Raw genomic sequence first — 124,503 nt, 5'->3', positions numbered from 1 at the left:
TTCTCTGTTATAGAAGTCCTGAATAGTAAATGGTGCAAACATTTCAAAGGGGGGAAAGACTTTTAAAATATTCCCAAGGTAATCACTTATTTTTCAGGGGACATTCTAGTTGTCAGAATAAAATATTTTTTAAAAATCAAAATCTATCTTTCATAGTGGAGTTCTGGTTGCAATTTTATGGAGAGGCTTTACTTTCTTCATTACACTCCTGCAGAAAGAACTTGTAGTTCCAAAATTCAGAGTTTTATGACTAAAGTTGTTGTAAGCTAAAAGCAATAGCCCTCGATAGTCACTGATACTTTTTGCTATTGAATGTAAATTAATCTTGTAAAACTCAGTGTGTTCAAATGAAGTTTTTATCAAAAGGACTTAAACACTGTGTGTGGGGGGAGAGGAGGGTGTGTGTGTGGGGGGGGGGTTGTGTGGGGGGGGGGGTGTGTGCGCCTGTGCCTGCCTGCCTTGCTCTGCTACCCAAATGTTTCCCCCTCCACAGTCTGCAGATGTTGCACATAATGAACCCCATCTTATAATGCTCTTTCCACTTAGCTTTCCCTAAGATGGTACTCACATGCTTTACCCTCCTATTGAGGGTGTGCCCCCCCCCCCCCCCAGACTTTCTCTCCTCTGTACCAAGTAGCAGCAGCAGATGTTACCTTTGTACATATATAAGAAACAATTTCCTGCTAGGCAACAGAATGACATCACACTCCCCCGCTCTCTGAACGTCATCAAGTTCTCATGCAGAAGTGGACAGAGAGGGGGGTGAGTGAATATAGTGAACACGGGAGCAGCTCACTAGTGAACACTTTAAAGAATAAAAATGCAGGCTTTCAGTTGACTGTTTCACTGATTACATTTCTGTACTATATTCATAATGGACAAAAATGATTTGCTCCCCTCCCCCATCTGAGACCCCTGACCCCCCCAAGCCCTGTCACTCACCACCTCCACAGAGACCTTGCACCAGTGACCCCCTCACTCAATTCCCTGCTGAGCAGCAGGAAAAGCCTCCTTGAAGTGCATCCTTATACTGCTGTTCACACAGCGGGGAGCCTCAGGGTTTTCTCTCCTTCCACTTCCCTCTCAGGAAGCCAGTGCTGATGCTTCAACCTCATGGGGGTGGGGGAAACAGGGCGGTGAGAGAGTTTGTCAAGCTGCACTTGTGCTTTGCCCAGGGAGCCCAGAGTACAGAGCAGCTGCTCCAAAGAGCTGAGAAAATAACTGGGATGCAGTGTAACCAAGCTGTCCCCAAAGGTCTGGGGGTGCAGTATGGCCAAGACCAGCTTGTGGCAGGCTGAGGGAGTGCACCTGGGCCTGGGCCACCGGCGCATGCCAGAGACACTTTCTTGGGGAGACCTGTGGTATGGCATTCCCCTGGCTCCTTTGCTGCATTTTCAACAGGGGCCACACCTGGCCGGGTCCTTCCTCCGTACCCAGCATGAGTTGCCATGCCCTCGGCCTCACCTGCCAAAGCAGCTCCTTGGACCAAGGAACAGGTCACCCAAAAGGCTGCTGCCAGAGCAGAGCAGGCAGGACCTTTGGCAGGTCTACAACCTATCTTGGAAAATGATCCCTCGCTCTGAGACCTTGGGGGAAAGGCCTATCTCACTCACAGAGAACCTCCCAAACAAATTCTTTCCGGTAACCGTGCTACACAGCTATATCATAAGCATCCAGGAATTCAGCTGTGCAATCAACCCTGGTGCCAACTCTGCCCACATATCTATACAAGTGAATTCATCACTGGAGCCAACCACATATGCCACCAAATCAGAGGCCTGTTTAACTGTACATCCAGTAATGTTATCTATGCCAGGAAAGCCCCACTGCAATATATACTGGACAAACTGGACAGTCCGTATGGGAAAGAATCAATGGACACAAATCAGATATCAGTAAATGAAACATACAGAAACCTGTTGGTGAACACTTCAATCTGCCTGGTCACTCATTAAGAGATCTTCAAGTTGCTGTTTTGTTACAGACCAATTCCAGAAGCCAAATACACAGGGAAGGGTTGGAACTACAATTAATTCACTTCACAAGTTTAATTCTCATGCCAATGGTCTGAATTGAGATACCGGATGGCTGGGATATTATCAACCAAACAAACAATGAAGGTTCCAATGGTGCTTTGTCTGTGTAGAATCTGGTGTTAGTACTCTTCCTTTCTAATTGCTAACTAATGGCTCTTATCTCCTTTTAACTATCCAGTCTTTAGGTACTCACAGACTCTCAGTTTTGCCTGTTACATACTAGCTTGGCTTTCCCTTTGATATTTATCCAGTGCCTCTTTCCCCTCCCCTTCCCTATTTATCTTTGGTTCTGGACATCCAACACTCCCGTCATCTGAAGAAGTGGGCCCATGAAAGCTCATGATACCATCTACATGTTTTGTTAGTCTTTAAAGTGCTATCAGACAATTGGTTGTTTTTAAGTTTATACTGTACAGACTAATTCGGCTACCCCTCTGAAGCTGCTTACAAATGTGTGCTTAGGTCTTTGCTGGATTCAGGTCTGGTAAAGGCCCTGTGAAATCCAATGAGACACTTCCCATTTTTATTCTTATTTGATGATGTATTTCCATAGGAGAGATGCCTCAGCCAAGATTGTATACCATTTATCTCACTAGAGGTCCAAACACATGAGATGTAAACATGGTCCCTGAGCTCAAGAGTTCACAAATAAGGGACCCTGAGCCTGCACACACTTAAGCACACACCATTGAGCTTAACTACATGTAAAGATACTAATGTAAATATTTGCAGGAGCAGGGCTTGAGACCAGTGATAAATGATTGGAAGAGGACACAACAGACTTGTATTTATGCCTATAATTTTTAAAATAAAGTGGATGACAACTTTCCCTAACTGCATATCTCACCACTGATTGACCCTGAGAAAGGCAGGTCTTAAAGGATATTGTAAACCTGCTTGGGGACTGATTAAAAGCCCCCATAAATCAGTGTTTCTCTTGATTTCAGCATTCTTTGAATCAGGCCCTGCAAGGGAGTGTATGACAAATTTTCACCCCCCATAAGTAAGCTTAAAATTATGGCATGAAATCCGTGACTTCCAGGGACCTCTGTGACAATTTCCTCTTCAGCCCCTGTATGGTGAGGTTGGAGCTCTCGCCCCAGGGGTCACCTGTAGTTCCCAACTAGCATGTGCTGTGGTGGGGGACCCCTTGTAACTGCAACAGCAGTGAGTGCAGTATACCCCTCATTCCCCATTTTGTCACAATCTCAAGGAAAGGTCACACGAACTTTCATACATTTTTATTTATTGTCCATATGTTGTACATGACTTTTACTAAGAATAACTGTGACAAAGTGTTGGCAAACGCAATCTTCGGTAACCATAAGTGACTAAAACACCACGAGATCTTTACAAATAAAGTTGGGGTGCTTCCTCTTTGCCTTCTAGGCTCAAAGAGTATAGGGTACAGCTGTTTCATTAGAGTTGCCAAAGTAGGCTGTAGATATTCCTGGAGGTGACATGAAGAAAGTTTTTTTTTTTTTTTAAATTCCTGGAGGACTGACAACCAGAGTTACCCTGCAAGCTTTTCTTAGAAACCGCAGGGGCTAGAAAACTTTTTGGAGGAAAGCAAATTCTCCTCAGAGCCTGAGACGTTAAAACTGAGGAGAGCTTGTCAACACTGCAGGAGGCTCCCCTTGGTCAGGGGGTTTCCCGGGCCCTGCAGCCCTGACCTCCCTGGGGCGCGTTCCTGGCACGGTTACTTACACCCCCCTCCCCGCGCAGCTCCCGCCAGGCGCGCGCCGAGTGTTAAGAAGCTTCCCCTCCGCGCAGAGTTGGGGGCTCGTGAGCCACTTATCTATGTGACAGCCCCATGTCACTGCCTCGCGCGCCGCTCAGCTGTTCCCACCTTCCGCCCCCTTTCCCCCCCCCCCAACTTCCGGCCCCGGGCGGCGCAATGCGGAAGAGATGGTCGGGCCAGAGCGGAAGTGAGGCAGCCGCTGTAGCCGGCAGCAGCAGGAGGCGCCCCTGGAGGTGGCGGCGGCCAAGCCGGTAGGGGCCGGGCGGTGCTGACCGGGGCCTGCGCGGGGCGGGGGCGCTGCGGCCCGGGGCGGGGGGGAGGCTGCGCGGCGCAGCCCAGCCCAGGTGCCACCGTCCCCGCGCGGGGCTGAGGGAAGCGGCTTCGCAGCGGCACAAGATGGAGGCCCCTTGAGTCTCAGTGACACCCACACGGCCCGTCTGTCTGGTGCGGGAGTGCTCGGGTCCGTCCGTCCCTGGGGCGGGGCAGGGCTGCCCTGTCTCCCGGGTCTCGGGCTGGGCTGGCTCTGCCGTAGGGGAGGCTCTCGGTCCCTCCCTGCCCCGTGGCGCGAGCAGATCTCCGCACGCAGCCCGCGGGCATTCTCCCCGGGAGCCCCGGCCCGGGATGACCTCGCTCGTGTCCCGCCCCCGCCGCTCCTCTGCGGCGCCTCTGCCCCCCTCGAACAGGAATAAGCCGAGCCTGGGCTTCTGCCGCTGCTCCATCAGAGCATTTGGCAGAGTGCTCTGTGCCCGCCGGCCTCCTGGGATGAGACAGGTAAATATCGGACCTCAAGGGAACTGAGAAATGGAGAGGCTCTGGGGATACTGCTAGGATAGAGGGTAACTATTCTGATTTTAAAAGGCCCTACCCTTGCTACTAATAACATCTTAGACTGGCTAAAAAATGATCTCAGAATCACTGGGTTAATTTAAATAATTAAAAACTACAAAAACAAAAGGGAAAATATGCAAAAGGCAAAAAAAATTGCTCTGTTTTAGCAATCTCACCTTCCAATTTCTAGTCAATTTCACTAGCCCGGTGTTGTAATAGATAATGCAGGGAAGGGTTTGAATCCAAACCAAACGCAACAACAAAACTCCCAGATCCATTAAAACCACCAAGGTAGCAAAACATTTCTATCACTATTAGGCTTTGTAAAAATAAACAGGTTCGGAGCTTAAACTCTCTGACAGTGGCCCTTTGGTCATACTCACTAATTGAGTAAAAAATGGAACCTGTCTTAACTCCCAGTCACCTACTTTCATCATTAGGTTGTTATCACTCTTTGTGCTCACTGTTTAAGTCAATAACTCCCTCTCATCAAAGAAATAATAAGCTGTTAAAACAAATGGATTTGTTAATGAATTTGCAAGTAAGCTCTCTTTAAAGTTGCTTATTTTCTAAAAAACAACTCATGGTAATGCTTATCTATAAATATCCCTTGAGTCTGTTTTTCTGAGTAAACTGAACTTAAATCATTCAGCCCTTCTATAAATTCTGTCTTCCTCATGGCCTTTCATGTCTTCACTCTTCTTGTCTCCTTCCCTATTAAATACTCTTAAAATAACTGAGTCAGGGTGGAAGTTGGTGCTACTTTGCAGTGAGAACCCTGGAGGTAGAGGAAGTTTTCACTGGCATGGTCTTGTATTGCACAGGTCTGCCTCTGGTAAAGGAAAAATGGCTTTCAGCAAAGGATATCGTGTCTATCACAAATTGGATCCACCTCCATTCAGTGTGATAGTGGAAACCAGAAATAAGGAAGAGTGCCTCATGTTTGAGTCTGGAGTTGTGGCTGTCCTCTGTAAGTCAATATGTTAAGTAGAATGTGAAAAGTTGATAAATGCATTTCCATGTCAAACATATTTTCATTTTTAATACATTCACAGATTATGAAAATGACTTATTATATCCCTTAATCTGTCATTTCCCAGTTCTTACAGTAACTGTTCAGTCTGTTCTATTATGATAGTTTTCATTTCTTAACCTCAGTTTTGTATGTATTATTGCTTTGTCTTGCTATTTTCTATATTATAGAAAGTAGCAAGACAAAGCAATAATCTATAATAACGTCCATTTCCATTCCCAAGGTCTGTTAAAAATAAAAAACATGCATATATGCAGTCCATCTTATATTACTAATAAGAACAAAATTTTTGAAGAAAGGTATTTTTACATAGCAGTCATTTTTATAAAGATTCAGTAAAGTCTATATAAAATGATCAGTGTAACTTGACATGAAAATATTCACAGATGGTTTTTAGAATCATTTCATCTCTCACGCTTGTTTGGAATCTGCAGAGCAACATTTGGTAGAAGCTGTTGTAGGTCTCTCAGCCATTTCAATGCCTTTTCTGTGGTGGTGTGAATATCATCCAATTCACTTTTGAATCTATGTTTGGGGCACTGAATTATGATGCATTCAATAGTTTGGATGTTATCAATACTTTTGCATGAGGGTGAGTCTTTGATTTTTCCACTTGTGCATCAAGCAGTTGTATCTTCTGTGGTTTGTTCAGATTAGGGATGTTAGGAAGTGTGTAATTTGGTAATTGTGTAGTTGACAAAAATTGTGAGTCGGTATGGAGCCAGACTGACCATGCTCTGGCTCCCAAAATAAATGCGGGGTGTTGCTTGTAACCAGTAGCGTTAACTGAGTAGCATTTACTTATTGTCTAGCCAGATACACTTCTACATCTCTACTTCCCTAGTTCAGATGCAGTTCAACGTGCTCAAAAGTCTGTGTGCACGTTATCCGGTCAGTAATACTATGCTTGTTTGAAATAGTACGTGGGGTCCAGATGCTTTGCTGTTCCCAGTCAGGATCCAGAGACATGAGGTGGCCACAAGTTTTTCATGATTCCAGGCATTGTTGGGGTATGTTGTTCATAACCTGCAGGATGGGAAGTTCTGGATATTTTTTGGTGAATTTAAGTTCTGATGCTGCCCTAAATCTCAGTGGATAACTACTGGAGAGTCAGATAACTACTGGAGAAATAGAAAGCCATGAGAGGAGGTGTTGATTTTAGAGTTCCTATGATGATTCACATGGTCTGATGTAGCTGCCTGTTCACCAGTTCAGTATGGAAGCTTCTTGTCTACTATGCCAGGGCTAAAGCCAATATTTGTAGCAGTGGGGGGGCAGTTGATCCTGTGGAAGAAAACATTGTCCTCACTCTGCGTTTGTAAGCAACAAGTAGCCAGAGGCAGTTTTATTACAAGCTGCAGCAAGGGAAAAACTGGTTCGGACGGGGGGGAGCCCCCTCTCCGAGGCAGATCTTTGAATCCAAGCAATTTTGAAGCAGTTTATATACTACCTATTAGATATAATAACAATTAGTCGCCTTCCCATTACAAACACCAATGGCTAACAGTTATTTTAGTTCCACCCAGATGCTCCTTATCTCAAGGTCCCTGCCAGAGTCAGCATTCTATCCTTATCTCCATATGGAGGTGAGAGGCAAAGGCAGCGTCTGATTACAGATCTTGCGTTGTCAGGCCATAGACTTAGCTTGACTCTTGCTCTCTTGCTAACAAGACCAAGATGGCTTCACACAAATTCCCTTTTCCTGCCTCCACAATCCCTAGCTTGTTTCTACAAACTGTTGGGATGTGAATGACTAGTCTACTATCTGGAGCTTTCAAAGTTGAATAGCTCTGGGGGCCACGATGATACTTTCAACACATGCCGAGGGCCGCAACTTAATTTGGTTGCATATATATGCAAATAACTTATTTCACACTGACAGGCATGTATACAAAGATTAAGGCAAGACTACACAACACACAGGCCTGATTTAACTAAATTCTTCTGATATTAATAAAATGCACTATTTACCCAATTTCTGCCCATATAACAGCACTTTTAATGAGCAATGGCAGTCCAGGAGTTTAACTACTAAAACGCATATCAACAGAAGACCATTATACTGACTACTTTTTTGTTTTGCCTCCCACTTGGGTTGAGCCCTGCGTAAATCCAAACCACACTTCAGGCCTCATGTGGCCCGCAGGCTGCATGTTGAGTAGCCCTACGATAAGCAAATGCTTATTGGAGAGTTGACACACTAGTTTACTAGTCACTCTCCCTCCTCCCTTTCCACCCCCCGCTGCCTCTATCAGAAAGAGGCTGATCCCGGACTCCATGTGGCGCTGCTGCTTTGAAACACCGCAGGGGGCATGGGGCCAGCAGGGGACTGCTTGAGTCCCCCACTAGCCCCATTCTCCCCACAGCGTTTTTGCCTTTGAGGTGTAGCAACAGTCCCAGGGCTGTTGCTACACTTCAAAGGTAGAGGCGCCCTTATCGATTAATCAAATAGTCAATGCAAGTTGCATTGACTACTTGATTAGCCGATTAATCTAAATTTAACATCCCAAGTTAACTTCTGAATAATATTAGTGTGAGTTTTTGCTTTAGGGGCTATATTTTTAAGGTAATCATGAAAGGTCAGTATGTGGTCAAGAACAGTGTTCCCTCTAAATTTTTCTAGCTATGTGTGCAATAAACTTTAAGTGCACCATGGCATATGCAGGTGGGCACCACCAATAGAAACAGGCTTTTTCAGCTGCTAACTGTGGTGTTCAGTGGCTTGAAAATCTTCACGGGGGGGGGGATCCCTTTGGCCAGCTGCAGTAGCAGACAATATGCTGCTGACAGATTGATGAAAGTAATTCTTGAGTTTTCATTGGAATCTAGATTTGATGTTTGAAGTGAGGGCCAGGACATGGCCACAGCAACTTCTGTGTGACTGGTAAACCAGCTTGTTGCTTGGATTAGCTAGCGTCCACAGGGGGCCTGATTTAGTTTAGACTCATATGCTCCGTCATCTTGTAAGTAGCCCTCAAGAGGGAGATAATGTAATTAGAAGAGTGATCTTCAGGTTTTCCAGGATTCAGGAGTGCAGTAACCTTTGCTTTTCTCCACATATGGGGATTTCACTGATCTCCAGGATGTTGGTAAAAAGTTGTATCATTTATTTCCGCCCAAGTGGACTCAGGATAGTCTTTTCCTGCTTCTTTTCTTGTTTGTTTTGATCTCCTTGTGAATGGCCCAGACCATTGGAATATTGATGTGTACGTGGATGTCCCCTGCCAAAGTTGATGCTGGACTTGCCTGCATACACTTTGTTACTGGCTGTTTTCATGTCCAGAAATGCTTAGCAACAAGAGCATTGGCTCTCACCTGCAGCCTGGTGATGTGTGCATATTTGCAGCCCCCCCAAGTGTCTTAGCAAGTTCCATGCTTCCCCCTTTTGTGTGATGTTTAGACCTATGCGTTCAAGCCACTATTTTTGCCTTGCTGCATCCAGTAATGCCCGGAGGACTTTTCCAGTTTCTAGGTCTCTACAATTATTGTATTTGTGTGAGAGCTCTTAGGTCTCTAGAGTCCAGCAAGGAGTGTACGATGATTTGCCTCCTTGAGGGCCCTCTTCTTTGCCATGGAGATTAGGAATGCAGTAAAATGGTTAGAAGTCTTCTGCATTGGGGGACTGTGGGAGATTTGTGTTGTCCGCTGTCATAGTGAAAGTGGTCCTTTCTGCTTCTTTGACGTTCCAATGCAGGGCTAGTTTTTAGTAGAGAACTGGGATTTGTATGCCAATATGGTTCAATACTGGTCTTTGCTGACTGTTTAGGAAGTCATCGGAGACCATCTGCGATGCAGGTATCAGTGTGCCTCTGTCATCTTTAGAGATAAATGGTGACCAGTCAAGGCAGTATCATCTGCTCCATCTTGTAAAGTGGAAAGTGACGTTCTGTTTTGCATTAAAAAAGCAGAGCATATCATTTGCTGATGCCCTCTGTATCTTTTTTTTTATGTTCAGTGCTGTTTTCTGCATTGCCCCACTGCATGTGGTGACTGTTAAAATTGCCCTTAAATACAGCATGGTCTTGCATCTTCTGCAGAGCTGCTTGAGACCACTATGCGCTAGCCCCTTCTAGAGTCAATTTAACTGTATTTGTATTTGAATAATTAAAAATAAAACACTAAACATAAAATTCATCCTCGCAGCAGTCATTGTTACCATTTTAAATTAAAGTCAGTACTTTCATTCTGAAGGAATGCTTAAATTTAATTTAAGATTTGATTAAGCAATTTCAAACAAATCAACAGTGACATTTACGTTTGCCATCTCTGGCAGACATCTCCATTGTGGTTCAATATGGTTAGTTTTTTAGTGTTTTTCTCAGAAAGTGATTCCTTCTGGTCTGTAAGTAGATTTTTATATTTACTAAAGCTCACCTCTCTGTAAGCTGATGGGGGGGAAAAAGGCATAAAATAGGATAAGACCTTGGATTGGCTAGCATCCACAATGGGGCCCAATTTTAGGTTAGAATCATATGCACGTGTCCCTTCATAAGCTTCCAGGAAGCACAAAGATCTAGTGGATGTGGGCTCATCCAGAGAGCTGCACAGGAACGCCTGCCATTGTTCACACAGTTGTATTGGGGAGTGATAGATGGTAGTTTGCTGTACTGTTCAGTGTTTGGTTACATGGCTGAAGTCTGCCTGGGAGCTGGGACTTCCAATGTGAAACTGACATAGCAAGGAATGAGTTCTCGGAAGCTGTCCTTTAAATCCCAGATGCTGACCATTCTCCCCTAACACATGCACTCCCTGGTGACCATAGCTCCCTGCAACTCCTTCCCCATACTTATTGGTTTCTTACCTCCAGCAGGTGCATGAAGCTCAATCATGCATCCCACTCTGCCCATCAGCCACTGTGGTTCTAATGCTGGGGAGAGCCCAGATTCCATGTTACTGTTTTAATTGTGCAGTTCTGTGTTCTTGTGGATTTCATAGAGCCCTACCAGATGGTAGAAAGTCCTCCTTTGCTCATTGCAGGCAACTGAAGAGTGGAGATAGCCTGGCTGATTCACTGTAGCAGTACAGGAAGGGAAATCACCTTTCTGATGGGATAGCAGTTGCTCTCTGCAGTGCACAAATATTTAATGAGAATTATTATATTTTTAATTTTTAAAAATAAGTGATTTTTGTTTACTAAATGGGATATAATTACATAGTAGGCTCCAACTAAACTGTGAATACAGGATCTGTGGAGACGCTGACATTTACCACTAAAGCTGTGAGATCAATGGTTTTCAACCTCTGGTCTGTAGACTAAGATTTCCAAAGGATCTGCCCCTCCATTTGACAATGTTTAAGGGTTCACAAATGGAAAAAAATGTTGAAAACCACTGTTTTAGAGCAGCTGTTCTCAACCAGGGGTCTGTGGCTACAGCGGGGGGCTCACAAATAAAAAGTTTGAGAACTCCTGTCTTATGGGGCTTAAAAGAGAGCATGTTTATTGCTCTGCAGAGAGCCCATACAGGTTAGTATGATAGCCTCATGAAAGACAAGTGAAACTGATTAGGTGTATTAAATGCAGAGGAAATTTGTTTCCTGTTTCCTTTCAGTGATAACTTTATTATTAGAGCTGTCAAACTATTTAAAAAGTTAATTGCAATTAATCATGGCATTAAACAATAATATAATGCTATTTATTTCAATATTTGTGAGTGTTTTGTACTTTTCAACTATAGGTTGAGCCTCTCTAGTCTGGTACCCTCAGGACCTGACAGGTGCAGAAACAAAGCATTTGTCAAACCATGGGAGGTCAACTATAGACTGAAGGCTTGAATGCCAGTCCTGGCTGCTGCCCTTCTGCTACTGCCTGAGGTCCCAGCTGCCTGTTTCACTTCTGCCACCCCCAGCTGTGGTCACAGCTTGGGGCAGTGAGAGACATGAGTGGGAGTAGAGTCAGAAACTTGATCCTATTCATAAGCAGATCTATGGCTAACTAAATGATGCTGTAACACGGATGTTGTCAGACTAGTTAGGTTCAACCTGAATACTGATTTTAATCATAACACAGAACACACAAGTATACAATGCTCACTTTATATTTTTATTACAGATACTTGCCCTTGAATAAACAAAAGAAATAGCATTTTTCAGTTCACCTAATACAAGTACTGTAGTGCAGTCTCTTTATCATGAAAGTTGAACTTACAAATGTAAAATTATGTTATGCGTAACTTACCCCACCATGACAAGGGCAAACCTAGTATTTATCTTTAAAAAGGAGAGCAGCAAAGATTGGGGGAATTATGAATCATTCAGACCTGGAATGGTATTGAAACACATTATTAAACAACCCATTTGTAAGTAACTAGAGAATAATAGGGTATAAGAGCATCAGTTTGTCAAGAGCAAATCGTGTCAAACCATTTTAATTTCCTTGTTTGACAGGGTTACTGATCTGATGGAAAGGAAGAAGTAGATGTGATATATTTTGTTTTTAGAAAGATCTTAATTTGGCACAGTCCCACATCATGAACTCGTGCACAATTTAGGAAGATGTGGTCTAGATGAAGTTTCTATAAGGAGGATGCATAACCAGTTGACAGACCAGACTCGTGCAGTTATAAAGGGCTTGCTGTCAAACTGGGAGAAAAAAGAGCAAATGGGATCCCATAGGACCCTGTCCTAGGTCTGGTACTAATCACCATTTTCATTAATGACTTGGATAATGGTGTGGAAAGTATTCTGATACAATCTGTGAAAGACATAAAACTAGGAGGGGTTGCAAATACTTTGGAGGACAAGATTAAAATTTGAAACCAACTTTACAAATTGAAGAATTAGTCTGAAATCAAGATGAAAGTCAGCAAAGACAAGTGCAAAGTACTACACTTGGGAAGGAAAAAGCAATTGTACAAATACAAATCAGGAATAACTGGCTAGGCGACAGTCTAGCAGAAAATAATCCGGGGCATTATAGTGGATCACAAATTGAGTCTGCAATATGAAACAGTTGCAAAAAAGGTAATATTCTGGGGTGCATAAACAGGAGTGTAATATGTAAGATGCTCTAATTGGCGCTGGAGAGGCCTCAGCTGGAGCATTGTGTCCAGTTTTGAGCATCATGCTTTAAGAAAGATGTGGACAAATTGGAGAAGAGCAATAGAAATGATAAAATGTTTAGAAAACCTGATCTATAATGAAAGGTTTAAAAAATCTGTGAATATTTAATCTTGAGAAAAGAACAAGAGTGACATGGGTAAGTCTTCAAATATGTTAAGGGATGTTATAAAGAGAAAAATGTTAAATTGTTCTCTGTATCTACTGAAGGCAAGACAAAAAGTAATCTGCTTAATTCGCTCCATGGGAGATTTAGGTTATCTATAAGGAAATGTTTCTAACTACAGTTAAGTACTGAAATATCTTACCAAAAGAGATTGTGGAATAATTTTTAAAGAACAGGTTAAACATCTGTCAGAGATGATGTAAATATACTTAGTCTTCTCTGTGTGTGGGTCTGGACTAGATAACCTCTCAAAGTCTCTTCCATTCCTGTGTTTCTGTGAGTTTATGATTAAGAGGTTGAGTGGGTTTGAAACTATAATGTGAAAATCTTCTTCAGGATGTGACTTTGCGGCTTTTATGGCGGAGAAATGATAGTGTGTTTTTGAAGAAATTCATTTTCTCAAGTCTATTGGCCTGTGTTTTCTGCCACTGTTGCTAGTTTTGTTTCTTCCTGCCTTTTTATGTTGTAGGTCATCAGAAAACAGCAACAGTTTGTCTAGCTGATTAGTTGGGAAAGTGCACTTTTGGCTGGTACTTGAGTAACAGCAGTAACTGAGAGGCTTCACTAATTCTGTTTCTTTCCTTTTTGCATCTTAGTTCAAGTTAGACATTTCTGCAAGCCTTAAAATTTGGAAGTGTCCATGACTGAGACTATTTTAAGCACCAACTTGCTAAAGCTTATTAAAGAAAGCAGCCATGTGGTGCATCTTCACATAGCAAAAACAAGTAAAATCAAGTTTAATCCTCAGACAGAATGGCTGCTATTTAAAAATGGCACTAAATGCTGTTAGGATATAGTAATATAATTGAATGAAATAACTTTCCAAGAGCTTCTGATATCTTAAGCATTATCACTATATTTTCTTAGATTTCCAGTTCAGAGTGGAAATATTTTCAGTATGACACTAGGGCTATGTCTAGACTGCAAGCCTCTTTCGAAAGAGAGCGTCTAGACTGCACGTTGAACTTTCGAAAAAGCGGCTTGCTTTTTCGAAAGAAAGCATCCAGTGAGTCTGGATGCTCTCTTTCGAAGAAGCCCTATTTACATTCAAGAACGCCTTCTTTCGAAAGAGGAACTTTCGAAAGAAGGCGTTCTTCCTCGTAAATTGAGGTTTACCGCCATCGAAAGAAAAGCCGCATTCTTTCGATTTAATTTCGAAAGAACGCGGCTGCAGTCTAGACGCAGGTGAGGTTTTTTCGAAAAAAGGCTACTTTTTTCGAAAAAAACCCTGAGTCTGGACACAGCCTAGGAGTCAAGGGTGGTTTTTTTTTTTAAAGAATATTGATTTTTATCTTCATTTTTTTTATAGCATCTGCAGAGAAGGAAGCAATCAGGAGCACATACTCCAAAGTAATGGATGCATATGGACTCTTAGGTGTATTAAGGTTAAATCTGGGTGAGTAAACAATGAAAATGATTTATTTTTAATTGGAGACAGCTTCTCTGTGGGGAGGGAGGGGGAGAGGGAGAGAACATACACAATCATGAACTTTCATGGGCAAAACCCACTTCCTCAGATGTTAGTATTGTACCTAGTATGTTGTGTTAACAGTATAAACAAAGATAACTTCACTTTCACAACCCCTCTTGCTTTCAGTAATGCTCTCCCTTGCTTGCAATGCCTTAACTTCCGTGGCATAACCTGATATTATTAAATTAGTGTGTATACTTCTTAAAAAAAGAACACCAGTGCTCCACCTACTCACCAAGGTTCACTGAGCTGCCTCTGCATTTGATTTTCACTGTTTAATCAATGAAGTTAATGCTTACCCCAAAACCAGATGTAGCATATAGTTTTATGACTTGTAAAATGATATTGCTATGTCAAAATATTAATGTAAAATAGAATATCAAAAGAAGTGCCTTGATTAAAAATTAAGAGCATGTTTTCCAAAGCTATAGAACTAAGCTTGGTGTCAGTAACCACTGGCTACATTGAAATGGCAAATCAGGTTTGGGGAGGGGAAAGGCTGAAAATAACTAGGTGACCTCCCATGTTGTGTTTGAAATACAGATATTTGTAACTAGAATTCATCATTAAATTATATTTCTGGTTCTACAGGAGACACTTTGTTACGTTATCTGGTTCTCGTCACGGGATGCATGTCTGTGGGAAAAATTCAAGAATCTGAAGTTTTTCGAGTTACTTCCACTGAATTCATGTCATTACGAAGTGACCCTTCAGATGAAGATCGTATCTCAGAAGTGCGCAAAGTTTTGAACTCAGGAAACTTTTATTTTGCATGGTCTGCTACTGGGGTCAGTTTAGATCTTAGTCTTAATGCTCACCGTAGCATGCAGGAACAGACCACTGACAATAGATTTTTCTGGTAAGTTGCTAGTACGTTTTGCCAGGCCTGATGTAATGCATGTAAACTATGCATGTTTATTTTGATCATTGACTCTGTCCTACGAATCCTGGTTTATAAAATTGCACTGAGATATAATTCCATGTTTTATTTCAGACTCTTATAAAAGTGAGTTTGAACATTTTCTATAATAAAAGTCAGACACAGTTTGGGGTGTCTTCTTCACTGAAAGATTGAATTGTCACAACTCACAATACTGTAATTTGATCAAAATGCTTGTCACAACAATTTAACATTTTGTTTTTTGTGCTTCTCTGAAGAAACTGGGGATGTGCAATCCCATTTAAAAAGTTAACTGGTTAACTGGGATCCTGCAGGTGAGGGGTCTGGCTGGGCTGGAGTGGCCTTCCACCCGGAGTGTAGTGGGCCTGGCTGGGGAGCTGCTCCAGCTAGGGTTACTAGGTAGACTCCCTCTCACCCCCTCAAAATACCGGACACACTTGATCATGGGTGGGGGGAGAGGGGGAGAGAGTGACCGTCGGGAGGGGGGTGGGGGCCACGGGGCTGGCCGGGAGGAAGGGTGGGCAGGAAGCAGAGCTGGGGCGGATCGGGGGCCAAGGGTGTTGGACGAGGGGGGGGACCGGAGGAAGGGGGGCAGGAATCAGAGCTGGCGGGGGTGGGGTGCAGCCACTGGCCGCAGCCGGAGTCCAACAGGCCACACCCCCGGCAGGCACTCCCTCTAGTTGCTAGTAGAAGCCCGGCGGGGTGAGCATGCAACCAGAGGCTCCCAGCTGGGAGGCTGGGCCGCGATTAGTGCTGGGAGTCTCTGGTTGTGTGCAGAAGCCGGGCAGGGGGAGTGACCCGGCTTTTGCACGCGACCACAGGGGTCCTAGAGCCAATCGCGGTCCTGCCTCCCAGTCGCTCCCCCACCCCTGCCAGGCTTCCCTCCGGCGCCCAGCCGGAAATTCAGAAAATACTGGACATTGCACATGTCCGATATTTTCTGAATTTTTCTACTGGACAGAGGGCGCTAAAACCGTACTGTCTTCATCCCAGCCACACCCACGGTGCCATGGGTCAGTCTGGCAAGTCTGTAGTGCTGTGGGTGTTGGGGGCTGCTTCAGCCCCCGTAGGCCCTGCACGGTGCAGTAGGCTGGGCTGGAGAGCCCTTGCAGATGCAGCGCGGTGGGTCCAGCCATGCTAGAGTAGCCCCCCATCTGCAGCAGACAGGGGACTGCTCCAGCCTGGCCAGGCTGCATCTTACCAGGGTACGGGTGATGCTTATTGATTAACCCTTTACAGAAGTTTTTTGTAGAAATGTAAAATGTGCTGTTGCTTTTCTATAGAAAACTGATTTTAGATGGGATATTCTAAAGTTTCTGAGCACTGTTGTTTCTTAAAGCAGAGATACTCCCTCTGTTTGTAAACTACGTGTTGCTTTTGCATTTTGTTTATAGCTCTTTCTTACACATTTTACGACATTGTGTTCTGTTTAGTTAACTTCACTAATTATTTAGATGATGGCATAGAGAGTATGATTATTAAGTTTGCAGATGATGCCAAGCTGGAAGGGGTGGCAAGTGCTTTGGAGGATAGGTTCAAAATTATCTGGACAAACTGGAGAAATGGTCTGAGGTAAACAGAATGACGTTTAATAAGGACAAATGCAAAGTCCTCCACTTAGGAAGGAACAATCAGTTTCACACACATAGAATGGGAAGTGATTGTCTAAGGAGTACTGCTGAAAGGGATTTAGGGGTCATAGTGGACCACAAGTTAAACGAGTCAACAATGTAACATTGTTGCAAAAAAAGCAAACCTGATTCTGGGTTGCATTAACAGGAGTGTTGTGAGCAAGACACAAGGAGTCATTCTTCTATTCTACTCCACGCTGTTTAGGCCTCAATTGGAGAATTGTGTCCAGTTCTGGGCACCACATTTCAAGAAAGATGTGCAAAAATTAGAGAAGGTCCAGAGAAGAGCAACAGAAATGATTTAACGTCTAGAAAACATGACCTATGAGGGAAGATTGAAATAATTAGTTTTGTTTAGTTTAGAAAAGAAGACTGAGAGGGGACATGATAGTAGTTTAAGTATTTAAAAGGGTGTTACAAGAAGGAGGAAGAAAATTTGTTCTCCTTGGCCTCTGATGATAGGACAAAAAGCAATGGGCTTAAACTGCAGCAAAAGAGGTTTAGGTTGGATATTAGGAAAACCTTTCTGTCAGATGGAGATGTTTAAGAGCAGTTTGGACAGATATCTACCAGGGATGATCTAGATGCAGCTTGGTACTGGACTGGACTGGACTCAATGACCTTTTGAGGTCCCTTCTAGTTTGAGTAGTCTATGATTCCTTCTAGAAGGTAGTTTTAAATCAAATCTATTTGGCTTTTTGTATTTGTAATTTTTGATCAAACAAGTATTGCCGCTTTAATTTCTACTAAGACTGCAAACAAATGGATCAATTAGAGCTAATGGTAAGACATATGGATGGTATTTCAACTCTTAAGAGTAAATTTTAGTATTAATATTTAATAGTAATACTAAATGAATATTATGAATATTAATAGAATCATTTTTATGATTCTTAGGTGAAGTTCTACTTCATTTTCTCCTCTTCCCTACCTTTAGTCTTCCTTTCTTTCATTTCTGATGCTGAGTGAATGTAGGCAACTCTTCTACAACTACTTAAAACCCCATAATTGGCACTCTGATTTTATTTTTTTCCAAGACTGGTTTTCCAAATAGGTTCTGACACACATTACTAGAAAAAGACAAGGGAAACTGCAGTAATAACAGAGGATTCTTGGTTGCTGGTTCTTATGTTTGTTAAAATTCATTACACAGAGTTTTCAAGTCTGTTTAAATAGGACTTGTGGATGAAACTGCATTTTATGCAAAGCTTTCCACTTCATGTTCCTTATATTAAGTGTGGAGTTTGAGAAATAAAACAGCAATTAATCTAAACAAAACTATAGCCTCTCTCCGACTTATGAACCGGTTACGGACCAAGCAATTGGTCATAACTTGGTTCGTGCATAAGTCAGACCCCATTGAGTTACACGCAACCGCGCTGTTCGTAAGCGCGGATTGCGTTCGTAACTCGGGGTCCGCCATTTACGACAGCTTTGGTTGTAACTGGGAATGGTCGGTTGTAAATTGACCGTTCGCAATTTGCGGACCGGCTGTACCTGTTTTATTTTTCATTGTCATTAACCTGAGTCATTTCTGTTTCTGATAGGAACCAATCGCTGCATTTGCATCTTAAGCACTATGGTGTGAACTGTGATGACTGGTTATTGCGTCTCATGTGTGGAGGAGTAGAGATTAGGACAATTTATGCAGCTCACAAACAGGCAAAAGCTTGCCTCATTTCACGACTAAGCTGTGAACGAGCTGGGACCAGGTTTAATGTACGAGGAACGAATGATGATGGGCATGTTGCTAATTTTGTTGAAACAGAACAGGTATGCTATATTGTACTCCATATAACGAGAATATGTAGGTAGCAAAAAGCCTTACATTGTTTACTCCAGATCAATAGATTGTGGGCCAGATCCATTGCTTATATTTGTGTTGGCATTCTTCCTTTGAAGTGAATGAATCTAAGCCAATTTACTCTGAGGATTTTGTTATATTTGTAATTATTACTATACTGTCGTTTATAACACTTTAGATGTTTCTTGGTAGGTACTTTGATTTCATTGTTATAAAGAGTCTGATCTTGAGTTATATGCACGTGGGTAGATCGTGTAAGGATGAATCTCTGCACTTGAGCAGAATCCTCATTGATTTCAAGAGCGTTTCACCTAGGTGCAGGATTGGAGATTCTGAAACGGAGTTAGTTTCATTCCTGAACTGGAACTAGATCTGTTTCAGGACTGGGGTTGGTGCATAGTCAAGTTTCTTTAAATGTATTTTTCCAGTAACATACTTATTATATGATAAATTGTGGTTTGTTTATAACATTTGAAATCTATTTTAATCTAAGGCTAAATACTAGCTCTTTGAGGAAATGTTGGAGTTGTACATTTTTAAAAGACATTAACTCATTACTTTATAATGTCATTTCATAATGGAAATAAACTAAATCATAAGTCCCAAATTTAACTCTTATGATCTAAGAACTTACTAAAACAAGAGAATATTCAGTTATGTACTAAGTGAATATTGAATACCGAAAGAAAAATCGAAGCTTCTTCACAAACTTTTAAAGTGCCTTATGGGAAGTCTTAATGATAAGCATGAAAGGGCTCTTAGAAAGTAGTTAAATTGAGATATTTTTGTCTGTTTTTACAGGATTCTTAAATGGAGCTCTTAAGAGAAATAGAATGAAGTCTTCTGTATGTTTTTGTCTAAATGTTACCAAAGTGTATATTAAAAAGTAGATATGAAATTAAAAAGCTGTAAATATATTCAACCTTGTCATCTTGAAGAAATCTTTACAGGGAAACACTTTTCATGAGAACTAGGAGCTAGGACTTCTTTTAAAAAGAAAAATACCGTCTTTCTAAAACCACATTAAACTTGACCATGTTGAATATGGTATTTTCTTACTATTGAATAATTTTTTATTCAAGTTGTGCATTCTGAGCCATGAAACACACAGGTCATTTAATGTTTTTTTTTTAAATAACAGATATTGTAATTCCTCCTTATACCATGACACATGCAGTGTGTTTAGATAATGCAAAAAAGACTGTTTTGTTTCTGCAATCTGCCCCCTAGGGATGTAAGTGACTAGTCAAGTAGTCGGCTACCTGATAAATCTATGCTTAAAAACCATCTCTACAGTGGCGGGGGGGGGGGGGGGGGGGGATGGAGGCCCAGCCCCAGCTGTCCGGAATCCAGCACAAGCCGGGATTGCTTTGTCCTGCCTCATGGCGGGTCTGGGACCTACCCCCGCTGTGGCTCTGCAGTTTAAATGTAGTAGGAGCCAGGTTGCCCACGCGCCTGGCTCCTACTACGTTTAAACTGCAACGCCACAGCAGGGTAGTTCCTGAACCCTGCACGAGCCAGGACAGAGCACTTCCCCTTATCAACTAATCGTGTAGTAAATACACCTGTAAAATTGCTGCTTTTTCTCAACAGGTGATATTCCTGGATGATTCTGTCTCTTCCTTCATACAAATTCGTGGATCTGTTCCTTTATTTTGGGAGCAACCCGGTCTGCAGGTAAGTAGTTAAGATAAAGGTTGAGGCTCTGTTACCTTTTTCCTGAATTCTGGATGAGACTCTCTCTTTGGGAGCGAGACTTTTGCTTCTTAACGGGCTGGAGATACTGTGGTTGAAGACACTTCTTCAACCACAATGATTACTACCTGGAATAGGTTGTTCTGGATCACACAAGCGGAGAGGCGACTCTTGATTCATTCCAAATAATACAAAGGAGTCTGTGCAAGAAATAACAGTGGGAAAAACACTGTCATAGTGACTCTATGGTATAATTAAGTCCAGCATCCTTGGAAAGGAATTGTGTGAAGAATCCGTTATTTGTGACATGATAAAAGAGGAAAGCATTTAAAATCCTTAGACACGGCATGGCAGCTACATACGTATGCCATAACAGAGTCCCAGGAGGCTTGCGTATCCCTGAACATAAAAGTCAGAAGCGTAGTTACTTGGGAAAGTTCAAGAGATTGAGTCAAAAAGGTGGTATTCAGAAAACAAACATTAATGAAACCAATAGAAGCACATATTATAGAAGGAAGAATGTATGACAAATAGGATTAAAAGGCAACTTGGAGAGCAGATAGTCAGAGACAAACACAAATTTCAAGTATAAAATGTACTCTTCTTGTCAAAGGTGGGATCCCATCGTGTCAGAATGTCAAGGGGATTTGAAGCAAATGCACCGGCTTTTGACAGGTGAAATAGTGGCTTGCATTTTTCTTAATATGGTAGAAACAATAAAGGGATATGTTGGTGAGAGACCTCTTTCTGATAAAATAATTTTACTGATTAAAACAGTAATTCAGCTAAGCATGTGAGTCCTGTGCTTAAAGTTAAGTATGTACTTAAGGCTTAGCACTGCACTTAAGAGGGAAAATAAGGTTTTTTTTAAAAAAGAAGTCTGAAGGAGGTTAAAATAGCACAATACTGTGCTGAACTGGAAATTTTCATTTCATAAACACTTTTGTAATCTTTATTTAACAACATCTGTGTTAAATTAAATTCTAAACTCTTAATTTTCATACTTGTATGTAACAGTGCTTGGTTAAACTCCATGTAACTTCTTGATATTGGCCAAATGTATCTTTTTAAGTAGAATGATTGCTACTATTGTCTTAAATAAATAGTCAAATGGCATTTGATATCAGTGGACTGGATCACTTGCATGGGATGCATTTCAATAAAATGGCTGCCATAATTAGGGTTGCCAACTTTCTAGTTGCACAAAACTGAACACCCTTGCCTTGCCCCTTCCTTGTGCCCCATTCCTCACCCCAAACCCTGTCCTTCCACTGCTCACTCTCCCCCACCATTACTTCACATCTACTTTCACCAGACTGGAGCAGGGTGTATGGTGCAGGAGTGGGGTAAGAATTTTGGGGTGGGGCCAACGATGTGGGATTCAGGGTATTGGAGGGAGCTCAGAGTTGGGGCAAAGGGTTTGTGTGCAGGATGGGATGAAGGGTCTGGCTGGACAGTACTTACCTCAGTTGGCTCCTAGAAGCAACCAGCGGCAGCGGTTCTCTGTGTTCTGCCCATCCCTATAGGCCCTGTTCCCAAAGCTCCTTTTGGTTACAGTTCCTAGCCAATGGGAGCTGTGGAGCTGGCACTGGGGGGGGAGCACAAGGAAAGGGGCAAGGCAAGAGTGTATGGAGCACCCATCGTCACCCTGCAGTCTCCACTGAGTCTAGAACCCAGACCTAAAACCTTCCTGTGCAACTAACAGGACTTTTAGCAGTCAGCAGTGCTGACTGAAACAGCTAGGATCCCTTTTTGACAGAGTGTTCTGGTCGAAAACCAGGTGCCTGGCAGCCCTAGCCATAATAAAATGTACACTGTACTCTAGGGCATCATTCAGACAGGATTGTTTTAAGAGAAGATGCTGATTGTTAGTTTTTTTACTAGCCAAAAGGTGAGTGAGTATTTCTTTTCTTTTGCTAACAGGCATTTCCGAACACTTAAAAATTTATATGGCAAGCAAATTATTGTAAATTTACTTGGGGCAAAAGAAGGGGAGCATATGCTTAGCAAAGCCTTCCAGGTAAGTATTATCTCATGCCTCTGTATGTTCTCAGAATTGGCTTATACCGTAGGTCAGTGTTTCTCAACCAGTGGTACGAGTACCCTTAGGGGTATTGGAGAGAAGTCTGGGGGGGAGGGGGCATATTAACACAACTGAAATTTGGAGAAAACTGAATTTTTGTTTCAAGTTTTACAGCACTTTATTATTTTTGTACCTTTTTACACTAAAAAATTTCATCGTTATTAAGTTGTTTAAACAAATGTGTTGCAATGATAGAAAACAATTTTGTGAGTCTGAAAGCTCTAGGTACTGGAGGTACTTATAATGTTTTTTAAAGGGGTACTTTATAAACATAAAAGGTTGAGAAACACTGTCTTAGGTGAGTGTTAAATAGATAATGAAACAGATGTTACGCTCTGATTGACTGCTTATTAAAATAAATTTGTGCCCATTTTGCTCAATACAGGATCTTAAAAGCTCACCTAGGCATTTCTTAGGATATATACAATGAAGTGAATTTTAAAATAGTTTTAATGATAATCAGTACATCTGAGCATGTTAGCCCAAATAAGCAATCTTTTTTTAAAAGTTATAATAGCAATATAGCAGCCTGTTGATCAGAAATAATCAGGGGTAAGGAACCTTCCCCTGGCTTGCCTAGATCTGGCCCCAAAGGCTCAGGGCTCTCCCCCCAGCACTGGGGAGCCCATGCTGGTGCTCCAGCCCCTCCACCCTGCCATCTCCAAAGTGGGACTGGAACACACAAAATCTTCTAGCTTGGGCCCCCTAGGCACTGGTATGCAAGGGAAATGTGGGGGGAGTCTTTCTGCTTCTCAGTTGGGGGCACGCCAGTGAGGTATTGAGGGTGGGGTGTTGGTTTTTTCTCTTTTGTTTTGCTTCTCACTTGTGTGCAGCCCCCAGCTGATTTTTTTTTTCTTGTAAATTATCTTCCCTTAATACTGGCTTATGTCTAAAGCAAATAACTTCTGCATTCTTATGTTTGTACGAAGGCAACAGACATTTTGGTATTTAATAAAGTCTGCTTCAGGTTAATAATTATTTCTCCAAAATGCTATTCTAGTAATGTATTTTTAGATATCTACTCTGAATGTATTTCTAGACTGCTAAGAAAAGGCCTTCTTGAGCTTAATATGAATACATCATTTGAGGCTTACAAATAATTTCATAGTTTTAATTTAAATTTAAACTTTTAACACTTATTCAGAAGACCAGCATTTTGGACATAACTGGCCAATCTCAATATTTCTTGCTACTGAGTTATATGGTTGAATAAAGATTCTCCAGTATTCTAATTAATTAGAGAATAGCCTGTAACATTAGTCTAGTTTCTCATGTTATCCTTTACACGGCGGTGATGGTGATTTTTATTTCATTAATTATCTAATTAATTTATTTACACATACATTCTATTACCAGTTTAGACTGTGAAATCACTTATAAGATGCTCAGTTATGACCATGACAGAAATTAAAATGACATCAAAAAAGAAGTTGCAATAGGAAACAAACTCAGCTGAAAATGTAAGGATTGTGTGTCTAGGATACAGAAAATTTTATTTAATTGAAAATGTCACTCATTTATTTTTAATCTAATTTTAATATGGGATGCTGTTAGCACAGTGTCAATAACACATGTTTCAGGGAGCAGCATATGATTCTGAAGTCTATGTAATTGAGTAGCATGCTGTGGAAAAATGTACTTTTGGACTCAATTGGTATTTCATAGCTACCCTACATAAGGGGAATTTTACTAGTCTTTTTATTTTGCCTAGGTTTCTCTTAGCTACAGATGCTCTTCAATTAAATACATACCTATTGCTTTTCTAGATGTATTTATATTGATCCAAGAATTATAGGTGTTGAATTTTAAATACATTTAAAAAGGAAACCCAAATGTTTTTTCAGTAAAAGCCACTATTTACAAAAGGTGGCAGCTATAGTATTCATTCACTACTTCTGCCACTGTGTTTGCATATTAACAGTACTGGAAATGATGTCCCAGTTAATTAATATCCTGTCACCAGCTGTGATTTAAAATGGACTTTTTCCATTAAGACTGTTGCAAATATATTTTCACTTATGATAAAAATTGCATTATCTTTGATTACTTTATGAGCAATCTGAGTTGTGGGATTACATCTAACATTCCAAACTTTTGAACAACTTCACACAGACAATTCAGTTGTCTTTTTTCCCAACTAAACAACTGGTCTCTTTACCCCTGATGTAGAAGCTGTTCCCTACCCTCTAATAATTATTTTTTCCCTTCTCTGTATTTTTTCCAATTCTGATATATGATTTTTGAGATGGAGTAACCAGCACTAAGCACAATATACAAGGAGTGGGTGTGCCATGGATTTAAGTGGTGACATTATAATATTTTCTGTCTTTATCTATCTCTTTCTTAATGGTTCCTAACATTTGTTTTCTTTTTTTACCCTTTGGACTGCCACTGCACATTCTTAGCGAATATTGTTAACTAAGTTCCAATGGCAAAGTTAAATTTTGTTCTTATTTAAACTTGTAAATTGAACTAACTAAATGTCATTACGGGAAACCCCCTCTTTATGACCGCCCGATTTACGGCTCCCCCCGCACTTACAACCTTTTCCGTAAGTGTGGTAGGGGCCGAAATCCCCCAACTTACGTCCTTGGACCCGCATTTACGATGGCATATGACTCCTGTCATAAATGCGGGCTTGAATTATGACGCCCTCAACTTGTGACGCTATTCCCAGAACCGACCGCGTGGCAAGTCGGGAGCAGCCTGTATCACAGTAAATTTGTCCAAATGTAACTTGAGGTCACAATTTGGCTGGCAGATTCTTTATTCATTAGTGGTGATTTGTAGGCAGGAAAGAACCTTTCAGATTTTAGGATCAATTTTCAGGACTGGCACTTCAAAATAAAAAGCCATTGTTTCTCTTGTAAAGAAAGCAAATTTGCTCAGAAATCCTTGATACAGAAGTAGGAACTCCCCCATTTAATGCTACATAAAAAGTCACTTTTCCAAGCAAATTGGCAATATATGATGACAAATAGGTTATGTATAGAATTAAGCTGCAAATAAACAGTCTATGGTAGGGGATCTCAAACTTTTTCAGGATGGGTTTCATCTTTAGAGTGCATCTCTTGTATGCTTACCCTCACACTTTGAATCCTACAGGCTTCTTCCTCATCTTTTTGTGATCATTTAATGTGGCACGTACAGCAACTGTTCACATGCAAGCAAAAGTAATATTAGGAAATAACTTGATGTACTTTAACTGGATTTTTAAATGAAATTTAACAGCTGAAAACAAGGACAATAGGCAACACATGACCAACTAGCTCCCTACAGATCTGAGGAAGTGGGTCTGGCCCACGAAAGCTCATCACCTAATAAATCATCTTGTTAGTCTTTAAAGTGCTGCATAGTCCTGTTTTTTGTTCCTACAGACCAGTGTTTCTTAAGACCAAGGAACACCAAACAATAATTTTTTTTAATGAGGAACACCAAGAAAAAAAAAAGGGTTGGGAGGGGAAAGTTATTGAGGAGGGAAAAAAAAGTCACCTGCCCCTTTAATGGCAGCCACTTTAAACTCTGTTGTTCTCCACGGCACACTGGTGTGCCTTGGAACACAGTTTAAAAAACACTGCTACAGACCATCATCACTGGTCCATTGGCCACTGTTTGAGAATGTCATTTCTCAAATCAGAGAACCTTGTTAACATGATTGATAAGCTTACTAACATCTTAAACTGTAGAAGCTGCAATACTTAACTCTGCTTTAATTGTGTTAAAGGAGAAGGTAGAATGAAAATCTGATTCTAGCTTTGGCAATTAAAACCAAAAATTAAGTTAAAATAATTTAAAGCTTTGGTTTATATATTATATTGTGTTGTATGTTATGAAGTATGTCTCATTTTAGTAGATAAAATGATAATGATAAAGATACTGAATAAATGGAATGAATAACTTTCTTAACATTGGTGGCATATTTGGCTTAAACTAACCTTACTCACTGTTTTGCTTCATATATTTATACTTTTTCTTCTTTCTTTCCTGATATCAGAGCCATTTGAAAGCCTCTGAACATGCTGTTGATATCAAAATGGTGAACTTTGACTACCATCAAATGGTTAAAGGTGGAAAGGCAGAAAAACTACACAGTGTACTTAAACCTCAAGTCCAAAAATTCTTAGAATGTGGATTTTTTTATTTCGATGGAAAGGAAGTTCAAAGGTTTGACTATATGACTTCTGTAACTTTCCTTGAATCAGAATAGATGGTCATAATTTAATTTGTCATTCTTTTAGCAACCTAAATATTTTTCTGTTTATTTGTGTGAAGATGGATTATTTTAATTTTTTTAGGATGGTGCTCTAACACTAGAATGTGAACCAGTTATTTTGTGTTTATATGTAAATGGGTGCCATGTTTTCTTGTTTTTGAATAGTCTGTAAATCCATTCTCCTATTAAGAATTGAGATTCAACTCTTTGTTTTCAATTTACCATTTTGCCTTATTTAATGCCGTCTTCCTTGTGGAAGTAAGTTTTGATAGGGAAAGCAGAACCAGTTTTCCTTGTTGCTGGTACTAACACTTTCTAAATTATCTTTGGTGATAGAGCGTGGCACTTTTCCATGCAGTCTAACTGCTGTCAGCTAATGGAACTAATTCTCTTAAATTGATTCTGAACCTGGCTTTCCCATATACAGTAAAACTCCAATTGTCTGGCATCCAGTGGTCCGGCACTCTTGATAGTCCGGCACCAACTTGAACCCGGAAGTGCTTTGGTCAGCCGGACAGTTGGAGCTGCCTAGAGGTGGCGGTGGAGAGGGGGCGAGAGGCAGGCAGCTGTTTAAGGCGGGTGGGTCGGCAGGGAACAGTGCAGCGGCGGGCGAACCCTCTGCTGTGTTGCGGGGAGGCGGTGGAAGCCCTGCGCAGCCAGCTTGCAAGCGGGGAAACTCAGCCGCCGGCTTTTAAGTGGCAGTGGTGGCGAGGGGGCAAGAGGCAGGCAGTGTTCCCCACTGATCCCCCCACCCCACCCCACCCCCGCCCGCCTGCCCACCTTAAACAGCTGCCTGCCTCTCACCCCCTCGCCGCCGCTTGGAAGCCGGCTGTGCAGGACTTCCACCGCCTCCCCGCAACATGGTGGTGAGTTCGCCCCTCCCTGCGCCGTTCCCCACCGACCCCCCCCCACGCAGTGCAAGTCACGGCAGACCTGTCAGCACCCTGCCGGAGTACCTCCTGGTACTCCGGCATATGCAATAATCTGGCACCCCCGGGGACCCAAGGGTGCCGGATTATTGGAAGTCTACTGTAGTTTCTCAATCAAATATTCTAACATCTACTCTGACATGCTATCATACTTTAATATCTTAATAGCTTTAGAGCCATATGCTTTTGAGAGAGTTTCTTTTCTAGAAACTATAATTTTTGCCATTGAGAGACTACTAGAATTGTAAGTATCTAAATTCTGTTGACCGGATAAAAATGATTAGGCTATCCTTTTGGAAAAACAACCCACCCTGTTTTTTCCCTCTCTCGCTCTCTCTTTTTGTCCTGACAAATTAGATTCACTCTGTTTAGACCAGTGCAATCTTTTTTTGTTGACTATAGTAGAAGTAAATATGTATCTTCACAATAAGTGTCCATTCTAGTATAATTAGTGGGTGTAAAACAAAATAAAACCCAATTTAGAGATGTTTATACTTGAGGGATTATTGGCATTCACTTGGTTCCTTTTTTCAGTTTTACCAAATATTGTTTGTTTTAATTTTCATTAAAGATGAACAAAATTATTGATAACACATTTTTAAAATAACTAAGAAGCTGATAAATACAGAAGATAAGGGAGTACTACAGAGCTGATATGTTAAATTATGATTTGCAGTATACAAGATATTTTTATAAAACTTTCTAAAATCATTTTCCCTATTTATCTCTTATCAAATAGATAATTTGTCTAGTACTAACAATAAGTCATTTCATTTTTATTGTGTCAATCACATTTCAATAGTTGATTTTTTTTTCCTTCCAAAGATTGTGTTCAAATAATATATTTGCAGTTTTATTACATTTAGAGTGTATTACAGTTCTATTTTAATTTCAGCAAATCAGGGCACTTACCTAATGCCTTGTTTTCTAATATTTGCTTTGTTTTATAAGTAGTTTTAACTGCAAAGTAACCTGAAATTCTTTAAAAATGCGTGTCATATTTCCTGAGTGTTTTAGAAAGGAGAGGTGATTCCAGTATTTCTCCCCTGAAAAAGACCGCACCAAGAAATTGAAGGAAGACTTTGTTTTATTTGCTGAAGATAAATTGGCATGTCTTTAAACAAGAACAGTCTTGTTGCTATTGGTGGATCTAGTTTTCTATACTGCTAACATTATAAATGTATTTTTATAACAAGAATATTGCAATGACAGTGCCTTGGTATACTAGTCTCCTTGAGATGTTGGTGCCCTCTGTTGATGTTCTTTGTCTTGCTTAATTATTTCAGTGGTTCTTTTTATTTTGTTGTACTTGGCACAGATATCAAAGCGGTACTATCAGAACAAACTGCTTGGACTGTCTGGATAGAACAAACAGTGTGCAGGCTTTCTTTGGCTTAGAGGTAGGAAAATAATGTAGATTCTAGATGTAGAACTTATAACCAGAGATTGGTTAATTTTGTTTCTGATGCTTCTATAAAATTACCAAAAAATTGCCAGGGGGTAGGATTAATTACAACAGGGCTACTCAATACGCAGCCCATTTATATGCAACCACACTTAAATTGCGGCCCTTGGCATGTGCTGAGAGTATCATTGTGGCCCCCGGGGCTTCCAAACTTGAGTAGCCCTGTATTACAATGTGCACAAGTTATGGGTGAGAATCTGGTTTGCAGCATGCTCCTGTAGTTCAGTGCGTTAAAATATCTTGGTAGCTCACAATTCTTATTAGTATAAAAATTGTAAGATACCAGTTTTAGGGAAGGTATATTTTTGTTTTACTACTATTAATGCATTGACATTTATTTTGCATTTCCATCTGTTTTTCCTTCAAGATTCAACCTTGTAATTCTAAAGAAGTACTGTAAAAGTCCCGAACAAAAGCACTTGAGCCATAACATTTGCTGTGATGAAACTAAAGGTAGATCTGCCATAAGGTCAAAAGTTGATTGAAGCTACACAGCTTGGGTGCATCTAGACTGGCAAGATTTTGCGCAAAAGCAGCTGCTTTTGCGCAAAATCTTGCCGCCTGTCTACACTGGCCGTGAGTATTTGCACAAGAACACTGACTTTGTACTGTACAAAATCAGTGGTTCTTGCACAAATACTCCAACCCTCCCGCTCAGGGATAAGCCCTCTTGCGCAAGTGTTCTTGCGCAAGAGGGCCAGTGTAGACAGCCAAGTTAATTTCTTGCGCAAGAAAGCCCGATGGATAAAAAGGCCATCAGAGCTTTCTTGCGCAAGAGAGCGTCTACACTGGCACTAATGCTTTTGCTCAAAAGCAAGTCTTTTGCGCAAAGGCACATGCCAGTATAGACTCTTGCGCAAATATTTTTAACGGAAAAACTTCTGTTAAAAGTATTTGCGCAAAATCATGCCAGTGTAGACGCAGCCCTTGAGTTTTGTTACAGGTTGAAACTCTCCTAAACGGGATTCTGTGGTCCAGCAGCATTCATGGTCTGGCATGGATGTTGCAGGACCAGAGAGTCCCAGTGAAGGCCAGTGGCAAGGATCTCTGTGGGGCGGGCAGCGCAGTGGGCTAGCTGCAGTGAGCCCTCTGTCAGCCCTGTGGCAGCAGGTCTGCCAAGCGGGGTTGGGAGCTGAGGTAGCTTGGTGGGACAGGGATCCATGGCATGTGTGCCCTGTGGTTCCTGCATCCCCAGGGCAGTGCGTGTGGCTGCCCTGTGGGTCATGGATCCCCAGGGTGGCGCACATGGCTGCCTTGCAGGTCCCAGAGCCAGGACAGCAATGGCTGCTTAGTGGGGTTGGCAGGGCAGCAGGGCCAGCAGGAGGTGAGGACCTAGCCGGGAGGCCAGTGGGCCGGGCAGGGGGGCTGGCAGCCGGGGGTCCAGAAATTATCTTCCCTAGTCTGGAAAACATCCCTCATTCGTCACCGGTCAGGTCCTGAGGGTGCTGGACCAGGGAGGTGCAATTGTAGTAGCACCAGTGGATGTAGCTTAGATCTACTTACTGCAGGATTCACACTGCTCTGGATTGATGAGAGGAAGTTCTCAGGTTGACTCCCCTTACTCATCTCATTCTGGTTGAGTACCAGCCCAAGCAACCAGTGTTAGTTTTAGTGGGACTTCACTAGACAAGCTAAATTGAGCACCGGTGGATCCATCACCACAGCATTGATCCCAGCTGTAGTGGAGAAAAGCTCTAAGATTCCTCAAATTGAACTTACAGTGAGCACTGTGGATAAAGTTTTTTGCTGCACATAGAATCCTAGAACTGGAAGGGACCTCGAGAGGTCATTGAGTCAAGTCCCCTGCTAGGGAGGTGGACCAAGCACTGTCTAGATCATCTCTGACAGATGTCTATCCAACCTGCTCTTAAATATCTCCAGAGATGGAGATTCCACAACCTCCCTAGGCAATTTATTCCAGTGTTTAACCACCCTGACAGTTAGGAATTTTTTCCTAATGTCCAACCTAAATCTCCCTTGCTGCAATTTAAGCCCATTGCTGCTTGTCCTATCATCAGAGGCCAAGAGGAAATTTTTTTCTCCCTCCTCCTTGTAACACCCTTGTGGATAACTTGAAAACTGCTATCATGTCCTCCCTCAGTCTTCTCTTTTCTAAACTAAACAAGACTAATTCTTTCAATCTTTCCTCATAGGTCATGTTTTCTAGACCTTTAACCATTTTTGTTGCTCTTCTGTGGACCTACTCCAATTTTTCCACATCTTCCTTGAAATATGGTGCCCAGAACTGAACACAGTACTCCATTTGGGGCCTAATCAGCACAAAGTAGAACAGAAGAATGACTTCTCGGGTCTTGCTCTCAACATTCCTGTTAATGCATCCCAGAATCAAGTTTGCTTTTTTTGCAACAGTGTCACACTGTTGACTCATGTTTATCTTGGGGTCCACTATGACCCTTAGATCCCTTTCTGCAGTACTCCTTCCTAGACAGTTGCTTCCCATTCTGTGTGTGTGAGATTGATTGTTCCTTTCTAAGTGGAGAACTTTGCATTTGTCCTTAATAAACTTCATCCTGTTTACTTCAGACCATTTCTCTAGTTTGTCCAGATCATTTTGAATTATGACCCTATCCTCCAGAGCAGTTGCAACCCCTCCCAGCCTGGTATAATCTGCACCCTTAGTAAGTGTACTCTCTATGCCAATATCTAAATCATTGATGAAGATATTGAACAGAACCGGTCCCAAAACAGACCCCTGTGGAACCCCACTTGTTATGCCCTTCCAGCGGGATTGTGAACCATTAATAACTACTCTCTGAGAATGGTTATCCAGCCAGTTATGCACCCACCTTATAGTAGCCCCATCTAGGTTTTATGTCCCTAGTTTATTGATGAGAAGGTCATGTGAGATCATGTCAAATGCTGTCCTAAAGTCTAGGTATGCCACATCCATCGCTTCTCCCTTACTCACAAGGCTTGATATCCTATCAAAGAAAGCTGTCAGATTGGTTTGGCATTATTTGTTCTTTACAAATCCAGGCTGGCTGTTACTTATCACCTTATTATCTTCCAGATGTTTGCAGATGTATTCCTTAATTACTTGCTCCATTATCTTTCCTGGCACAGAAGTTAAACTAACTGGTCCATAGTTTTCTGGGTAGTTTCCACATACTACTGTCCTTAATGGTTACCGGTACTACTGTCCAAGAAACATAATTAGCCAATGAATTTTGGATTACTTAGCAAATGATACATTTGGGGCCCCACCTGTGCCCCAAATCCTTGGCTGTGGAGGCACTCTAGAATGCAGTTTTACCCTGGAGCACAATTTTACAGGAATCAGATTTAATTTTTAAAAATGTCTAGCTCTTGAGATTATAAAGCAAAGCTTGAAAATATGAACTAGACGTAAACTGATGTAGTGGTGTCTGAGTTTGCAGACAGCCTAAATCAATAGCTTTGAGAAATTTGGACTGTTCTACTCATCATAATAAATTGTTAATTCTGAAACCTAAACATGAAACTTGCAGCATATTTAAAAATGGAAATGTGTGGACACAGTAAAACTAAATATAAATGTAAGCAAGAATACTGTATTTTTTTCTTTGAATTCAATACAACTCACAGATTTTAATATTAAATGAAGTTTCTGCAGAATTTTCTATGGAAAGTTATAGAATCCAGTGACTACGGAGCAAAATTTAGGTCTTAATTGTTTGCTGAATATCTAAAGCTTTGATTATGGTAGTCTGCCTGTACAATGATGTTCTAGTCAAATAGTCCACTCAATCATTCACCTTTACAGAAACATTCGCTAATTTCTTTTCTTCACTGTTATGTTATATCCGTGAGTAAATGGTGGATCTAACCAAAGCTTGAAAGATCTGAGGTTTTGTAGTGTTTCAGCTGCCCGTACCGCAGGGAATTATTAGAATTTTTATGACATAGAACCCAGAGAAATGGAAAAATATGCCAAATAGGGCCTGTTACTAATATATATTAACCTTGTAGGAACTCTTCCCTTTTCTATATTAATTTACTGTGTGTATTGTAAACAAAAAATTTGGTTACTTTAAATAGTTTATCCATATATCTACTTCATACTGATTTTTATCATGGAAAAGATACAGAGATTGTAACTGTAAAGAAGGTTTTTTATCCTAAATCTGTGTCCAGGTTGGTTTTTAATTGACCGTTTTCAAGCTTATATCCATAACCATAAGGGATAGAATATTAAATTTTCTTTTTTAAATAAAAGAAATTACCATGTGATTGCATAACTGCAGAAACTGGGACTTTTAATAAAAATATCAGATATCATGAGGCTTACGATAAACTTTCAAGAGTTGGCATAATTCTCCCCCTTTGAAAATTTTTCTCCACTCTGTGCGCTCAAAGGAGCAACAGTAGGACATATCCTCAGGAGGAGGGAGAAAGAAGATTCTTCTATGTCCTCTCCCCATCCAGGAATTCTTTCTTCGCCTCAATTTGGAAGTTTCCCCTGTCCTCTTTTTTTTTTTTTTAAGAATAGGCAGTAAATGTGGGAAGGTAACATAATAAGAAGCTGCTTCCTGAAACCTAGGGTTGGGAAACAGCAGCTGTATATCAGAGGAAGAAGTCTGTTGCACTAGGGCTCAAGGAGAGCAAGAAAAATATCTGTTCCCTAGAGCCTTTTTTGTGCAGCATTGTAGAGGTGGCAGTGACGATTATAAAAATTACTTCGAGGGCCCAGTCAGGCAGATTTCCCACTTTCTCTCCAACACCTTCCCTGACCTTTGCAGCTATACCTGGCAAGTAGGTACATTTGAAAAGGCTATCTGGAAGAAAATATCCTAGGAGGAAGATCTGCCTTTGGCACATATATGTCTGACACCTCTGGATTTAAACTAGTGTAGCTGTAAATTACAACACTTACTCAAATTAATATCCTCCTTATAGTGACTATAAGAATGAATGAAATTTGTGTTTTGACTCTTAGCACTTGAAATTTGAGGGAAGATAAAGTGAACCACAAAGGCATTGCTGTTTTACTCCTTTTAGCATCCATTGCTCTCTGGTAGAAAAGGTCAGTGATACTCTGAGACTAGGGTTGCCAATTTTTGAGTCACACAAAACCAAACACCCTTGCTCCACACCTTCACCGAGACTCTGCCCTACTCTCTCCAGTCCCCCTCTCTCTGTTGGCTTGCTGTCCTCCAGCCTCACTCACTTTTACTGCTCTGGGGCAAGGGATTTGGGTACATGGGCGGTGCAAGCTCTGCCTGGGGGTACAGGTTCTGTGTTGGATACAGAAATTAGAGGTTCAGGACGTGAGAGGACTCTGGGCTGGAGCAGGGGGTTGAGGTGTGGGAGGAGGTGCGGAGCAGGGAATAAGGGTGAGGGTGCATGCTCCATCCAGGCAGCACATTACTCATCTCCCAGTTGGCTGTGGCAACATATGGAGTCTTCCTGGCTGCTCCTGCACTTCCAGGAGCTCTGTGGAAACTGCCTTAGCTCCATTGCTTCACTGACTGGATTTTTAACAGCTTGGTCAGTGGTGCTGACCTGAGCTGCTAGGGTCCCTTTTTGACTGGGTGTTCCAGCCAAAAATGGGATGCCTGGAGAGACTTAACTGAGATTCTGATCGGAACAATGTAAAGCAAACTTTGTTTGGATACTAATGCAGAATTAAAGACCCGGAAATAAAAAATAGCATTTTTAGATTAAAACACTGAATCTAGCCTGTATCTCAGATATACCTATATCTCCCTAGCAATGTCTGGTTTGACTTTAGCAGAAGCTTTTATTGGGGTTTTTTTTAATGTATGTTATGGTGCTGAGTGAGAGAGAGTTTGTTAATGTGACAGTGTCATTTTTTCCATAATGCAGAGTTAAAGTAAATGCTTTTTTTTTGGCAAGGAGAATTTGACAGCATATATTTTAATGCATTCACTTCATGAGCCTTTGTGTAAATGTTCTTTTGAACTGTTTCAGATGCTAACAAAGCAACTGGAGGTTTTAGGTTTAGCTGAGAAGCCTCAGTTGGTTACTCGTTTCCAGGAAGTTTTCCGGTCTATGTGGTCTGTGAATGGTGACTCGGTCAGTAAAATATATGCAGGAACTGGAGCTCTTGAAGGAAAGGCTAAGGTAAAAGCTCTCTTTAATAATAAACATTTAGCAGAATTCAAAGTGTGTTCATTTTACCATAAATGTAACTACCGCAAGGTACTTCCTTCATCAAATGTATTTTTGTAGAAAGTAATGGTGTAATAAATAAATGATAAAATTGAATTACAATTTTAAAAAGTCCTACCTAACAGTGTTTCAATAACATATTTTCCCAGTTTGAATTTTACTCTGTATTCCTGATTACTACCTTCTTTAGCGAGTGGCGAGGGTCAGAGAAGAACCCTTACTCAGTTCACATTGCAGTGTCAGAAGACGTATGTTCAATCCATACTAGTTTTTTTGCATAGCTGGTTTCTCTCTGGCCCTTTTCTCAGTTGCATTAATTTTAATCTAGCATATAAATTTTCCATTTGAGCATATTATAAAAGAAATCATTCTTGTGTTTATTCTGATTGGTTTTGTTTTACCTCTTCCGTTTGCCATGTTAATTTGATTAGATCAGTGGTCTCCAACCTTTTTAAGCACAAGATCACTTTTTAAATTAGTCCAGGATCTACCTCAAACCAAAATACCTTGCCCCGCCCCTTCTCTGAGGCCCCACCCTCTGTAGTCTGTGAAGCTAGGGTACAGGAGAGGAGGACAGAGTGACATAAGTGCCCCCCTGCCTTTGTCTCCCTGACCCTGCACAACAAGCAGGAGGCTTCTGGCAGGAGCAGCAGGGCAGTGGGGCAAGGAGCAGCTGAAGTACCAACAGTTGATAGCCTCCCAGAGGCTTCCAGTGTCAGAGGCTCCAAGATCTACCAGTAGATCCTGGCTGGTGACCACTGGGCTAGATCATAGTTTGTGTCATCCTTCAGCGGTACCTTTCTAGTTGTCTGGTTATTGGGAGGAAAAAAGAAACAACCTAAAGAAATTAGAAAAGGAGCTGTTTTTTCTTGTGATAGGCAATTCTGTGCTTTTCCATGCTTATTGTCCATTTTATTTCTTCAGCCTATTTTGTCTCAGTTAATACTTAAATTGTTCAAATCACCTAATGCTATTTTCTTCTTTTTACAAATATATATTCTTATTTTCATAAAGTTTCTTATTTCTTATCAGGTGGTATACACTAAATGTTGCACCAGTAAGCTAAACCCCTCTCAATTCCTCCATTGTGTCTTTTCATTCTAATGCAATTCATGTACAAAATCACTTTTCAATCTCTCAAATCTCCATATCCCTCTTTCTTTGTATCATTAATATTTAGATTTTATTAACAATTTTGTTTTTCTACTTTACCTCAAAATATACTGTCAGAAATCCTGTACACTTGTAGCTGACATGGCAATAGGTTCCATAAACATTAGTTAAATAATAGGTCAGATTCTGCATTTAGATTGGTACATGCATGTCCCATTGACCTGAGAATTGTTTGTGTTCCTCTGAAAGTAGAATTTGTCCAGGTATTTTTAATTCTATTTGCTGTGCTAGCAATGTGACCCAGACTCTGGAAATATAAGGGTTTCTCCCTGTTTACTGACTTTTCTTCTTAGTCCTTATTTATTTAATTACATGATGCTTCACTGTCGTGCTTTTTGATTATTTCATTCACTTTGCTGGTTTCTGTATAGGCACACTATATCTTGTGCTTGTCTGCAAGTTATAAATATTCCTTGTACAGCTGTTAACCTTCTTGCTAGTACAAAAGTACTCTTTAACGAGCTACAGCTCATTCTGCCAGGAAAAGGTCCATCTAGTCTAAAAGAAACAGTAATACTCAAGTCCTGCGATATATGACATTATTTTTGGTAGCACATCTAGATCCCTAGTGAATTATCACCTGCTCCATTGGGGTTGTTAATATATCTAAAAATATTTCTGGTAGGTTTCTATCATAATTTCTCAAAGCTTGTTTGAAATCCATATAGTTGTCACTTATATGTAATTGGATTCTTCAAGGTCCAAGAGAGCTTAAAAGTTAAAACGTATTTAAGATATGAAAAGATTCTATCTTTAAATTGAAATGTATAAATATACAGTATAATTATTTATCAAAGACTCTAGATTCAAGGACTATTATATTCATTTACATCTAACACCTTAACTACTCTTTCTTTTGCTTTCTCTGGGTTCTGTCAATTAATTGCCTGAAATGTGAATGGTGAGTGTGGCTTTTTTTAGATCATGTCATACATTCTGTATATTGTCTGATAGAAAGGAAACTGCCTCTTAAAAACAACAATTGTGGTAAAACAGTGAAACAACTTTATCACAAGAATACTTCATTTTTTTTTAAACATGATGCAGTTAAGTTCCTTCGAACCTTGACAACAGAAAAACATCTTTTGCTGTTCTGTATTACGCTTCTCAGACCTAAATAGTGGGATGATTTTGAGCTTTCATAAAGCTTTGTTTTTAACTTATAGTGAGCACTGAAGTGTCCTTTACAAACAATTCAAGCCACAAATTTACCGTTTTTTGCAGAGTATATAATCCCATGCAACATCCACGAAGAGGTATATTCTACATGAAGTACCGACTATTCATATACCACTGAATGAAATGTCAGGCATGCAAGATATGACTCTATCATCCTCCCATATTAGCTGACTTGTGCTTGAGCTATTGGGCTGTTTAATTGTGATATAGATGTTCAGGCTCAGGCTCCAGCCTACACCCAAAAGTCTGTGCTGCAATTACACAACCTAATAGTTCAAGTTATTCCTTTTAAGACATAGATATTTCATGTGTTTTGGTTTCATGTGCTTGTTCATCTCCCACTATTTGAGGAAAAGTCCTAAATTCCATAGTATGGTCTAACATTGCACTGTGTGGATTTTTTTAAGATCAAGAACTTGGATACATTTTATGTTCCTCTCCCCTCTTTTAGTGGAATAATTTGTTTTCTAAATGTGCCTTGATATCTCAGCATTGTTATGTGACTTTTGCAGAAGCAAAAAACATAATGCAGACGTTTTACAGTAAACCCTGAAGATAGTTATTTTATCTTTTAAAGTAAATCAACTCACTGAGAGATTATAAATATTGGAAAATGAAATTTCAAATAATATGTGAATGTTGCCAGTGTTTTATGTAGTTTTTCCAATGTAAAATATTTTACAATATTCCTCCCTACCAGGCTGGAAAGCTGAAGGATGGTGCTCGCTCTGTGACCAGAACAATTCAGAATAACTTTTTTGATAGCTCCAAGCAGGAGGCCATTGATGTTTTGTTGTTGGGGAATACCCTAAATAGTGATTTAGCAGATAAAGCCCGAGCTCTCTTAACCACCAGCAGTTTACGTGGTACGTGCATTTCAGAATTTTACTCTATATAATAACTCTTGGTGCTAATAAAATTAGTACATTCAGTTTCCAAGCACTATTTAAAAGTAAAAAAGTCAGATGATCTGCTTATTAAAAATATAGATTCCTATACTTTACTAATATTGCTAAGCTAACATGCAATGAGGGTTTCTGTGCTGTTTATATGGTGTGGCTAATTGTAGAACAGGGATAAGTATTTGTAAACTACATATTTAGAAAATAACTAGTCTGACGAATCAAGTCCAGTACTTTTGGTTATGGATGCTATTTTTCTCTAACTTTGGTTTATAGCAGTTAAAAACCCAAATACATACTTATCCAATCTGAGAACTCAAAATTCCAAGTTTATTAAAACTTTCTACTTTTTTTGTTTGGGAGCTGGATGTTACCTTGAGTTTACATCTGTCATATCATATTCAGAGTGAAGGAAAATCTTGGGATGAACATATACTCCCAATAATTTTTGTTAAACTCTTTGGAATGCACCTCTTTTTATAGTAAAGTTTTATTTCTAGATATTAGTGTTTATTGTAATGTTAGTTTTTCAAGGCAGTTCGTTAAACAATTAAATGTAATACATCCATGAGGGGAAAATTAAATTTATAACTCTGGATGATCAGTTTACTGCTTGAAGTCTTGAAAGTCTTCGCCCCTCACCCCCTCTTTTTTGCTCCAGTTGACACAACAAGGCTCCGTGTCATTTCAACCTTTTGTGCAGCTAAAGACTATTAGATGAGTCTAATAGAGTGATGCAGTGTCACTCTGAAAGGGTATTGATTCTGCTTTTTTCTTAATCGTGCTACAGAATACAAGCTGGCTGTTCAGTGCACACAGATGATGTTAGCTCACGGAACATATCTATGAAGGTGTAACATATTAACAATAGGGTTACGTGGCTATCATGCAAATTGTTTTAAATGTAAAGGGTTTACTTGGAATAGGACCGTTAGTTAATGACCACTGTGAAGCTTTTTAAACATCTGGAGGCAAGCGTCAGGATTTTGTAGCACATACAGATGTGCTTGATAAAGCCAAACATTATTACAAACATTTTATTTCAGTGCATATTATCTCAGAACACTACAGTTTTTGAAGCATAACTGTTGTTTCTAATTTCTTCTTGTTTTTTTTCTTGCTGCATCCATAGTTTCAGAGCAGTCATTGCAATCAGGTAAGGGGTAGTAAATTAAGCCAGAAACATCTGAGCAATTGTTCTTCCCTAGCTTTTTCTTGGGTTTCTGCTTAAGAATTCATTCATTCTTTATGTGATGTAATCAAGAAACCGAATTTGCTTTGCCTTCAGATTTTTTGGACTCTGCACTTATGTACCACAAAGATTGGAACAGTTTTGTAAAATATGGGGAAAGTTGATGGAAAAAAGGGAAATAAATATGTGTGGAAGTGTGATGACAAATGTAATGGATATTTTTCAAGATGCAAAGGGAATTTTTGTTTTTTAGTCAAAATCAGTATTTCATCTAGGATAATAAGTAATATATAATAGGAGTGTCTTTAGAACAGTCACAGTTTTAAGTACTTTGACTGTAGGATATCTTCTTACTTGTTCTGTATTCTTGCACACAATTAGCTAAATTCAAAATGTTGTGAGGCGGAGCTATTGATTAATTCCTATTAAATCATGAGATTAATTCAATTTTTCATGATTTTTCTAATTTTTAATCACCTTGTTTAAAAGTAGACTCTTAATTGAAATGTATTAAAAAAAATTTGATATTCTACATTTTCAGATGTAGATTTCAGTTACAGCACAGAATATAAAGTGTACAGTGTTCACTTTGCAAATATTTGCAATAAAAATATACAGTAAAACCTAAAGAAAAAGGTATTTTTCAATTCAGCCAGTTGCTTAGAGCAGGGGTGGGGAACTTAAGGCCCGTGAGCTGGATGTGGCCCCTGGGTTGCCTGGATCTAGTCCCCGAGGTTTAGGGCCTCCCTTAGCATTGGGGAGTCTCCTATTGCCTCCCTGCAGCCCCCAACTGATTTTTCTGTGCAGCCCCTGATCCAAAAAAGGTTCCCTACCCTTGGCTTTTAGAGAAATGGTTTTTTTGCATCTATGGGAGAAAACCCTACCTGTTTTTTATTTGCAATGTCACCTGAAAGTGAGAACAGGCGTTTTCATGGCACCCTTTTAGCCTGACACAGGCCAGCTATGCATATTTTACTACAGTGTAGACATACCCTTAATGTTTGTGTTAGTACTCTGTATTCCCTAGTGCCGTTGTGTCCAACTCACTAGCCATTAGCCACGTGTGGCTGTATGGCCAAGTATGTGTGGCTAGTTCGAGATAGCAGTAGCCACTATATGACTTTCTCATTTTTATCTAAAAGCCACTTCCTGGTGTTGTGCAAGCATTATAAAGTTAATAAAGTTATGCTTTTATTAATCTGTTGTGTATCTATTATGGGACAATTTAGAGCACTTGCTTTCTGCCTCTTGTGCAATGCACTATCTCTGGCTATGTCTACAGTACAGAGTTTTTCCGGGATACCGGTGGTATCCCGGAAAAACTCTGACATGTCCAAGCAACACATCCGCTCTTCCAACATTTTTTGCGGAAGAGCAGACCGCTCTTTCGGAAGCCCTGTAAATCTCGTTTCATGAGGAAGAAAGACTCTTCTGAAAGAGGAAGTTTTTCCGAACTTTGGCCCAGTGTAGATGGGCCAAATTTTGGAAAAGCCTCTTCCGAAAAAACAATTAGAAAAAGGTACGCAAATTATGGAGCGCAATTTGCATACCTTTTTCAGAAAAATAAGTGTAGGGTAGACCTAGCCTCCCTCTTCCAGAAGCTCTTCTTTTAAACCGATTACTTTCCTGCAGAGATGTTAACTTTTAGAATGTCCAACAAAAGTTTGTACTGTTTCTGAGCCTTAATTTTACTGGTTGTGATCCAACAGTGTTTGAAGTCAGTGGTTTCAGTGGAGCATTCAGCTCCACATACACTTAGTCCCTGGGTGAGGAGAGCCTGTAGACTTAATCAATTGGAAAGTCTATTGCAGAGACCATTTGGTTCCTTTGAAGAGATTGATAGAGCAGGGAGATTTTTTTTATCAAATATTTTTCCTGAAGAAATGAAGATTGGGTGATACCAAAACATTATGTTTTTGTCAAATTGTTTTGGTTGGAGAAGAGGAACGAAACATTTTTTCTAAAAACTAAAAGTGTTTTTCACTTGTTGATATATTTCAGTTTTTTCTTCAAAATGAGTTTTTAAAAACATTTCTTTAATTTTATTTTTTTAAATCAAGGTTTTAAAAATATGCTTTTTCAGTTTTGTCCATGTGAAAATTTGGTTTGACTCAAAACTGTTTTTTTATATTTTGTAATTTGAATATCAGATGTTTTTGGTTTGCTTCACACAGCCATCTCAACAGATTCTGCAAGGCATCCCAGTCAACACTTTGTCTACAGAATGATGGCTGTTGACTGAGGTTTAAAATCAGCGAAGGTTATAGGGATAAGATTTTTGGAAGGAACCCAGGTTCCAGAGAATTTAAGAATTTATTGCTCGCTAGATCAGATTATTTAAACAAAACTTATATGTTGAAACCCTTTTGCTGGTAACTGTAGTTAAGTGGGTATTTTACATTTAGAACTTTATACATATAGGTTTCCCCCCAGGACTTCCTGTTAGCTTTGAGAGGCTTTTTTATTAATGCTCATTGCAGCTACTTAACTTTTTATTCAATATGTCTGTATCAGGCATTAAGAGCTTTAAGTCAACTTCACTGACTTTTTAAAATATGAAGTCTAAGGAGTCATTGGTAATGTATTATTCAAATTAATTGGCAGGCTATCATTTTGCTGTTTTAAAAGCATTTTAAATATTTTTATTACATTAAATGTTGGCTTTTGCATTTGGGATCCTATCCCTTTGAACTACAGCAGTTTGACTTCCCTAATTTTGTAGGGGTGACATAAATGTCAATTACTCTTTAAACTATTGACTTAACAGTTCATCTCTAGTCTTGTATCTAATCCTAGACAAGCATATCAAAAATAAACATACACAATGATTTACTGTTTAGCAAGATATTTGAAATATATTTCCAAAAGTTTTTGTAAAAAATAGTCTGAATATCTCTCTCTCATTCATATATATATATATATATATGGGAAGGCAGAGAGGGAGAAAGAATATGAATTTGAAAAGTGGTAGCTGCTGGGTTTGTAGAGCAATGGAATAAAGATAGATTTGTTTAAAGGAAAAAAATTAAAGGAGATAGGGAGCTATGAAAGAAAGTGGGTTCGTTCTATGTTTTGGGAATTAGAGGCAACATCTTACTTTTTAAATTTATTTTTGTGTATTTAATTTAGGATGACAGTCGTGTGGTTTACAGATTTTTCTGGTTTAAAACATTGAGTTGATTCCTGTATTAAGCATACTGCTGGCAATCTCTTGAAAAGTTAAACACCAGTCCTGTAGGAAGATGCACTGAAAAGTGCTGCTTGTAAAATCAAGGGCTAAATGATCAAATATTTAATTTTGTCACACTTCTAAAAAGCTACATGGTGTTAGAGTACTGCTTTTTAAATCTAAAATAGCTGCTATGAATAAGGATGCAAAATTGAATTGAATAGATGAGAGAGAGAATTGTGGTACTTCTTCAAAATATGGCCCCTTGTTACCACTTGTAATAGATTGTGCAGCTGTTCAGAATATGACTGTGCATACATTGATGGTTTCTTTTGGTTGTCTTACCTTCTTTGGGGTTTTGATATTCCTATGTCTCTGCTAGGCTTCTTGGGATTGGTTTTCTTTTAGAGAGGCTCACATTCTTTGCTTGGCTCCCCCTCAGTGGGACTTGGATGCTTATCTGGCATCTGTTGGGCTCCTTGACATAGCTTTCCTTGGTGGGGTGTGGATGTTCCCTGAGGCTCCAGGTTTGACTCCTCCTTGGTGGGTTAAGATATCTTATGCTCCATTCCTTCCTCTGGTTTGTTGGCCCCAATAGTGCAGAGTGGGGGAAGGAAATCAGTGGTATCCTCCCAAGTACCAAAGGAGATGTCATTACATTGGGCATATCTTACATAATGGTGGTCATCCCTCTCCTTTTTAATATTTTAATCAACAATGAAATAAAACTCCAATAAGCTATATTGGCTTACATGCAATTAATATTCTGAAGATTTTCTTCTGAACCATAAGGGCTTAGAAATTTATTGAGATTCCTCCTCCTGCCCCCCTCCATTCAGAAGGCTGAGATTCTGGAAGAAAGATGGTAGCTTAAAAAAATACTTTTTTCCAAACTGCCATGAACAGAATCTACATGAATAGCATAGCTGAAGTTGACATATTTTCCATGGTATCTTCTATGCAGTAAGGTCAACAGGGTCTGATCTCCCGTTGACTCCAGCTACTCTTCTCATCCTGGTGGAGTGCCGGAGTTGATGGGAGGGTGCTCGGAGAACAATTCATTGAGTCTAAGCAGACGTGATAAATCAACTGCTGGTGGATTAATCACTGTAGTGTTATCCACCATATAATGAAGACAAGTTCTAAGGGAAAAATACAATTCAGTTATTTTTACTTTTTGTAATTTTGATAGCACAAGTGCAGCAGAATGATGCTATTACAAATATGTAAACTGTTAGTTGATAAAACAAAATGCACATAATAGCCAACTGCATTTTTTTTCTCACTGTGGTTAAAGGAAAACTGCAATGTTAATATAAACAATTTGCATCTTTAATCTAATGAGGGAGAGTTACAGGTCACTCTAAAAGAGTGTCTTCGTATATAACAAAACATCTAATAGGAAGCTGTCACATTACTGTTATATCTGAGATATGTAGTCCCCCAATACTGTGGTATCAGAGCATCTTACTGTCATGTTGTTGAGAGTGGCTCATGACCATTAGTGCCAACCTCAGAGACTGTCAAAGCCAGTTAGATGCCCTAATTTAGCTGAACTCTCTCTAATTCAATTCCCCCATCCAGTAACAAGTGTGAACTCCTAAATAGTTTTACCATGAAGATATGGATAGATCCCATGGGCATTTAAGCACATCTTGCCACCCAGACAAGCTGGACTATGTGATACATGGTTGATTTACACCAGAAGTTACAATAATGTTCTGATTGCTCCCAATCCCAAAGGACCCCAAGTCATTTATACGAAGTTCTCTAACCAAACACAATGCCTATAGCTAGTCCTATTATAAATGAACTAAAGATTTACTAATTAAGAAATAACTTTTTACAAGATTAAAACAAGAAACACACACACTCAGGTGAGTTACAGGCCTAGATTTTAAAAGGTAATATGAGTTTCTGTAATAAGCAGCTCCATCTGTCCTTTAGGGTTGACCCATGACAAGCATAATGGGGAGCACCTGGTTATGTTTAGGAATCTTTTCCCCTCAGTTTCTACTTGCTCAGGAATCTTTGTTCCCTTCACCTCCAGAATCTAACCTGATGGGACAAGTTCATGTGCAGGTCTCCCCCTCCTGGAGGGAGGGAGGAATGCAATCACGGGGTCTCATTTGCCTTTAATGAGCCATTTTGTGTGCAGGAGGAACACTTTAATTAATGCTGCTTTTCTTGTTTGAGGTATGCGATTAAGAAGGTTTACGAGGCAAATACTCAATATAATTTTATGCCATGGGTTACAAATATTATAAGTAGGATAATACATGCATCATCCTACAACATTCCATACACATTCCTTTAATACTGATATCTATTTTAACTATACCAACCCATCAGTAAGCAAGACTGGTTTCCAGCTATGCATTTGTCAGTGTTAAGTGAGGCCCGGGGACTTTGAGAACTGGCACTTGGTCCTTCAAATAACACACTCACAATCTTTAATGTTTTTATCCTCACAACACCTTGTGCTTTTGCACATTTCACACATGGGAAACTGAAGCACAGAGTGTATCTTATGGAGCAAGAAATGAAATCCAAGTGTTCCAAGTTCTAGGCTAGTGCACTACTCATTGGTGAATCTTTTATCCTCTGATACTGAGTTGGACTTTGGATGTTCATCTCCCATTTGACCAAAAAAACCCAGATTTGTACATTTCTATTACCGTAAATTAGTATAATTAATTTACAAGGGTCTAACCAAAATAAATCCATTAGAATGATTGATAAGGTGTACTATTTGTGTAGATTTGTTTATTTAAATTCATCACATTTAATCAGGTTAGTTTTAAGTGATACAAATTACAGTCCTGGGGGAATTCTGCAATTTTACTATGGCTCCAAATGCAACTATTGCAGAATTCCTCCAGGACTAAAATTAACAAACCCGAAAAACTTATTTTGTGCCCATTTTAAATAGGAACGGAATTTCACTTATTAATCAACATAGATAAGACTTCATGTAGGGATGAATCATTAAAAATGGTGGCTTTCACTGACAAATCATTCACAGATTAGAGACAGTGCAACAGTGATATTTCTGAAACTTCTTAAAAAATTATCTTAATATATTTTCTTTCTTAGAAAAGTTAAGAATTTAACTCTAAAACAATACAATTTTTTCCAGTTTTCTTTTCAGTCAGCATCCCACCCTGACAAATAACATTATTATTTTCCATTGTAAAGTGCATAACTTTTTCAAAACACTGCAGTGTCTTTCAAAGCTGATAATTTTCTGCATGATCATGCATTTATTAGCTGTATTTTGTTTAAGAGGAGAAATAAGTCATCTAGGATTTTGTTCTGTTGGATATTGTGAAAAATGTTTTATGCCAAATAATGCATTTTAAACCTTTTTTACAGCATCTGTAAAAGTACTGAAGGGGATGTGTGAAAACTTTTATAAGTACTCAAAGCCCAAAAAAATTCGAGTATGTGTCGGAACATGGAATGTCAATGGTGGGAAGCAATTTCGAAGCATTGCTTTTAAAAATCAGACACTCACTGACTGGCTTTTAGATGCACCAAAGTTAGCTGGTATCCAGGAATTCCAAGGTAGGATACATATTCTCTTGGTTGGTTTGAAACCTTTGATCATGGGAAATAAAAATTGGTATACAAGGTCTTAGTTATAAAGATAATTGTGAGGAACAAATAGCATTTTTTTAAATATTTAAATGCAGATCGAAGAAGTAAACCTATTGACATATTTGCCATTGGATTTGAAGAAATGGTAGAGTTAAACGCAGGAAACATTGTGAATGCAAGGTAAGTAATATCCTTATATTCAAATATAGTTGATTTGATACAAGTGTAAAGTTTCCAGTTTTAGTAACTATTACATTAAATTTTAGGGAAATTATAGCATTTTTATAATAATTGTAATTAACTCCATTAACTGTCACTGTACTAGAGGCATGTACCTTCTCCAGAAAAAACTGAAAAGCAGTGACGACTGGGGCCATGTGCAATATATTTTCACAGAACCAAATAGTCAAGGCAAGAACGTATTAAGAATTGTACCTTTACCAGCCCTAAGATTTTCTTCCTGTAGTGCTGTTTAGGAACTTTATCTCAGAAAAATTATTCTTCTTTAAGAGTCTTTGTACATTCCCACTTCTGGGATGTCCGTTCCTAATGCAACTATGTGGAAGCACTGTCTGAAGGGGTACAAGAACGCTAAGCAAAGATGTATGTCAGCTGACCTATTTTATATAAGGAAGCAGTCTTTTCCAGCCTTTCTGTTTCTTCACCACTGCAGAGAGCAAAAGGGATTATTGGTCTTGTCCTGGATTATTCCTAGTTTGTGTTTAGATTTTATTCCTAGTATAGAGTAGTAGGGAATTACATTTTTCCAAGTTCTCTAGGGTTCTCCCCCTCACTGGCACCCTAGTCATCAGCATGGATGATGATAAAGTTTCAAGAAGTACACATTATGCCTACCTTGAATCCCAGAATCATATACGCATGTTCCCTGTCTTGAATGTTTGTGCAAGTTGCATGATAGATTGATAAGCAAAGTCAGAACTGAGATTGATAGTAGCCATTACCACCATTCGCAGCAGCAGCCTGTTCTGTTCTCTAGGTCTTCAGGTGAACTGGAAGAAATTGCTCTTTGACTCACTCTAGGGATAATGTTTCTCAGTGTAATGTTGGCCTCACCATAGGCTAGAACATTCCTTCTGGAAACAGATTCCTCATAATCCATCAGGACCATGTCATTCTATGAAGACTTCCAGAGCAGAGTATTTACTTCTTTCTGAGATTCTTGGGTTTATAGCTTCGACACACATCATTTTTTATCACTGCCTGCATGCTAGACTTCTGCAGCTTTGGGGAACTCCACTCCATGCCCCAAATAGAGAGAGGCTGAAAAGGAGATTCACTGCCTTGATGCAAGTGTTGCAGCAGTTGAACTGGTGGGAATCAAGGGACAGTATTTTTTGAGGGCCATCTTCCAGTTCCCACCTGTGATTCTAGGCTACTTGCTTTATCTAAAGTCTCAAGGACTCTGCCTGTTACTTGAAAGTCCATCAGACAGCTATAGCCACATGCTCCCAGCATGTTAAAAGGAAAACTGTCTCTCTCATTTTACAACTGTCGGATTCTTAAAGGAACTATAGTAGACTTCCGATAATCCAGAACCTTTGGGAACTAGGTGGTGCCGGATTATCGGATATGCCGGATTATCAGGAGGTACTATAAACTGGTTATATATGTGTGTGTGTGTGTGTGTGTGTATACACACTGTATATAAAGTGTTCTCAATCCTTTTTGTTGTACATACTATATACAGTATACTGTGATGTTTTAGTTTTTTTAACCCTTTTTTACCCTTTTTGCTCAGTTCAGCTGCTGCCGCTGTTGCCTTGTAACTCATTTTTTGCCGAAGCTCACTCACTAGGCTCTTGCCATTTTAGTGCTGGACTGTCAGGAGTGCCGTACAATTGGATGCCGGACTATTGGAGTTTTACTGTAGTTAGTTACCTTTCCTTCTACAAGGGAATTTTCTACTTCCTAGGACTAGAAACTAGTTCCAACAAGACTCCCAAAGACCCTTTTTTCCCTTAAAGACAGCTTTTATTTGTTGCCATCACCTCAGCAAGGAGAACTAGTAAATTAAGAACTCTGATGGCCAGTCTACTGTACATAGTAGTCTACAAAGTAGTCTACAAAGTTGAAGGGGAAATTTACCTCAATCTAGAAACTATAGTAGTGAAGTAGGAAGTGCATAAGTTCTCTTACAATATAATTAAACTGCTAGTGCCTGCAGGATTCAAGTTTCATTTCCAGTGGCCATTGCTACTTCAGGGACTTTTTTAGCCATATTCCAAGATTGGAGGTTGGGAGGTTGATAGAGCAGCAACTTGCAGTTCAGATTAGACTTTCAACATATGGTGCTACAGTCCATATTTCATTAAACTCCTTGCCCACCATTCATCAGAGAGTGCACAACACGCTATTGTCCCACAGGTGGGAATGCATAGAAGCTTATAAGCAGTGCTTTTTTTGTGACGGTACTGCCTGGTACTCAGTACCGGCACCTCCAGTCAGAGTTCAGCAACTTTTCCCCTGGATTACCAGCATTTTTTTTTAAAGCACTGCTTGTAAGTATATATCTTTTAAAAAGTTACTTGCTAGTAACTGCTGATTTTTTGAGAGCAGCCTCTGTGCATTCCTGCCCATCTTCCCCTCTAGTTTGAAGTTCTATGTATCATCACTACTCTGCGATTCAGAAGGAACTGAGGCAGTCTGGGGGTTGGTTGTATGAGACATGGGTATCTGATATAAGATCCCATGCAAGAGGGCTTTCACCATCCACAATGGATATGGCTTTAAAAGAATTCTGCATGATCTCTCCCAGGAGCATTATAATTCCTACTTCTGTTCATTCGGCTATTATAGCATTGATTTTATGTTCCATCTTGAATATGAGCTGAGGCTTTTGGTTGCATAAAGGAAAAACTTTTCCAGTCAGATCCTGGAGGGGGAAAGCAACTCAACTGAAGTAAATGCAGTGACATTACATTTACACTGGTGTAGCTGAGTTCAGAATTGCACCAAGTGCTCTGCACTCACTGTTGCAAATTGTTAGGCAGTGATTACCCGGTGCAATTTCTGTGGCTGGGATTTGATCCTTTCTTGTACCATTTGGTTGCTGACAAATAAAAAGTGCCATCATTATGCAGGTCCAGAATGTACCTTTATTCTCTTTGATACAAGACTGATCAGTGGCAGTAACTAGTACATAGTGACTCTAGAGCCTCTGGTCTCTCCCAAGAAGTTCCAAATAGACCTGCCCTTCTAACATCTTAGTGGCTGTCCTGCTGAAGAGGGACTTTAGTGAGACTAAATCAGCTGTCCAATCCTTGAGCTTTTCCTGGCTGTTTTAGAGGAAAATCAACTTCCTTTAGCTACCAAAGCCAGATTCCACTTACAGAGTTTCCATCCCATTAAAAAGGCAGCTAGAAAGCTCCTTTCAAATACTTTCATGTCTTGGACTCTTCTTGCTGCGAGATCAGTGAAGAGACTACGCAATTCAGTTCTACTCCAAGCTACTGTCTTTCTCCATATCCTTTCCAGGGATCTTTTCAAAGAAATGAAGATGATGTTGCTTCTCATGACATTTGGAGTAATAAGAGTATTTATTGCCTGGGGAAAGGGGTTTTATATTTTCTTTTACTTCTTTATCATAGAAAAGGGAAAAAATCTAATACTTTGGACTAGAGAAATCTGAGTGAACATGCGAATGTTGACTTTTCATATTGTAATGCTGACTACTGTTATACCTTCTCCAAATTAATAAGTCTGGCCCCCATTGTGGAGACCAGCACAAAACCTTGCTTTTTTTTTCCTTTCTGCAAAATCGGTTGATTTCACTCTGACTACTATGAAAGCCCTTGTAGCTGCAAATGTCATCCACTCTAGCCACGTCTAATCCATCTTCAAATTCATTTATTATTTTCCTCTCAGATCCCACATAAAGATCCCACTTGTCTGCCCTTCAAGACCACTGAATATCTCACTCCTGTCTTCTTTATTGGTTTTCCTTAAGAACATTGTATGAAAGCTTATTTAAATGCAACACTCTGTAGATATTAAGGTTTCTTGTTTAAACTGCCTTTTTTTAATCACACTGGTAGCACAACCAATCAGAAGCTGTGGGCTGCTGAACTGCAGAAGACAATTTCAAGAGATAACAAATATGTGCTGCTAGCTTCCGAGCAGTTGGTGGGAGTCTGTCTCTTTGTATTCATCAGACCCCAGCATGCTCCTTTTATCAGGTCAGTGAACAGAAAGCTATGCTAAAACTGGTATGCTTGCCAGATTGCTTTATGCTGAAAAAAAAGTGGAGTGCAAAGTGTGTGTGGCTTGACACCAGCATGTAAGAAAAGATGTTGCATTTTGTGTTCAACATTAGTTGCTTAAATGCTGTAATCTTAGATTTGGAAATCTTGTACTTTGCTTGTAAGACTTGGAAAGCATCCAGATGTCTGTATCGTGTCTGCTCAAAAGCAGTTGATGTGTGTGTTGCAATGTGATGTTCACATTACTGATGATGAAACAATGTAAACATCCAGCACTGTCATTATTTTGTACTTCTGTGGTTTCATTCAATGACTGTTAGAGCTCTGTTTGAATGTCACTTATGGCTGCTAAATTTTTTGTCATTGATTTAAGTAAAAATTTAAATTATTTTTTAGGGATGTTGCTGTTGATACTGTAAAGACTGGTATGGGAGGAGCTACTGGTAATAAAGGTGCGGTAGCAATTCGAATGTTATTTCATACGTCCAGTCTTTGCTTTGTCTGCAGTCACTTTGCTGCAGGGCAATCGCAAGTCAAAGAGAGAAATGAAGACTTCATAGAAATAGCTCGAAAACTCAGTTTCCCAATGGTAAGCAGGCATTCTGTTCAAATTACATAGTAAAGGAAAAATTAAATCCTTAAGGCCATTAGGGACGCTGAACATGTGTGATACAGTCAGAGCATTACTCACAAACATGGTGTACTCTGTCTTGTGCGTATATGGAAATTTTAAGCACAAAGTGTATACAGGCAGTCCCTGAGTTACGCGGATCCGACTTATGTCGGATCCGCAGTTACGAACAGGGATTTTCTCACCCCGGAGGACTGGAGTGGCAGGACGTCTGGTCCCACCGCCCGCCTCCTCCGGGGCGAGAAAAGCTGCTCCCCGTCTCCCTGGTCTGCTGGGGGAGCCATCAGACTAGGGAGATGCGGAGCAAAGCGGCGGAGGACCCGGGCCAGACCCGCGGCGCTGATCTGGAAGCGCCGCGGGTCTGGACCCGGGTCCTCCGCTGCTTTGCTCAGCGTCTCCCTGGTCTGCAGATCAGCTGGAAGCGCCGCGGGTCCGGCCCGTGTCCTCCGCCGCTTTGCTCCGCGTCTCCCTGGTCTGCTGGGGGGGGGGGGACGCATCTAGTGCCCCCCCCCCCCCCAGCAGACCAGGGAGACGTGGAGCAAAGCCCGGGGCCTGTGGTAGAGCAGGTGGGCGCTGCCGGTTGGTCCCGCAGCACCGCTCCTTGGCGCTACTGGACCAACCCGGCAGCACCCCAGCTGCTCTGCCCCAGGAATCCTGATTCAGCCGCTGCTGATCAGTTTTAGCAGTGGCTGAATCAGGACGCCTGGGGCAGAGCAGCTGGGGTGCTGCTGGGTTGGTCCAGTAGCGCCCAGGAGTGTCCGCGCTACTGGACCAACCCAGCAGCACCCGAGCTGCTCTGCCCCAGGCATCCCCAAGTCAGCCGCTGCTGAAACTGACCAGCGGCTGACTACAGGAAGCCTGAGGCAGAGTTGCTCTGCCCTGAGCTTCCTGGAATCAGCTGCTGATCACTTTCAGCAGCAGCTGACTTGGGGACGCCTGGGGTTCCTAAGTTGAATCTGTATGTAAGTCGGAACTGGCATCCAGATTCAGCCGCTGTTGAAACTGATCAGTTTCAGCAGCAGCTGAATCTGGATGCCAGTTCCGACTTACATACAGATTCAACTTAAGAACAAACCTACAGTCCCTATCTTGTACGTAACCCAGGGACTGCCTGTATTTGCAAATTTGAACAATTTGAAAAGTATTTTGTTTAATTCTTAGTGTAAAGAAAAGCCATGATCACTAATTATAGTTTAGACTTATATTGTACCTACTGTCTTAGGACTCATATCAAGCCCAAATTAACCTTTGCTAGTTTTCTGTGGCATTGTTTGAAGAGAGGGTTCCTTCCCTTCTGCTTTGTCATGTTTCAGTCATATGAGATGGTTATATTTCAGTGCTTCTGCAAGATGCTCAAACATTTATTGTCGCCAGTGTCAGTTTTCAAGACCTACCTCAGGTTGTCTTAAATTGAAGTGTACTAGATTGGAAAAATCAAAACTGAAAAAGAGAGGTACAAAAGAGACTACCTAGTTAGGGCCTGGGCTTTGTTCCAAATATTGTTTCTCACCTAAAGATCTTTCATAACTGAAAAGTGTACATTTTAACCTGAACAGCAAAGCTGCCTTTTCCTCAGTGTATCATCTCAGTATGCCAAATGGTCCCAGGGAAGTGGCTCTTTGTTCTCCTTAAAAACTCTTTTGTGAGGTAGAGGACAGGTTTCTCATTACAGCTTCTTTTGAAACTGGAGCAGAACGTAAACTCTGTTGGAATCCAGCTCATATGACTCTTGCCTAAATGCGAGACTGTCATCTCATGAAATATTTTTTACTTGTTAATGTTCTGCACACGAGATTGCCTCCGATTAACATATGGTTCCATTCAAATTATCACAATCCATAAATGTGTATTTCATCCACCCTGCCACACAGCCAGATAGAAAATACATTGATTTTTAAGATAGAAAAGGCTCATAACTAACACATCTACATGTAGATTTCTGCTGCAAGATTCTTTAAAATTTCAACATGTATATTTTCTTTTAGGGAAGACTACTCTTTTCCCATGATTATATATTTTGGTGTGGTGATTTTAATTATCGTATAGATCTTCCTAATGAGGAAGTGAAGGAATTAATTCGCCAGCAGAATTGGGATTCTCTTATTGCAGGAGATCAACTTGTCAACCAGAAAAATGCCGCACAGGTAACTCTTGAAAAACGTTGCATTTAAGAGTCCTTTGTTTTTCACATTGAAACTCTCCTACTACAGTGGCTTCATGGGAGTGCTTGTGCAAGATTGTTTCTGCATTTCATTGTTAACTTGTCACTTTTGTCCAGTTGTCAGTGTGGAGTAGAGTGGAGTGGAAAAAAAAAGTCAGTTCGATGATTGTATCAATTACTCTGAAGAAATTTAAAAACAACAAATGGTCTGGTAGCACTTTATAGATTAACAAAACATGTAGATGGTATCACGAGCTTTCGTGGGCATAGCCCACTTCTTCGGATGACCGGAGTTTTGAGTTTGGAGAAACTTTTAAGTTTATCCTGTACAGAATAACTTGGCTACCCCCTGAAGCTTCTGAAGAAATTGTTAGTAGTGCAACTACAATGACTAGCTTTGAGAGTCAGATGTTGGATATCCCTTTATAAAAGAGAAGCTGCATTGTTGTCCTGTGAATACAGTGTTTGGAGTAGGGAATGTAAAATCCCAGTTAACCTAATATTTAGCTAGTTAACCAAATGTTAACCAATTTAAACATTAGGTTTCCCTAATGTTTAGCTGGTTTAAACAAATTAAGAGAGATGTGGGATAGGGACAGCTCCAGTCCATCTGGAGCAGCCTGCAGCCCACAGGCTCCTGTCCCCAACCCTGCATTTGGGCTGGCTGCCGGCTCCCAACCTCTGCATGATGGCTGGAGCTGCTCCAACCTCCACTGGTAAGCATTGCCTATTTAGGGTGATGCTTACCAGTTAATTGGTTAACCTTTCACATCCTTAGTTTGGAGCTTATTTAAAGAGAAAATGTTGAAGGTTATCAAATGCAGTTGTCATAGCAGTGAATTTTTAAAAGAGCAATTTGATAACATCACTGGTCACATTCAAATTATGTTAATAGAATTAATATATTTACTATCACCTAATTAGTGACCAGCAAAAAGACAACCGATAGCAGCTTCTAATCCAATTATGGCTTCATGTAGGAACAAAATTATGTTGGTGGCTTTATTGTAGAAAGACTTCTGATGTGAACTTTGTTTAGCATGTCAGAGTTAAGGGATTCTGGTGATGTAAAAATTATTCTTCTGCATGAAAGTACTTTAACAATTGAGATAAAATATCATCAGTTACTGTAGTTGAAACATTAGCAGTAAGTATTTTTTCTGTTTCTGAGTTTACTTAGTGCACTTGGCAGCACTTTTTATTGGTAGTATCTCCTTTACTGGAGTTAGTGTTTCCTTATTTGTGTGGGTCTTCCACACAGCAAGAGTGGGAAGAGGGGTTTCAGAGAGGTAGCCATATAGTCTGTTTTAGCAAAAACAAGGTGCCACCAGATCTTTGTTGTTTTTAGTGTAGAGAAAAACACTTTATAAAGTATTTTTATTTTTAATAAAGGAATATTATGAAATAAAAAATTGTTAGGGAAATTCAAAGGTGGGCAAAGTATATGAAATTATTTAAATTAGGATTTTAAAAAAACCCTTAGATTTCCAGTCGATTGTGTCCCTTCAAAACAAGAAAATAGGGCAAATACTAGGAGATCAGCCTTTGGGTAGGATAGCAAAGTTAGATTCATATCTCATATTTCCTTCAATTTTATTGCAACCTGTCAAATACAAAATCAAGTTCAAAGTAGCATTTTTTGTTTATTTAGCATTCACTTCTCCAGTGAGAGAGCTTCTCTGCCTTTTCGGGAAGTGAGTTAATTGGTCTTACTTTTGAAATTCTCCCCGACAAATGTTTGAGACATTTAATAGGACCTACGCTCCTAAATTCCATGGGCATTCTTGACAGATTTCACAGAATTTTCCTTCTCTCACATTTGTATGCATTAACCAAGAATATAATAGTATTCTCTTCTTTCATTCTTATTGTACGTCTCTTCCATCTCTCTTCCCTTAAGGCATTTTTAAGACCTCTTTGGTTTTAGTAACTTGTTGGGAGACATTGATGACATGCATCTTCTGTTCAGGCAAGCACCTGTAGTATAAACATTTCTATTTAGAAATACAGATGTTGCTATAGTGGTTCCTAACCTTTTTTATACTGGGGACCAGAAAATTCATTCACAAACTTTTGAGGAACTGACACCAATTTATTGGCATATTCATTAAGCACATGACAAATATGCAGATAAAATGTTGCCAGTCCCCCAAAAGCCCTGACCACCAGTGCCAGCCCTAGAGCCCTGCACCCCTCCACTACCCCCCAGCGCCAGCCACTGACCCCAGAATCCCCAGCACTGAACCCCCCCATGGTCCCTCCCAGGCCAGCCTCGTCCTCACAGCTCTCCAATGCCAACTCCCCACTCCAGACATCCTAGAGCCCCCCAGTGTCAGCCCCCTACCTCTTAGAGCCCCCCACCTCCCAGAGCTCCCCAGCACTGGTCCTGCCCCCAAAAGCCTCAGTGCCTGCCCCGCCTACCTCAGGTAGCCGTGTACTCCCTGGGTCAGGGCTGTTCTAAGGCTGCCGTGTTAGGCTCCGTGCAGCCCTCCTGACACACAATAAAGCGCTCTTCCAGGTCCGGAAAGAGACGCCACCCCTGGCCAGTGCTGGTAGGCTGAGAGGCGGGGCAGGACACATCTCTCCCAACAGCTGTGGCAGGAATGGTGTACCCCAGCCCCAAGAACTGCCAGAGGCTGGCAGCCAGAGTTCTGCGGCCCAGTAGTGGTCCGAGACCTGGTGGTTGGGAATTGCTGGGATAGACCAATCAGAATTTAGTCCTAGTGTTGGTCTACATGTTGCCAGCAAAGTGCACCAGAAGGATGTGATTTGTACAGTACTTTAGCATATTGTGTTCTAAATGCCCTATATAGGCCCTGCTTTTGCTTCTAAAACAGGCCTAGGCAAAATACCCTCCGCGGGCTGGATCCAACCCATCAAGCCACCAGATCCAGCCCGCAGATGCAGCGGGAAGCTTTGGTCAAACTCACTGACTGCACGCTGCTGAGAAAAGCTCTGTTTGAACAGCTGTGAAACTGAGGGAGGGAGAAGAGACTACATGTACTGTCCTTGTCCCAGCACAATCCCATTGGCCAGTTTCTGGCAAATGGGAGCTGCCTGTTGTCAACAGGCAGCTTCCCCCTTCCCTCAGGCTCGTAGCTGTTCAAAAACCACATGGCCCCTATAGCCAGTGTGGGGGTGGAGCAGACAGGGAGTCTGCTTGGGAAGGCTGCTGGCTGGCAGTCAAATAGGTATGTCTCATAGCCAGAGCCTGCCTCTGACACCCCAACCCTTTGTCCCTCGGCAAAGGGGTCACTCTCCTGTAAACATCCCTTTGTGGCCGAGGCCGTGGCCGTAATTTTCAGCCCAGCTGTTCTCCGGTAGTGGAAATGTCCCCAAAGGATTTCAGGTCCATTGCCTGGGACCAGGCATCATCTTACCCCCTTGCTGCCCCTGGTTAAGGACTACCCAGGCCCACCCACTCTTCTGGATCCTGGCCTAGCGACCTTGTGAATAGCAGTTGCCTGCTTAAGAGAGTCTAGTGTCTGCTGCTACCTTGCTCTCTGGGCCACTTCCCTAAGACACTGCTCCGTCTCTCGGGGTTTGGAGGCTGGCTCTCAATGCACCTTGTCCTGAATTCTGTGAAGTTCTGTGGCTAGTCTTCGGCCTCTGGACCTGGGTCTGAACCAGGTCTAAAGTTCAGCTCGCGCTTGGAGCTACTGTCCTCCCAGACAGAGCCTAGATCTGGCTGGGTAAAGCTCCAGTGAGGAACTGGCAGGCTCTACCCCAGCAGCTGCTTTTATATCGGCCTGCTGGGCCCTGATTGGCTGCAGCAGAGGCAGCCACTCAATCCTGCTTGGAGGACCTCTCATCTGCTCTTCTCCCTGGGGTGAGGCACAGCAAGGCCTCCAGTCTTCAGCAGAGGGTGTCGGGACCTAGTCTACCCTGTCACACCCCCCTCCTGTGTCCATATCCTTCCTAGATCTTGCATCCCAATCCTTTGCCCCAGGTCACAGCCTCCTCCTGTCCTAGGTTACAACCCACACCCTTTGCCCTGTCTCTCCTGTACCTCTACCCCACATAACCCAAACCCTCTGCCCCCCTCCTGCTCCCATATCCTCTCCCAGATCCTGCAACCCAATCCTGTGCCCCAGGTCACAACCCAAACCCCTGCACCCTAGTCCCCTAACCCAGAACATAACTGCCTCCTTCGCCCAAACTCCCTCTCAGACACTACATCCTCTCTTGCACTCCTGGCCCTTTCTGGAAGTTCCCTTCTGCACCCGACCTCCATGTCAAACACCACACCTCCTCCATTAATATGGAAGAGTGCAGCCCTTGACCGCTTACCAAATTCTTGGAGTGGCCCTCCCCATCAAAGATTATTGCCCACCCCTGCTCTAAAATGTGCTTAGTTCATGCTGAGGTAGTTCTGTTTCAAACAGAACTACATTAATGGAGCCTAATACTCCGAGCTGAATACCTTTGATACCAGCGGACAGTTAGAGCACAGCACATTAGTTGCTTTACAAATCACACCTCTCTAATATTCTTTGCTGTGTCATATAGACAAGCTCTTAAACAATGGCTGATGCAGGATGCATTCAAGTTAGAATATGAAGATGGAATCACATTCTTTCTGAAAGATGTGCTTAGGCTCAGTATTTTCTTACCATTGAAAGAAGATAGAATTTTGATTATTTCCAGGAAGTTTTCCACAATGATTTCCCCTCTTTGTCTTCTAGTATGACTCAAATTTTCTTTGTTTATACAGATATTTAGGGGATTTATAGAGGGGAAGATAACTTTTGCACCTACATACAAATATGACTTGTTTTCTGATGACTATGACACTAGTGAAAAATGTCGCACACCAGCATGGACAGATCGTATTCTTTGGAGAAGAAGAAAATGGCCATTTGACCGATCAGGTTTGAGAGTTGATTTAAGTTGAATTCAATATCAATTTAAATTAGTTATAGTAAATTTCCGGCAGTATTGTTTCATGATTAATACTGACTTCACACTAGAAAAAAATTGTTAATTTTATTAGATAATTTCAACAAGAAAGCATATATGGTTCTCATCATTCTTTATATATCTCCTTTTGTTTTTTGTGTGCAATGTTGTAAGGCAGTAGCCAGAGTTCAGTATCAGTTACACAGAAATGCCAGTAAGAGCCTCCAATTTTCCCTATGCTGTTTTCAGTTTGTTTTAATATCTAGGTATGGGGTTGTTGGGTTTCTTTTGGTAGCCTGTCCATGCAGTCAGTCTCTTTTTGTTTTCTTTTATGTGTCTGATAGCTGAAGACCTGGATCTACTGAATGCTAGTTTTCAAGATGAAAGTAATATCCTTTACACATGGAATCCTGGCACTTTGTTGCACTACGGAAGAGCAGAGCTGAAAACATCTGATCATAGGTTTAAACTTTACTTTCTATATTACTCTTCATCAGGGAGCTGACATCCACCCGGGGCAGGGCGGTAGTGGGACTGGCTCTGCACTCCCGGAAGGGGCGGGGCATCAGGTGGAAGGGGGGCAGCCAGCCCTCAGCATTGCCCAGAGCATGACATGCCACTCCCTCCCTCCCAGCCCTTAGTGCAGCTTGGATTGTGCCACGTGGTGCCCCAGCAACAAGTTAAAGGGTTTGGGGGTCTAGACGACACTGTATTCTTAGTAGCATCAGCAGCCCCCAGACCCTTTAGAATCACCAGGTCCTGGAGCAGTTGCCCCCTTTGCCCCCTGTCAGTGAACCTGCTCTTTAGCCATTTAAAATATAATGCTTTTGCTTTTGTTATTGTGTTCCTCACCCACTCTGTTTTCTAACTTTTCATATATATGTGTATGTATTTCTTTAAGGCCTGTTGTTGCATTGATTGACATAGATATATTTGAAGTTGATGCTGAAGAGAGACAGAAAATGTATAAGGAGGTGATTGCTGAGCAGGGACCACCTGATGGTACCGTAATGGTCTCCATCAAAAGCTCTTCACCAGAAGAAAACTATTTTGATGATAACTTGATTGATGAACTTATTCAAAAGTTTGCAACCTATGGTGAAGTTATACTTATAAGGTTAGAACACTGCTATTTACCATTTAAACAATACTCTTGATTAATCAACTTTCCTATCAACTTTCTGAACTAATTTTCTTAGGATGCATTTGTGCTGTTTGCATCATTGTTAAACTTGAGAAAATTCATCTCTAAATTTAATCTGTTTAAATTGTGACCAATGAAGTTTTAGTGGATACTATCATTATTAGTGGATTTATTTTTAAAGGGCCTTACTTCATCTTCCATTCAGAACAGATGAAAAAAATGTAAAGTGAAAAATTGGTGGTGGTTTTATTTCTACCCCTCCCTTAAACTTAATTTCAAAGTAAGTCCCAGTTGTATTTTCCATGAAGACTAATTTGGTTCTGGCCAGGGAACATGGGCCATATCATGACTTGGGAGAGGAATTTAATCTAAATATGTGCCTACATAGGCTCCGTGCAGGAAAACGTCCCAGTAGTCAAGGTGAAACAGATGGGGACTTTGGTGTGCATAATATGACTTGAGAAAGGAAAGAAGAGCTCATGCTGAATGTCATGAAAGGAGCAATAGAGACTTAGAGTGATTTTATTACATTACGTGAAGAAAAATTCCACTCCTCTTCAGAGTTCAAAGGGTTGAAAAATACCGTTTTAAAATAGGATCTAGCAAAAGTCACTAATTTGATATTGGGGACGAATGAGATGAAAACTGATAAGCAGCTAACTCCATCTCTAGCCTGTGGGACTGGTGGCAGATGATAAATACATCAATTCTTACAAATGAATATAAGGGGAAATGGAAGAAACAGAATAAAAGGCCTGTTTGTAATTTAGTCCTATTAAATAATGAGTACTCAAATCGATCAGTTTGACTTCAAGTGCCACCTTGACAAACTTGAGGAAAGAAACCAAAATCATGATTGCTGGCAGGAAAGTGAGATTTAAAAATTTAGTGGAGTCATGATTTTAATTGGCAAACAGGATACTTTGCTTTAAATAATTGATTTTAATCATGATTTGTATTGGTACTTTAGTTAATTTCCAAAAGAGAGATTATTTCTCATTGGTTGGCAATCATTAAAAGTATTGTTTTACAACTAAATATTGAATTTACACTGTTTGGCATATGTATAAAGCAGTTGTGTAGTTTAATATACATTTCTTCATATTCTTAATTTTTACATTTTTTATTTTTAGAAAATGATGAATGATAGAATTTTTTTTACTAGATTAATTTTTATTTGATTTTAAGGACTTGGGATGGAAGTTAAAATTTAAATACAAGAATGACATTTTAAAACTAGTAAAGTTTAATAAAACATGTTAAGTGACATTTAGTTGCTAGGATAAGATGTTTAAAAAATAGTAAATAGATAACTAAGTTACTCAATCATATTTTATCATTTACATATTATTTGTCAATGTATTTGAAGGTTTGTAGAAGACAAAATATGGGTAACATTTTTGGAAGAAAACTCAGCTTTAAGTGCTCTGAACCTGAATGGTAGTGAGGTAAAGTACAAATTACTGAAATTATCTGTGGTAGATTTAATTTCAGTGTCTAAGTACTATGTGGTTTTCAGGTTTTCTTATCAGTAAAACATACATTTAGGTTTGTAATGTATATTCTCTTCTTCTGAATTTCATTTCATTATCACTCAGTAGTTTTGTCTCTTTTTCAAAATTAAATGAAAAATAATTCTCTCAGCTGTGGGTGATCTGGGAAAGATTTTTTTTAACTATGATAAACTGCTTTTTGCAAATAAGCAGCATTAGCAGGAGAAGGACTTGTTAAGGTGTAACTTCTGCCAAGTATTTCAGCATGTACTTGAAGTAAATGGGATAGAAGTACATGTTTTATGCTTTGTTTAATTGGTATGAAGTTAAGCCCAGGCTTTAAGTTCTTTACAGAACTGTACGGAGCCAAATTTATTCTTAGAAGTACGCAGAATTCAACTGAAGTCAACTCACCGCTGTTTTATCATTTAAACTGCTAAGCCAGTTGAAAAAGTGACAGTCTAAATGCAGGTCAAATGGATGAGGTTCTTTGGCTTGTGTTACAGAAGTCAGAATCAGAATTCCTCTGTCTTTAAAATCTATTTTCATTTTTATTAATTTTTTTTTTTCAGCAAATGAGTTCACTTTCATAAGGATTCCAAAAAGAATGAGGGGTTTCTTATTGGTTTATGATAATTGTTTGTGATTATTTATTTTAAAAAAATGCAAGTGTCCTGAGACTGCACTGTGGACTAGACTTTCCTTTTTATTGTACAGCATATTATTAATCCAAAAACTAGCACCTATCCACAGAAGTGCTAAAACTAGGAGTGTGGAAGAAGGAGGAGAAGGGTGAGCTGCAGCACCCTTTGACTTGAAGCAGTTTCCATTCTATATAGCATTTACAATTTGTTTCAATTGCTCTGAATACTCTCAATATAAAAACTGTGCCAGCACCCCTGCTGTTATAGTGAAATCCTGAGACTATTGAAGTGGTTGGAAATTTTGCCCTTGATGTCACTGGGATAAGGATTTCACCAGTGGTATACAGTACCTTCTATTCAAGTTTGTAGTTGGCGAGATCCCTAATAAGACTTTGATCTTGTACAAGTCTACCTATGAAGATCAGATTATACCTTTGAAGTCACTGAGACTCCACACACAGAGGGATAGGAGTTGAATTCATGGGTCAGATTGCAGGATTGAATCCTAATATTGTACCAGTCCATATTATAGAATCATCATGATGTGTTTAGCTGATAATTAAAGCTGACTGTTATGACAAAAAAAAGGGGAATTAATGCTTTAGGAAAGGAAAGAAGGAAAAAGTTATTTTAATTTTTAAAAACAGACAATAGTTTGTTACATTTGTTTTTCTTTAGAAAAGTACTAAATTGTTGTAATTGTTTAAATTGCCATCTTCTCTTGCTATGTCAAAAAAGAAATCAAATGTGGCAAAGCTCTTGGAACACTCTTGCTCAGGGTGGGCAAGAGCGCCTCCACAGGCCAGATACAAGCTGCCAAGCTGGTGGATCCGGCCTGGGGCCACCCTGCCACTCCCCCGCCCCCAAGCCAATCAAGATCTGGAGACAGGGAACACATGAAGTCTCCTTCCTCCACCAGAGGCACGTACCATTGGAGGGATCCACTGGCAGTTTTAAAACAGCTAGCAGTTCTCTCTAGCTGCTGCGTGCCCCTGGCAGGGCGGGGGCAGACAGTAAGGAACTTCACATGCTTTCCCCCCCCCCCCCGCTCCAAAGCCCTGATTGGCCTGGGGGGTGTGGGAGCATGTGAAGTCTCCTTCCCTCCCTCCAGGGTAAGCAGGTGTTGGGGGTGAGGGACTGATTGGCCTGGGGGCAGGGAGAGCACATCAAGTCTCCTCCTACATCAGCACCTAGAGCAGGGTTTCCCAACCTATGGGGTTGCCATTACAGTTCAAAAGCTTCAGGGGGTAGCTGAGTTAATCTGTTACAGAAAAAAACAACAAATGGTCTGGTAGAACTTTATAGACTAACAAAACATGTAGATGGGATCATGAGCTTTCGTGGGCACAGCCCACTTCTCCAGCCATTTCAAAAGGGTCTCCAAGTAGTCTCCCCAGGTGGTGCTCTTAAGGAGCCATTCACACATTTGAAAAGGTCCCCCTCTGCTGGTCAGCTCCACAGCTGGCTTATTCTTAAGGAGCCATTCACTTGAAGTGGTACTCAGTTTAATTGGTTTAACAACCTTCAGGCAATCCATTGAATTGAATATCTTTTCTGTGACTCAGAGCAGAATAAAGCAGGGGTCTCCAACCTTTTTAAGCAGGAGATCACTTTTTGAATTTAAGTGCAATCCAGGATCTATCTCAAACCCAAATACCCTGCCCCACCTTCTTCGTGCTCCTTCCCAGAGGCCCTGCCCTTGCTCACTCCGTTTTCCCATTCTCCCTCCCTTTCACCAGGCAGAGGCAGAGGTTGAGGCACAGGCTCTGGTCTTGGGCTAAGGGTTTTGGAGTGTGATGGGGCTCTGAGCTGAGCCTGGGGCAGGGCGTTGGGGTGCAGAAGGGGGTTCAGGGTGCAAGCTCTGTAAAGGAATTTGGGTACAGGGGGGCTCAGGGCTAGGACAGGAGCTTGGGGTGTAGAGTGGGGTACATGACTGGGGTAGGGGTTCGGAGCTGGCTCCAGCTGGACACTGTTTACCACAGGTGGCTCCTGGGTGGTGGTGCAGTGGGGCTAAGGCAGGCTCACCCCCGCCCTGGTCCTGCATCAGTCTCAAAAGCAGCCAGCAAACTCCTTCCATCCTAGGCCCTGTTGTCCCCCATTCTCCATTCTGTGGAGATAGAATACAGGGTGGAAGAAGGGGCACCTCTCCTCTCCCTTCCCTGCTCTGTACCACAAGCAGGAGCTCCCAGAGGGGCCGGGAGAAAGCTTCCCGACAAAGGAGGTGTGCAGCAGTGGGGGAAGAGGCAGCTGAAGTACTGGCACTTGATAGCCTCTTAGCCAAAGCAATCGGGATCACCTGTCAGAGGCTCCAAGATCTACCAGTAGATCCCGAGCTGTTGGTTGGTGACCACTGGAGTAAGAAAATATCCCTGGACATGGGGAGGGGAGGGAAAAGAAGTTAGAACACTAGGGAACGCAGAGAAGCAGCACCCAGCTCAGGTAGATAGGGGTGGGGATTGAAGGACCAGGTATCCGGGCATCCGGTTGAGAGGTTTCCATCGGCCCCGGCCGGGATTCCCACAACTGACGTTGGCCGGCCAGGGCAGAGTCCTGGCTGGCTTGCAGCCACAGGGGACTGGGTTAGGGGCTGGGACTGTGTACGGGAGCCTGGAGGGAAGAGGATGGGACTGTGTGGGGGGATTCCACAACAATTCTGAGGATACAACAGTTAGCATAGCAAATGCAAGCTCAACCATCCCATTAATTTAAGTTCAGGTGAAACTGTTTGGTAAAATACTAAATTTTACTTGTTTTTTTTTAATAATGTGTATTATGTTTCTAATATTTTTGTGACACCTGTGTGTCAGACCCACTGGCCCGGAGTGTGCCCCCCAGTCCCTGACTCCCAGCCCCTCCTGTCCCTGAATGTGACTCTCATGTCCTCCACCTCCCCAGTCCCTCCAGCCCCTGAGTGAGTGTGACTCTGAGGCCCCTGAGTATGACTTTCAGGCCCTCCTGCTCTCCAGCCCCTGAGTGTGATTCCTCCAGCCTCTGAGTGTGGGGTTTAAGCCTGGGGGAGGGGGGGTTGGGGATGTGTCTTCCCCCACCACAACTCAAATAAATGTAGTGTTATTTTATTATTAATGTATTTTCAGTTTTTCTATGAAATAACTTCTATGAATATATAAACATGAGGGGGCACCATTTTATATTCTTGCCTCTGGCGCAAAATTAGCTAGTTACGGCACTGCCCGCCCTCTTTTTTCCCCCTTCGTTTTTAAATTGCTTTGGGTCACCAAGTCTTCCTGAATTGTCAAAATGGGCCCCTATCTGGAAAAGACTGGGAACCACTGACCTAGAGGAAACTACCAGCTGTTTTAAAACAGCTGGCAATTCTCTAGGCACTGGGGTCAAGGGAAGCAAAGACTTCACATGCTCCCACACCCCCAGGCCAGTGAGGGTCTGTAGCAGGGAGCACAAGAAGTCTCCTGGCCCTTTCCCTTCCACCTGAGGTCTCACCCCTTGCGGGGCAGCCTGGGGCCACTTCAGAAGTTTGTGAAGTGGCCTCATTTTAAAAATAATTGCCCACCTCTGCTGCAGAGTAGGAAGAGCAGAATGAAAAAAAAAGCCTCTTCATAAAAAGCCCCCTGAAATAATTGTTTTGTCACAGGTATCCTGAAAAACAGAGGCTTGCCTATAATAATCTGTATAGCAGAATGTTTATCCTTTTTAAATTTAGATCCCTGATTTTTAGTGCTTATTTTAAATGTGTGTACTTTGAGTCTCTTCTTTATCATATGAATATTCAGCTTTTAGGAAGGATTGTAAATGTTAACTTGAAAAACTCAGACTGGATCAAAAATTTGGAAGAAGAGCTGAATCTAGAGAAGATGGTTGGATTGCCTTCATCAACCAGCTCCACTTTGCTTTGTGAAGATGCTGAGGTTTCTGCAGACTATGATATGGAAGGTCTGTTGAATCAAATTAACTTCTTCCCATCCTAGACATACTGTCTAATTTATACATCTCTTTAACAATTTATTATTCTTTATGCCAAAAAATCAAAAGGTGATAAAAATCAGAGTCTCCAGCAGCATATCTACAGTTTGCAGAGCAATCCTGCTCTGTTCGCATGGATGGGAGTGAGAGTGGTACTGATCAGTGACTGAAGAGAGTGAATACCTTCCAGAATACAGGGGGTATCTAGACAAAGATCCACTGCATTAAGTTACAGTGAGCACATTGTGGTAACTCAGGAAACATTTCTTATGGATAAGAAGGTACTGGAGAGGAAGATCACTTTGCTGGTATCCTGAGGTGTCACTCAAGCTGCAAGAAAGAAAATTGGTCAGGGAGGATTGGCAACTTTTGAATGTGCTAGAGAAAATAGAGGATTTCCATATAATATTAGACTTCCTATACTGTCTGAAGAAGTTTAATATGTCAAAAAGAGCTTAAAACGTACACTGTCTGCAGTTTGTCTGACAACTCAAAGTTAATACTTTTTTTTTGTTTACGATGGTCAATGAAGATATTTTACCAAAGAATTGGATGTGAGTCTTGAACAGTAGAACAGGTTGATCTCCATTTTACTTTCATTAATTGGTCTGTTCATTTGTAGACTCTCAGTTGCAATACAATATTTTTTCTTTCCAGAACAATAGTTTAATAGCTTCTACTGTGTGTGTGGATTTTTATGTCTACTGATTTTGTGAGCCAGGGTCCATTCTGTTGCTTGGCCCTCAGAGTTTAGACACTGGAGAAATTTTGGGGGGGTGACATGGAGACTGTTCAAATATTAATATAAAGAAGAATAAATTTCTGAAGCCCAGTGTTTCCAACAATTCTGATAAATACAGGCTGTTTTCTTCATCTGCAGTTTCTAGAGGCAGTTCAGAGCTGCAGCTTGTGCTGGTCATGCTCCCTTCTCTGGCTTCCTGCCAGATTCTCTGCTTCCTTGGCAGCTGTTGAGTGGTGGTTCACTTTGCTCCTGACTTTGACAGATTTATTTATTTTTGTTCAGTTTTTGTTTTGCTGGAGCAGAATGAGCAACTTTTCTCTTTCTTCTTTCCTTCTCCTGGATTTTATATAGAGCAATGGGGTTGCCTTAGCTATTGGGATCAAGCATTGCAGGGCTTCCTGACAGAATCTTACCTGCACTCTGTGTGGCAGTGCTGCCTCGCAAATACCAGCTAAATCATATACTGTTTCATATGGAAGGCAGCCTTTACAGGTTCTTTGGAGGATAAATTGTTGTTCTAAGCCAGCCAGTCTTCTCATTGCTAGGGATTGGGGCTCTAAGTCAGACAGGCATGTTGGGTTCCCTCTGACCCAAGGAGCTATGACTTTAGCACAAAAAAACCCAATCCAGAGAAGTAAAAAGAAAAAGGAGAGATTCCAAAGATGAGGTGGACTTTTGCCAGACAGTTCAACTGGTAGGTCGTGAGGCACGAATGGGAACATATCAAGAGGGCTCAAGGTGCTGCCTAAAGTGAGCCACAAAAAACCATTCCCTGGTCACAGCTGAGAGACAATGCTTACAAAGTGGGTTAAAAACTCAAAAAGAGGGGGAAAAAAGGGTATAAGAAACCTGAGAATTATTTGTCCTCAGACATTAACATGTCTGCTGAGGAAGGGAGCCCTCAAATTTACTCTGAGCCAGGCTGACCAAAAATGCAGCAAAGGTTATGTTTTCCTTTTTCTTCTGAGATATTTGAAACCATGTCCAAAGAAGATGCATCAGCAATCCGTAGCCAGCTGGTGCAGGTCCTTGAGGATAGGGATGTAAGCAACTAGTCAAGTCACTACCTGACTACTTGCATTCCCCCCTACTTCCTGCCTATGTATCAGAGGCAGCAAGGGGGGGAGGGGAGAAGGAGCTGCTGCTCCCCTCCCCCCATGCTGCTGCCTCTAGCTTTGAAGCAGCTTCTGCCCATGGTGGGCCCAGGCTCATTATGAGTAGAGGCTGCTCCACATACCGCGGACAGGGGCTACTGCCAGAGCAGCCTTTGTTAGTGGCCAGCGCCGGCCACTGCAGACAGGTGCTGCTGCTGGAGTAGCCTGTGTTCACAGCCAGCCCAGACTGCTGCGAACAGGGGCTGTTGCCATGTAGCAGTCTCTGTCCTTGGTGGCCTGGGCTGGTCATGAACACAGGTTGCTCCGGCAGCAGCCTCTGTCTGCGGGGGGTTCCAGCTTGTCACTGGAACCCCGCATTCCCCAGTGGACAGGGGCTGTTGGACCTGGCACAAGCCAGGACTGACCAAGCCCAGCTCAGTCCCAAGCTACCCCTGCTTTGGCTCTGCATTTAAAATGCAGTAATAGCTGAGCAGCTCTTACTATATTTAAAATGCAGTGCCACAATGATCCCAGACCTAGCGTGAGCCGGAACTGAGCAAGCCCAGCTCAGTCCCGGCTAACACTGGGTCCAGGACCTAATGCCGCTGCAGCTCTGCATTTTAAATGTAGTAAGAGCCATCCAGGTATTACTATATTTAAAATGCAGAACCACAGCAACATGAGGTCCCAGACCTAGCGGTAGCCAGGACTGAGCCGGGCTTACTCACTTCCGGTTTGCTCCTGATGCAGGACCTACCTTCCCTGCAGCTCTGCAGTTTAAATGTAGTATGAGCCAGGCTGCTCCTGGGTAGCTCCTGGACCTGGCGCAAACTGGCACAGAGTGCCTGGCTCAGATCTCAAGGGCCACAGATTTTCAAGGGCCATGGTATCCAGCTCAGCATCCAGACACCAGATCTGACATCACCTCTGGAAGGTTGACTCACACTCCAAAGAAATCATGATTATTTAAATTCACAGGCTCTCTCCTCTTTGGGAAAAATTAGATAAGATGGTGGCAGAAAATGTTGCCAAACAAAAAGTCCTTCCCTTCTCCAATCAGTGTTTTAAGGAAGGATTACAAATTCAGCACTGGATGAAAACACACCTGTCTTCCAGCTGTACAGGCGCACCAGAATAAAGACAGTAAAGATTGGAAGAATCTTGTAACCAAAGATCAGGTGGAAAATCCAGAGGTGGTTTACCTTGAAGAATCTATTGGGATGAGCAGATGTCCATCAAGAATTTCAGCCATCTAGATGTAAATCAAGGAGGCAGAATTTCCACTTGTTGGAACAATGGTTCTTCTTTGAGGATGTCCCCACAGGTGTTCCATTGTGGGTGCTGGGCTTGCCCTGGCACCGCAGAAACGGAGATTTTTCTGGAAGCAGTACCCGGCTGGACCACGCATGCACTGTGGCGTTCGCGCTTTTTGTCCTGATTGCACGGTCTGGCCCCCTCCAGTTCCTCTCCACCACCTCAGGCTGCAGACAGTGAACTGCGCTCTTCATGTTATCACCTTGTGGTGAGATCACCTCGTTTTTTCTATAGTTATACTCCTTTTCTTCATAGTTATTATCCCTTTTGTTAATTCTTTAAAAAAAAGTTTTTTAGAATAGTTATAGACTTATACTCCGAGTTTTCAGTACCCAGTTCATCCCCTTTTTCTTCCTGTTCTAAATAGTTATTATATTAGTATTACATAGCCCGTTTTTTTTTTTTTAAGAAGACAGAAAAAAGACCGAACTAGTTACCATAAGAAAACTCTGAAAGACCAAGACATTTATTATGCCGTCATTGCCAGGGTTTAAAAAGTGCCCGCTTCTGACGGCCATTTAGCCTGTATCAGATGTCTGGGAGACTCCCGTATCCCCCAGAAGTGCCTGCCTTGTACTAAGTTCACGAGAGCTAGAAGGGACAGGGAGATGAGGCTGCGAATAACACTGTTTGACAAGGCCCTTCAACCTGCTTCTGAGGAATTGTCCTCAAAGCGCAGGGTGTCATCTCCCTCAGCAACCTCCCCCAAAAGATCTAAGGTGTCGCCAGCAAGATCTTTACCTGCCATTTCACATGGCAGAGTCAGTTCAGAGGAAAAGCCGGGCACGTCCAGCATGGTGAAACCGCGTTCGAAAGCCTCAACTGCACCAAAACCCAAAAAAGTGGGAGAGCCAGCACTGCCTACGGCACCGAGGGTTGCATCGGCTCCAACAGCGCCCTAACCTCTGGCACCGACCGCCCCGGCACCGAGGGCATCATCAGCACTGATAGCAGCATCATCAGCACCAGTAGCCGTTACAGTACCTATCTACCATGTGGCGCTGGAGAGCGCAGCACCGCAAAGCACGGCACTGAAGACTCCGGCACCACACCTAGCCACTGGCAGCACCGAGAGCTTGGCACCGACAACTCCTCCATGCTGAAATCGCTCCCCCTCGCTTCTTTTCTCTCCGGCACAGTCTCCTTCCCCACCAGCACCGCGTTCTCCATCTTACCGCAGTAGTCAGCACAGGTCGGCACACTCACCACAAAGGCTGCCATCTCCATTCCTTTCACCATACCCTCAACATGGGAGTCATCACCGCTGTCATCATTCCATCTCTCCTACTTTCTCCAGAGCTTCATATGTCTGTTCTCACTCTCCCCACTCCCCACACATCCATCATTGGCAACACACACAATTGGACTACCCTGAGACACGTTCCCCATTGGACAGGCTCTATCACGTGATGACCATTACCATCATGACTCTCGCAGCAGATGTTCATATCACTACAGATCCAGCTCTCATGCACGATCTTGCTGTGACTGCGCATCTTCCAGATGCTCTCCAACTCCGGCCCCACTCGTACAGGGCAAACTACATCCCTGCCTCAATTCCCATCGGAACCGGAGCAGATAAATCTTAAGGAGCAGCCATCGGAGGTTTCTCCAATCGACTCCTCTTCACTCGATGAAGCTGTTATTCCTGGGGACATCTCTCCACCAGATGACCTCCGACAGTTTCAGGAGCTCTTTAAACGTGTTGCAGTTAGTCAGGAAATACCATTAGAAGAAGTAAGGTACAAGCAACATTGTCTCTTCAAAAACCTGAAACCGCAACGCAGATCACAACTGGCCATTTCTTTGGACAAAACCATCTTAAAGGTAGCTGAAGAGATTTGGCACACACCAGCATCCGCACCACCGACTAACGAGAAAGCCAATAGGAAGTACTTCATTCCCCCAAAAGGCATGGAATTTCTCTTCGCCCATCCCTAGCCCAATTCTCTGGTTGTGGACGCAGCCCAACAAAGATTGAAGGCTCCACAGTACAAATCGTGATCGGACAGAGATGCAAAGAGATTAGACTTGCTGGGTAGAAAAGTTTATACATCCGCGACGTTAATGCTTAGGATTGCCAATTATACAGCGCACCTCTCCAACCATGTCTTTGCCACGTTTTCAAGGCTGACCCCACTGATGGACCATTTGCCAGAGGCAAAAAGGCCCATATTAAAATCAGTGGTTCAAGAGGGCTATACATCCGCCAGAACAGCCCTCCAAATAGCTATGGATGTGGCAGTCACAGCAGCCTGTTTCACGGCCACCGCTGTAGCCATGCGAAGGGCATCCTACTTCCAAGCAGTGCGAGTTCCTAAAGAACTAGAAAATAAGGTCGAGGATTTGCCTTTCGACAGAGAGAAGCTGTTTGCTGAGAAGACCGACAGTGTCTTGCATTCCTCAAAAAATTCCCGCGCAACCCTTTGAACACTGGGCATGTACATCCCCCCCCACCATTCAGAAGATGGTGGTACACCCCATACCAGTGAAGATATGACTACCCGTATGTTCGACACCAGTGGCAGCAACAACAACAGCAAAGGAATTTTGACCATCAACTCTCGCGCCAAAGACCTCAGCGACGACGCAACATAAGCAATCGCATGCAGACCGCATCCAAGAGCAAACAGCAAGTTTGATGCCTTGGTTAGGGGCACGCAAACAGTTCTTGGCAGCACCAAAGATCAACACACCTGAATTTTCCATCAATGCTTGAAGCCTTTTTTCCATCAATGGGCCAAAATCACTACAGACAGATGGGTGATGGAAATTGTCCAAACAGGCTACACCATCCCTTTCATCTCCATTCCTCCTACCACCTATCCCATCCCGTCCCTTTTCAGGGACCCATCTCACGAGGCCCTAGAGGTCAACCACTTGCTCTCTTTAGGGGCAATAGAGCCAGTCCCGAACGAATTCAAGGGCAAGGGATTCTACTCCCACTATTTTCTCATTCAGAAAAAGTCAGGAGGATGGGGACCAATACTAGACCTCCGTTATCTGAACAAATTCCTACGAAAACAAAGATTCAGGATGATCACATTAGCTGCCATAATTCCTGCACTAGATAGTAATGACTGGTTTGCAGCCCTCGACCTCCAGGACGCTTACTTTCATGTTTCCATTCACCCGGCTCACAGAAGATTCCTACATTTTTGTTTCGACACAGACCATTACCAATACAAAGTCCTGCCATTTGGCCTCTTGTCTGTCCCCCAGGGTATTCTCAAAAATCCTGGTGATAATCGCCGCCTATCTCTGAAGGCAAGGAGTAATCATATTTCTATATCTGGACGATTGCCTACTGAAGGGACACACCACCAAACAAACTTTTCAAGCTCTTGGACTCCTCGTCAACAAGCAAAATTCCGTTTTGTATCCATCCAACTCAAGAACTGGAATTCATAGGAGCCAGTTTGGATTCAATTACAGCCAGGGCTTGCTTACCTCTGCAGAGATTCAACATTATCCAGGACCTCATTCAGAAAATTCAGGACAGCCCTACTGTTCCAGTTATCACTTGCCTCAGTCTCATGGGTCATATGGCCGCCACCACCTATGTGGTGCGTTACGCCAGACTACACTTCTGTGCCCTGCAGTACTGGCTGGCACTAGTGTACAGTTACACCAGACACGACCTTCACAGGTCAGTAACACCTCCACAACCTGTCCTTCAATCACTCCTCTGGTGGACTAGGTACCATTTCACCAACAACAGCCCCAGCATCACATTACAACCGACACCTCCCTTCTAGGATAGGGAGCCCACATGGGTACGATCTCACAAGGTCAGTGGTCAACACCAGAGACCCGTCTTCATATAAACCTTTTAGAGTTGCGTGTGATATTCAACGCCTGCAAATACTTCTGTGAACAGATTCGGAACACCATGGTGAGAATCCTCACAGACAATGTCACAGCCATGTATTACATGACTCGTCAGGGCGGATCTCAATCCTGCTCCCTCTGTGCGGAGTCTATCCGATTTTGGAATTGGTGCATTTACCACACAATAACACCTGTGGCATCCTACTTACCTGGAATTACGAACGTCACCACAGACTTTCTCAGCAGACACTTCACCATGAAAAACGAATGGGAATTGCACGGGGGAGTCCTCCACACAATTTTCCAATGCTGGGGAATTTCCCTAGTAGACCTTTTCGCAACCCATCACAACAAAAAGTGCCGCAGGTATTGCTCCAGGGCAGGACTTGGCCCGGGCTCTCTAGAGGACGCATTCCTTATCAACTGGAATGGACCTCTCCTATATGCCTTCCCTCCTATACCCCTCATTCCGAAGGTTCTACAGAAAGTGAGGTAAGATGGGGCCACGATTATATTGATAGCTCCAGCTTTGGGCGCGTCAACACTAGTTCCCCTTCCTCCATCGCCTGTCATTACGCAAACCATTCCAGCTTCCAGCCCTTCCGAACTTCCTCACACAGAACCAGGGCACTCTACGACACCCCCAGATTCACACCATGAGACTCACAGCATAGTTCCTAACTAGCTAAACCCCTCCGAATCCTTATGCTCGGCACCAGGCAAGCACATTCTCATCCATAGCAGATGGCAAACAACTAGAAATACTTACCTCTCCAAGTGGCGCAGGTTCATCTCCTGATGCATCACAAAGCAACAATTTCTGGAATCTACTTCCCTTCCGATTATCCTTGATTACTTATGACACCTGAAACAGACAGGTCTTTCATTAGCATCTCTCAGCGTCCATATGGCGGCTATTTCCACATTCAGATGACCGATCGACAGAACCTCAGTCTTCACCCATCCTACCACAAAGAGATTTATCAAGGGCCTTGCAAATATAAGCCCAACGCATCATCCCACCCCACCGGTCTGGAATTTGGATGTCGTCCTCGAAGCCCTAATGGTTCCACCATTTGAACCACTTGCTACCACCCACAGTGGCACGCCCGCGGGGACATCATCTCGAAGAACGACAGTTACACCAAGGTGAATAACTTCGCTTTTCTATCACTTTGGACCAGTGTGTTTGAGAAATAATGAGTTGCAGATACTTCCATGAACTAAAGTCCTACCCTATCCCTGTTTTATCTAATCCATTTTGAGTGACCCTATCATACCAAAGCTGGTGGTATGGCAATTTTTACATCTCCCGGGCATAGGAACAATATAAATTGTTCCCTTAAAAGAGATTTTTAGGATGATGCTCCAGAAACACACTGGAATGATGGGAAACAGAGGTCAGAGCCATCCTCAATCTCACAATGGATGAAGAAAAGAAGATGTCAAATGAATACTCTACCTTCATCGTAGAATCCTAGTCTCAAAGGGACTTACTTCCTTCAGTAGTGTTTGTCTAGTTGCGCATTCCCTGTAGGGTCATGTAAACTTAGACTGAAATTTGTACAGCTTATTACTAGTATCAAATACAATGTTCAGCCTGTTTTCTGCCTTGAGGCATCACCAGATGCTCATGGTGGTAATAGCAAGCCTTAGTTCTCAGGGCACTTAACCTGAATCCTTTCTGGGTAATAGCTTGATCAGAGCTCCAACCCAACCAGCAGTACATAGTGCCACAGCCACAATGCTGGATCTACTTCAAACACATTCTTTCATGAATAATTACCAGGAAAATTCCTTGATTCCTTCCATAAAGATAGTTTGTAGCAGAGATTGCTAGACAGATTCTAGGAAATCTGGAGTATTTCTTGGTAAAATGCACAAGGCCAACCATAACTCAGTGCCTCCAATTAATGGGCCTTCAGATTTCATGTGTAAGATTCACCCCATGGGCAGGATCTTGTATCAGGTTGTCTCCAGGCTTTTTCTTGAAAGTATGGAACCATTCATTAGAACACATGCAAAGTTAGATATTGGTTCCAATACAGTTAAATGCTTTAACTGTTTTTCCTTCTTTTCTGTAGCTTTGATAAAATTTTAAAAGGATGAATTGTATTTAAAACTGGACAGTGATTGGGTTATGTAAACAACATTGACTTATTTGTAGATGGAAAAAATGGGCCCATTAATACAACTTGCCTTGTAGGAGATCGTCAAATCATTGTTACATGTGAAGCCAAAGAACCCCACAGAAGAGCTGCAGCACGCGTTGGCTCTTCGAGGAGTACTAAAGATCTATATCAAGTACACAGAATTGACAAGAATATTTGCCTCTTTGTTCATCTGCTTTCATCTAAAATGCTAAGAACTCAGGGTATCCAAACTATGCCTGGCAAGACAGAATCAAAGCACACACCCCAAGATCTGTGGTGGCTTATGGAGAAGGGGATATGACCAGCACAGATTGTGCTGCAGCTTGGAACTGCCTCTGGAAACAGGAGGTGAATAGGCCTTAAGTATCAGAATTGTGGGAGATGTTGCTAGCAGAAAGGAAATGATGGAGTAAAAGATTTACCAGTCCTCAGAACAGAAGGACTTTCTGAAGTCCTATCAGATTATACTTCATTTAACATCAAATGGTCCCTTTGACTGGGAAAACAATATAAATAATAGTGCCCACAAATGCCACAGAATCTGTCACTCACATCGTCTCAAGGAATAAATGAGCTTTATAGCACATTATAAAGATTTAAAAAATCCAAGTCTTGTCAAATCAAGGAGGAAATTGTGTCAAGGACTTCTCACTGAGAATGCTCTGCCTGGCGTTTCTTTAAAAATAGCTAACAGTGAATTTAAGCAACTTGGCAGAGTGCAGCGGCACACAAGGTTCTGTGCCCAAACCATTTACAGCTTCATAGATTAAAAACACCACTTCAGATTCCACTGAGAAATTAATGAAGAGCAAGTGCAGATGTCTGAGTAGTTGTATAAGCTCCCTGCCTGAAGCACTGCTTAATAAGTAGATAGGTGTGTTCCACACCAATGTAAATTTCCTAATTACTGTAAAACTCTATCTGGAACATATTAATGAAAAGATTAATACACTAAAACAAAGCTGAATAAGACATTGGACACCTTTGGCAGTGTCCCGTGGGAACATTTATGAGAGACTTTGGAATGCTTTACTGATGAAAAGAGTGCAGGGATCTCTGTCTAGCAATATCTTCAGGGGAAAAAAATCATAGCTATATCAGTATTTTATTTATCTTTGAGGTGTTTCCCATAATTCAGCAAGTTGTTTTTAATCACCAACTTGGACTGAAACAGCATTTGCTATGTTTTTCTGACTGGGAATTATTTATTTTGTTTTGGGACAGAGGTGCCTATTCTTACTACACTTTGGAATATAGAATTATTTATTCTCTGGATGTATGTTTCACAATTAGCTTCTAAGTACTTTAAGTACATCACTAAATAAAATTTCTATTGAAGAAATCTTTATTTGTGTGTTGTGAGAAGAACCTAGTCTTCTCTGATGGCCATTTGAAAAGATAAGCTTTGTAAAAGATCAAAATTCAGATACTAAAATTTTCCTTTTGTACTTGGTATTTTTAATATGCACAGAGTTTAAGACCATTTCCAGCTGTTCTGTCTATGCCTATATTCTTCATATGAACAATTACATCATATAAGAATTATGCAGAAAGGATTTTTTGAGTAGTTAATTCTTTGAAAAGCAGGATTTTGATTATTTCATTGTGAAAAGAAGAAATCACAATACATAACTTCTATGCCTGGAGTCAATATGAATAGGGAAAAACATACGTAGATCCTTTTATTTTATAAGCTATTTTTTTTCTGTATTCTAGGCGATATTGATGACTATAGTACTGAAGTGGAAGACATTTTTCCTCAACATCTACAGCCAGGTACAAGTTCTGGTCTTGGAACTTCGCCAGGCTCTTCACCTCGTTCCAGTCCCTGCCAGTCACCCACGTTGTCAGATGGACCACTACCCACCCTTCCAATAAGACCAAGTCGAGCACCTACAAGAACTCCTGGACCACCTATCTCCTCACAGAGTATGTATCTCATTATGTAAGTCAGACGACTATATCTCATTCTAGTTACCTACAATTTGACCTTGAAGAATACAGTAAATGTTAAACTAGCTAATGGGTGTTTTATTGGGGTTCTGTGTTATTTTAGGTCAAATTGTGGTGTGACTAAAATAAGTAAAATAATCTGTTTCACACCTCCAGAGAATAACCTTGTGACATAACACTTTAATATAATTCTCATTTATTTTAACCCCACTGATGCGATGCATCTTATTCCAGTGACACTTTAAAAAACATTGCCACAAAAATTTGTTTTTAAACACTTGGTTTGTGTCATTGTAATAGGGAGTAGTTTTACAGTGATTGTGCTTATCTGACAACTCACCTTCCATAATGCTTTTAAAATTTCCTTTTCTCAAAAGAAATAAGCAAATAAATAAAGCCTAGGTTGAAATAAGATGGAATATTTGATAAAATGTGGCTTATAGATATCCTTAAAGCTCCCAGAAAAATAATTAATGGTTAAACTTTTTGGTAGATATCATTCCTTATGAAACTGTGATGAGTAAATTAATTCTGTGTCATTTCTTCTTATTCTTTCTCCTCACAAACTTTGGTTACATAGCCACTGTAGCCTGAATTAACTCTCTGAAATCGATCACCGGCAGTTGATTTAACAGGTGTAGTTAAAACCTACCAAACCGACCATAGATAACTCTCCGTCAACCATGTTACTCTACCCTGGACAAATAGAATGAGGGAAGTTAACGGGAGTGTTTCTCTCGTCAACCCCCTGCAGTGTAGAGTCCACGATAAGTCTACATTGTTCACATAGCTGGAGTTGCATAGCTTAAGTTGACTTTTTCTTGTAGTGTAAATGTAGACTTTGATGCCATATGACAATGCAATACAACCACATTTGGTGTTGCTCACCAAAACCTCTATTTACAAAACAAACAAACAAACAAAAAAAACCCTTTTCAATAGAAAATCTTTAGCACTTTACTTGATTTTTATAAGATCATTAAATATAATGTTGTTTTTTCTTGATCAGGTTCTCCAGTTGATTTTCAACCAATTACTCAACAGAAGGAGTCTTCTCAGAGCTTGGAGCCTAAACGTGCTCCTCCCCCTCGCCCATTGGCTCCACCTACACGGCCTGCTCCACCACAAAGACCACCTCCACCATCAGGTAATGGAGTTTATATATACCATATGATGGACAATATTTTGATGTACAATTTTACTTAAGTCCATGATTTTTTTTCTTTTAGCCAGACGACTGTCTTTTTCTTCACAAAATATATTTGATCCATTTCACTAATTTTTTTTAAATGAGTTTTTTCAGTTACATTTTATATATCTCCGCTACTTATGATTACTTTGTAATATTCAGTTGTGCTAATTGGAGCTAGGAATATAGTCTTCCTATGGATGTCTGTATTTAACGTTTTCATTGTGACATTTTAATGTTTCTTAAAACTAATTCTTAGTCTGTCACTAATTAAATTCAGAAGTTGATATTCCACTTAACATTTGAGTAAGTATGATTGCATATATATGTTGATTTAATATAGAAACTAGATGTTTAGTGATCATATGTGAACAATGTAATAACTAACCAAAGTGACTCTTGATGTTTGTAACTTTCTCTTTTTTTTTTTTTTTTTTTTTGTACTGACATTTTTTCTTTAATGCTGCGTATATTTCTTGTATACTATAAGGGGGTAGGAGTCCTGCAACTTCTAGAAAAGAATTTGGAGGTAATAATTTAATTGTGTTTTCAAACATGACTAACAAATAGCACAATTTCTGTGATCCTGCCTTGAGGGTGGGGGGCTGGACTCGATGACCTCTCGAGGTCCCTTCCAGTCCTATTATTCTATGATTCTATGATTAATATAACAGTAAATTTATCCTGAGAATATTTTTAATCTGATACTTCCCAAAGGTAGAAATTGACATGTTGTGGCATATATTCAATTTCTTAAAAATAAATCATTCTTTTAAAACCCAATATCCTTTTTTCTTTCTGAGAGCCCTTGAACTCTATCCTCTTACTGGAGTTACAGTTTAAACTTAGTAGTCAGGAAATTTGGGACAGTAGCTGCTGCTTCTTGATGAAAGGAGCATGAAAATATTTCTTCAACAGTTATTGCCTTGCTATAGCTATGTTAGTTAAAACTGATCTAGACCTTCAATTTAAACTTAGTTAATATGTACAATTTTTTAAATTAAAAGCTGTCTTCAGCTGGAGTTCCACTGCTTTTCTCTACATAACAAGCATTATAAAAAGCATTCAGGAAAGACAAAAGGAAAAACTAACAAGATGGTTTAATAGGTGATGAGCTTTCATGGGCCAGACCCACTTCCTCAGATCTGGGGAAGTGGGTCTGGCCCACGAAAGCTCATCACCTATGAAACCACTGCGTTAGTCTTTAAAGTGCTACATAGTTTTTCCTTTTGTTTTTGAAAGATCAGACTAACACAGCTACCTCTCTATTACCGTTCAAGAAAGGTATTTCTAAGTTCACCCACAATACCCTCTCTTGTGCTTTTAAGACAGAAAAAACAGTTTTACTTTTATATTTAAAAAAAAAGTAAAAAAATTAAATGGAAAATAAAAGAAATAGTTGTAAAAGTGAAATGTGTACAAATTGCATGAAAAATGTTTAAAGGACAACATAATAGTGTCTCAACTAACTGTATATCCCCAAATGGGGGGAGGGAATAAAAAGACCCAAAAGAGGTGGCTGAACAACAACACTGGAAGAAGCAGTTAGTGAGACACATACACATACAACTTTTAAAAATTTGAAGTTACTTCTTACTGAGAAGAATAGAAAGGAACACACTCTCTGGCAAGTAAAGTGTAAAAAATATAATTAGGCAGGCCAAAAAAGAATTCAAAGAACAACTAGCAAAAGACACAAAAACGAACATCAAAATATTTTTAAGTACATCAGAAGCAGGAAGTCTGCCAAGCAATCATTGGGGCCACTGGATGATCGAGGAGCTAAAAGAGCACTCAAGGTACCAAAGCCATTGCAAAGAAGCTACATGAATTCTCTGCATTGATCTTCACTGCAGAGGGAGATTTCCAAGTCTGAACCTTTTTTTGGAGGATTGGGAACTGTCCTATTTGGTGTATCAGCAAAGAAGGCTTTGGTACAAATTAGTAAGTAAAACAGTAAGAAGTCACCAATACTAGATGGTATTCACCCTGAGTTCTTAAAGTACTCTGTTGCAATATTGCAGAGCTACTAGTTGTGGTATTTACCTTTTGCTTAAACCAGCCTCGGTACCAAATTACTGGCAAATAGCTGAAGTAATGTAGATTTTTTTAAAGGCTCCAGAAGCAATCCTGGTAGTTACATGCCAGTAAATCTAACTTCAGTACCAAGCAAATTAGTGGAAACTAGTAAATAATATCAGATCCCTAAAGAAACATATGTTGAGAGAAAGGTCAATATGATTTTTGTAAATGGAAATCATGCTTCACCAATCTTATAATTCTTTGAGGGTGTCAACAAGCATGTGGACAAGGGTGATCCAAAGTGTACTTGAACTTTCAGAAAGCTTTTGAAGTTCCTCTCATCTAAGACTATTAAGCCTTTGCTTAATAAGCATTCCTGGGTAAAAAGGAAGGTCTTCTGATAGATTCATGACTGGCTAACAGGAAACAAAGGGTAAGGATAAATGGCCTGTTTTCATAGTGGAGAGATGCAAATAGTGGAGTCCCCCATGGTTCTGTATTAGAATGTGTGCTGTTCAACATATTTATTATTGATCTGAAAAAAGGGGTAACAGTGAGATGGAAAAGTTTGCAAATGATTCAAAATTATTCAATATAATTAGGTCCAAAGCAGACAAATTAAAAAAACAACCCCTCACTAAATGGGGTGACTGGGCAACAAAATGGCAGATGGAATCAGTGTTGATAAATGCAGAGTAATCTAGTGAAAAATATGACTCCAGCTACATACATAAAATAATAGTGTCTAAATTTGCTGTTGCCACTCAAGAAAAAGATCTTGGAATCATTGTGGGTAGTTCTCTGAAAACATCTGCTCAATGTGCAGAGACAGTCAAGAAGCTACCATAATGTTGGGAAACATTTGGAAAGAGGTAGATAAGATGGTAAATATCATAATGCCACTGTATAAATCCATGGTACATCAACCTTGAATACTGTGTGTAGTTCTGGGCACCCCATCTGAAAAAAAAGATATATTGGAAAAGGTACAGAGAAGAACAGAAAAAATAGTTAGGATAGTCAAACAGCTTCCATCTGAGCAGAGATTAAAAAGACTGTGACCGTTCAACTTCGAAAAGAGACATCTAAGGGGGAGGGCATGACAGAGGTCTACAAAATAGTTATGTGGCTAAAGTGAACATGGAAGTGTTCTTTATTTCTTCATATAACATAAGAACTAGGGATCGCCCAATGAAATGAACAGGCAGCAAGTTTAAAACAAACAAACAAAAGTATTTCTTCACACAATTAATAGTCAATTTGTGGAGCTCATTGTTTAGAGGATGTGAGGGCCAAAACTATAACTGGGTTCATAAAAGAATTGGATAAGTTCATGGGCCATGGCCAAATAAGTATGATGGTCAGGGATGCAACTCTGCATGTCTTTAGCCTCTGACTCCCAGAAGCTGCCTCTGGGCAATGGGATTGATAACATGGTAACTGCTCTTTTCTATTATTTTCCTCTGAAGTGTCTGAGGCTGTGTCTGGACTACATCCCTCTTTCGACAGAGGGATGTAAATTAGACACTTCGAAATTGCAAATGGATTTAAATATCCTGCGCTTCATTTTCATAATCTTGTCATGGCGCTCTTTCGAAAAAGCGCCATTTCTAAAGTAAAATCGCAGTCTAGATGCGGTTCTGTGGAAAACGGCAGGTTTTTTCGAAAGATCCTGTAAACCTCATTTTTTGAGGAGTACAGGATCTTTCGAAAAAGCCTGCCGTTTTCGACAGAACCGCGTCTAGACTGCAGTTTTACTTTAGAAATGGCATGTTTTCAAAAGAGCACCATGACGCAATTATGCAAATGAAGCATGGGATATTTAAATCCCCGCTTCATTTGTAAATTCGAAGTGTCTAATTTACATCCTTCTGTTGAAAGAGGAATTTAGTCTTAGACACAGCCTATCACTAGCAACTGTCAGAAGACAGGATGCTTGCTGGGCTAGATAGACCCTTGGTCCTGAGACAATATGGGCTGTTCTTATGTTCTTATGATGATGACTATGCATATACAAGTATTCCTAATCTTGATTTCAGGTCCAGGTACAAAATAGCTAATTTAGAAGAGAATTCTGGGTATTCATATATGCATGAACATACCATATGTCAAACTCCTTTTTAAATTTCCCCTGACTGTTACTTCCAGAAGAGATTTGTCAGTGAGAGTTAAACTTAACATGTACCAGTAGGCAAGAAAGTGCATGTTCCAGAAAAATAAAACTGGAAATTTTTGGAGAGTTCTGCAAAACAAGATAAATGTTGTATACAATACATAAGTTAACAATGTATGCTTTTTACTGTATCGAGCCAAAAATGTATAAAGCATTTCAATATTTTTGAGGGGGGAGAAGGAAACATGACAAGCCTTTTGAACTTCTGGGATATAGATGAACATTACAATAAATAATGGGAAAATAGATTATTTAGCATGTGCAGATGGTGAGAAGCATATTAAAATTTCATGTAGCTGTGCAATTGTCACATGCCTATAACCTATATATGCATGCACACAACTCTTGTGTGTGTTTACAGATATATTATCCATATTTATCTTTAAATGTAAACACAATCCATTTACTCAATTTCTTGAGTTTTAAATAGGTACAAGAAAGTATTTATGCTGCACCAAGCAAGTTGTCAAAATCCAATTTTGCCAGCATTTGGTAATGATCTGTAATTTAAGATGAACCATTTGAGGTTTAATTAAAATAATTACAATTTTAGAAAGCAACTAATGTTGCACTTTCTGCATCATCTTGCATGTTTAGTTTCTGTCCTATGTCATTGCCAACCACTTTTCTGTGCTGTGACGGAATCCTGTCTAGCCTTGCTCCAGTCTAAGCTGTGAAAACACTAGCGCCTTCCAATGAACATTACAAATTATTTGACTCTTATGTGACCAGTAAATAAAATTGTCATGACATCTTTCATTTCCCATCCTAGCCTTACATTCAGCTTATTCTTTACTTCCTTCATGCCTTTTGCCTTGCTGCTCCATATACTTGGAATAGGCATCTTCTGCATCTTCATTCCATCCCTTCGTACCTCTTCTATCAATTACTCCTTTCTGCTGCCATTACTAATTCCTTGACACCTCTCCTTGAACTGTTATCCTGTCTCATGTTGTTTCTTTCATTTTATTTACTTTGGAAGCTATTTAGATCTGATCTATATTTGTAATGCATGGTATAGATGATACTACATAACTTTAAAAATAAGTTGCAGCACATCATATACAATAAATATCAGATAGTGCTCAAAGACCTATGTAGTAAATACACTGGGGGTGAGTTAAGGATAGTTTTCATGTCCTCTTTAATTATAAATTGATGTACTGGTATGCATGAAAGTTAAACCCTTTTCATCAATTTGAACATAGACCTTTTATTTAATACTTTTGCCCATAAAATGTTGGCTTTTAACTTTTATCTCAGACACTTCACCTTTTTAGGGTCTGTGGCACTCCTTATGACCCTGTGCATTTGGAAGACTCCTAGTGAGACTCTAAACTTTCCCATATTGTAATCCTATCTTGTATCTGTTTTAGGAATAGGCTAGAACTCAGGAGTAGGGGGTTGTTTTTGTTTTCAGCTTTTGGATATTCTCATATAGCTTGGTGGCTCAAGCTGATTTTCATTGGATACCTTAAAATCATAATATAATTCGTTTTCACTTTTTTTGGAGTTCAGGCATCAGTGCTGGAACTGGGAGTGTTGCTGCTCCCCCTGGCTTGAAGTAGTTTTCATCATGTATAGTTCGGTTCAAAGTTTCTCAGCAATCGCCTTAACAAATTGTTCCAGCACCTCTGAGTTCAGGATTAAGTTTACACATTTTGTAGTGCCATATGTATTTATGATTTAGAAACAAAGCAAATCATTTTTTTTTACAGAATATGAAGAAGAAAGTTAATGATTGTGACTTGTCAGCATTGTGTAATATTTTTTGTTTTAGCAATACCAAGTTCTATACAGAAAATATTTGTTTAACTGTATGAAGGACTAAAAGTTGTTGTTAGTGTAAAAACTGTTGTTAATATGGAGTTAGTTTACCTTAAAAGAAATACAAATAACTAAGGTAGGAGATACAGTTTATATACGCAAGCAACCTGTACTCCACCCGAGGTGATATCATGAAATAACCAGATAGTGAAAATCAGTGCATAATGTTTGTACTCTGAGATCAGGTTAAACTGGTTGGGAGACCCAGTCCATTTTCAGAAGGGTAGTCGTGTTAGTCTGTGTCAACAAAAACATCAAGGAGTCAGGTGGCACTTTAAAGACTAACAAATTTGTTAGTCTTTAAAGAGCACCAGATCACTTGTGGATACATTTCCTCCCCTCTCTCCCCCCCTTCTGTTGTGTCTCTGGGGGAGAGTTAAGGTTATTTTGATGAATTAAGACATGGCAAGCAGTTAGAAAACTGGTAATTCTTTCTGGAATTCTGTTCAAAACAAAAAGTATGCATCCTTTACTAAGAAGAATTTTTCAATAATGAAGAAAAATGACAAAAATGCTATTAATTAAAAAATGTCTTATAGTATACTAAATTTCTGAAAGGAGCATTTTGCAAGTAAAACTTAATTTGAGTGAAAAATTTGAAAAGTTTCAGAAAATTCATTCAGTACACAAGAGTAAGTGCTGTACTTTGGAGAGGATATACTGTGTTCTTCAAATAATACAAAATGGTTACACTTAAGTGTGAAACTCGACTCAGCCTTCCCTATAGAATAGGGACTGGAGCCTCCATAATTTAGCTGTATCTGATATTGCTATGCTATGCTAGGAGTGCTCTCAGTGTTATTTCTGAAGTATATTGGGATTGCTACTGTACCTGTAGGCTCACACTGGGGGCAAGTATGTAATGAAGAGATTGTGGGGGCAGCCAGTCTGGTAACTGGAGTAGAACGAGATAGGGAGAATAATTTTCACACTGGATAAAATAGTTATTTAAGGAATATACTTAAATAAGCTTTAAAACTGACAACTCTCTGCAATGGACTAGAAGAAAGTGGACATTAACTAAGATGGCACTGGAATATTGTCCTTAATCAAAACAATAATTTGTTTATTATGAAAAATAAATACAACACATTTCAGCATTTTATCAATAGCAATTCATTCAGTATATACAAACCAATGGATTATACCTATCAGTTTCACTCCTTAAAATGGTTGTGTTCCTGGGAAAAAGGGCTCTGAAGGAAATGTGATTCACTAAAATAACTTCAGTCGCAAGGCCCTTTCTAAGACAGTCAAAGAAAATATCAAATGGCATTTTCACACACGCGCGCTGCTATAAAAAATATCAAGTGGTGCACAAACAACAATAAGCAGCGAAAAGTGATACTGTAATCCGAAAGACAGAATTTTTGTGGACCTTTTCACTACTGTTAAAATAGAAATCCTGGTGTAACCAGCACTATTGCCACCATAATATTGTTGTACCATGTTAGTCAGGTAGAATTAGTGGTGGAAGTTGAGATAATTTGATCCAGGTGTTCCCCACAGTATGATCTTTGAATTTTCAGTGTTTTAAAATCTGTGAATATATTGTATGCCACAACAAGAGTCAGGGGAATACTAGTTGTAAATTTGGAGTTTAGCTCAAAGGTTTTTCAGACACAACCTCTCAATGAGGACCTTGTTTTAATATTCAGATTGTTCTAAAGCTCACATGCATGGAGAGACTGTTTTGAAATTTTGTATTCCACAGTAGGTGCTGAGGTAAACATTGGGGCAAGAGGGAAAGAACACTCAAGTAGATGAATGAGTCAAATCATTCCTCTGCATGAGGAAAATTGTGCAGAATCCCTCCCGCTGCGCTAGGCTTTGAAGTAGAGTATGGAGCCTGGGACTTCCCTCCACTCTTCCTCTTTGTTGCCTCCAACTGGTAGATGTGTTCACACCCCATCAGTCACTGCTTACCATCTTCCCTTGCTAAAAATGTGGAGGGGAAAAGGGAAGGAAAAAATTGGTAGCTGAGTGGCTGTTAGGCGTTCCCAGGAAGCCTCTTTATGCTCCCCAATTATGTCCTCTCTACCACCACTCTGCCTCTACTAGCTGGCTCTGCTTAGCCTCCATGTGGCCACAGAGATCTGCTGATGGAAGAAGACTATATAAGAATTAGGCAATAATATAATATTTACTCTGCACAAACCACTCTATAGATATTGTATGTTATCATCCCTTCCTTGGTTCATATCCTAAGGATTACCTCTGAAATATCACCAGCACTTGGATCTGTCTTTTAGTGCAGTGTTACGCACCACCAGACAGCTACAAATGCTCAATAGCAAGAGAATATTATGTCCTCTATTTTCACAATCCACAAAACTCAGAACAGAAACAAGAATCCCTCATGCCTTTGGACTCAGCCATACCTCTCCTCATATTTTAGTGGGAGCAGTAGGAACCAATTGCAAGATATAGTTGTCCTTAAAACAGGGCAGTTGATGTGCATGCAAATGAATGAAAGTATACAGTTTTGAAGGAAACCATATACTGGGTAAATAGCACATGCCGTTCTTCATGTCTGCTTAGGGCAGCCTGGGATGAAGCATTTGGCTCCTCCACATAGAGAAATTGAATGGCAGAACTATGTGGTGTACAACTATTGTTATGCAGGGCAATCCCTTGTGTGGATATTTTATTCCAAAGTAAAAGTGACTTATGGTATAATTACTCCCACATAATTATAGCAATATAATATAATTAAGATATTTTGGAAGAATGTAAGGCCCTGCCAATCAACTGTAATTGTGCCTTAATTTTTTTAGGCATTGAATATAGCAGAAAATTAAATTCTCTTCATTGAAAATGTAGAATTGAAACCATGTAATAGTTGTAAACAGTAACTGAATTGTTGAGTTATTTCCAGTTAGTGTGGTTTTTTTGTGCTGCTGCAAGTGGTAAGAGTGCAGTATGGTTAGGCCATTTAAAAATTGCTTAAATGTGAAAGCTCTTTTGTTTGTTGCAGCCTGTATGTTTCTGCCTCTTTTCAGTCTATTGCTTTTCTTATGCAATATACAGCTTCTCTTCTTTCTCTGAAAAGGTCTTGGCGCTCCTCCCAGTCCTGGGGTAGCTAGGAGAGAAATAGAAGGTAACATTATGATTTTTGCATGGTAGAAATGAATCTTCAAATTAATACTTTTATGACATTAGTTTCTCCACTACTTGAAGATACTCTTGCTGTTTATATCTGTCAGTTTGTTGTATAACTCCTAAACTTTTATCCTTCTATAATATATTTTTCCAAACTTTCTTATATTTAATTAGTTGCATTTGTTAGTTGTTTGCAACTTTACGTTGTGAAACATAAATCAAAATTCACTCATGAAAGATAAAATAAAAAATTAAATTGTAGTAATGAAAATTCTCAAGATTTAATCTCATAATTGTTTTAAATAAGTCAGCATGATGCGTATATATGTGCAGGGCTGGGTAAAGGTGAAATCTTTAAGTGCTCATAGGTATCTGATAGGAAGGAGATTTTGACTATAGAAATATTCTTTATTTTATCTGTGACTGGCAAGATTTTTTTTCTTTTAAACAGAACTGAATGTCATATGTACTTTCAAGGGAGTAATTTCCACTAAAATATTTTAGCACACTGAAAACAGTATGTTGCTGTGGTAGAAAGGGCTAGCCACTCTGAGTACACACTTGTTGTCTCAAATGGGATCATGCTTGAGACAGCTAGCATTGCCATGGCTGCTCTCAATCTTTAAGATGCTAGCTTAATTGTGGCTAGCATGGGAATGTCTACTCAAACTAGAAATTGACCCTCCAGCTCTAATGTAGATATACCATAAGGTCATGTCTATTCTAGAGAGCTTGTAGCAGCGCAGCTGTGCCATTGTAAAATCTGCCGTGTAGTCGCTCTCCTATCAGCACAGATACCTTTCCTGTCCACAAAGTTAAATCGCGGCCAATGAGTGGAGGTAGCTATGTCAGTGGGAGAATATCTCTCACCAACCAGCACTTCAGTAAATTTATGTTTCTGGGGTGGAGGTTTCACAGGCCTGAGCAACATAAGTTATACTGACAAAAGAGCTACTATAGACATAACCTCTGAGAGAAAAAATATCTGCCAATTAGAGCAACTTAACTAATTAAGAGCTGCCTGTCTTGTGATTAGATGCCCCCATTATTGGGCATATTTAAGGTTACCGCAGCTGACATTGAGACCTTCTTTCTTTGTGGAGGCATTGAGTTGTAAGTTTGTGTCAGCTAGATTTTTTTAACATATCTTGCACTTCATGATTTGAGTGCTGCATTCAAGGCTGATCATCAGAATCATCATTCAAATGTTGACCTAATTATCAAAATGTTGTATCCAATAACAGGAAGTTAGAGCCAGGAACCTGTACATAAGTTCTTTAACTCACTGAATAATGTACAATTATAGACAGACTTTGAGATCATGTTTTTGAATCAGTTTCTCTTCCTAAAATCATCCTTTTTGAAGACCATAGTGCCTAGAATATGCTATACTGTATAGTCATAGGGGCAGTCTTAATCCTAATATTAGTAACATAGGCAATATCTGCAAAAAAAAGTACTCTCTCAAACGTATTTTTCATCACTAATGCAATTCTATTGTTCCCATTTCTGTTAGTGATAACATACCATTATTGCATAATATCAGTTTGCACCTGATCTGTCAAAGAAAATTTCATTTGTGACTAATTTTTCTTCATGCTTCAGAGTTTAAAAAAAAAAAAGTTCTGGAACACAAAATAAAAACATAAATTGGGTAATATAGATAAATATTTTGCATTAATTATATTATAGAAAATTTCAATTTAGAAATACATCTTTAATCAGTGGTCTCTAATGGCTTTTTACAGTTCGTAGTCAGCCTCCGCCTGCAGCTGGAGTCATGAGCACAGGAACTGTGGGATATAGTGCAGCCAGACCGGTAGGCATTCAAACTTGTATTTTTACTGAGGTGTAAAATGTTTGTTTATTAGAGCTCCTGCTTTTCATGCAAGTGTCCTATTGCTTAGGTGATATTAGCTCTTTCAGTTGGTTCTTCGTTGTAACCACAATAGCAGATTCAGAGGAAACTGGAAATAAGAGTACCCTATTCTGTATAGAATAATTTTGTGTGTTTGAGGCATTGAGTGTCCATCAATTTGTGAAAGAAAGAAGCTATGGAATCAACTTGTTAAACCGAATTTAGGCTAGATATTATGAAATATTTTTAAAAATAAAAATAATGTAAGCTATATTTTGGTTTTCTACATGAAATTTTAGGGAATTCCACGCACAGAAAGTGCATTTACAAAATGCTTGGAGATTTATGGTTAAGATGGGTTTTATCTGTATCAGTGTCTGCCAGTACATGATATTTCCTGGTGAACTGATGAGGAGGGGGCCATATCCAGACCAATTACTTCTTGGCTGTGTAGTTAAGGTCCATCTTCGCAGATTCTTAGATACTTACAGCTATCCATCTTTTTTTTTTTAAAGAGGCAGAAACATTGAAAATGTACTTAAATTTCTGAATTGACTCCATGGGCATTCGCTGGCTATTAGAGAATGTTGTCTCCCTTCTCTGGGGCACTTCAGCAGTGGTCCCCTTAGTTCAGCTCCCAAAATGATGCACACTGTGGGAGGAAGACTTCGAAAGCACTGCATGTTGTGCATTAATTGGCTCTTGTAGACTCTGCTCGTGTTCATTAAGGAATTTTTGTTAGTAATACTTGAAACAGCGCTATGCTAAAGAGTGCTAGAGAACTATTAGTGCATGCCTGCAGAGTTTACAAAGACCAGTTAAGATTCTGTATGTTTGTGTACTTCTAGAAATCACACCCCTGTAGTGCGCATTACCCTACTATGTAGACATGACCAGTGTTCCTATAAGCTGAGCATTTGGGCGGCCACCCAGCTGATTAGCAGAGCGCCCACAGCTGCTCAGTGTATCGCATGTTTCTGTTGGTGGTGCACATCTGCCCATTCCTCGGGCACATAACAAAACTTATTCCGCCCAAGGATGAAAAAACTTAGAGGGTACCTCGGACATGACTTTAGCCTTCATACATGTCCTCTTGAGAGGTACTGAAGGAGATTTTTGCCTTTACTATAAACAGGATAACTCTCTTCTTTAGCTCCAAAGTTTTCCATTATCAATACAGCACATGAACTCAATAACCTGCCACCAAGTTCGCTCTTGAGAATATAAGAATGATCATGCTGGATCAGATCAAAGGTCCATCCAACCCAGTGTCTTGAGTTCCAACAGTGTCCAATGCCTCCCCAGAGTGAATGAACAGATAAGGCAATCAAGTGATCCATCTCCTGTCATCCATTCCCAGCTTCTGGCAAACAGAGGTTAGGAACACCATTCCTCCACAGCCATTGCAATTGGGTCAGATCCCCACCTTCTAGGAAAGTGGCGATTAGTTCTGAGATCTCTTCAGAAATCTACATGGCTTGATTTCCTCCTGGTCTGCAGCTAGGCAATTGCATTGAGGAGAAGCCATTGAGGCAAAGTCCTTACAAGCCATAAGGTTGAATCTGAGTCCACTATCCTCCACAAAACCAGAAATGTACCTCATTATGGACCACCTTCATACCTCCTTAACAAGTAAGAAAGCAAACACCCTACAAAAAGAAAGCAGAGATTATTTCAAATCTGCAGTTGTTCTTGTACCTCTATTACTGAAATAGCATTTCTGTTGCCTCAGATCTGACTGAATTTCTAGTGCCAGGATTTTAGTGTAATTTTTCAATAATCTGGCCTTCATTATTCCACCAGAAGTGACCATCATACCACACACTATTTATAGACATGTGTGTTCCTTCAAATTAAATTCCTTTTTGGAATAGTTTCATATTTCTCCTTCAATGCTGTTTGAGACATGGGAATAATCTTTTTTCCTGTCCTATCCCTTGCTTCCCTTTTCTGGAGTTGACATGAGACTTGCCAGTACTAAATAAAAAGAGATACTTCAAAGAAGTTGTTAAAACTGGCTGACATCCAGCAAAGATTCCACCAGTAATTCCTGTTCCTATGCTACAAAGCATTGATTTTGATCTGATTTGTTCAGTTTAAATGAACCATTTTTTCAATAAAAGAAATTTTGGGGGAAAAAAGCCAATCCCTCAAAGGTCCACATCTTGGCAATTGTTGGCATAATTCAGTAAATCAAACCAAATCTCATCCCTTCCTTTTCATATGTGAAGGGTTTCTTAAAAACAACATCTAAACTTCAGTCCAAAACTAATTGGTTTTTAGAACCCTAACCCGCTAATCATTCAAATCTCAGAGCTCAATTTCCTTATTTTCCTTTCCTTACCAGCCTTTCTGGCAGCAGATACTTCTGCTAGAAGACTTTCAAAATTAGAGACAGCTAGTGTCCTAATTGCTCCTTCCATGAACACTGAGGGTACATCTACACAGCAGTGTTATTTCAGAATAACGGACATTATTTCGAAATAACAAAATGTGCATCTACACAGCAAGCTGCCATTTTGAAATAATGTTGACCAGGAGGACTTCTTACTCCAACTCTTGTAACCCTCATTTCACGAGGAGTAAGGGAAGTCGAAGAAAGAGTGTTCTTCCTTTGACCTCCTGCTGCGTAGACAGCACCAAAAGCCGAATTAAGGTATTTTGACTTCAGCTACATCAGTTTATGTGGCTGAAGTTGTGTATCTTAATTTGACTTTTGCCCTGCAGTCTAGACGTGCCCTGAGTCTACAGGACTGCGTCAGCCGTTATTTCTACTCTGTTCTGATTCAGAGGAGCCTGTATAGGTTTACTAAGGAAAACAACTTCATTTATAGATCTTGAAACTATCATCCTAAATATCCAAAGAAAAAGAAGTGGACATGTTTCTTTGGATAGGTTTTATTCTGACCAAATTTATTCCTTAAAACTACCTTTGGGTGTGGATTTTTGTTAAACATTAAACATTGCCTTTTAAATCTGTGTAAGTGTATTTGGTCAGATCAAGGCCACTTGTTTTGTTTTAAGACAAAGTATGAGGAATTATGCATATAAGTTTTGTTCCAAAAACATACATGGGCCTTTCTCATTTCTGTTAAATCTCACAGTAGGATTGGCAAATATGGATAAATTGGACAGAAAACATTTGCTTTACAGGATCATTTGTTTTCTTCTGGTATCTATTCAGGCAGCATGGAGACATACCACACAGTTTATAGGCATGTGTGTGTGTTCATTCAAATTAAATTCTTCTTTGGAAATAGTTTCATATTTCTCCTTCAGTGCTGTGCTCTGTGAGTTCCTCAGAAAAGGAGGATATCCAACATATGTTCTGCTGCTCTTTGATTAAGCCAGAATGAATTTTTGTCTCCATCTTGCTTGGAGACACTGCATCCCCTGTAAGATTTGTGAACATGGGTTCTAAAGAATAAGTCTCATGTCAGCTTAGTACTGTACTGCACATCACAGGTTTTCGGGGCATGGAATGCATTATAACTGGACTTTGTAAAGGGCTCCATAAACTTATAGAATTGTATAAATGACACTTACAACAATGGCCTATTATGACTTTCCCATCCTAAAGTATCTTAGATTCTGGAAAATGGTGATTCTTCACTTCCCTCCTGCAGTAGTACTCTTTTGCTTCAGTATAGAAATGACCTCTGAGTTGTAAACAAGTCCACCAAATTTTTGTTGGAAATTTACCAATTCTAACATAACTACTACTTCTTCCACTGTGGACATGAACATACATTCTTCTTAGAGAGGTCCCCGTGGATGCTCCATGCTGGGCCTTGGTGCCATCGTGGTGCCTGGATCGGAGATTTTGAAGCAGTGTTTATGGGGGCCACACATGCGTAGCACCAACCGGTGCATGCCTTCTAATAGGCACCGCGCATGCGTGGCCTGCACCCTCCAGTGTCTTCTTAACCACCCTTGGCCTGAGATGAAGCTCCGCAGTTCCTTGCTTTTTGACAATTCTGCAGTAGTTTAGAGAGTTGTAGTTAGTTTGTTCTTATTGTTAGTGTTGTTTAGTGAGTTTAATCGTTTTTTTTTTAACTTTTCTTTTACATAGAATCATAGAATACTAGGACTGGAAGGGACCTCGAGATGTCACCAAGTCCAGTCCCCTGCCCTCACGGTAGGACCAAATACTGTCTAGACCATCCCTGATAGACATTTATCTAATCTACTCTTAAATATCTCCAGAGATGGAGATTCCACAACCTCCCTGAGCAATTTATTCCAGTGTTTGATTACCCTGACAGTTAGGAACTTTTTCCTAATGTCCAACCTAAACCTCCCTTGCTGCAGTTTAAGCCCATTGCTTCTTGTTCTATCCTCAGAGGACAAGATGAACAAGTTTTCTCCCTCCTCCTTATGACACCCTTTTAGATACCTGAAAACTGCTATCATGTCCTCCCTCAATCTTCTCTCTTCTAAACTAAACAAACCCAATTCTTTCAGCCTTCCTTCATAGATCATGTTCTCTAGACCTTTAGTCATTCTTGTTGCTCTTCTCTGGGCCCTCTCCAATATCTCCATATCTTTCTTGAAATGCAGTGCCCAGAACTGGACCCAGTACTCCCAACTGAGGCCTAACTAGTGCAGAGTAGAGCGGAAGAATGACTTCTCATGTCTTGCTCACAATACACCTGTTAATGCATCCCAGATTCATGTTTGGTTTTTTTTGCAACAGCACCACACTGCTGACTCATGTTCAGCTTGTGGTCCACTATGACCCCTAGATCCCTTTCTGCAGTACTCCTTCCTAGACAGTTGCTTCTGAGAAGATATGCACAATTCTCATCATTCACAGTCGTGACGATTCCATGTGCTCCTCCTACACATATAAATGTAAACGCTTTTCAGTATGGTGCACTTCCAAAGGATATCAGTGCCCCTGATGCTCATCTTGGACTACCTCCTCGTTATGAAACAGTCATCGCTCTCGTTCAGCACTATTAAAGTTCAACTAGCGGCCATTATGGCCTTTCATCGCAAAATTGAGGGTTGGTCCATCTTTACTCACCCCACAATCAAGAGGCTCCTTAAAGGGCTGTGTCTCCTATATTGTGACGTCTCATAACCCGTACCATCCTGGGACCTGGGTCTGGTACTATGAGCTCTCATCAGACCACCACCCTTCCAGCATCTTGCATCTTGCTCTTTGGCACACCTCTCTATGGAAGGTAGTTGCTTTGTTGGTGGCCCTAACATTGGCCCACCGCATTGGTGATATGGCGGCTCTCATGGCCGACTCACCTTTCATAATATTCACCCGCCGTACGCAACTAAAATAATTCCCTAAGGTGGCCGCCTCGTTTCGTATAAATGAGTCACTGAACTTACCTGTATTCTTTCTGAAACCACATGCCAATGCATTTGAGGCTTCCATGAACCAGGTATGCACTAAGTTTCTATTTGCGGAGAACCGAACCCTTGAGGCAATCCTCTTGGCTCATCTTAGCATTTAACGAACCGGTTAAAGGGCAACCCATATCGAAACAGAGATTGTCCAAATGGATCACCATTACACCCTTAAGGGCCCACAACCACCCTTAACTTTTGATGGCTAATTCCACTAGTGCTATATCCTCCACCATGCATACCTACACAGTGTCCCGCTTTCAGACATTTGCAAGGCAGCCACCTGGATGTCTCAACTTACTTATGCTAAGCACTACGCGTTTTCCTATGGGCATGACACCACTCTGGACTTTGCAGTTCTATCATCAGCCTTCTGCAATATTCTGAAGCCCCAGCCTCCACATGCCGATACTGTTTGCTAATCACCCAGCGTGGAGCATCCATTGAGACCTCTTGAAGAAGCAGCAGAGTTTACTCACCTTGTGCAGTAACTGGAGTTCTTTCAGATAGTGTCCCCTTAGTGTCCCCTTGGATGCGCCACAACCCGCTCTTCTCCCCTCTGCTGCGGACCCCTAAGGCCTCTGGGGTAAAGAAGTAACTGGAGGACACAGTGCCTACTGGAAAGCACACACTGGTTTGCGCTGCCCATGCACAGTCCCCACAGAGACTGCTTGAAAATCTCTGATCCAGGGACTGAGACAGCTCCGAGACCCAGTGTGGAGCATCCACAGGGACACCATCTCAAAGAACTCCAGTTACTGAACAAGGTGAGTAACCTCCATTTCTTTGAGACTGCAGAACAGAAATTTTAAACCATCTATGTGATTCCAGCTTCACTGGGTAAAAGACTGTCCTTTTTTTTTTTTCATGTTTGTACCATTCTGAGAACAGTAGGGTTTCTTGTCTATGACTGGGGGCCCTTGGCACTTCTGCAATACAAAAGAACACAGCCAGTCATTCTGCAGAAGATCACTTCACTTCCAGAAATATAGCTACATTATTTTATTTTTACCCATTATTATTTCAGACTGTTCCACCCCGAGCTGGAGTTATTAGTGCACCACAAAGCCATGTCCGTCTATCTGTGGGGAGGCCAACACCTGAAACCCAAGCTAAGCCAGCTGAACCTTCAAGAGGTAATACTACACTTTAGAAGAAAAAGAAATGTAGTATACTGTTAAATGGCAAATGTAGGTTGGCTGCCTTATTACCTTAGCCAAGCCTGACCCACCTTTACCTTTGACTTGCTCCCAGCTGGAAAAACCTTCAGTTTGACATAAAAAGGAAGACTCTGCCATGTAATAATGTTTAGCAGTTCCTCATAATGTGGGAAATAATTGAAGTCAGCAGCCAGTGCCTTAAACTTCACTTAGAAGTAAGCCAGTTGCCAGTGCAGATCATGGAGCCTCAAGTATAATGTGCTTTTAGAGGAAAACAACTTACAAAATGGGCTGCCTCATTTTGCACTGGAAATAGTAGTATCTCCTACCTGAGTTGTATTTTGCTAGTAATTTTTAATGTATGAAGTGGAATATTAACAAATTGTGTACTGTGGTGGGCTGGTGCTCATGATGGCTATATCACTAGTGTTGTCTTGGGATTTTCAAAAGCACCTAAGTGATGTAGGAGCACATGACCACTTGACTTTTAAAGGGACCACCTTCAGCCTCCATCCTAAGGTGACAAAATTGTTTTAAGTATGTACTGTTCAGAAAATGCATACATTTTGTTCGACCTTCGTTATCTAGATATGCCTATTTTATTAATTGTATTTATGGAGTAGAGATCCAGAATATGTTTCTAATAAAATGCCTTGTAAATGTATTTGTAGGGTCATCTTTGCTTCCTGAACCTCTGAAGCCTCAGATTATGGTTCCTCTTCAACCCACTGTTCAGCCACCATCTGTTCAAAAAATGCAAGAGCCTCTTATACCAATGACATTGCCTACATCTCAGACCATACCTCCACAGAATTTGGAAGCACCGCCGCAACCACCTCCCCGGAGCAGATCATCGCACACCTTGCCTTCAGAATCTGTTACTTCACAACAGCAAGTGAGTGTGCAATTCGATATTTTAGTGTTGTACCTTAACACAGCCTATCATGACTTAACGTGACAGATCACAGGGAAGCCCCCAAAGCAAAAAAAGTGCCATTCATGGTTAAACTTCTAATATCTAATCACAGCAGGAGAACAAACAGTACAGCCTGGAAGTACTTACATTCGGTAATCCTGTAGTGTCCATATATACTGAAGATGTAAACCCTGAATATTATTTTTTAAATGTCTTAAGTATTTTTAATTTTGATACAGTAACCTAAAATATAACATGCTCGTTCTTGCATCTTGTCATACAACAGTAGAATTGTAACCGTATACCTTAATATGAATATGAAAAAGTGTTTTCCAAAACTGAATGCATTTCACAAAACCACAAATCCATAGCTTACCAAATGGGCAACTTCACAGAGATAGCTTAAGAAAAAGCATCTATTTAAATCTTGCACACACATACTTAGTTTCCTTCTGGAGCCAATTCATTTCAAGGTGGGACTGATGAGTCTAATTTTAACTCAAGTACATTTATTCTGTTTGCTTCATGGCATTCATTAAAATATACAGTCCATTAAAATAATTTGAAAAATTTAATTCAGTAACATTGAATGCTGTTATGTGTACAAATTTTGGATTGAAAATATTAAGTACAAGTCTTTTGAAAGTTTATGGGTCTAGATTCCATCCTCTGATTACAGACACTTGGATATTTGTGCATCTGAAAAAAATACAACCAAAGCTGGCTACAGACTTCAACTAGCCCTGGGCAGTGGTGGTGGGCGGGGGGACAGCTCCATTCTCACGGAAGTAGTGGGTTTGAAGGGGCCCTGCTAAGAGCTAGCCTCCCACAGCCGGCCCTCAGTGCCACCCAGGGCTCCTGCAGCAATTCAAAGAGTGGTGGCAGTCTGGATCCCCAAACCCCTTAAATAGGCCCCGGAGCAACTGTCCTTTTTGCTTGCCCCCTCCCCACCCACCGTGGCAGCAGTGCTGCTTACAACTCTGGTTGCCTTTAAGTAAATTACTGTAAAAATATTCATTATATGGGTTCTAGAACTATAAGGGTAATCAAAATGTTGTAATATAAAGTACATTTAAAACTAAAGTACAACTGATCATTTTAAGTATAAAATGTCATTTTCTGATCGAGTGAGAGATTTGAATGTTATAAGCCTTCTCTTACAAAATGAACTACATGGATGGACCTCAGCACCAACAGTTTTCTTTTTCAGGATTAGGACCTTAGTGTTTACATTGATCCATAGTTAGAATTTGCAGCCAATTTACAAGTGATTGGAAAAATATCTTTCAGAATAATTGTAGATTATGGTATACCATGTGCTAATATAAAGTAATATCTGGCTTCAGTTAACCAGGTAGTATTTTGTGATCAAATTTATGAAATCCTGTGCTCCAGCTGTAGTTCTACTTGATCAAAATTTTAAAATTGTATATACAGGATATTTAAATCCACTGATACTCTTTTCTTCTATCTGTTGTATACATAACGTCAGACATATTTTTCATCACATGTACTATAGTATTTAAAATATTTTGGATAATAAGGATTATTGGGGTTGATGGTGAGGTACCTTGTATTTTCCCTCTAATTTTTTCCTTTGATGTCTTTTTTTTTCTTCCTTTCACAAGCAGGAGCAACCATCAGGGTAACAGGTACCTAACTACTTACCAATCTTATATGTGATCTCCATCTCCTCTAGCAGAAAAGATGTATGATTCTTCTTTTGCTTCATACATCTGCAGCCTCATCCATATTAAAAACCACTTGTCCACATTACTAAAATAACTATCATGCCATAAAGTTTGCTTTTTCCTTTCTTAGTAGATGAATATTGACAGAAGGAGTCTCTTCTTTGTTAGCACTGGAGTGAAAATTTGATTTCATCGTTTTTATAAATCAATTAAAGCTTTACATAACTCATTTATTTTGTAAAACAAAATAGATCTTAGAAGTAATATGTACCATTACCTCAAATTTAGGCTCAATGCAGCTTTCTGAAAGTTTCTTCATGAGACCAGATTTTACCTTTTCAAAGTTCAAGCAGTAAAGTAGCTGTTTTCCTTGGAAGTAAAATATACTCCTTGCCTCAATATATAAAATTCAGTCCTTATGTGAGAGTCGGTGAAAGAAAAGACTTTGTTTTGAAGACCTATCAGGCCAAATATTGTTTAAATATTTCTAGTTAAAATGAAAGAGTAATTGTGGTGTCGTAGTAGTTTTTGGGCAGCATACATTGAAATTACTTGCCTACTCAACAGGGGACTCAAGCAGACTAGTTGACTTGCATTTATCTTATAAACAATGAGCAATCCTGTAGCACTTAGAGACTAACAAATATATTATATTATGAGCTTTCATGGGTAAAACCTAATTCATTCATTGCTTATGAATTTGAGAATCTTGACACAGATTTTACCTTAAACATAATTCCTTCACTTTAGTTGATTATGGAGCATAAAACTATCAATAATAAGCAAAATGATTAATTTAACAAATCTTATATTTGGAACTTTTTTAGATACTGTTAGAGAATGTCAAAATTATATTGTAGACACTTGGTCACCCAAGGAAATTATAAAAGCAGAATTTTTTGTAAGTTTTTAAAAGATGAGGGAGTTGTATGGAGAAATTTTCGTTGGTCATATTCTAAACAATGATATTTTGTAATTTTAAAATGAATTTTCGGGTGGTGTTGAAAGGCTGGTGATCATCAATTCATATGCAGAGTAACAAGTGCCTTAACTTAGTCTTTCTAAGTAAAATATACATTAATTAATTTTTCATTCATTGTGATACTTAAATATTGACCCATTTTATAAATTGAGTGAACAATAACTCCAATGCACTTAACACATTTTCTATGCTGTCAGTTGTTAAGAATATGCCATATTTGCCCCCAGTTCTTGCTAAAGAGTAATTATTATTTATTAAATGTGGTGTACAGTAGTGCTTCGATTCAGATAGTTGCATGAAATGTATTCAACTTGTATTAGTAAATAAGAGAAACATTTTCATATTTATAATAGCTATGGAAGTATTTGTCTTTGTGCACTTAGCAAATGGGATTTTTAAAAGAATGTTGCCTAGAAAACAAATAATCATCATTACTATGTGTACACTGTATAAATTAAACTGCAATGAGGGTTCTGTGTAAGTCCCAAAAATTCTATTCTTGGTACCGAAACAATAAGAAATGAAAAAAGTCAGGATCTTAAAAGCCAAACTGCAGTGCTATTACTGAACACCTTGTTTTCTTTACAGACTAAAGCAAATGGAGTCAATGGCATTAAACTTGAAACACAGTTAAACAATGACCCTTTTGAAGATCTGTCATTTAATCTGCTTGCTGCATCAAAGGTTCAGACATCTGTTCGAACATCACCTGTTCCAACTTTAAACCAAAAGGAGATGATTTGGTTGCCTTCTGCAGCACAAAGCAATGTTAACATTTTGAATACTGTAAATTGCACGTCAGCAATGCCTCCTGTTCCAGCCTATAGCAAATCCCAGGAACATATCCGCAGCTCTCCAAATTCATTGGTTACCAAACTGAACAGCACAAATCCTTTCACTGAAAGAACTATTAATGCTGGAAATCCATTTAGAACTGAAATCCAAGAACCTGAAGTAACTTCACAGCTTTTAATAGAAGGACCTGCTGCTTATAGCCCTCTCCCTTCTCTAAATCCTCCAAATCCTAATAAAGGCAAGCCTACATTCTCTGTCAGTGCTTTTGAGGACAATTTTTGTTTGCAAAATAAATCTTTAGTGGTAGAAAATGCAAAACCAAAAGGATGGGTAACATTTGAGGAAGAGGAAGATTTTCGTATAAAACTAAAGACGTCCTCTGATCATGTTACAGAATTCAAAAGAGTCAGTTCCAGGAAACGTACTGGTTTTCCAGATTTAGTGGGCACTGAACCAAATATATTTCCTGGTTCAGACTTTTCCTTGGATAATGACTGGAATTCTACTGATTCCTTCTGTACGCTGCCATCAAGAAGACCACCTGCACCTCCTATACCATCAAGAACAATCCACACCATATCTCCTGCAGATCCTTTTGCCTCGTTGACACACACAGTGTCACCAACACAAGATTTTACAGAAAGGTAGACATGCTAAAATACAAGAGATTTTAGGTTTGCTACTAGGTGCATCCAAAAGAATAATTGGGCATTGAGGTTATTCTGTGTGCAATAATTCATTGTCATATGCACTGAATCTTAATTCTGTTCATAACAACCACTGTTTTGTGTACAAATTTTGAATGTGTATATTTGGTAGCGCATAAAAGAGTTGTCCACAATTACTATAAATTTAGGTATAGTCATATTGAATGGATTAGTTAATAATCCTAATAGAATGTATAACACTCTTGGAAATTAGTTTTTTGTTTGAAGCACTTTTATTTGTGTTCTCCTCAGAGGAATTTCAAAATATTCAAGAGACTTCCAGCTGTTAGACCCTTCCATTCCCTTTTTACTGTTTGGTAACTGATATTTATAAGTGATTACCAAAGATCAGTCAAAGTTTAATCAGAATGTTGAATGTGGACAGGTACTATTTAGAAAGTAACTTGTATGAGAGGTTACAGAGATTTGTATGGCTTAATTATATTTAAATTTAAGGCACAAACTAAAATAGTTACTTTCAAAATACCAACAAGACCTCATGCATTAATTAACTTTTGTGACACAGCTATTTAGTGTTCAACTTCATTTATTCATCCCTTTTAAAGGTTCCCTCCCCCCAGAAATTAGAAACTACTGATATTACAAAAAAGTCTTTCTATTCATTAAAAATACATTCAATTTTTCATCTTTTTTGCTTTGATTTTTTTAAAAAGAGGCTTCCACAATGGAGAGCAATGTATCTGTTATATTCTCTCCCACGATCTCATCATGGTGTCAGTCCTCCCAAAAAAGTTTCTTGTGCTCTATAGAGATCTGGGTGAGGAAATGAGCAAATGTGCAATGTCTTTTGGGGTGTGCTTTAGGCACCATTTCCCCAGTTTCTGCTAGCTGCTATATTTTCAAATGCTTGCCTTCAGCAGAGAAAGCAGGAGAGCAGCAACCCACAGAACTAAATGATACTGTTTGTCAGCCTTCTGCGTGCTCTAAATCATCATTCTTCCCTCCCTCAGAAACTGTAAACACCACACGTGATGCTGCTTTGAAGTCAGTGGAGGCTACATCTTTTTGCATAGGATACTGTAGACATGCAGCTGATCCTGTTTCTATGGTTTTCTGAAGTTCACAGTATTTGCATAAAATGTGCTATTTTTGGTATCTTGAAACAATTTAAAATAACTGATTTCTTTAGCAGCACTTACATATGCTAAAGAAATGGTAATATTCCTGAAAATTCACAGTATCTTTTATAACATGACTTCTTATATAAAAGTTGTGTACATTCATCAAAAATGAAATGTATCAAAATGTTAGAGAGATATTGGAAGTGAGACACCATACATACCTGCACTTATTGGCTTATCAGCAAACAAATTATGCTAGTTTTGCAACATTTGTAAGTGAGTCATAGTTTACTAGCATATTTATAGAAGCAAAAGAACATAATGATGATACTACTCCTAAATTCTCCAATACTAAGAAAATATTTCATTAACAAAATCCACTCTTCCTTTAACTGTATAATTAGGGGATACTGTTGGACAGAAGTTACTGTAGTGAGTTTTATATTGTGCTTTTTTTCTGTTCAGGTCATTAAAAATTTCTTGTAAATTTTAAATACAGTACCTGTGATAAACTTTGTGCTTCAATATGTGAATTAACTAGTTTAAAAACTGTGGCTATTAACATCTATGTGATTGGTGGTTTAGGTATGCAGTCTTACATTAGCAAAACAATTTTGTTTTGTAAACTTGTGCAAATGGCAGTTCTGTGATAAATATGTTCTTGATGAATATTTATAGTGCTTACAAACTGCTGTCTAAAATGTACTTAATATGCAGCACTTCAACACTTATGGGATTAAGGAGTATGGCAAAATACTGCACAAAAGATGCTAAAAGATATAGTAAAAATAGCTAACCACTGTATGATATATTACTGGAAATAATTACTAGCAGTACTAAAATACTGAGAATTAAAAATGCTTAAACATATTTTCATGACTTGTGTTCCCTGTAGTAAATTGCTGTCAATGTTTAACAATTTGATTGCTTGTGGCACACAATATTTGACTGTATATTTTACAAAACTGCAGTATTAAAAGTTGGTGGCATACAACATTCCGTACTTATCCCGTGAAATGCAGTGATGTATTATTGAAGTAAATATGACTCTCTTTAAGCAGTTTATCTTTATTCTTTCTTATTTTAGGTGCTCACTTGTCCCTATTATCATGGTATAGGTCTTCTGATCTATAATGCTTTTATTCTCACAATTCTACCCTTGTGAAGTAGGAAGATACTTTTATCTTCATTTCACAATTGGAGAACAGCGGCTCAGAGTAAATTATTCTACCACGATGTCACAAAGTCTGAGGCAAAGCAAAGTTGGCTCTCAGGCCAGGTCTACACTGCAGACTTATATTGGTGTAACAATATTGCCCAGGGGTATGATAAACTACCCCAATAAGAGAAGCCCTCCCATTGGCGTAGTAGTATCTTCACTAAAGCACTATAATGGTGTAGCTATCCTGGGCTAGCGCTGTACGTGAAGACAGGCTTCCAGTCTCCACAGTCCCAAGCTAGCACCATAACCACAAGACTTTCCTGAATTAAATGGTATTTATTGCTACCATGGTCGATATTCTGGGGTTTGATTTAATGGGTCTAGTATAGGCATGCTAGACTGAACTCAAAGGGCATCCCTGTCAGCAATGGTACTGCTGCTCCTTACAGAGTAACGAAAGCCAACGGGAGTGTGTTTGCTCCCATCAGCCTCCCACTGTGTGGAAGGCACGGAACCACAATGTAATATGTGTATCTTACTTCAACCTTCTGTGTAGTGTAGAGAAAGCCACAGCAATCCCTCCTGCTGCTGCTGCTTTTTAACCTGAGCCAGAAGATAGGCAGCTTCCATTGCTGCTGTTACTTCTACTTTTCAATCAGGAGGAATCAGCCACTGTCCTCACTAAATGACTCCTTTACCATTAAATCATTCTTACATTTCCCATTCAAATTGAATTGGTAACCCTAAAATCTACTTTTCTGAATAGTGATGTCCTTTTAAAACTTGTAGCTTTTGCAGAATCTTAATCACATTTTTTACATTTAGATAATTGTCACGGTACATGGTGAATTGCTTTTTATTGAATATAACAGAGAGGTGGAAGTATAATGTAAGTGCCCAATTTGCAATGATCTTCGATCAGACAGGCCCCCTCTCTCAGATTTAGTATATTATGTTAGAAGTTGCAGCTATTTCATGTGGGCTACGTCTAGACTGGCATGATTTTCTGCAAATGCTTTTAACGGAAAAGTTTTCCATTAAAAGCATTTGCGGAAAAAAGCATCTAGATTGGCACGGACGCTTTTCGGCAAAAGCACTTTTTGCAGAAAAGCGTCCGTGCCAATCTAGACGCACTTTGCGCAAAAAGCCCCGATCACCATTTTCGCGATCAGGGCTTTTTTGCGCAAAACAAATCTAAGCTGTCTACACTGGCCCTTTTGTGCAAAAGCTTTTGCCCGAACGGGAGCAGCACACTATTTCTTACATGAGATCATCAGTGGTCTTGTGGAAATTCAAGCGGCCAGTGTAGACAGCTGGCAAGTTTTTCTGCAAAAGCAGCTGCTTTTGCGAAAAGACTTGCTAGTCTAGACATAGCCGTGGAGTGTGTTTTTTCCACAAAGTAGGTATTTTTCCCACTAAGATCCCCTATTCACAGTGAATGCACATTGATCCCTGCTATAGCCAGCCTGAGGTTTGCTGTTGTACACTAGTGATGGCTGCAGTCATCCAAAGTGATTGTGTTTTGGGCACTTTGAGATGTGCTATATTGTTAGGCCAGGGTTATATTCCTTTCTATGTACTGAGGCAACTTCTGACATCTGCCCAGCAGACACAGGGTAACACTCATAATACACATGTCTGGAAAAAGAGACAGCCCTGAACTTACCCTCCTGAATATTACCAATACCATGCTGTCTGGGCTTCTTTCTGCCATTTTTTTAAAAAGCTGACATCTTTTATTTTTAAAAAATCAAAAAAAAAAATGGTATCACAAGGTTTTATATTCACACTTGTTGCACTGTTGGCCTACTGCAGTAGTCAGTAGCCTACTGTCGCCAGAACTCTGGTATTTCTTCACCACAGTCATCGCATACTCCACAGAGAAGCAAAAATGTCAGTGGCTTGGTATACACCAGTCATTCCACTATTGGTAGTGCTGCTGTTAAAATAGTGGTGGCCACACTCCTGACAGTTCTCAGAATATGGTAGGTGCCGCAAAAGGCCCAGTCAACTCCATTGCTTCTCCAACCCTTGCTGTAGTCACATTTTGAACACCGTGTCCCTTTGCCCAGAGAAGCTATGGGTGCACAAAAGGATGGTGGTTCCATCCGCTCACAGCACTGCGGAGGCCTGTTTGGCTGTGCCAGTGCAGTATCGGCAACTTACAATGTCTTTTTTCCCTTGCCCTCTGATTTCTTTACTAGTTTTTCAAGCTGAGCTGCTTGTTCACCAAGGACCCAACTTTCCTGGGCCCTTTGGCTACACCCAGGCTCACACAAAACATGACACGTTCCCAAGAGCTGGTCCCGCAGCCAAGATGAACCGAGGAGGCTTTAACTTAGCCAGTGTCGGCTCTAGCCTGCGCTGCATGGGCCCCGCCCCGCGTGCCAAGCGCAAACACAGCAGAGCGGGAGGCATTTGCTGCGCGCGTCATGTATTTAGTCACGTGCTGCCCGCGCGCAGGCGCGGGGCGACCTGAGGCCATTCGCGGAGGCTCCCGGGATGTGGCCTGACGGGATCTAAGCACCGCCCCTCCCCCTTCGCGACGGTTGGTTTCCAGGGACGCGGCGGCGCGGGCGCGGGGGCTGCAGCCCGGCCTTTCGCGGGGGGCTCTGGGATCGGACACCGGCCCAGGTAGTGCGCATGCTCAGTAAACCCTAAGGCTGCAATTCTGAGGGGCGGCTGCTTCTGACGCAACCGCCGGCTCGTGCCGCTGCGCAGCGACCCCCGAGACGGGTGAGGCGGCGGGGAGGCGCAGCCCCCTCCCCCCATCCCTGTATGCCCCCCCCGTTCGCCCCACAGGCCTCCACGGAGGCCTCGTGCCCGCCCCCCCCCCATACACACACCTCGGTGCCTGAGCGCGACAGGATTTCCCGGCCCCTCCTCCTCCCACTCCGCTCTGCGAAGGGAAGTTGCTTGTCCCTTGCTGCAAGGTGGGGAGCGTCGCCTGTGCCCCCAGATCTCTCACTCTCTCTTTCTCTCTGGTCTGACAGGGAACTGGAGCCACCACGCCCATCTCCTGCCTGTGTCTGCAGAGATGGTTCAGCTCCACGTGAAGCGGGGCGACGAGAGCCAATTCCTGCTGGAAACAACATGCAGCATCTCTATGGAAGACTTAACCCAGCAGGTTGCCAGGATCTACAATAGCAGGCTCAAAGTGCAGCGTATTTGCTCAGGTACTAGCCAGAGCCATATACCAGACAAGTGACCAGGAATTCTGTCTGTTGTACGGATGTGGCCCCATTACCACAGTACCTGAAAGCTTCCTAGTTAATGTGCAGTAGCCAAGTACTTCCGTCCTTATCTCATGGTTGGGGAACTGAAGCATAGAGAGAGTTAGTTGCCCTGGGCAACTTAGGAGGATAAGGATGCCCCAGGGATGAAGCTGGCTCCAGCATTAGGAAGGTAGCACAAGGGACCTGCCAAAGGTTGGGTGGTGTAGTGGGATCTCCAGCGAACTCAAGTATAGAGCATCAGACTCTGGAGCACAGGGAAGCCAGTGGTACAACTGGGAACTGAAGTAGAGCTGATCAACATTTTTCATCAGAATGGTTTTCAAACAAAAAATACATGCTTTTCTAAAACTGAAATTTTTGACAGGAAAATGTCAGTTTTGCTGAAAATCAAAGGCTTAGTTTCCTTCATAGCTTTGGAAGTGGAGAGGCAGCTTCTTTGACCCCAGAGCTATCCTGGATTTATGTATGTATATGTGCATACATTCATTCATGCATTTTTTGATGTTTCATCCTGATTCAGAATTTATGCTTTGTTTTGTTTTTTTTCAAACAAAAAAAATCCAAAAAATTGAGCCTGGGTCTTCCAAATCTCAGACTAACACTCTGTTCTTTGAGCAGTCCTTTTTCTCTTAAATTAATGGAGAAATGAAGCACAAAAAGAGACCCTATATGGCAGTCACTGCTGCTGATGCTTTAGCCAGGGCAGAGGATCAAGTAGTTTCATTTATCTTTGTCACCTATGCTTCTGAATGAAACATCAGTCATGTGCTTTCCTCACTTCTAGCGTCTGAATCAGCACTTGTACGTATTTGTATGTGTTCCTTTTAGCTGGCATAATCAAGAATTGTCGCTTCTTTTGTCAGTCACAGGTCTGGGTTGCTTTTTGCCTATTTCAGAGTAGAGTTAAAACATTTTTGTTTATTTCAACTTACATTATTTTGATACCTCATGTTGTTTTACAGATCATTAAAACAGTTCTCAAAACTTCTTAGACCTGACTTAATGCAGAAACAGCATTTCAATTTATAACTCAGGATATCAAAATGCAACTACATTTTCCGGAAGCACAAAGTCTAAATGTTGGCAAAAAACAAATGCCAGTACATTGGTGTTTTATCTTCTCTTCCTTCATAGATTGCAACAGCCATTGTTTTCCATTCAAACGTTTTTATTATTAAACTGTATATGGTAAAGTATTGTTGTGCTTCTTTTTTTTAATAGTTAAACACATTTGAAATGTTAAATTAAACAAAGAAGATTTAGGAGTTATCCATAGAAAAAGGTGGTGGTAGCAAAACAGCAGGTGGCACTAATGTATATGTACTTACAAAATTTCATCTTTGCAGCTCTTTAAAAAACAGAAATCTAGCAATAAAGATTTGGTGACCTTTCATCTACAAAGTTTTTGTAGTGGAGTATCATGAAAAATTTATGATAGGTGCATGTTGTTCAAATGAGTGCCTTCAAAGTAACGTCGTTTTTTGCTTCTATACTCTGACCTTGGTTTTTTTTTTTAAGAAATGGAGGAGCTGGCAGAACATGGTGTCTTCTTGCCTCCTAATATGCAAGGACTGACAGATGAACAAATTGAAGATTTGAAATTGAAGGATGAATGGGCACATAAATGTGTACCAAGTGGTGGAAGTGTCTTTAAAAAGGATGAAATTGGACGAAGGAATGGACATGGTAAACACATCGTAAACATGCATAACTAAGATGTGACTTCATGAGGAACTTAAAATTATTTGATATTTTGACTAAATGCTGTTGAATTTCATAATGACAAACCTCTCATTTAATCTCAAAACTCTTAAATGAGAGAAATAACGAGTTAAAATTATACCAGTTGGAATATCTGATAGTCCATTTCCTGTAAAGTAAGTAATTATAAAGTTATGTATAAATGGAGATTTTAAAAGGCTCATTTAAGTGTATGTGGCAGCAGTTAAGCTCAGAGAAACTGTTTGTCTGTCTGCAATTTCAATAAATTAGACTTGCCACATCTTGGCTACTCTTTTATCCTTGTTAAAAGAGCAATAAGATTGTGAATTCAAATACTAAAAAATTAGGACATTTCAGAATTAAGGTTGATTTTGTGCAGCAGTTATTCAATCCCTGAATATGGTTTGGATGCATCTACACAGTACCTTAAAATCAAAATAAGATATGCAGTTATGCAAATTGCATATCTTATTTCAAAATAGCTTATTTTGAAATTTGGCGTATCTACCCAGCGCCAAATTTTGAAAATGAACTATTTCGAGCCATCCCTTAACCCTCGTGCAATGAGGTTTCCTGAGATGGTGAAATTGCTCGTTATTTCAAAAAATATTTTGAAATAACAGGCAACTTGTGTAGACGTGGAGTAGCTATTTTGGGATACTTCTGGTATCCTGAAATAACCATGCAGTGTAGATGTACCCTTATAAATAACATAACACAGTGTTTTTTATACAGGACCCAAGCCTTATTTAGTTCATGACTAGGTATTTGAAATGTATTCTTCTCCTCATTCATTAGATGGCTTCAGGCCTTATTTAAGCTTCTCCCTCTCTAAAAATAAGTCATCCTGTGACATCTTAGCAGAGCTACTCAACACGCAGGCCACGGACCACGTGTGGCCCGCAGCCTGTTTGTTTGTGGCCCACGGTGCGGTTTGGGTTTAAGCAGGGCTCAACAATGACCCAGAGGTGGGATCCTTTGAACGTGGCCTCCAGTGGTTACACGCTCCACAACAGTGAGGCATCTCCCAAGTGGGATGAGAATTGAAAGACGCAAGCGGATGGGCTGGCTGGAACAGATTGGTACAGGATGTTGGTGTTTCTAGGAGAGCAGATGCCAGGAGCACCAGGGCATTGTGAGAGGTCCTGGCTGCTTAGCCTTGTGGGCAGAGCTTAAGAGGTGCTGACTGGCTCACACTGGCCACGTTTGGGTCCAGTGCTACGGCTTAAGGCTTAATCTTGGTATTCATGCCCATCAGTGTGAAAGAAGCTGTTTGCATGTATATGCAACCACACTTCATTTGAGGCCTTCAGCATGTGCTGTGAGTATCGTCGTGTTCCCCGGGGCTTCCAAAGTTGAGTAGCTCTTAACAAAAATATATAGAATCAAGCTTTTGTGGGAACAACCCACAAAGCTCATGATTCTGTATATTTTTGTTAGTCTCTAAGGTGCCACAGGACTACTTGTTATTTTTAAAGTTACAGACTAACACAACTATGCCTCTGAGACTTCTCTTCCCTCTGTCTCTCTACTTGTCTCTCACCTTATCTTCTTTGAAATCAGGCAGCTTCCTTCTCTTTCTCACTGCGAAGGCGAGATCACAGAAGAGACTGTTTCCTATTTTTAGTTTCTGAGCCCAACACTAGTAATTACCTTAGCAGAAGGAGGAAGGCCTGCTAGTTTCTATTTTCTTCTTTTTCTAATTTTTGAAAGTTATATTCATGCAATCAAAAACAACAACACACCTGACAAAGTAAGCTCCAGCCCATGAAAACTTATAGATATATCAGTGTGTTAGTCTTTAAGATGCCTTGTTGTTTTTGCTGAAATTGACTAACATGGCTACCCCTTTGGCATTTGTATTCATGTAAGCACATTTAACATTCCAGCTCAATATATTTAAAGCTGTAGTTCCCATTAAAATATAGCTCAGAATTTTACACCCTATAGAATGATGAAAATAATATGTACAAAATGAGCCAACAGTAATACAAGGGAGTCAAGCTTTTCTTTGAAATTGCATTCAGTATATCAAGACCATTTAAAAGGCAAAGCCCAATCAAAGGTGACCTTCTGGGTGCATGTCTAAATCTTACCCTTGGTTGTTTTGTTTCTTGTTTAGAGTACAATCAAGAAACTTGATTATGAATTCATAGATTTATAAATAAAATAAAAAGAAGTATCGTCTTCTGCATTCATGATTTAGTAGCATGTAAATTAACTTGCTTACTTGCTAAGAGATGGCATTTTTAGGCAGATATTTATAGCAAGAAATGTTAATATATTGTATTAAAGATTCATATATTGTTTTTAAGCTCCAAATGAGAAAATGAAAGAAGTTTTAAAAAAGACAGTAGAAGAAGCTAAAGCGCTAATATCTAAGGTAAGATTTTAAAGTAGCACTAAATTTATCAAAAATATGGTACAGATATTAAACAGTGAGTGAATCCTGGTATCTCAAGCTTTGCATTGAATAACTAAATCACATTATATTCCACCTGCATGCTCGTCATTTTCTGTTTGTTATTGATACATTGTTTGAGTGAATGTTTGTTTTCCCGTGAAAAATTAACTATATTCAGAAATGTGTAGATTAAAACACCTTTTGCACATTCATGTAGTGTGCCGTAGTTTTGCATATAGAGTAAATATTAAAGTAATTGAAATGAAGGGGCTACGGTAACAAGAGATTGGACTCAATGACACAGGGAACCCTTCCGGTTCTATGCTTCCACTTTTTCATACCATAGATAATTTGGGCCATGATCCTCTCAAGGCTTATCCAAATGCTTGAATTTAATCATGTGTAGCAACATTGATTTCAGCAGAACTAGGCATGTGCACAAGTCTTTGCAGGACTGAGGCATAAGTTATTCGGTTACATTTTAAGAATATCTGTATATTTTTCATTGACACACTACTTGTTCCACAGCAAAGCATAAATGCAACAACGACTTTTTAGTCATATACTTTTCCTTTTGAAATTCTTCTAAAATACAAGTTGACTGAGAAATGTTGCAAATCATGAGGATTTATATTTCTTTTTCTAGTCCCATTAAGTTTTAAAATAGATATACTAATTGATATATCTTTTAGGCTAGAGATTGCTCTAGATCTATAGCAACATTAATGCTGTTCAGATTTATTCAGATTTGAGTGTTAATGAATCCTGTGGATTTTTTTTTGTTTTTTTTTTTTTTTTGTTCTCTGGTGCCAAGTCATATATGATAGCACCTTCTTGCCAGCCATGGGTATTGCTCAGCTTACCAACTACTTGTAGGGCTACTAACAGGAATGTGGCCCATTTGTTTGCGGCTCGCAATGTGGTTTGGGTTTACGCAGGCTTTAACACGCGGCCTGCAGGTGGGGTCCTTTCAACATGGCCTCCACTGGGAACACGCTCCACAACGGTGAGGCATCTCCCAGGCGGGGTGAGCACTGAAAGACATAAGCAGATGGGCTGGCTGGAACAGATGGGTATAGGGTGTTAACTTTTCTAGCTCTCAGGGAGGAGATGTGAGGAACTCCGGGGCATTTTGGGAAGTGCTGGCTGCTTAACCTTGTAGGCAGAGCCTGAGAGGTGCTGACTGGCTCACACTGGCCATGTTTGGGGCCAGCGCTGCTGAAACTGACCAACAGCGGACTTGGGGAAGTCGTGGGACAGAGCAACTGGGGTGCTGCCAAGCGGCGGGTGAGGGGCAGCGCTGCAGGACCAACCGGGCAGCATCCCAGCTGCTCTGCTTGCTGGTCAGTTTCAGCAGCGGCAGCAGCAGACTTGGGGAAGCTGCGTGAGCAGCTCCAGTTGTCCGGCTGGCTGGAGCACTTCCGGGTTCCAGTTGGTGCCGAACTATTGGGATGCCAGACAGTTGGAGTCTTACTGTATATGAGATCTCTTAGGAATATAATTTCTAAATATCAAGTAGATTATTAGTATATTGCTGAAATGTAATTTTGGATCCCTTGCTAAATTGACCCCTGTAAACTGGGTCTCTGCTCTAGAATAATGCCTGTGTGAAATTTGCATTTGAATACTATATTTCCATTTCCTGACCATAACTATTACATAGCATTGCTGTGTTTCACCCTGGAGGATGCTGCATATAAGTAGTGCGTTGAAATTGTTTATATATTTTGTGAAGTGCTTTGAATTACTTTTGGATGAAAGATGAAAACTCTTATTTATAGCTAAGTGCCTAAAAGTATATTCAACTTATTTGGGATTGAAGGTTAATTTGTTTTCAAATTATCAGTCCGTAATGATGACAATAAGCCCATATGGTACTTTTCTTGCCAAGTTTGGTCTTACAGATTGGGGAGCAATATATTGGACTTAGCAGCTAATGAGGTTAGTAACGTTCACAAGGACGCATCATTCTTTTGGACTCCTTTTTTATAACTCCCTTATTGAAAACTTTGAGGCAGTTTGTTTCAGCTGCTGATTCTGTTCAGTGATTATTCTATGATATGCTGTGTGCAGTGTTGGAGTGGTGTCAGTCCCAGGATAGTAGAGGCAAAGGGGGTGAGGTAATATCTTTTACTGGAACAGCTTCTGTTGATGGGTGAGACAAGCTTTCAAGCCTCCACAGTGCTTTTCTTCAGGTTGCCAACAGAAGTTAGTCCAATAAAAAATATTCTTTCATCCATCTTGCTTCTGTTCCAGTCATATGGCCATTAAGTGTCTGTGCTGCTACAAATCCCAATATGAGCTGCATTGCTCATTCTTGTCTTATTTGCATGTGCTCTTTTATTTGAAGTTTCAGGGCTATAGGGCACCTTCCCTAATCCTACTTCGATTTTGCTACTTTTTAAACTTTTGTTCATGAATCACAAATAGTCAAAATAAGAGATTTCTCCCTCCAGTTTCTACAGTTATCTGCAGGCTTATTTGAATGCCTGTGTTCCATAGACACCTACAGCAGAAATGTTCTTAAGTTCTGTTATGTATTACATTTAACAACATTTAATGGATATTTGAGAAACTATGAATGATTTGCTCTAACAAAGTTTCTCTTTGGCCAGTTGGTTTCATTTAATATCACACTGTTTAACATTATGAACTGATTGCAAAACAGATGCTTTCCTCCTAACTGAATTACTTCGTGTAAATTTTAACAATGGCTCTTGTCTGTATCTCAGAAACAAGTTCAAGCTAATGTGTGTGTTAATATGGAGATGGTGAAAGATGCACTGGACCAGCTCCGAGGAGCTGTAATGATTGTTTATCCAATGGGATTGCCTCCACATGATCCAATTAGAATGGAGTTTGAAGACAAAGAAGACTTGTCAGGAACTCATGTATGTAGTAACATATTTGGCTGGGTACCATACTGTATCTGAGTTCAAGTTATGCTCCTAGAAAAGGAGAAAATTGTATGTAACACTGATTATTGGATTTTCTTGCATGTGTTCTGATTAGTTGTTGGTTTCTAAATATTTTTGTCTCTAGAGCTTTTAAAAAGTACATGAAGCATCAATACATTAATTAATTGAAAATAAGATTAACAAACATATATTCAGTTGGATTGCCCCATATAGATGTGAGTTCACATAACTTTATTTGGCTGTCCATTTTACATAGCTGATATCTTTTATAACACCAGTTGTGAGAATTAAACATTTTGGGTATGTCTACACTATAGCACTAATTCGAACCAACTTAATTTGAATTAGTTAATTCGAACTAAGCTAATTCGAATTAGTGCATCTAGACCTAAAAACTAATTCGAATTAGCATTTTGCTAATTCAAAATAGCATGACCCTGAACCGAAGTTAAGGCTGGCCGGAACCAGTGCTGGCAGGGCATCAGGTTAGGACTTAGAGTGTGGAGCTGCTGCCTCAGGCTAGCCGAGGGCTGTGCTTAAACGGACCCGACCCCCACCCGGGACAGACAGTTCTCAAGGTTCCCCACTTGCTTGTCTACCTCGATGAGGGACAGCAAAGCAGTCCCGACTTGGAGTGCCCTGAGTGTCCACACTGGGTACATCATAGCACTCGGCCATCAGCCCGGCTGCGCTTGCTGCAGGCTGTCATCTGGGGGGGGGGGTGAGTCAGGGGGCTGTCAGGATCCATGACGCCCTGAAGGAGAGCTTCCACCTCGAGGAGCCCGCAGAGCCACCCCAGTCCTCTCCATCGGGGCTTGTGCCCCACACCTCCTTCCACTTACCCTTCCCTAGCCCCCCTTCCTGATGTAAAAAATAAAGGACACATGTTCAAAAATAGAAACTCTCTTTATTTAACAAAACGGGGTGGGGGGGATTAAGCTCTGGGGAGACTGAGAAAAGGAGGCGGGAGAGGGGAAGAGAGAGGGTGGGAAAGGGGAGGGGGAAACCTGGGAGGAGGGAGCTGGAAGGGGGAAGCCAGGGGAAGAAGGAAGAGGGGAAGTATAAAACTATGGTATGCCATATCTTCAGTACTGTGTACAGATGTGGTCTCCTCACCTCAAAAAAGATATTTTGGCCTTAGAAAGGGTTCAGAAAAGGGCAACTACAATGATTAGGGGTTTGGAACAGGTCCCGTATGAAGAGAGGCTAAAGAGACTGGGACTTTTCAGCTTAGAAAAGAGGAGACTGAGGGGGGATAGGATAGAGGTCTATAAAAGCATGACTGGTGTGGAGAGGGTGAATAAAGAAAAGTTCTTCATTAGTTCCCATAATAGAAGGACTAGAGGACACCAAATGAAATGAACGGACAGCAGGTTTAAAACTAATAAGCGAAAGTTCTTCTTCACACAGCACGTAGTCAACCTGTGGAACTCTTTGCCACATGAGGCTGTGAAGGCTAGAACTAGAACAGAGTTCTATAAGAGAAGTTAGGTAAATTCATGGAGGTTGGGTCCATGGAGTGCTATTAGCCAGGAGGTAGGAATGGTGTCCCTGGACTCTGTTTGTGGAAGGCTGGAGATGGATGGCACAAGACAAAAGCGCTTGGTCATTGTCTTCGGTCCATCTCCTCCAGGGTACCTGGTGTTGGCCACTGTTGGCAGACAGGCTACTGGGGTAAATGGACCTTTGGTCTGACCCAGTACGGCCATTCTTACGTTCTAAGCTCAGGGCTCAGGGTCGGGGATCTCACTGGACCAACTTGATTTTCATGCAAACCTGCTCCTGGGTTCGCATGTGGCCTTTGGTGGCCAGGCTGGCAGCTATCCTGCCCTAGACGGCTGCATTCCTGTGCCTAGTGTGGAGGTCGTGGACGTTGGAGGCTTCCCCCAAACCTCGATGAGGTCCACGATCGCCGCACTAAACCAGGTGGGTGCCCGCCTCTTGCAGCCCCGGGCAGGCTCCTGGGAACCACCAGCCTGGTCCTGGGAAGAGGCGGAGGGCTGGGTGGCAGCGGGTGGCTGGCTCATCATGTGCCAGGTGCAAGGTCTGCTAGCTGGGTGCTGGTAGGCTTGCAACTGGCATAAGCACCATAGCCAGACCATGGCCTTTTAAGGGCTCCGGGGCCGGGAGGAGGGCAGAAGAGTTTCCCTGGTTTGGCCCAGTGTGGCCACCAGGGCAACCTGGGAAGGGCTAGCCTCCAACTAGTTTGAATTAAGTGGCTATACAGCCCTTAATTCGAGCTACTTAATTCGAACTAGGCATTAGTCCTCATAGAATGAGGTTTACCTAGTTCGAATTAAGCGCTCCGCTAGTTCGAATTAAGTTCAAACTAGCGGTTTGTATGTATAGATGCTATTAAAGTTAATTCAAACTAACGGCTGTTAGTTTGAATTAACTTTGTAGTGTAGACATACCCTTCGAGAGATAAAACTGCAATCAGAATTGAGTAAAGTAATACTGTCTTGTAGGAACCAAGGCAGTATAGATGAAGATCAGAGAAAGACAGATACAGCAGTAACTTTCTTCTAATAAAGACAGAGTGTAAAACCAAGAGAATGTTTAAATATTATCTGTCCTTTCTGGTACTCTCAAATAGGGATTATTTTACAAACTGACTGTGGTAGTAGATTGCTGCAATAGTCTTTTTATGCAAAAATTACTAGTGTTGTATTTTTTCTTGCAAACTATAATTGTCGTAGGCTGGACTTGAGGTTATCGAAGAGTCCGAGGCACAGTTGTGGTGGGCAGCAAAGGAGTTAAAAAGAACAAACAAACTTTCAGACTTTGTAGGAAAAAATGAGAAAACTAAAATCATTGTCAAGATACAGAAAGTGAGTATTACTGTCAGTTTCTACATATGATTCAGCACTGACTTTTTTACAGCAGAGCATTTCTAATAGAGCTGGAAAATGGATCTGGTTAATTTCAGCCTCTGTGTTTTAGGCCAGGTCTACAGTGGTGCAAGATATGTAACTCCAGCTACAAGAATTGCATAGCTAGAGTCGATGTACCGTGCATCCATTTTCTTTTTCTGAGGTGGCCCCAGAGCAGGAGGTTGATGGGAGGTTTTTCCCATCAACTTGCCTTACTCTTCATGATTGCAAGGAGTACTGGGATTGGTGGGGTGCCCTCAGCCTTTGATTTAGCCAGTCCTTATTAGACCTATCAAATCGAATGCCAGAAGATCGACCTCCAGAGCTACAGTCTTCCGGGAAGTGTAGGCAAGCCCTTAATGATATAAAATCAAGATTGACTTAAAGCAAGGCTACTCAACACTCAGCCTGTGGGCCACATGCGGCCCATTTGTTTGTGGCCCATGGTGCAGTTTGGGTTTACATGGGGTGCGGCACACAGCCCGCGGGTGGGAGCCAAAACAAAACAGTAGTCAATATAATGGTTTTCTGTTGATATGTGTTTTAGTAGTTACATTTCTGGACTGTCATTGCTCATTAAAAGTGCTATCATATAGGTGGAAATCTGATAACTATTGCATTTTATTAAAATCAGCAGAACTGACTTAAATCAGGCCTGTGTGTTGTGTAGTCTTGTCCGTCAGTGTAAAAGAAGCTATTTGCATATATTTTTGCATGTATATATGCAACCACACTTAAGTTGCGGCCCTTGGCATGTACTGTCAGTATCATTATGGCCCCCAGGGCTTCCAAAGTTGAGTAGCCCTGGCTTAAAGGTTTCAAATGTCAAAAGTCTTCTTTTTTATTAATTCCTTTAGTCAGCAGTGAAATCCTGCATCAACCCCAGAATATACTTTTGAAAGGTCAACCAAAAATTGCAGATATTGAGATTTGCATTAGACTAAAAAATTAAATAAAAACTGCTATTTGATGGAAGTCGAGATAAAACATTTGTTCTTTAAGTAATTGTCTTCATGGATTCTGTTTCTGATATATGTGCATTCCCTGTGCAAGGTCAGATTTTTTTGGCCACCAGTGTCGGTTACGGCTGTGCCTGCACCTTGGAAGCCCACGCCATCCACTATCTCCCTTCCCTCCTCCCCATCCTCAACAGCTGAGGTCATATAGGGTGAATGTACCCAAGAATTCTTAAGTTCCTTGTGACAGACTGGCCTCTAGACAGAAATCAGTACTACTTTTCTGAGCATTGTGTGACTTTGTATGTGGGTGTGAGAGAGACAGAGAGAGAACAAATGTTTAATTTTTTCCCTATTTTATACCCTTCAGCCCTCTTTATTTTTTTTTATTTTTTTTTTTTTAAGGCAAAATTTATTTGTGCTTGGGATTTCCCCAGTACAAGAAGGTCTCTAGGTTTATGGCTGAAACAAAGCCTTGAAGGTTCAAAAGTTTTTCTGTTCAATGAATCATTCAAGCAGCCCTTTTTGTCTCGGAGGGGTTACATCCCTGATAAATGCTTAGTGTGTTGCTTCTTCTCCAGGAGGACATACAAAGTGAGAAAGGTCTGTCTTAAACTCTTACTTCTGAAGTGTTCAGGCCATGTCTACGTTACGAGATAAGATAGAATGTATTAAGGTTGATATTTTACCACCTGATTTATGTCAAGTTGAGGATCTATGTTCCAACTGTGTGCAAGAATTCAACATAGTTCAAAGTAGTGCATCCCCAGTAGAGAGACTGCTGTCAACTTTGAAAACGATGCACTATGAGTAGCTATTCCACAGTGCATGCGCCACTTTGCACTTGAGGTTATGCTCCTGGTATACGTTGGGACCAAAACTGTGCAGCATGTGGTTCTTGGGTTCATGTTATCAGCGTCCCATAATGCACTTGCCTACTCTCTCCCCCTAGTTTGAGATGGACAGGAAACAGTTTTTTCATGCCCTTTTTGGCCTTGGTTACCCATGCAGATACCAAAGCACGTGAGTATGGACCCCCTCGTGGATCCTGTGGTGCATCAAAGCATTATGATAATGATGTTTACCTTGGTGTGCATAATAATGGAGTATGTCGAGAGCATATGCATGGCACTTCAGGAAGAGATTGAGGCAAATCTCAGTATTCCAGGGGCATGCTATTCAGACAAGCCCTTGAGTTGAGTGAATTGGAAATGCTACCAGCATTTGACCTTCTGGAAACAATGAAATGTTGGTTCTGGTGCTGTCAGACAAGTATAGACTGGTGGGACTGCATAATATTGCAGGTATGGGACAATCAGCAGTGGCTGCAAAATTTCTGAATTTGCAAGGCCACTTTCATGGAACTTTGCAAATGGCATTCCCCTACCCTGAATCACAGGAAACCCAAATGAGACCTGCTCTGGAAGTGGTGAAGCATGTGGCAATTGCCTTGCGGTAGCTTGCAATGCCAGACAGCTACCAGTCAGTTGAGAATCAATTTGGAGTGGGGAAATCTACAGTGGGGGCTGCTGTTATACAAGTAGCCAAAGCAATCAATACCATTCTGCTATGGAGGTTAGTGCTCTGGGAAACGTGGATGCCATAGTTGCTCGGTTTGCCATGATGGGGTTCCCTAACAGTGGTGGAGTGATAGAATGCACATCCCTATATTGGTACCCAATCACTTTGCCAAGGAGTACATAAACCGCAAGGGGTACTTCTCGATGGTGCTGATGGATTATCAGGGCCATTTAACTCACCTCAACGTGGGATGGTCAGGAAATGTGCATGATGCGCACATCTTTAGGAACTCGTGCCTCTTCAGAAAACCGCAAGCTGGAACTTTTTTCCCAGACCAGAAAACTAGAATTGGAGAGGTGGAAATGCCAGTAGTGATCCTTGGTGATCCAGCCTTGCTCCTGTGGCTCATGAAGCTGTACATGGGCAGCCTGGATTCCAATAAGAAGCAATTCAAAAACAGGCTGAGCAAGTGCAGAATGGTGGTTGAATATGCTTTTGGGTGTTTAAAGGGAAAGTTTAGGGGTCCACTGACTAGATTACACCTTAGCAAATTCAGCATTCCTTTTGTGGTGGCAGCCTGCTGTGTGCTCCATAATCTTTGTGAGAAGAAGGGAAGAAGTTATCTGGCCAGGTGAGTGGCTGAGGCAGAGCACCTAGACAAAGATTTTGAGCAACCGGATACCAGGGCAATAAGGAGAGCTCAGTGCAGGCTAGTGCAAATTAGAATCTTTGAAAGAAGGTTTTATGAAGGTGAGTTTTGAGAGTCCTGCACATTGCTCTCAGTGAGGTGCCCCTGCATTCATTGTGTGTGCTTGTAATCCCCTACCCAACCCCTGGAATATGAGCAATAAAGAGGCTGTTGTTTAAAAATCATGCATTATTTTATTTAGGGAACATAGCAGGGACAGAGGCATCCATGGAGGGATTCTTGGTGGGGGAGGGAGGGCAGGGAATCAGAAAGGAGAGCCTTTTACTTCACGACACACTTGAGGTTGAATGTGAGGCTGCTCTTGAGTTCTTTACTGCCTTCCCTCCCTGCCCTCAGGTGTTCTGGTGCCCCTGGATGTGGAGGCTATGGAACTGGGTGAAGAGGGAAAGTTGTTCTGCAAGGGATAGGGGAAGCCTGTTGAGGTACACCTCTTGGAAAGCTGCCATGCAGTCCATCACAGACATCAGGGATGACAAGACTTTTTCTCCTGGTGCTGCATTTGCAGTTCCCTGCATGTTCTCCTTTCCTGCTGCTCTACTCACATCTCCTCTAGCAGTGTATTCCTCCACTCTTATTTGCTATTTAAACATGTCTTCCCTTATTCATTTTCACCTGCGGATTTGTGCGAGCCAAGCAGCTGCTGGACCTAGGGAAGTACGCAGTTCCCTGCTGTTCTCACTGTAATGAAAAGTTACAATGACACACATTATGGGAGATATATTGTGGAGCTTGAAACCTAATCTGTTAACATATAGTGAAGGTGTCTCTAAAGATTATGGAGATGTGTTCTGTGCAAGGCCAAAGGCATGCCTTAAAATTGCCACCGTGCAGCAGGTATACAATAGAGTTCTCACAGGAACATCTGGACTCATGTGGTTTGAAGGCAGGCATGGTAAGGGGCCTGCCAGGGCATGATCCTGTGGGTCGGAGAGGAGATGGGGTTTGGTTGTGTGGTGGGGCAGAGCATCAGCTCATGTGGTGCCCTTCTGCGTCCAGCACTCCCCACTTGCCAGGAGAGTGCTACTTTCCCATCCTGCAGGAGACTACGGGTGGGACGGGAGATGGGGTCCAGTCATACTGGCAGGGCAGGGTGGTGGCTCTTGTATCATAGAATCCTGGGGCTTGAAGAGACCTCAGGAGGTCATCGAGTCCAGCCCCCTGCTCAAAGTAGGACCAACCCCAACTAAATTATCCTAGCCAGGGTTTTGTCAAGCCAGGACTTAAAACCCTCTAAGGATGGAGATTCCACCATCTCCCTAGGGTGACCCATTCCAGTGCTTCACCACCCACCTAGAGAAATAGTTTTTCCTAATATCCAACCTAGACCTCCCCCACTGTAACTTGAGACCATTGCTCCTTGTTCTGCCATCCCTCCCCACTGAGAACAGCCTCTCTCCATCCTCTTTGAAACCTCCCTTCAGGAAGTTGAAAGCTGCTATCAAATACCCCCTCACTCTTCTGCAGACTACATAAGCCCATAGCCCTCAGCCTCTCCTCACAGGTCTTGTGCTCCAGCCCCCTAATCATTTTGGTTGCCCTCTGCTGGACCCTCGCCAGTGTGTCCACATCCTTTCTATAGTGGGGGACCCAGAACTGGATGCAGTCCTCCAGATGTGGCCTCACCGGTGCTGAATAAAGGGGAATAATTACTTCTCTAGATCTGCTGGAAATGCTCATCCTAATGCACAGTAATATGCCATTAGCCTTCTTGCCTATAAGGACACACTGTTGACTCATATCCAGCTTCTCATCCACTGAAATCCCCAAGTCCTTTTCTGCTGAACTGCTACTTAGCCAGTCGGTCCCCAGGCTGTAACAGTGCTTGGGATTCTTTCATTCCCAGTACAGGACTCTACACTTGTCCTTGTTGAACTTCATCAGATTTCTTTTTGGCCCAATCCTCCAATTTGTCTAGGTCACTCTGGACCCTATTCCTACCCTCCAATGTATCTACCTCTCCCCCTAACTTAGTGTCGTCCACAAACCTGCTGAGCGTGCAATCCATCCCCTGATCCAGGTCATTAATGAAGATGTTGAACAAAACTGTGATCCTCTTGAAACTAACTGCCAACCAGACATCAAGCTGTTGATCACTACCTGTTGGGCCCAACAGAATAGCTGGCTTTCTGTCCACCTTACAGTTCATTTATCCTAGCCATACTTCATTAACTTGCTGTCAAGAATATTGTGGGAGACTGTATCAAAAGCTTTGCTAAAGTCAAGGTATGTCACATCCACCGACTTCCCCATGTCCATTGATGTCAGTGAGTATAGGATTAAGCACTCTAAAAGATTTAAATTCCTATTATAGTAGAAATTTTAGATATTTTTAAGTTCAAATAGATAGAATGGGCAGAGGCCTAATCCTTAAGCTCTCAACTCCCATTGATTTTAATATAACTGATTCTACAATTGGACCCTAGAAGTAGAGTGATTGGACCCCAAAAATAGAGAAATATTTCTCAGTTAAGTGAAACCGTAATGTTGATTATTTTGTCTTATAGAAAGCCGCAAACTTTGAGAAGCCTTACTATTTGAGGAAATATTTTTGTTATCTTTGCACTTTAAGATTCTTGTGTGCTTTTCTGTACTGAACATACCTCATGAAAAATTTTTATCAATTGACTTTCAGAAAGGACAAGGAGCCCCATCACGTGAACCTGTTATTAGTAATGAAGAGCAAAAACAGATGATGTTGTATTATTACAGGAGGCAGGAGGAACTCAAGGTAACAAGTGATTTTACTGTGCTGCGTAAAAACACATAGGCTGTGTCTACACTGGCACCCTTTTCCGTAAAAGGGATGCTAATGAAACACTTCGGAATTGCAAATTCCGCGGGGGATATTTAAATATCCCCCGCGGCATTTGCATGAACATGGCTGCCGCTTTTTTCCGGCTCGGGGTTTTGCCGGAGAAAAGCGCCAGTCTAGACGGGATCTTGCGGAAAATAAGCCCTTTTCCACAAGATCCCTTATTCCTACTTTCAACTTGAAAGCCATGTTCATGCAAATTCCGCGGGGGATATTTAAATATCCCCCGCGGAATTTGCAATTCCAAAGTGTTTCATTAGCATCCCTTTTACAGAAAAGGGTGCCAGTGTAGACACAGCCATAGAGTGAAGCAAAAATAACAAAGTCTCTCTTTAATTATTTCATAAAAGCTTTCTTTATTAATTTTCTTTGCAGAAATTAGAAGAAAATGATGACTCCTATTTAAACTCAGAATGGGCAGACAGTCATGCTTTGAAAAGACAGTTTCATGGTGTAAAAGATATTAAGTGGGGACCAAGATGAAGCTCTCCAACAACCCTTTTCTCATTAGAAATAAATAAATAAGCGACCCACCCTTGTTATGTAAATAACAAGCACATTAGTAAACCTCAGTGTTTGTGATAAATGTTTAAATGTCTAATTTCATCATAGAGGTTCATTTTAAGCTTGAGATTTTTTTTGTGAAAAGTTCACATTTCTATTAATTTCTAAAGAAGGGCTCTTGTAGTATGACTATGTAAATCCCACACTGTACATTTTCATAATTCAATTTTTAAACATGTTTGTAACTGGCAAATGTAAGTTTTAAAACTATTTTGCAGATAGTATTCATAGCTAATAAAAACTAATAAGATGGATGTGCAGGTCGCCTTAATGTTTTCTTCTTTATTTCAAAAATCAGTTTTCATCTGTGCCATCTGACAATACAATCATTACAAATTCAGTGATGTTAGTTTAAAATTAATCTCATTAAAATACAAAGGGCTATCAATTTTTAAATGAATGGATTTTTGTGAACAATTATTTAAACAAAGAGATTTTGCTTGAACACTGATAAAATTATTTTTGTTTTATTTTGCTTCAATATCATTCCACATTTTCCTTTATGCTTATTTTTATTTTAAAGCTACAAGCAAGGAACTATGCCCAATTAATATTACCTTGTTTTTATATATCATTTTCAGGTATAGACTAAAAGAAATTCAGTTGTTAATGGTGTGTATAGTTTCTAAGTGGGATTGAGACAGTAGTTGAAAGTGAGATTTTTAAAATTGTAAAACAAGTGCTTTGGGCAGTTTCAGTGGTTGTATCAAAGTCATGTTTTCTATCAATAGATAATTTTATCTTTCTCATTTATAATAAAAGTAGCCAGTTATAATTGAGTTTCCACTGTAAAAGCTTGATTTTAGTCCCTCTCTGAAACTCACATGAATAGTTATCACTCTCAAAGTTTGTAGCACTCTGGGTTCAACATGTGGGTTCTCTTAGAAGATCTTGAAGGGTAAATTAGAGCTAAATAACAGCACAGAATGCTAAGAGTCAGAGCCGGTGGCTGTAAACAAACTTTATGGGATTGTGCAAAAACTTGGCGGACATCCAGCTAACTAAAATCATGTCAGATCACAGATGATGCTGGACCATAGAGTGCTGGATAGAGAGGTTCAACCTGTACCACAGTCAAATTTGAAAATGTAAATGTTACATTCCCTCTCGGCTTTCCTCTTGATATTTTTATTCCCACTACCTTTTCTTGTTTTTCTCCCCCCTCCCCCGCCCATTTTTTTCCTCTCTCCCTGCCCCCTTTCTCCCCTATTTATTTTAGTTATGGACATCCAACACTCTGGTCATCTGAAGAAGTGTGTTGTGCCCATGAAAGCTTATGATACCAGCTACATGTATTGTTAGTCTTTAAAGTGCTACTAGACTATTTGTTGTTTTTTAAGTTTATCATGTACAAACTAACTCAGCTACCCCCTGAAGCTTTTGAAAATAAAACTTTTTTAGTAGGAAACTTGCTGAGAGGCTCATTCTCTTTCATAATGGAGGTCAAATGATGGCTGTAGTACAGGTGTCCTTCCATTTTTAAATTCCAAATATAAACGGAACTCTCTAGCCCTTATCCTTAACTTTCAACATATACATCATTTACACATCTTTTATCAAAATGGTGTAACTTTGTAATTTAGAATAGAATGAAATACAGAATCAGCTTAACTGGATCAATCTACTCAGTGGAAAACTGGTAAGTTATGACTCCCTTCTTTGGTGTCCCCCACTCCAATCTCCTTCTAGCCCTAATACTCTTCTCCTGCACCACTTCCTAAAGTGCTCATTTCCACTAGCTCATAGTGGTTTTGTATGAGCTGTGTTAAGGAAAGAGACGAACTGGCAGGGGATTGGAGATTGGAATGGAGAGTCATGGAGGATGTCAGCAGAGCAGACCGAATATAGAACGGGACACAGATGCAGCAGAATGGGGGATGATGTTTCACCATTTTAATATACCTTAGGAGGCTCCCCCATCTTTATGCGCCTTATAAATCCATCAGATTTACACATACATATGCCACGAGTTTTAATATGTATTTATACTTGTGCATGATAAAAACAGGCCTCTCCAGGCACTGTAGATAGCTTGACATATTTTAAGAAGTAACAAAATTATTATTCAGGTGTAACTAAAGTGCAACAGTATATTAAATATAATCCAGTACTAGCAAACTGAACACTAAAGTTTACTC

The 124,503-nt window shown here is 40.7% G+C and overlaps 2 protein-coding genes across 16 annotated transcripts; both read left to right on the top strand.

Annotated features, from left to right (window-relative positions):
• The first annotated feature begins 3,882 nt into the window (after positions 1-3,882).
• SYNJ1 (synaptojanin 1) lies at positions 3,883-102,495 on the top strand. Of its 13 annotated transcripts, none has more exons than XM_089773714.1 (32): positions 3,883-4,028; positions 5,430-5,575; positions 14,170-14,256; positions 14,923-15,190; positions 18,411-18,636; positions 20,261-20,344; positions 20,976-21,037; positions 22,286-22,382; positions 26,440-26,609; positions 28,906-28,987; positions 34,984-35,136; positions 38,237-38,402; positions 39,571-39,594; positions 46,175-46,366; positions 46,495-46,579; positions 50,455-50,595; positions 51,016-51,208; positions 53,236-53,394; positions 58,126-58,282; positions 58,655-58,772; positions 59,212-59,427; positions 60,824-60,902; positions 65,341-65,500; positions 76,381-76,593; positions 77,627-77,764; positions 86,881-86,928; positions 88,679-88,749; positions 92,861-92,926; positions 95,183-95,291; positions 95,987-96,210; positions 97,863-97,883; positions 99,493-99,628. In XM_089773714.1, exons 1-31 carry the CDS (start codon positions 3,934-3,936, stop codon positions 97,878-97,880), a joined length of 4,047 nt encoding a protein of 1,348 aa, XP_089629840.1. In that variant the 5' UTR covers positions 3,883-3,933; the 3' UTR covers positions 97,881-97,883; positions 99,493-99,628. The 13 variants fall into 13 exon arrangements, with proteins under 13 accessions (XP_089629840.1, XP_075766978.2, XP_075766926.2 ...); XM_075910863.2 differs by having other exon boundaries at positions 97,860-97,883; XM_075910811.2 differs by lacking the exon at positions 97,863-97,883 and having other exon boundaries at positions 99,493-102,495.
• A 2,576-nt stretch (positions 102,496-105,071) lies between these two features.
• On the top strand, positions 105,072-122,619 carry CFAP298 (cilia and flagella associated protein 298). 3 transcript variants are annotated; one of them, XM_089773704.1, is made up of 8 exons: positions 105,072-105,198; positions 105,644-105,826; positions 107,405-107,572; positions 109,924-109,991; positions 112,745-112,903; positions 115,630-115,761; positions 121,622-121,717; positions 122,177-122,619. In XM_089773704.1, the coding sequence occupies exons 2-8, from the start codon at positions 105,688-105,690 to the stop codon at positions 122,282-122,284; spliced, it is 870 nt and encodes a 289-aa protein (XP_089629830.1). In that variant the 5' UTR covers positions 105,072-105,198; positions 105,644-105,687; the 3' UTR covers positions 122,285-122,619. The 3 variants fall into 3 exon arrangements, with proteins under 3 accessions (XP_089629830.1, XP_089629829.1, XP_089629827.1); XM_089773703.1 differs by having other exon boundaries at positions 105,133-105,284; XM_089773701.1 differs by lacking the exon at positions 105,072-105,198 and adding an exon at positions 105,235-105,386.
• The last annotated feature ends 1,884 nt before the right edge of the window (positions 122,620-124,503 follow it).

This window comes from Pelodiscus sinensis, chromosome 1, assembly GCF_052426305.1.
Source record: "Pelodiscus sinensis isolate ZL-2025 chromosome 1, ASM5242630v1, whole genome shotgun sequence".
In the NCBI taxonomy this organism is placed as follows: domain Eukaryota; kingdom Metazoa; phylum Chordata; order Testudines; family Trionychidae; genus Pelodiscus; species Pelodiscus sinensis.
The sequence above is the reverse complement of the archived record's forward strand: the minus strand, read 5'-3'. Positions and strand labels throughout refer to the sequence as shown.

What these genes read in the sequence shown, in the direction of transcription:
- CFAP298 (XM_089773704.1), top strand. Translation starts at nt 105,688, where the DNA reads ATGGTTCAGCTCCACGTGAAGCGGGGCGACGAGAGCCAATTCCTGCTG. An exon ending in CTAAAGCGCTAATATCTAAG is followed by an intron (nt 109,992 to 112,744) that starts GTAAGATTTTAA and finishes TCTGTATCTCAG; the next exon opens with AAACAAGTTCAAGCTAATGT. An exon ending in AAGACTTGTCAGGAACTCAT is followed by an intron (nt 112,904 to 115,629) that starts GTATGTAGTAAC and finishes TAATTGTCGTAG; the next exon opens with GCTGGACTTGAGGTTATCGA.
- SYNJ1 (XM_075910811.2), top strand. Translation starts at nt 3,934, where the DNA reads ATGCGGAAGAGATGGTCGGGCCAGAGCGGAAGTGAGGCAGCCGCTGTA. An exon ending in GATATAGTGCAGCCAGACCG is followed by an intron (nt 88,750 to 92,860) that starts GTAGGCATTCAA and finishes TCTTTTACATAG; the next exon opens with AATCATAGAATACTAGGACT. An exon ending in CTGTTACTTCACAACAGCAA is followed by an intron (nt 96,211 to 99,492) that starts GTGAGTGTGCAA and finishes TTTTCTTTACAG; the next exon opens with ACTAAAGCAAATGGAGTCAA.